The 121896-nt window shown below is 37.4% G+C and overlaps 1 protein-coding gene and 1 long non-coding RNA gene across 8 annotated transcripts; one reads left to right on the top strand and one right to left on the bottom strand.

Annotated features, from left to right (window-relative positions):
- Positions 1-697: 697 nt before the first annotated feature.
- Positions 698-11013, bottom strand: LOC101730481. The gene is made up of 4 exons (XR_209005.4): positions 10760-11013; positions 2082-2204; positions 1936-1998; positions 698-1561 (listed from the first exon to the last, which is right to left on the bottom strand). It is a non-coding gene; the product is annotated as an uncharacterized LOC101730481 (long non-coding RNA).
- Positions 11014-11055: 42 nt separating this feature from the next.
- adam23 (ADAM metallopeptidase domain 23) lies at positions 11056-117094 on the top strand. Of its 7 annotated transcripts, none has more exons than XM_031892567.1 (26): positions 11056-11592; positions 20108-20334; positions 32980-33056; positions 45400-45463; positions 49385-49467; positions 53740-53803; positions 63575-63647; positions 66381-66460; positions 67206-67271; positions 73787-73858; positions 76167-76333; positions 77394-77478; positions 78526-78616; positions 82346-82394; positions 86471-86570; positions 87715-87786; positions 88955-89041; positions 90434-90514; positions 91653-91703; positions 94635-94698; positions 95319-95424; positions 96609-96728; positions 98305-98473; positions 99697-99808; positions 108972-109062; positions 114988-115300. In XM_031892567.1, the coding sequence occupies exons 1-26, from the start codon at positions 11442-11444 to the stop codon at positions 115031-115033; spliced, it is 2448 nt and encodes an 815-aa protein (XP_031748427.1). In that variant the 5' UTR covers positions 11056-11441; the 3' UTR covers positions 115034-115300.
- Positions 117095-121896: the final 4802 nt, after the last annotated feature.

The following is a 121896-nucleotide window of genomic DNA, read 5'->3' as shown; positions in this document are numbered from 1 at the left end:
CGACCATTCTGGATAACGGGTCCCATACTTGTACTCAAAATGTTAATATACTATTATGTCACAACATCCAAACGCTCTAAAATTGAATACATTCTGTAAAAATGGCCCCTTAATTGGAACTCCCTATAGATCCTATCAGGTTCCTGTCCATGTTTCAAATGAAGGGTGGGTGTGTCCTAATGGTCCCTACCAGAAGCACAGTAGGAGGGGGAGAGCCAATCACAGCCTTGCACTCACACAAGCAAATACAGGCTTCAGTTCCCCATCAGGTCAGCCTAGCTGCTGATTGGTTCCTATCCTACAGTGCAGTGTACTGAGGGCCGCCGGCTCCCCTGCACATCCTGAGAATTCAGCCAGCAGGAAGTGGCACAGATGAGCGGGGTAAGTGGGATTTTTGTGTAATTTCACAATATATCAGTTAGAAACAGAACTTTTTTTTAAGTAAAATCATTCTATATTTAGAGGAGTATAATTCACTGGTACATTCTTAATTTTTAAATGATATGTCCCCTATAAAGGAACAGTAACACCAAAAAATGAAAGTGTATCAAAGTGGTTAATATATTATGTACTATTGCCCTGCACTGGTAAAATTGGTATGTTTGCTTCAGAAACCCTACTATAGTTTATATAAATAAGCTGCTGTGTAGCCATTGGGGCAGCTCTTCAAACTGAAAAAAAGAGAAAAGGCAAAGGGTAGATCATTGGATCAGGTATTCTGACCACTAACCACTCTGTCAAATCAGTTATTTTATTGGTTTGCCTTATTGTATTTGATTTTTGTGATTTTATTGCAGTTTATGCTTGTGTAATGGGTGAATCTGTACAGCAAAACGGTTTGAGCAGGTGATTCCCCCACCTGCAACACAAATATAAAAAACAGAAAGAAAGATTTACAAAAAACATAGGCCTAAGAAAAGATAGGTTCCACAGATCCCTAATGTGGCAGATTTATTTCCTTTTCCGAAGCTGCCTAGCAGAAGCTGCAGGAGCGGTAGCTGTGCTCTCACCACTAGCTCTACTGGTAAAACATGTTGGCTCAGTTGCCTTTTGTGCCTTTTCTTGTAAGGCAATTTGTTGCTCTAGGAGCGAATTTTGGTGAGCCAACAATGCAAGTTTTTGCCTTTTCAGTTCTAACCGCTCCTCTTGCAGGCTTAACATGGCAGCCTCGTGTTGTGCTTTCCGTGTCTCACTGGCTTGCTGGAGGCTTAGCATGGCCGACTCATGTGCAGCTTGCCGTGCCTGACTGGCATTTTAGGCATTAGTTGCCACACACAAGTCGACATGCATGGTGTCCAATTTTTTCATTAAGGCTTTATGATGCCTTATTAGGGATTTGTGGAACCTATCTTTCTCAGGTTCCTGGGGGGCCACATTATCTCCTCTGGCCTGGGTTGGGACCTGCTGCTGCTGCTGGGGAATGTTGGCCGGCTCCTCATCTGAGAACAAGGCCACATCGCTGCCACATACGTGTGACCCTCTCTCACTTGCCTCCCCACTAAACGTATCCCTTCGCACCCCTCGCACCGTGGGGAGTGGAGCACAGACGAGGAGCGTCCACCTTTTGGAAAAAACAAAAAGACTTTATTTAATTTTCTGTTATTATGTTCATGATGCCAGACAAACTTCATGGACAATAATGATTGTAATTTTTTGGAAAACATGACCAAGTTTATTTAGCAAAAACTATTTGTGGACATTGATTCATTCCAAATGAGCCAAAAAGGTAAAATCAAGTTGAAAAGATTGACTGTCCAAAAGTACAAGATGAACTGACTGCACCTAACCCAGCAATAACACACCACATCTTATTTGCAAGACTCTGCACTTCTGTAATTGAAACACCTGCAATATACACGGACACAAGTCACTATTATGCCACTGCACAAGCCTAACACAAAACACAGGTCCAACCAAATTTGGTAACAAAAATACCTGGAATGGGAGCAAATGACGATTGTCTGCGTCTGCTCTTGCCAGGTGGTGGTAAGGATGAATCTGTTGGAGAAAACATTGTTTTATATTAATATTAAGCTTCTCTGCAAGTGTAAATACACTTGTATTAATGTCATTACACCTACCTTGGCCAACATTCCTGTCCGAATCGAAGGTGCCGGACACACCACTCACGCTCTCTGTGTGTAGAAAAGGCAGCAGCAGCTCCTCATATTTGGTAAAATACAGGGCCACCTCCAGTTCCAGATCTAAATAAAAGATAGGAATGGTTTTATTGTGTTGGCTCCAATAAGCAAGCCATAACAACGCAGTCACTTCTTGTTACTCATTGTTGCCCCAGTCAATTCCCTTTACTTTCAAGTGTAACAATACTAAGGCATGCTCTGACACAAACCCTACTAAAATGCTGCAAGTTGCTGCTAAGTGGCCTCACTAACTCCCAGGGCTCTCCCTTATACTCTGTATTAAACAATGCTTAAACAATAATTCTCCTTGATAAAGGAGAGTACAGGGCATTAAAGGAGAATGCAAGTCAAAATTTACTGCCCAATAGTTCTCCTATTGTTTAGTAAAAACGCCACACTTTTGGCTCACCTAATCAAATATTTACTCAGTCACACTTACTTCACATTTTCTAGAACAGGCAGCCATCTTTAAAAAGGTATTCTCCCTTCCTTTCCCTCCTTGCTTCATACTGCACATGTGTTTCATTCCCTCCTCCCCCTCCCCTCTGCCAGATCCGCTTCTGATTGGCTGGTGGGCATGTGTAGCTCAGAACAGCAGACAGGATCAAGTTACACACATGCTCAGAGAATAGGAAAGCTGCCGCTGGCACCTACAGGAAGGGGAAAGAGATTTCAGTGATGTCACTGTAGTCTTCACACTGCTGTAGGCTGCCAGCACCATATCTCAGAGAAGCAAGCAGGGATCTGGGAATTTAGATATGCAGTAAGTACTTAAAAAGAATGCCTTTAGACTTACTTTTAATTTATATTAACCTTTCATTGTCCTTTAAGTATTTTGGGAAATATTTCTTAAATGACCCCCCCTATTTACTGGCCTAATTTGTTGTTCTACTTCACAGCTTTGAGGACATAAGTTGTGCACATAATAATAGGCATGCCATACATTAAAAAAAAATTGTGACTTTCGGAGTGCCAATACGATATTATCGTGACTATTCCGATTTTTTCGTAAGCATTTTCGTGATATTTGCGATCATCAGAAATTATCGTATCCAAACCGAATTTTACGCATTTCAGGATGCGAACTCGTGATTTCATGAATGTGCCCCTTAGACTCTTACATGCACAGTATAGTAAAATCTACAAAGGATAACCCTCCACTGACTAAGGAAATAACCCTCCACTGACTAAGGAACTTACATTAAACCTAGCCAGGTAAGCCCTCTAAAACCATATACAGATGTGGGACCTGTTATCCAGACTGCTTGGGACCTGGGGTTTTCTAGATAAGGGGTTTTTCCATAATTCAGATCTCCTACCTTAGGGCTGTGACATACAAGAAGATTGAAAGAGCTTCCAGCAACACTGAGGGCTGCAGTGTGCTCCGCTTTGGACAGCTTTGAGCTCCAGCCCTAGAGAAAGATATTGTTCTGAGTCCTGTTCAGTTGCTGTGGATGCCTGTTGCCATCCTTGTGGGGACAGGTCTTTCCCGTGAGCCTGCTACTTGGGAGCAACTGCCTAATCCAAAGGGAGAGGTACTTTCGGGCAGGTAGCACTACCTGGGGTATGATAGCTCTTGGGAAGGGACAGTTTGCATTGAACTGAACTGTGCATCATTTAAACCCCTCTGGATTAAAGTGTGGGACTGTGATATTAAAAAGGAATTTCCCTGAGGTGTTCTCCTCAGTACACACTGGGTGGAGACCCTGCACTGTAAATGACAGTTCCCAGTATCTTCCATGAAAAGAGACTTGGTTTGCCACAGAAACTGCACCAGAGGTAAAGTAAGTGTGATCCTGTTCTATGGGAGTTTCGAAGAAAGGCTTACAATATATATATATACAGTGGTGTGAAAAACTATTTGCCCCCTTCCTGATTTCTTATTCTTTTGCATGTTTGTCACACAAAATGTTTCTGATCATCAAACACATTTAACTATTAGTCAAAGATAACACAAGTAAACACAAAATGCAGTTTTTAAATGAGGGTTTTTATTATTTAGGGAGAAAAAAAATCCAAACCTACATGGCCCTGTGTGAAAAAGTAATTGCCCCCTGAACCTAATAACTGGTTGGGCAATAACTGCAATCAAGCGTTTGCGATAACTTGCAACGAGTCTTTTACAGCGCTCTGGAGGAATTTTGGCCCACTCATCTTTGCAGAATTGTTGTAATTCAGCTTTATTTGAGGGTTTTCTAGCATGAACCGCCTTTTTAAGGTCATGCCACAACATCTCAATAGGATTCAGGTCAGGACTTTGACTAGGCCACTCCAAAGTCTTCATTTTGTTTTTCTTCAGCCATTCAGAGGTGGATTTGCTGGTTTGTTTTGGGTCATTGTCCTGCTGCAGCACCCAAGATCGCTTCAGCTTGAGTTGACGAACAGATGGCCGGACATTCTCCTTCAGGATTTTTTGGTAGACAGTAGAATTCATGGTTCCATCTATCACAGCAAGCCTTCCAGGTCCTGAAGCAGCAAAACAACCCCAGACCATCACACTACCGCCACCATATTTTACTGTTGGTATGATGTTCTTTTTCTGAAATGCTGTGTTACTTTTACGCCAGATGTAACGGGACACGCACCTTCCAAAAAGTTCAACTTTTGTCTCGTCGGTCCACAAGATATTTTCCCAAAAGTCTTGGCAATCATTGAGATGTTTTTTAGCAAAATTGAGACGAGCCATAATGTTCTTTTGCTTAAAAGTGGTTTGCGCCTTGGAAATCTGCCATGCAGGCCGTTTTTGCCCAGTCTCTTTCTTATGGTGGAGTCGTGAACACTGACCTTAATTGAGGCAAGTGAGGCCTGCAGTTCTTTAGATGTTGTCCTGGGGTCTTTTGTGGCCTCTCGGATGAGTTGTCTCTGCGCTCTTGGGGTAATTTTGGTCGGCCGGCCACTCCTGGGAAGGTTCACCACTGTTCCATGTTTTTGCCATTTGTGGATAATGGCTCTCACTGTGGTTCGCTGGAGTCCCAAAGCTTTAGAAATGGCTTTATAACCTTTACCAGACTGATAGATCTCAATTACTTTTGTTCTCATTTGTTCCTGAATTTCTTTGGATCTTGGCATGATGTCTAGCTTTTGAGGTGCTTTTAGTCTACTTCTCTGTGTCAGCTAGCTCCTATTTAAGTGATTTCTTGATTGAAACAGGTGTGGCAGTAATCAGGCCTGGGGGTGACTACATAAATTGATATTGAAATTGAAAATTGAAATTGATAAACCACAGTTAAGTTATTTTTTAACAAGGGGGGCAATCACTTTTTCACACAGGACCATGTAGATTTGGAGTTTTTTTTCTCCCTTAATAACGTAAACCTTCATTTAAAAACTGCATTTTGTGTTCAATTATGTTATCTTTGACTAATAGTTAACGGTTTTTGATGAGCAGAAACATTTAAGTGTGACAAATATGCAAAAGAATAAGAAATCAGGAAGGGGGCAAATAGTTTTTCACACCACTGTATATATATATATATATATATATATATATAAAAGAAAAAGTGCCACACACACAGGGGCTTGATACAAAATAAAAAGTGTTTTTATTGAAAGAATTTCAATAAATAAAAACCAGAGTCCCTGGTTTGGTTTGTCCCTTAGGAAGAGCACTGGTCGTGCTCAAAACGTTGGAATTTTTTCAATAAAAAAACTTTTTCTTTTGTATCAAGCCCCTGTTTGTGCGGCACTCTTTCTATTATATATATTTTTTTAACCTGCACCAAGGGCATTTGGACTTGTATAGTGTATGCACCTCTCTGTGTAATATACAGTATATATATATATATATATATATATATATATATATATATAAAATTTATTTTTGTTTTAAGGAGAAGGAAAGGCATTTTGACATTTTACTGCCAATAGATAAGCCACATTAGTGCAAGCTAGAACACTATATTTATTCTGCAGAAAGTGTTACCATACCTGACTAAACAGCCCTAGAAGCTCCCTCTGCTTGTTTAAGATAGCACAGAGTTGGGGGGGAGCAAATACTAATGAGACGGGGAGAAGGAGAAGGAAGGGGGAGAGGGAGAGAAGAGCAAACTGAGGAGACTGAGCAGACTCGTGCCCATGCCCTGAAGGAATTTTCTGAGAGAAGGAAGACACAGAAGAGTATGTGTAAACAAAAAATGAAAAGAAATCCTGTGTTCCTTTTGATAGAGGACTCAGTGCAGTTTTTCTGTGAGTGCTTATGGCTGTATTTACATAGACCTTTCTGATAAAGCTAGGGTTGGACTGGGCGAAAACCTGGTGGGCCCCGGCCCAGACCCGACCCTTTCCAGTGCACCTGGCTGCCCCAAGGGCCCTGCACCCCCCAGTTGGACCCTGGATAAAGCTTACTTAGTTTTTACCTTTCTTTCTCCTTTAAAAGTGACATAAAATTACAAGGCTCCATTAAAATGAAATCCAGTACTGAAACGTTTTTTACTGAGAATTTATTAATGTAAGGTGCTTAATACTAAGGCTATTTTATTCTCTGATATCAAAATTATTATGGAAATGTTTTATCAGAAGGAAGAAATGTAATATCTTTTCGTTCACTGACCTTTCATCTCAGTAATTCTGTGAATGCCTTGGCTTTAGAGACACAAATAGAGTTTTTAATGTGCTGCCAACTAGATTACTCCTTGGAACGAGAGTTGCTTTCAAACATGCACTTACATTTCTTCTTTCCCCTTCCTACACTTTCCTGTGTTATCATCCCAGCTACCAGCATGTATATTTATATTATAAATAGATATCTCCTCCATCAGTCAGGAATTATCCAGTAGCACTTTTGCCACCATATCTTACATCAATACTTTGCCACCATATCTTACAACAATACATATTAGAGAATACAGAAGAAGACTTTTTTTACATGTTTTGTTACTGTATTATACATCATTTTACAGTGTATTTTGAATAATTTCATATATTTTTTTTCAAGCCAACTGGTCTCTTGAGGACTGTGCTAATGTCCCTTTTCATTGTGTTCACTAACTGGATGATTTGTTGAAATTACTGACTAAATTAATACAGTGTTTTCTTGGATACATCATTTTATTTAGGATATATGTGTATTTACTATATAATGTGCTTTGAAATTTTTTTCCAAGGTGTACAAAGATTCCTTCATGGGAAATTATTTCCTTTTTGGTTTTTGCAAGGAAATACCTAACAAATTTAATGAAATTGATATGTTTCTAGCAGTTTCCATATTTAACACAACTAAGTCATAGCAGACTTGAAAGATAAGGCATTGTGGTAAAAGATTCACAAGCTGAGAACAAAAATGTAATTTAATAACCGTGTGCCAGTATCTTAGTTCATGAATATGCCTTTATCTAATTGTCCTTCAGATAAAATCATCTAGTACTCAACTTTCTGCAAATTATGTTTTAACTAGATTATGCCAAGCGCAACATATCTAATTACTCTTATTCTCAGATTTGTGCATGACTTTACTCTTACCCAGTACTGAGAGGTTACTTTGGCAATGGACCAAGTGAAAGAACAATAAGGGGTGCAAATGCTTCCCCCTTAGTGCTCATTTAAAAATCATGAATATAGCTCTGCTGAGTTAAGTCAGCAGTGTATCCATGGTCTGTTTTGGAGCACAGAGACCTGTGTTACTTTGTACGGCAGGGTGCAACGTGGGGGAACATGGTGGATGTAATAATTTTGCTCTTTGCACCTTGCACTGAATGACCCCCTCTATGTTTTATACCTCCAATAATTAAAGTTTATATGTAACTAGCACAAAGTATGTATTGCCCCTTCTTACATTTACTGGTCTTTTCCACTGCCTGCAACTAGCAGCCATTTAGAAACAGATTTCTGCACCCAGTTAGAAATCATTTCTTGAGGGTCAAGCCACCCAGATGTATTCATGTGTACTCCATGGTTTTCTTTGAGTGTATTTTTCTCAGATGAGAGAAGATCTAGGCATTCTAACCATTGCTTTTAAATGGCTACCTTAGTTATTAGTGATGATTTAAGACACCATAGGGCTGATTCACTAAAGTGCGTTAAAACGAGCGCTATTTATAGCATGCGTTAAAAATTTTATCGCGTCTAATTTTTTGCGCCTTAATGCACGATTCACTAAAAGGATATTTGTGTTATTTAAGTCGCGAAGACTATTTCCGTGCATTATTTGACGCAACGTGCGCTAATTAACGCAGCGTGCTACTTGTCGTGCAAGCTAATTAATGCATGTGCGCTACTTTTCACATGCACGCCATATTAGCCATACACACCATTACGTTCGTAAAACTACTTTTTTTTAAAATGACCCTTTTCCTGCAAACTTGAGGTTGCATCACTCTGGGGCCAACACATACTTGAATAAATCACACTGCAAAGTCCATATTGTGTTGCCAAAAGCTCATGACCTGTACTTTTGTATAATTACCGCCTGCTCCAAGTAGGTGTTAATTTTCGCATAGACTAATGCGATATTCAGCGTGTCTAAGTGTTTGTGAATCATGCATTAGTATTATTTCTGCGCGCTAATTAACGCAATGCGGTTGCGCACTAATTAACACACGCGATATGCGAATCGCACGTTTTAACACAAAAAGCATGCGATATGCGTTATCGCACTTTAGTGAATCAACCCTCATGGCCTTCTAACTCTGCCCTATCTGAAAAGGAGAATCACTGTTCAGTTTATACACATTAAAAAAGCCCTCCCCTCTGTTTTGGTGTTTCAGCAACCTGGTGAACACAATCATCAGGTTTCTTTGTATAATTCACATAAGTAATTTCTCTTAAGGTTTACACTGGAATCTTTACATTGGAAGGACTTTGTAACTTTTTACTCACAAAATGGCCATAGTATGCATGTGTTTTATTTTGTTTAGGCTGTTTCAATCCTACAATAAAGTGCAACTAAATGAAAGCAACAGTGCATTTACATTTTCAAACAGCTAAGTACAGTAAACCTTTAAAATCTAACATTTCATTAAAGTGTTTAAATGGATTAAAACAGCATGCATTTAATGAACAGTAAATTTCAGCCTTGTTATTTCCTTTTGGATTTTAATATATGAACTGGTTATTAACTGCCTTCAAACATTATACTAAGAAATCATATATAGATATATATACACACCAATGATTTAAATGCAGTCCTGCTAGAATGTCTGCAAAGCTATAGGTTTATATCGTTCAGAAAATTATACACAGCCCACTGCTGTACATTAAGATAAGTAGTATATGTACTCTTACTGGTAGTTTCTCTATTATTGATCTCAGATACATTTGGACTTCAATTCTACAGTTCAGAAGGGGAATAAGTGCATTATTGCAGTTAAGAAATGCCTTACTATATGTTTAAATTAAAAAAAAATTATGATATTCTGTAGTTATGGCTTCACTGTAATTACTGGGAAATCAAGAAGTAAAGGAGATATCTCCCTAAACTCAACAAACAACGTGGAATCATTAGCAGATAGTAATCCATAACAAATCTACAAAAATAATGAACCACAAAAAGCCTTATGATTGTTGCACCAATAAAGGGGATACTTGAAAAATACAGGCTAGATAATTAATTTTAGTGTTCAAACAAAAGTTTTGGTGGGGGGCAGGGTCGCACTGGGGGTGCACAAGGGACCCCCGCTGTAACCCTGTCCTCCCGACCCCCGAGCTCACATACTTTTTTCTTACCTTAGGTGTGACGGGAGAGGTGGATCTAGGGGCTGGGGGAAGCACCAGCAGGTCCCAACCGGGCTAGGGCCCACCAGGTTTTTCCCTGGGTCCCACTGGGCCAGTCCGACCATGGTGGAAGACATCTGCAGAGGAACTTCTGGGACCTCTTGGGAGGTTGTCTCATAAGACTGGACCATCCTTTAACCACTCAGGGCCAGAACTAGAGGTAGGCAGAAGAGGCATGTGCCAAGGGTGCAATGCTTGGGAGGGCACTAGGCACGTGCCCCATCTACTCCTCTATTCAGTGCCCTTGTCTCCCCACAGTCTGCTCCTTACTGATAATAGTGCAGGTGTCGTGCCTCCTCTTGTTGCCAGCACACATGCACGCTCAGGAACAGATGCACATGCGCGCTGACCAGGAGTGGGGTAATGTGACGGGAGAGGGACAGTGCTGCCTAGGGCACCCGCTGGCCAGGCCCGGCACTGTAACCACTAGACTAGCATAGGGTTATTTCTTTGTTTAGGGAGCCTAGTGAAAGCAATATTTTGCATTGTTTTTCCATGCTATAACCAGACCATAGCAGCAGGTCCATACTAGGATTTAAACTAGGCGCTGGCATTTCAACTACCAAATAACCCCCGCCCCCCCCAATAAGCCCACTAAATTGAGACTGTTTATAGTATCTTACAGCAGCCCCTCTGACATTTGCCAGAATCCACAGATTGTGGGTCAAAATAGTGCCAGTTTTTATGACTAATTTTACACATGGCATGATAACTATATTGCCATTTACATTTATAATACCCCATGGCATAGTATATCAGGTACAAACACCTAAATGCATAAGTTACATGCTCACACATTTTTTGGCAGGCAATACATACATACATAGAATACAGCAGCACAGATTAGCACCACACACACAGAGAAACGCATGATGTACATAAAGGCACCAAGAAACATATCCAGATCTCACCTAATCCATGAATGGATGCACTATCCAGTTCCCCAACACGCTGTAGACTTTCCTTGATACGCGGAACTCGTATCGTGTCTGTATTTCCCGCCCAACCCTCCTTTTGCTCCCTCCTCCCTGCGCTGAGTCAGGGCCCTTTATGTGACAGGCAAGTGCCAGACAATGAGTGTTCTGAGTTACTTGGCTGTCAAATGCAGGACCCTGTGATAAGGGAATTTGTTTTAATGACAGCATAGGTTTGCTCTCAAAGCATCCTTTTGGGACCATCCTGTAGCAATGCAGCGCACATGCGCACCAGCTACTTCCTCTCCTGGCAACAGCAGCATCAGCACCAGCCCAGGGGAGGGGACATTAACAGCAGCATCAGCCTTGTCTTGCATAGAGTAGCAACCGGGAAGAGGCAGCTTGTGTTTCTGTCATGCTCTAAGGGGGGAGGTGCAAGGTGCATAAAAAATAGGCAAGACTGAAGCAGACGGGTGGATACTGCTGAAGGAGGAAACAGGTGCTGCAGAGGGGCTGTGGGTTAAGGAGGGATCCAGATGGCAACCAGATAACCCCTAGTGGGGTTTTCAGCCCCCTTACTGTATTGGAGAGGAATATGCAAATGAAGAGCTTGTCGGTACAAGATAAAGACTGAGCATTGCTGCCTCTGTTATATCCCAGTCCTGCAGAGCTATGAGCTATGGAGGAGGCAGGCTCCTTGCGGCATCCCCGTTCAACCTCCTCTGTGCTTCTCCTAACAGCCCCTATCTCCTGTCCTGCTCTCTTCCACCTTCTCTGTCTCCTGCTGCTGTCCTGCCCCCAGCACTGGGGAGCTCTTTCTACACAGACAGGTGAGAAATTGCTTATATCAATTTGCCTTTCTGTGTGACTATGGGACTGGTGAAAGAACAGCTTTGCTGTCAAACCAATGTTGTGCTAAAATCTCTCACAGTAAGCTCATATTTACTGTCAGCACAGTTGCTGAGGGTTATAGCAACATACTGTACATATGACACTTTACAGGCCTGCACTTGGTATAACTGATTGATCATTCTAAACAAGTGCTTTTTATTTCACAAGGAGCTAGCCATATACAGATAGTATTATACTTTTCTGTGAATTGCCCCAGTTGTTAACCAGTATATCTGTTATAACCCTGTCTAGTGTACTTAAAGGAAAACCATCACTTTTCTGTCCCTGTCTTTTTCATGCATGCGTATAAATGGTACCTGCAAAATTAGGGCAAATGTTGTTCATCAGAATCCATTCCCATATTGCCTGCCTGGCTCTTTAATCACTTTGTGCAATTCTGCTTCCATTTCATTTAAAATTCAGTAAAACTGCAGTGACCTCTGTGAGGTATAGTAGCTGCAGTAGCAGTTCTTCTTAAAATCAGCCTGCAGGACAAATGAATCCCAGCAAATGAAAGCACTGCAGTAAATAAAATGCGGGTTTGCAGACCAATTCAAAAAACTGATTCTGCACTGTTTCCTTTCACCTCTTTTACAGTTTTAAATTACGTGGCATGTTTCTTTTATTTCAAGGATCTTCTTCTCTGTCTCATGTTAACACTTAAAAATTTTTGCCAGCTGTAACAGAGCACTGCATGGGAAGCTTTAAACTACTTCTTAAGCTTTACATTTACAGTTATTCTTACCAAATATCTCTTTGCCTTTAATTTGCCTTAATGAAACTAGTTTTCATTTATTAGAATTCAGTATACCTAGGGGATTTAGTAAATAATTACAACTGTGGGCCACTGATGACTCCTTTAGAATGTAAGTCTGTAAATATACCAATATTAGAAATATGTTACCCAGACACTCCTAATTTCCTTGTGAACACATGCAGTATTTAGTGGCCCTGATATGGTTGTTAGGCAAAGTCCTCCATAAAACACATTAGGTTTGTAATCTTTAACTAAGATAAAAACAGTACTGTACTACAAAGTGTATGTGTAGTTCTATAACAGGGTGTTTGTCAGAATCACCCATCTGTAACAGAATACTGTACTTTAATGAATTGGTTTAGTGACTTCAGTATGCTATGAGCTAAGAAATACACCATAGAGGTAGCTATTTATTTTCCAAAGCACTAGAGTGTTTGAAAATACCTTGCACCCATCTGAGATTTGCTAAGAAGCTCCAAGGGCCTATGTCTATGAAAGTAGATTTTGTTTTTATTTGCTGTAAATGCACAACTAGTACCATTTGTGTTTTCTCTCACACAGGGATTGAGGTGTAATATACAGATATATTAAGGCATGATTTAGAGCCATACTTCACAAGATTGGGTGGGAGAGTTTTTCTCACAAGTCACTGTAACAAAATACATGTGGTAATCTGTGTATTATATTGAAACTCTAAATTAACTTTAATATAGGGGATCAAAGGTCAGTCGATACCATAACCCAATGTTTGTAACCTCTCTTAAATTAAAGGTATTTTTGCACATTTTTAACTTAATTCATAAAATGCCCTTCTCCACAGTTCAGTTCTGTCTGCAGTAACTTTCACCACCGTGCAGTAGTTCAGTTCTTCTTCCCATCCAGGGGATTCCTTGTATCCACGTGATTACCTACAGCCAATCACACTGTTCATTCTCCTACCAAGATAATCGCAACAGAGCAGGGAGGGGGGAGCTGGAACGGGCTTTAAGCAAGCAGAAGCAGGACTGATTCAATCTATATATTTAAAACCAAGTTTTTATTAACTACATAAAATGGGCCAACGCGTTTCGTATTATCATACTTCATCAGGGCATTACCAGATGGCACTTCCGTCACCCTTTTACCTTGACACCAATTAATTATGTAAATTCTTTGTACACATCAATTTTTAAAAACACACATATAATTCACATTAAATACATACATAATTTAAGATATAAAATGTCTGTATTCTAAAACATGATTTCATGAGTTGCATAGTACATCAATCCCTTAGGAAACATTGTAAATCTATGTATATGTTTAACCCCTTAGGTGTCAGCGTCTGTAACTTATGTATCCAGAAAGTCTCCTCCCTGGATATTATTTGTATCACATTTCCTCCTCTCCATTGGGATTTATTTTGGCAGATCCCTACAAATGTGAGAAGGGAAGGATCACAATTGTGTATTGTGTATCTTTTTAAAGTGTACAGAAACACTATGGGTTGCTAAACCCGCTTTTATGTTCCTAATATGCTCCCTGTTCTAGTTTTTAAACACCTGCTAGTAGTTAATAAATACTTGGTTTTAAATATATAGATTGAATCAGTCCTGCTTCTGCTTGCTAAAAACCCGATCCAGCTCCCACCTCCCTGCTCTGTTGCGATTATCTTGGTAGGAGAAGGAACAATGTGATTTACTGTAGGTAATCATGTAAATACCAGGAATCCCCTGGACGGGAAGAAAAAATGAACTTCTGCACGGAGATGAAAGTTACTGCAGACAGAACTGAACGGTGGAGAAGGGATGATATTCACGCTGTAAGTTCAGACGCACTGTAAGTGCTGAAGTGTGGAGAAGAAAGACAGGTTGCTGCAAACTAACTGTGACATGCACATGTAGAAGATACACTTTGTAAGTAGAATCTGAGTGTGTGCAGCCATTTATTATTAGTATTGCACCAGTGGTCTCCATATTTCACTTGCAGAGTGTCCTGGAATGAGGATTGATTTTTCTCTTTATGTGACAGCCGAGTGCCAGAGAATGAGTGTTCTGAGTTACTTGGCTGTCAAATGCAGGACCCTGTGATCAGGGAATTTGTTTTAATGACAGCATAGGTTTGCTCTCAAAGCAGCGCCGCCGCATCCTTTTGGGACCATCCTGTAGCAATGCAGCGCACATGCGCACCAGCTACTTCCTCTCCTGGCAACAGCAGCATCAGCACCAGCCCAGGGGAGGGGACATTAACAGCAGCATCAGCCTTGTCTTGCATAGAGTAGCAACCGGGAAGAGGCAGCTTGTGTTTCTGTCATGCTCTAAGGGGGGAGGTGCAAGGTGCATAAAAAATAGGCAAGACTGAAGCAGACGGGTGGATACTGCTGAAGGAGGAAACAGGTGCTGCAGAGGGGCTGTGGGTTAAGGAGGGATCCAGATGGCAACCAGATAACCCCTAGTGGGGTTTTCAGCCCCCTTACTGTATTGGAGAGGAATATGCAAATGAAGAGCTTGTCGGTACAAGATAAAGACTGAGCATTGCTGCCTCTGCTATATCCCAGTCCTGCAGAGCTATGAGCTATGGAGGAGGCAGGCTCCTTGCGGCATCCCCGTTCAACCTCCTCTGTGCTTCTCCTAACAGCCCCTATCTCCTGTCCTGCTCTCTTCCACCTTCTCTGTCTCCTGCTGCTGTCCTGCCCCCAGCACTGGGGAGCTCTTTCTACACAGACAGGTGAGAAATTGCTTATATCAATTTGCCTTTCTGTGTGACTATGGGACTGGTGAAAGAACAGCTTTGCTGTCAAACCAATATTGTGCTAAAATCTCTCACAGTAAGCTCATATTTACTGTGAGCACAGTTGCTGAGGGTTATAGCAACATACTGTACATATGACACTTTACAGGCCTGCACTTGGTATAACTGATTGATCATTCTAAACAAGTGCTTTTTATTTCACAAGGAGCTAGCCATATACAGATAGTATTATACTTTTCTGTGAATTGCCCCAGTTGTTAACTAGTATATCTGTTATAACCCTGTCTAGTGTACTTAAAGGAAAACCATCACTTTTCTGTCCCTGTCTTTTTCATGCATGCGTATAAATGGTACCTGCAAAATTAGGGCAAATGTTGTTCATCAGAATCCATTCCCATATTGCCTGCCTGGCTCTTTAATCACTTTGTGCAATTCTGCTTCCATTTCATTTAAAATTCAGTAAAACTGCAGTGACCTCTGTGAGGTATAGTAGCTGCAGTAGCAGTTCTTCTTAAAATCAGCCTGCAGGACAAATGAATCCCAGCAAATGAAAGCACTGCAGTAAATAAAATGCGGGTTTGCAGACCAATTCAAAAAACTGATTCTGCACTGTTTCCTTTCACCTCTTTTACAGTTTTAAATTACGTGGCATGTTTCTTTCATTTCAAGGATCTTCTTCTCTGTCTCATGTTAGATTTTTGCCAGCTGTTACAAAGCACTGCAGATCCAAGTTTTCTTTGATGTCTTTGAGCCATGGGAAGCTTTAAACTACTTCTTAAGCTTTACATTTACAGTTATTCTTACCAAATATCTCTTTGCCTTTAATTTGCCTTAATGAAACTGGGTATCATTTATTAGAATTCAGTATACCTGGGGGATTTAGTAACTAATTACAACTGTGGGCCATTGATGACTCCTTTAGAATGTAAGGCTGTAAATATACCAATATTAGAAATATGTTACCCAGACACTCCTAATTTCCTTGGTGAACACATGCAGTATTTAGTGGCCCTGATATGGTTGTTAGGCAAAGTCCTCCCTAAAACGCATTAGGTTTGTATTCTTTTACTAAGATTAAAACAGTACTGTACTACAAACTGTATTTGTAGTTCTATAACAGGGTCTTTGTCAGAATCACCCATCTGTTACAGAATACTGTACCTTAATGAATTGGTTTAGTGACTTCAATATGCTATGAGCTAAGAAATACACCACAGAGGTAGCAATTTATTTTCCAAAGCACTAGAGTGTTTGAAAATACCTTGCACCCATCTGAGATTTGCTAAGAAGCTCCAAGGGCCTATGTCTATGAAAGTAGATTTTGTTTTTATTTGCTGTAAATGCACAACTAGTACCATTTGTGTTTTCTCTCACACAGGGATTGAGGTGTAATATACAGATATATTAAGGCATGATTTAGAGGCACACTTCACAAGATTGGGTGGGAGAGTTTTTCTCACAAGTCACATGTAAACTGTGTTATATTGAAACTCTAAATTAACTTTAATATAGGGGATAAAAGGTCAGTCGATACTATAACCAAATGTTTGTAACCTCTCTTAAATTAAAGGAATTTTTGCCCATTTTTAACTTGATTCATCAAATGCCTGAGACTAATTGGGAGATATTGACATTTATTATATTACATTGTTTTTTTTTTCCTCTAGAAACTCTTACTCATTCCTTTGGTCCAACTTGGTTAAAATGGACCTGCATTCACTATATTAATGCATGAATCTTTTTAGACTACGCAATCAGATATACACAGATTCTAAAGATTTTATAGTTTCAGTTCTATAAATTTGGTTTTGTGCAGGCAGGGAACTATTGCTATTGTTGCATGCTTGCTCACCCATAAAGCATTGCACAGAAATAATTTAGGAGTAATATTTAGTATTCCTTTCTAATAGTTTGGTCTCAAAATCACTCTGTAGAGTGAACTTGCTATGAATGTGCGTACAGATCAAAAACAGTGAGTGATACATTTTATATAGGCCAAACTGTCTCCATATAAGATGATATTGCTTATTTTTCCTGAAGGTTTTATCCTCTATTTCTTCTTCTCCTCTGTCATTTACACCTTACAATTATGTATAAAATACCCTGGTCAAATATAATAGCATTAATCAGAAAGTAATAGATCAACTCATAAAACATGCAACAAGAATTTCATGGTAGAAAATTTGAAAACAACATGCACCAGTTTGCTCAGCTAGTCATCATCCCAAGTTAGAAGGTCAGACTTATTTGTTCCTTGAAATTGCTTCCAACCTAAAATTGTCCGGTTCTCTACTTCAGCATTATTAACCCTTTCTCTTTGAGTAGTTATTTAAACTGTTACTTTCCAACAAACTCAGATCTTTTTGTCCTAGTCTCAGGATTGTGGTTTTAATAAGACAGCTGATGTAAAAAAACCTTATTTTCTTTGGTTCTCATTTAAAGTGGGCAACAGGGGAAAGAGTCATAGGGACTGAACAATTATGTCATATATTAGGAAATATTTATCAATTTTACCATGGAAAGCTGTTTATTAGTAGCCTCCCCAAACATATATCTCTCCTACTGATTATTCAGCTTTTTTTGTAAATAGACAATGGTGAAACTTAAAATGTCATGTAATTGCTAGAGTCAGTGATTCTGCCACCAGGAAGATTGCTTAGGAGGGGATTTCTTAACATTCTGATTTTTGTGGTTTTATATATTTTTTTTTAAAACTACGACTACACTCATGACACTCATGGCATTACATGAATGGCAGTCATTTCTCAAAGAATCCAAATTGAAGAAGCACAAATGAAAAAAATCTGCGGAAACCCTTTTTCAATTTGTCACACAAAAGCCATCTTAATTGCAACGCTAGATTTTATTATAATTTTTTATTTTTATTGCTTCTGTGTCTGTTTTCATTACCGCAAAAGAATTACCAGTTTTTTTTGGGTCAGTGAGCCTAGCAGGCAGACAGTATGAGGATTGTCTGAGTGCATGCAGAAAAGTCAAAGGTAAAATTAACTTTTTCTTTAAAGAATGTAAACATTAAGTCCCTGAACTGTAGAGGGCACATGCCTTGGCTAATTGTTTTTATATTTAAAGGGAGAAACCTTACAGCTTATGCAATGACTGTCAATATCTACTTCCTCTCAAAAAAGTTGATTTAGGCAGTAAATCCCAATTTAACATTAAATAAATTGTGCTTGCTCTGAATACATATTTTGCCTATTGTCTTAATTTGGAAATATGTATTTTTTGGGAAGCACAAAAATCTAAAAAGCTTGTGGGTTTCTATAGAAGTCAATGGGAGATGTTCTAGGCAATTTAAGCTATGCTTTTAAGTTCAAACTTTTCAAGTTTTTCGAGTTTGTAAACTTTAAAAATTCAAGTTTTTTTGAGATTTTTCTTCTAGTAAGCATTTGATATGGGAGTTTATTCAATTTAGAAAAAGTCAAATTCAGACTTTCAAAAAAGGTATATAGCTTTCCTGTAGTGCCACGAAAAATTATTTTGGTTGAAGCTGTAGCATATATACTGTAGATAAGGGTTGCGTAATGGAGTTAAAATACAAAATCAAATATTAGCAAATGCATTAGGAAATATACATTTTTTTAAATAAAAAAATAGCTTTTATAAATAATCTAAAAAGAGTGATCACGTGCAAACTTTGTAAAAAAACATTGCAACCACCACTAACATGAAATACTTACTAAGATATCCCAAAAACACTTTATAGTCACTTCTTTGAACTAAATCAGAAGATTATTACACTTGGCATATTTATAAAATTCTGTAAAAAGTTCTACAGGAAAGAATGTTTTGCCTTCAAAGCTGTGAGTAAAATTTGATGTAGGAGTTTAAACAAGCCTAGTGAAGCCTTATACAGGCAATGGAGTAGCTAGTAATATTTGGTAAGGTGAATTCATTCTTTGGCATTTTACTAATTGCTGGCTTTTGTGCAAGTTTATTAGATTCAGTTGTTTCTTTCCATATACCTCAACAGATTTTGAAAAATAGTTCCAAACCATTATTCCTCCTCCATCAAACTTTACAGTTGCCATTACATGATAACACTGCACATTAGTGGTTTAACCAGATCCTTTGTATTGGCTGTTTAAAAAGCTCCTAGTAAGAGTAAAGTGAAGTTGTTGTCTTAATAGTAATAAAAGTGACAGTAAGGTTTAATGAAAATGAGTTTCAGATTATTGTGGAATTGTAAAATATCAGTAGATTACATTCACAAGTGCAGTGGTCAACTAACACTTTTGTTGCAGTGAGTGCTAAAGTTACTTGTGTTCTTTGCATTTCCCTACAGTTGAGTCCTGCACTGCTCAGTCCTTCCACAAGTGTGTTGCACTTATTGACACACAAGAATTGGGTGCAAATGCCATTTGCAAGCCAAAAACTTAAAATGATGCCAGGCAGTACAATTGCATCAAGGGAATCACCCGTTTGAATTCGCAATTATGCTGGAATTCTGGCAAAAGACCATGCATTTATGTAAAAAATGGTGATTGCACTCAAATTTGCACTAAATCATGGCAAAGTAGAATTGCAGTAAAGCAGTACATGGAATCAAGTCAACAGAATAAAAAACCAACAGAAAAAAATCTGTAAATGTCAATCATTTTTTCAACTTTCCTTTTGAATTCAGCCAAAAATATGTATTTGGTCATCAATTGTAACATTAAGTTATACTTCAAGTAGATAACATAAGGTGCTCTTCTTTGCCTTTTGTATATGTTTTCCTTCAGTGATTTAGCTATACCATGTCAGAATTATTGTTTTTGTTATTTGGTGAAGGCTTTTTGAGTACACAAGATGGAATGAGTCGTCACAAAATTTGTGGTATATTTCTTAGGGCAAAACACACCTATAGTTTATAAAGAAGTGTTTGAACTGAACATCAGCAAGATCGTTTGTAATGCAGTAGATCTCATCTGTATATACATTCATCATTTTGTTCTCTCTCTCACCAGCATCACACTGGAATGAGACTGCAGGAAGCACCGCTGGTAGATTAACAGAAGAAGACCAGTCATCCCACAATAACAATAGTAGAAGTGATAGCATCCACAGTCAGAACAATGCAATACAGAAAGAAATAACAATGCCCTCAAGATTGGTATATTATATTAACAAAGAATCTGAGAGCCCATATCATGTTCTGGATACTAAGGCAAGGGATCAGCAGAAGCATAACAAGGTATGTTTGCATTTGAAAAAATTGTTCTACTTGATGCTATTAAGAAAGGCAAATATCACACTATTTTTTGGACACTTTCACAAGTGCTGACACCTGTTTACTTGTGTTAGTGCTGAACACTGTTCTTGTGTTTTTATTTTCTATATGCTTAAAGATAGACAATTTCAGTACCCCCTTGGAACTGAAACAGTGTACCTTGCCATTAAATCTATGGTGATCCTGATGATTGGAATATGTGAGTTCAATGCTACATTTGTCATAGGCCATTTTCCCACTTTTAATATTTCTCTTGGCAAGCAATATGGCTTTTTACCTAAAACTTACAGGCACAATTTTTAGAGTTGGCATTTTGACATTTTTATATTATCTGTATATGCATATACTCTAGATTTTTTTTTCAATTTCCTGTTCCTTTCTTTCATCTTTAACTTTTTCCTTATGTGCTTCTCTAATATTTTTCTTTGAATAGAAATATTGCCTATCCTATTATCTTATTTTTTTGTTTTATTTCTCCTTTCACATTGTCATTCTACTGTGTCTGCCCTAATTTTACGTACGCTTCTATGCTTTTTCTCTTTTGCCAGCGCTTCATCTTGTGTTCCTTTTTTCCATTCCTCATCTTGCCTGCTTTTCCATTATGCCCCTTTCTCTTCTGGCCTTACCTTGCCTTTTTGCTTTTCCCTTTTCTCTCCTATATTCTTTTTTTTACATCTTCTCCATCCTTGCCTTTATACTGTCCTTCACTTCCACATTTTTTTTCTTTCTCTCTTCTGTATCTCTACTGTTATGTGCATCCATCTGCAGTATTTGTTTGCTCTACCTTGCATTTTAAGTAATGCTCATGCCAGTGGTCTTTTTCTGTTCCTGTCTCCTCTTGAGATTGCATCTGTATTATTGAAGCAAGTGCAGATAGGTCTGATTCACTTATTTATAAATGTGCTGAGCCTGTATTTATGATGTATGTCAGCACAAATATTGAATTAAAATTGAATACATTTCCTTTATTTTTATTAGGTTTAGGGTATTGCTAAATATGGCCTTAATTAAATTAAATGAATACTTTTGGGAGTTTATAATAAAATATTTGAATTTTCAGTTTGAAGTAAATGTCAAATGTGGATATAGATGGATGAGACCCACCCAAAACAACACAGTGACTCTTTTCAAAGACTATGTATGTTAAAAAGACATTTATTTTCTGTAACTTGATATTATTCACGCCTAAAAGATTTTCTTATGTTTTTTTGCATTGATCTGTGCGTGGGCCCCTCAAGGGATATTGCAGTTTTTCAGTGCTGAAATTTTGATATACTGATAACAAGGGCCCTGTGTTCAGCACATTAACCAACAAATTGTACCTGTTCAATATGGCCAACCACATGTGGCCAACTTTTGCTTGATATGATTTCTTGGATTTGGCGATAGGATTTGGTCCCTATGTGGTCAGCTTTGGGCTTGGAAGTTTAATGGTCAGATTTTGTTGGATGAAGAAATAGTAACATAGTAACATAGTAAGTTGGGTTGAAAAAAGACAAACGGCCATCAAGTTCAACCATAATGCCTATATATAACCTGCCTAACTACTAGTTGATCCAGAGGAAGGCAAAAAACCCCATCTGAAGCCTCTCTAATTTGCCTGTACCTGAGGTTCTAAAGATTTAAAATGTATGTATCCAGAAAGCCCGAATTACAGGAAGATCATCTCCCATAGACTCTATTTTATCTTCAAATAATTCATATTTCTTTAAATAATTACCTTTTTCTATGTAGTAATAAAACAGTAGCTTGTAATTAATCCTAAATAAGATGTAATTAATCCTTACTTAAGGAAAACAATCCTATTTAGTTTATTTAATGTCTAAATTATTTTTTGTAGATGTAAAGTATGGTGATCTAATTTACAGAGATACCTCTTATCCAGAATACCCCAGGTCCAGAGCATTCTTGATAATAGATCATATACCTGTAGAACTGTAGAAGAATTGGTCAATGAAATGAATAAAGCACAAAGTCATAACATTCTGACAGAATTTGTAAGGCAGGCCCAAGTATAAAAATGTGATACTGTTCTTCCTCCTTCCCAACCAGTGAAATGTGTTGTGTTGGCCTCACTCAGGCCACACGGCCTGTCCAGTGTCAAGTGTCACTGAGGAGTTGCCTGGACTGTAATACTGAAGTGATGACTCTCGAGGTACTCAGAGAGGGACGGAATGCTCAAGGCCTGACAGTCAGTACATCTAGATATCACTTTCATAACAGCTGTGCCATAAATTTTAAAAATAGCTTTTGCTACTTCTTTTCTCCTTTCTATTTTAACTACTTAGAGTCTCACCTCCAAAAATACTGTCTCTGTATAACTAGGGAACATGCACTCCATGTCCAACTAAAAGAAGGTATAAATATACAGATGACTTTTGTTACCAGAAATCTCATGGCATAACAGATATGTTTCACTGGAAAGCACCATAAATATATGTTATTTTGTTTGCACTAATCTTCCACAAATTTGGCCAAATACTAATCCGAAGCTTAATCCTAATAATATAATGTGCTAATTGTTGAAATCATAAATGAAACAAAATCAGCATGAATCATGCAGAAATAAATCAGCAAGGCCCAATGTCATGCAGTCTATAGTCACATTATGTGCTTAAATTCAGCATACCCAATTTTTTATTTGGTGAAGGAATCTTCATGGCACAGGGCAGTAAAGACACAATCTCAGTAAAAATTACTTTACAGTATCTATGAGGCACTGACCCTTTGGCCAGTTTTCTATATATAATTAGAACTCAAATTAATAATATGGTTTTCTGCGCTGAGCATTTAAGGTAATAAAAGCAAAAGTGTGAAAGGTTTCTAAACTTAATAAACTTAAACTTAATAAAGTATGGTGTAGCACTCCAAAATGGTGAAAACTGTGAATTTTATTTGTGCCAAAGATTAGGCAACGTTTTGGGTAACCACCCTTTAGGTGGTTTTATTGTGAATTGTCGATTGCCCCATGGCAGTGGGGAGGAGCTTGCACCCAACACTACACAAAACGTGATATAGTGAAAACCAACTTTCTTTGAACTTTGTAAACTTGACTGTGTACCCATCTCAAGAGCCATTGGGGCAGCTTAAATACAACAGAATTCCATTGATAAGGCTGAGTTTTTAAAAAGAGTTTTGTACTAAAATTAGTTTAAAGGAGAACTAAGCCCTAAGTATAAATATGTCTAGAAATGCCATATTCTATATTCTAAAATGACTGCACTAGCCAAATGTTTCAGCATCTCTATAGTAGCAATGATATAGGTCTTTACAGTTGTCAAAAGAGCTCCCCATTCTGTTGGAACTGTCCAGGACAATGCACATGCTCAGTATGCTCTGAGCAGCTGTTGAGAAGCCGAGCTGAGGAGTCGTCACAAATTATCAAGCAGAAAATGAGGCTGGCCCATCATATAAACTTATGTTATATGACTGATTATTAAATTCAGAGAATGAATTGATAATCAGCTTTCTATTGTGACATTTATATTCTACATATACAGTATATTGTGTGTTGGCCCCCAAACTCAGTAACTGACAGTAGCTCGGAACATGTGCAGTTATTAATCAGGAGATCAGGGCATCTTTGGAGGCACAGATCTTCACTGCTAAAGGTTTGCCTTTGATAAGAAATACATTCTGTGTGTGCAGATTCACCCACAGGCCCCCCTGACGTGGATGGATTTGCTGGCACAGAAGCCCAAAACACAAGGCTTATGTCAGACAAAGGGGTCTGGCATAAGCAAGCTGAAAATCGCTTGCTGAAAATAGCGCCATCCACCTCCTACCTGTGCCTGCACCTGAATGAATGGAATATGCTCGGGTGCAGGCACATGTAGCCGATATCCGGCAAAAAACGTTAGACTTTGTACATGTGCCTGCACCCGAGCGTATTTCATTCATTCAGGTGCAGGCACAGGTGGGAGGCGGATGGCACTATTTTCGGCAAACGATTTTCAGCTTGCCGAAAATATATGCCAGGCGCCTCGTCTGACATTAGCCTAATGTACAACAATTTCTTTTGTTAAGCTTTAGTTTTCCTTTAAGGGCACTATTGCTCAAAGTATTTGAAGTATTTTAAAATGCAAGGTAAATTTCGGTATTGGTTTTCTTGCTAGAATCCAATCATTTTATCTTGTCACGTGGGAGCTTGTTGTAGTGGGTAAACTTGTACATGTACTGCCTATCTGGATCCAGGGTTAGACTGGGGGGTTGCCACCCCAGGGACCCACTGCTGACCGCCCAACCCCCAAGCACTCGTGTAATATAGTTACTTTCAGGTGCACCGGGGGAAGGAGAATGGCAGCCGTCAGCAGCTCCGGGCCAGGGCCCACCCCTGTCTGCATCTTTATCTGATAATTTGGAGCCAAAAGTAGTAATTTCCTAAACAGTACAGTTTGTACCTAATTTTAAAACTTCCTTGATAAATGCAGTACACGTATGGAACCTATTATTCAGAATGCTCGGGACCTGGGGTTTTCCGGATAAGGGGTCTTTCCATAATTTGGATCTCCTACCTTAAATCTACTAAAAAATGTATTTAAACTGTAATTAAAACCAATAGGATTGTTTTGGCTCCAATAAGGATTAATTCTATCTTAGTTGGGATCAGGTACAAGGTACTGTTTTATTATTACAGAGAAAAAGGAAACCATTTTTAAAAATGTGAATTATTTGATTAAAATGGAGTCTATGGGAGATGGCCCTTCCGTAATTTGAAACTTTCTGGATAATGGGTTTCCGGATAAGGGGTCCGATACCTGTACTACTGAACACTTGTTACTGGCATAAAAGGAATGGGTGCTTAAGATAACAGTGCTTTTTGTAACTGAACTTCTGTGCACTACTGGGAATACTGCAAGATAATAGGATTAGAAATACATCACTTGGGAGATGACTATTTTCTGAATAATAGTCTTGTTAGGGGCAGGGGCCACTGGTAATAAATTGAATTGCAGGTGGGAAGGCATGTGTGGTGCTTTGTTTTCCGAAGTCACCCGAAGTTTACTTTAGGAGGAAACTACATGTAACTTCAGAAAACAAAGTGCCGCTTATGCCTACCCTTCACTGATCCACTTTATTGCCAGTGGAAAGGCATTTCAGGGGGATTAGTTGCCCGCGGTAGCTGAGATTTAGTGCGTGCAACTAATCTCTCTATGGCCCTTAACAACCTTCTAGTAACCTGTATTTCCAGTTATACTGATATTCAATGGTAAACTGATCATCAATAGTAGGGGCCTGTATGGTTTGTTTCAGAGTGCTGGCTCCTCTTCTTTTCATCTATGCTCTGTAGGCAGGCAGAAAGAAGCGGACCTGCTCCCTTCCACTGCTCTGTGTAGCTCCAACAAACATGAACACAGGCCATTTTGGTCCGACTTCTGCTCTGTGTAGCTGCACTCAGGCCAAACCTTTGCCTCTCAGTGCAGCTACAAGGAGCTATGGAAGATAGTGGATCACCTTCTCTCCTCCTGCCTACAAAATATAGGCTGAAAGAAGCAGTAGCAGTAGTCTATGTGCGTTCAGCCTTAAAGGAGATGTAAATGTTACAAAAACAAATCATATATTTAGCCTCAGACTACTATTCTCTACACTTTACACTACCTTAATTTTTAATATAAGACTACTTTAATCCACCATTTCCAGCACTTCCCCCTGGTGTTTTGCAGTCACATGTGCCATGTTTGAAAGTCTTCAGAAGGAGCAGAAGCCCCCACCCTCCTGGAAAAAAAAAAGCCTGCTCATACACAGGCTGGCTTCTGCTGCCTCCAGGCATGCGAAGAAGGGCTCTCCACTCCCACAACTTGTTGGTGTAGTGAGAGACCTGAACAGGAAGTGGGGGCGGAGCTTCACTCTTAACAAGGAAGGAGTGGAATAGAGCAGAATGTAACTCAGCAACCAGGTAAGAAAGAACAGAGGGACAAAGGCAGGCAATCTGGGAAGCTGTTTAGAGTAATTTTATTAAAATTATTATTATTATTATTATTAACATTTATTTATAAAGCGCCAACATATTCCGCAGCGCTGTACAATAAGTGGGTTTCATACATTGGACATACAGAGTAACATATAAAGCAATCAATAACCAATACAAGAGGTGAATAGAAAAAAAAAGGTTTACTTATTCTTTAAACCACTGGATGCTATGGTAAATTTGACCAAAGCCGCCAGATAACTGCAATTCTAAACTGGAGAGCTACTGAACAAAAACCTAAATAATTCAAATAACACAAAAAATAAAGACCAATTGCAAATTGTTTCAGAATGTCACTGTCTTCTTCATACAGAAAATTAATTCAAAAGTGAAAAAAAATGGAAAACAGAGGAAAAATGGTCATAGGCCTTTTTGAAGATAAGGCTATTCCTTTTAGGGTTTTCAGGAAGGGGTAATAATAAATGTTGGATTCTATGCATTAATATGTTGTGTACTTTGGATTAATAATGATTATTAATGTTGAAAAATAGAGACTGAACTGTTTATTTGCATATATTTTACAATTATTTCTCTGCATTTGTGGATAATGTACTGGCATTAAACTTGTGATGCTCGGGTCAACAAGTCACTGACCCTCACAAACCTCAAAGTGATCTTCAACTCTTTTGCTAGAATCCCCCTTTTTTGCAGGTCCCTCTGTTGTTAAAATCTTTATCATGATTACATTAGGCAAAGAATCATTTAAAAAATCCTTTTCATGGTTTTAAATATAAAACTTTTTCATTTCTCTCAGAGCCCTGTCTCTTCACACAACCAACTTTCACTGCTTCCATTGTCTTAATTTCTTGCTGCCTCTTAACTCTGGAATTCCATTCCAGAATTACTTCATATTAAATTTTGTCTCAACCTCTTGAAAACAAAACGTGTGTCTTCAAGGATAAGTTGGTGCAGCTTTTTAATTAGCAATTATATTTATTACATTTTTTATATGCCCCAATATGTCCAATGCTGATCTCTTTTGTATGGCCCACCATTAAAGTTCGGTGTGTGCTCTACTATATAAAAAGAACCCAAATAATCAATATATTAGATCAATATATGTTCTAACACACAAAGTTCATTTCCAGCTTGCAATCAAGATTAACACTGCTTTTTGCTTTTGTGTGTATGTTAATAAAATTGATTTGAGTTTTATATAGTTATTTTATTTGGGACATTAGGCTAATTTTGGTTATTATGGTTAAGGTTCAGACCAAATCATGAGCCTATACCCTATGATAACCCTGCTCTCACTAGTACCTATCTTCTTATATGTATAAATGTGTATTTCATTAATAAATGCAATTTAAAAATGAATGTTCTAAAATAAAATATATAAAACTCAAATCATTTTATTAACATACATACATAAGAAAAAAACTAATTTACAACATGACAGTAACATAACAGATCTTTCTTTCCCCACTAGGGACTGGCATTCACCCTGGCACAATAGGAAGCTTAGTGGAAAGTTGCTTCTCTAACAAGGTAGGGCCTTAACTGCAGTATAATTTTCCTTCCCTTTGACTCCAATGCATTTTGGCTAAATTTGGCACAGTTTCGCTCATAACTAGACACAATCAGCTAAATTAAAATAAAATACAGATTAATCTCCACCCAGACCCTTTTGCTTATAGAGAGACAGTATGCACTGGAAGGTGCAGATCAGATGGGGATTATGTGGTTTGTCTAGAAATATAGTATACATATGTACTATATTAAATATAGTTTTTTTATATTAATTTTGAGTGGTGGAATGCAATTTAATTGGCTAGAGCATACACTGACCTTCATTTGAACATCTTCAACCCAGAGCAAGATAAAGGAAACTTAAATAAGAACAAGACAAGTAAAAAAAAAAATTGTATTGACTGGTTGCTTCCAAGGTCAAGGCCTTCTGTGCATGATTTTACTTACTAGATCTGCAGAATTCAACTTTGCTTTGCAATTCTTTTAGAAAACAGAACTTAAATCTTTTAATTTATAGCACTTTGCAGTTTTTGTTATTTAAGTCTTGGAACAACCCAGGCAGAGTTTAAAAATCACATTTTTTTTAATGCCACAAAATTCTGAAATTGAAAAATAACTATGTATATATGGCTTTCATCTTGTGTTTGGTACGATTAATGTAAAACTGGAGTTACATAATACAACAATATATATATATATATATAACAACTACAGGCCAAAGAATCCTTGGTGTAACATTTATAAAACAAATGTACGTTGTACAATACTACACTGGCAAGTGGAGACAAAAAACCAACACGCAATATTCATAAAAAATAAAATCTTTGCTTTAAGTGTATACTACAAAACTAGTATTTAATAATGTCAGTTTTCTTGTATGAGTTGTGTGCTAACAAAAGTACAAAGACACTATGCCCCCATGTGTGCTGAGAGCTACTTTAAGTAGCCCTATTTTCACCCTTGCTAAAAAGCCACCCAAACCTCTCTTGAAGTTATCTAAATATGTGCCAATATAACCACTTCGGTGAGAGAATTCCACAACTTTACTTAAGATGGAACCTTTTTTCTTCTGAATGGATGCCATTTAGTCTGATTAAGAATCTACTGGAGAATAAAACATAGAGTTTGCTGTATAGTCTCCTTATCTATTTATTTATAGATATAGGTAATCCAATCCAACTTTAGCAGTAAGTGGTAAACAATCCCAAATTGGCCCAGGGCTACAATTCAGAAAGAGGGCAATAGGGGGAATGCCTACACGCCCCCCCCCCCCCCCCCCACACACACACACTTGCCTTTCTTGAATTGGAGTGCAGAGACTAGTGAAAAATTGTCCTGTTTCACTGAGAAATTCACGAAATGGCAAAAATGTGCAGAACATATTGTCAATGGATGTTTATCGTGGCAAATTTTTCCAAACAAAGCAACTTTTTGGCAATACATTGGAATCTATAAGTGTTTTTGTGGCAAAAAAATCTTCCATCACTAGCAGAGGCACAATGCCTCAATTGCGACTTTTTTTGCACTTTGCTCCCTGTGTGTGGGGCATTGTAAATTACCCCTCTTGTGTCCCTGCACAGCCAGCAAGTTATGTTTTAAATCATATAAATGTTAAGTAACTTACCCAGAGGACTTCCCAAAAAGCAAGTTGAGAAATGATTTGTAATGTAAATATATATATATATATATATATATACATTGCTACAACTCATTCCTTGGTCTATTTTTAGGTATTACCAGAGATATAGTTAGTTAACAAATGTCATATAAAGAGAGCAGAAAAAAGAAGTAGAGAAGGGAAAATTGACAGAAAGTATTACGTTAGTTTGAGCAATACAATCTAAACTATTTTTAAAACTTTCTGATATGTCTTGACCTTCTTTTAGTTGCTCAATCTTAAAATAACATGAATGAAAAAAACTTTTAATAAAAGCTTTCCAATGCTTACTTTGGCTAAATCACTGCTGTTTTGCAGCTTACCAAGCATGATTTCTGGCATGACCATAACATCAAGGTTTCTGCTTATGTTCAGAATCACAATTATTGGACTGGAAAAAACAGGACACTGCTAACAGAGATGATACAAAGGTTATGGCTATTTTACAACTATTAGCTGTGATCAGTCTACTACTATTACTAGTAGTAGTAGTAAACAAGTGAAATCACCTTCACTGGTACAACCCAGTTAGTAAATCAGCCTTATAGCAGATTATTAGTACAGTTAGTTTGTGTTGTGGTAGACTGAAGAAGCAATAGCTAAAGGAGTGTTAAGCAGATGACTAGAAATTGGCATCTATCTATATATACAGATTGTGTTGATACAACATGCTTTGGCTGATCTTAGAATGCTCTGATCACTTGCTGTACAACTGAGCAGCTCAGTACTGTTTTTCTACCAAGCTATTAAAATGAAATTCATGTCTATCTACATATATCTATATTAAACCAGACTAATGTATTACAATGTGCGTGAAATGTATGGTATAAACAACCAAAACATCTTAAATTCCTTCAATTTATTGTCAAAAGCTTTTTCTTATGCAACTTTATATTTCATAATTTTAAGATGGGGTTTAGAGACAACAGTGTTTTTGTGAAATTGCTTGGAATTGTGCAAAGAAAATGCTTATCAGCATGTCTAATGCAGGTTTCAATACTGACTTTATTGATCGCACCATCATAACATTCCAGCTTTTACTTATATATTGGCTGTTGTGTAATTCTCAAAAATCAGTTACCCAGAAAAGATAAAACTGAAAAGAATGGAGAAAGAACAATGACAAGGACATTACCGTTTCCCCATGTCTAGTTGTCTGTCCAACAGAGCCATAAAGCACAGAATAGATTTCTTCATTGTGTATCTGGTGTGTAGCAAGACCATTGTTTTCCCTTTATAGCTCTTTGTAGTTGGCTGTCAGTATGATGTAGTGATTGAGAGGATGGTAAAAATAATGTGTTGGAAAACAAAGCTGCTAAATTGTCATTTTCTCTTGCTTCATGGCTAATTATTTATTTATATAGTCAGAGGGTATTTTATGCACTGGCCTGTGTTTGGTGGGTTGTATCCTAAAGCTAAAGGCATGCAGCATTACAAATGCCCCTATCAACCCTTTTGCCACTTCCCATTGTTTGGAACACATGCTGCCTATATCGCATGGAGAACAATTTCTTTCTTTTGCACTTTTGCTTTAAATCAATGAGTCCTTTTTAACTATTTCTATCTGTGTATCAGGCAACTGGGCTTACTGTCTTCCTTCATATTTTTAGTGTGACACAACCAACCATCCTCTACTTTATTTGCTTCTACTACCTACTTCTCTCATCTGCCATAACCTGCTTTATTTTCTACCTGGTGTTCTTCTAAACCTGTCATACGTATCATACCCTCCAGCTTCTACTGCTTGCCACCTCTCTTGATTTAGTTGGCTGCCTGCTGTTTAGCCCAGGATACATTAAAGTTGTTTAGCTGTTGCTGATAACTAGAGTTAGCACTATACTCTGCTCCATTTTCCATCTTAATGCCTTGTCATTGTTATATGTACATATCATTAGAAATATTGCAAAATTTAAGTATGACTTCAATGTTGTACTTGTAGATGCAAGGTATAATAAATTTCAGTAAAAATGTTTGATTCTTGGGCAATTCTGTGCAGATATATGGTCACCAACATATTAATCTGAAGTATTCGCATCAGGAAACATCTGTTTTAAAGGTTGTTTTGCATTTAGCTGGCAAAACTGAGATGATCTTCCTGGAGATTGTCAGTGATTTTAGAAAAAGGCTGTATGTTAGTTTAATAAATTATTCTGAGAGGCCTTTTTATTTTTCAGCATAAATATTGAAAATGTAGAAGTCTTGACCATCATTTGCACCAACACAGACACCAATTAGGAGTTAATCTTTATTCAGTCCTGCCGACACCATGGCTATGACACTCTTGTACTATAAACTCCCTTCATTAAAGAGAGCCTGGCCCCATTTATCTCGGTTATGCAATACATTCAGAATGATGAAAGCACATGTACTACTGGTTGCTACACAATAGCACTGTGTTTTACTTATGACTCATGAAAAAATCTGTTCTAATATAAATTTGTTGTGTTCAAAATAAAATCTCCAACAACATGCAGCCCACAACTACCACAAAGGAAATGCTGCATACATTGGTTGGAAATGAATGAGAACACAATTCACTGGACAAAATTGCAACATGATTGCAGAGCTATGTAACTGGGCAATGTCTCTAGTGCTGAGTAATGTTTCCAGAGTGACAAAGAACTATGTTACTTATCATGAAACGGGGCACTTGTGTATGTAGCTAGCCCAGAACAATGTTTTGGACAGAGAGCAATGTAACCAAGTAACAGCATAATTGAAACAACCATACAACTTCCTAACTGGGCCCAATTCAGTGTAACTGGATGCTGTATGATTTCTGTAAATGTGTGCAGAAAAACATATCTAGTATGTAAATGGCTTGTTGTGGATTAATCTAATAGGGTTCTGGAAAATCTCACAGAGCAAGTAATGTAACTAGGTGATAAATAACTGTGGCAAGCCATGAAGCTAGGAGGGGAGTAATATTCCTGGGAATGGTCACTATGGCAGTAATGCTGGGTCTTAAAATAAAAGTGACGGCAGCAAATTACATTTATATGAAACAAATCTATATCCAACTTGTATAGAAGGCAGTAGTTTTTCCCCTACTTGATTTGTACAAAAAACAATGTTTTATCCAACAGGTCAGATGTATTTAACATTGCATAGCATTTTTGCTTTATTCTAGAGTCTTTTTCACTGGGGTGATAACACATAAAAATCAGAAAATAAAATGTTTTGGAGGTCCATACAATAGTTTGGAATTCTATGTATTACATTAAGTTCTAATGCTGAAAGAACTATTGGAAATGTTTTTATGGCTAAAACATTCCCCTTGAACACTATGTGAAACGTTATTTCATTACTTTTTAAGCTGATATCACTGCCAGTATCTTTTAGCAAGAACCTGTCTATTACTGCTTAAGCAGGTATGGGCAAGAAATGCTACCTGTGACAAAAGACTTACATTACAAAACACAAATAAATTCTGTACTCTTTCAAATTGGTGTCAGTTTTGTACATGGTATAAAGAACAAAGTTAAATTTAATCTGTATCCTTTTATGTTTGCAGGCTGTGCATCTTGCCCAGGCAAGTTTCCAGATAGAGGCCTTTGGCTCCACATTTATCCTTGATCTGACACTAAACAAGTAAGTGTGTGGCTGTTTCCTTTCTTTATGTTTCCTGACATATTTTAATGACTCCTTACCAAGCACAATTTTGCATTTAACCTGGAATAGCCTCCTTCTTCCATTCTATTAATTCTTGAAATCAGCACAGTAGCCTAAAGCTCATACCCATTACCAACCAACACATGGGTAATGCATATTAATATTATTACAGGACCCATCTAATTTTAAGTAAAAGAATAATGTACTGCAACTACGTACTATAAATAGATAACACCCCATATAAGGTAATATAGATTTGAATACCAGAGTCCACATTAATAAATAGATTAAAAAAAACTCAATTAAAAGACAGGTGCATTGACTTCAATTAAATATTCTTAGCCAAACAGTTTTCTTTAAACAAAGAAAGTATTAACACCCCCTATAAATATGTCCAACTGTACCATGTTATTTTGGAAGGTGTATTAAGCCCTTTTAGTTCTGGACAGCCAGCTTCTAAAGTTTCAGCCATATGAAATGTAACTGATGAAGGTGTTTGGGACTTTAGTACGGGTAGAAGATTTGTTAGAGATGAAAGATTTGTATAGCAAGATGGAAAATATTAACTGTTTTCTCAAATAAAAGTACTTTTGGTATAAATCAGTTGCACAAGTGCTGTAGTGATAAATAGCCAGTTTTGCTGATTCGTGTATATTTGAACACATTGGACAAAAAATGTGGAAGTAGCAGGTGCCGAGTCAGCAAGACCTTTGCTTTCTGCAGTCGAAGCAAACACAGAAAATATGATTCTCTCTTTTCATACCATTCTTGCCTGCTTATCCAAGCTGGCTGCTTCCTGTAAATACACAATGGTTGGAACAGCCCCAGCACTCTCCTTGTAGCAAACATCTTGTGGCTGTGCATATTGATAACACACATATGTTATATACCTTTTTAACACATAATTAAGCATCTTTTTGCATTGCTGTAATTGTGGTGTATTACAGATGCCGTTTATCTATATTTATGATTTCAATAAGGGTAAAACATAACTGTGTATGGGTTTTATTCTAGCATTACAAATTAGAAAAAGCAATTACCATTCACAAATTTGCCAAATCCTGAATATTTAAATGAAATACTTTGGGATTTGCCATAGACATTCCTGTAAGCTATTAATTTGAAGAAAAGCAATACTAGATCCTATAGTAAAATAAAAGTACAGTTTTTTTCTATATATTCATATAATCAAAAAAAGGGGAGCCAAAATTAGTTTGTAGTGTAACCCCTATTTGGCTATGAAAACAGGCAATACCAGCTAGATTGGCTTTAGAGCATGGGGTACATAGGACTCTACACATCAGATGGGCTTTCACTATGTGGAAATATCCTTGGGGTGTGGTGCATAATGGCTTATTGGGGCCCTGTTGATCCCAGGCTCAGTGGACCTTCCACTTGAGTCAACAGATTCAGCCAAAGATTAGAATCCACCACTTTGCTAAACACTATATTACAGTGCAAAGGGAATGGTATACCTATGAACCAATAAGGCACAAATGCAAATGTTTTGATTTTTTGTGGGTTTTTTATAGGTTCATTTTGCATTACAATCCATTTTTATATTAAGTATCTTGATACAATGAAAAATCATTAATTATACTATGTTCTTAAAGGTCATGTAACAAATATATTTTCATATTCTGTTATTGCAACATTTAATAAAAAACAAACAGGACTGGGCAAGTAGTTGACACTACACAGGTGCTGATAAGGACTAAATATGGGGGCTGAGGTAGCTGTGGCTGAGTAAGGAAGGGTGGATTGGGACAGTAAGGCTGAAGTAGGACCATTGTACTTCCAAAATAAACATGGTGTGGAAACAAAATATGCAGTATATGAGTTAGTGGCGCTCTAGACATTTGTCAGAAGATGTCAACTCACTGTGTATTCATATCTTTTGCACTTATCTACTGAGAAATACTGACCTAGGCAAAAAAAACATTGGGATATTCCATTATAAAACAAATAAAAGAAAATAAAAGAAATCTAGTGGCAGCCACGTGTTAATATTGTGTATGTAACAAATAGGTAACAGTCATTTACTACTATTTACCTCAGGGAGCAAGTGCTAGAGCGTTAAGGGCCACAAGACCCTTAATGTTCTAGCACTTGCTCCCAGCATGAGGAGCAGAGTTCAGCATCAGGAGACACAACCAAGCCCTGTCCTTACCCCCTGCCATATTTAAAGAGTAAGCAGGAGGCAGAGACATTTGGCAGTACACCAAATGCAGGACACAGTGTGCAACTGATTTTTCTGCAGTTTGCACCCTGGCATCTGCAATGTAAGTTTCAAGTAGGTTGGTAAACACCACACCATACATCAAAACTTGCTAGTTTGCTTTTTTGTAAATGTGTTAAATTGCAGTAAGTAGAACAAATGCATACCTCATACTGACAGCAGAACTAATAGCAGGTTAACGCAGTATGTTTCCAAGCATGATAGGAGATTTACTTGACAGTGCAATACTCTTGGGCTGCTCTAGGGCTATGGTGGGGAAATTGTATAAAGAAAATGATGGTGACAGAAGTCCATTTGACAGAACACCTTGAATGTCTGTCCTGTGTCTTATTTATTGGGTGGACCTATCTGCTTTGCCATCTATGCTGACAGGTAGCCCTTTAATTTCACCCCATAGCACAAGCAGTAGTTTTAGGGTTCTGTACTCAGATCATTAGAAGGGGGGTTCATAGTTTCATAGTTACATAGGGTTGAAAAAGTCCATCAAGTTCAACCTTTCCAAGTAAACCCAGCACACAAAAACCTATACTGACCTATCTATACACTCACATACATAAACCATATATACTGTACCAACATCAACACTAACTGTAGATTTTAGTATCACAATAGTTTTTAATACTATACTTGTTTAAGGATTTGTATTATTTGAAATTTAAAAAATTACTTTATATTATTATTTACACATAATTCAGCAGGTTTGCATACTTACGTAACAATGTTGACAGACAAAAATATTAAATACGATATGCAGAAAATAATAGCTGATCTAATTTCCTTTGTCTCAGCATCTGTCATGGGTTAAGACAAATTGTTTATTGATGAGTCTGAAAAATTATGTTCTTTAATTATTGGCAAGAGAGTTTAAAAATGCAAATGCTGTAAAAAATGTCTCATTATCCTGAGCAGTTTTGCACAGTTTGTTGCTTTAAGTAAAACCATCTTTTTCTCTGTTGTATGTTAATGATCACAAAAATACCTCCCACAACAAAATGCTAAAGTAAGGTAATATGATATATTCCTATAGTGCTTGATATGCAGGATCAGACATGTATAACTAAATAATATACAGGTATGGGATCTGTTATCTGAAATGCTCCAGTAAAATTGTTAATGGCCCTGCCCTTGGCAATTTAGCTTCTAAGCTGGTAAATACTGTCCAGCTGACAACCCTAATTCCATGCCTTTGTTAAAAATCTTATACGAATGTAACTCTGTGGAAATGGAAGAATTATTACGCCTGCTGCTTTTTAGGTAGAGCAACATACAAATAGTAGTGTTAAAGAGTCTCCAAGCTAAATTATAGCTTAGACATCTTGGGTGCCAGTGGCTCCTATACAGGAACAATAAGTGGTACAGAGGATGGTTTTACTTGGGTAGTCCTTCCCCCCAGCACAACAAAATCTCACAGTCTGCCTCCAAATGGCATTCAGACACAAACATACACACACATTTGGAAGGTATCACCTGGGAATCTACCACACAGTACCAGTTACTCTTTGGAGTATACATCTGCCTTAACACCTACCTAAAGCTTCAGTGAGAGTATCTACTCCATTACTAACTTAACAACATAATTCACCTAATTTGCATGATATCTGGCCTTCCTTAGGGTCTCTGTTTTTTTCAGCAGCATCCACCCTCCTCTATGGAGTGGAGTACAAAAAGAAAAAAATATGGGATCCATTATCTATTATAGGCTAGGGAATGCCCATAACATCACTGGACCAGAGACCAGAGAGCCAAATGTGTTCTGTGTTGTTTAGTGGTTTAGAGATACATAGCACTTTGTGCTATGCATCTCTAAACCAATAAACAATGCAGAACGCATTTGGCTCTCCAGTGGATTGTTTTATTTTTACATGGTACTTATTGAAGTGGACCTGGCGAAACCTACACCACTGTTTGATTGAGCCCCTTCACTGAGTTTTACACTTTGTAGCACACAGGTTGTATTTTCTTTTGTCTAAATTTACAGAATGCATTAAGGGTTTATGAAAAAATGTTTGGTAGTTTTGTCATATAATGTATTTGAGCTCTGTACTACTCACTCCTCAAGAAAAATGTTAAAATAATGCTTTTCATGTTTGAGACAAGATAAGTGAATGATTGAAAAAATGCAAGGAAAGTTAGCAATCACTAGTGGGTGCTAAAAGTTAGGCACCCCCCGGTGACTGTATTCACTTACCATATACCTTATTCTGCTCCTATCAGCAGAAAACTGCACCTGCCCAGGGTTCTTCCAACAAACACCGCGGAGAGATCCTCTTCCTGCTTGTTTTTTCTTCGTGCAGGTGTGCATGCACAGATTGAAAGGCTGAACGAGCAGGAACAAGTCAAAAGGGTTGAGGAGACCGCCTCATACGTATGCAATGTTGAATGTATGTTGAATAAATAGCCAGTATTGACATCTCTCTTGCCTTAGTTTTCTTTTTTTTGCTTAAAGTTATAATTATGGAAAACATGTACATGTTCAATTACATCAGAATCTTACGCTTTTTGCATGAGGGTCTCAGGGATGGCTTATCCTTAAGAAATTAGGTTGACCTACAGATGTGGGGAAACAGCATACATAGAACTGCAGAGAAATTTCTCTGAGAAACATGAAGGTTACTCACGCTGGGAGCAGAGGCCCTACACCATCAGGCCATGCAGATGGTACAAGCAGGTGGAGATCTCCGTGCTGCCAGTGTAACAACATTAGTGTTTTGATAGTTTGCAAAAATTCTTCTGCTATCCCTGTGCAGGTGGTCTTTACTTTAAAGGTATATTTATTTTCTTTTTATATTAACCTGTGTTAATGATTTATTTCAACACAATGATCAGATTAGGCACTCGTGTTAATACATATGTATAATGTAGAGTTAACATTTCCAGCACTTTAACATTTTATCTCTTTATTTAAAATCAATAAATTTCATCCTCAAATCTGCTGCAATATGAAAAAAAATGTACTTTTTTTTTATCAGCAGTTAATACTAGCCCTTATTGTGATGTTTACTGACAGATGAGTTGTTAATGGTGTAAATAAAAATACATATGTAGATAGGGGATGTTCTTTTTTCCCATAAAAACAATCAACGCACCAGAGGCCACCCCTTTAGATTAGAGGAACAGAGCTTCCATTTGAAGCAGCGTAGGTGGTTTTTCACGGTGAGGGCAGTGAGGCTGTGGAATGCCCTTCCTAGGGATGCTGTGATGGCAGATTCTATTAATGCCCTTAAGAGGGGCCTAGATGAGTTCTTGAACAAGCATAGTATCCAAGGCTATTATGATACTAAAATCTACAGTTAGTATTGATGTTGGTATGGTTTATGTATGTGAGTGTATAGATAGGTCAGTATAACTTTGTGTGTGCTGGGTTTACTTGGAAGGGTTGAGCTTGATGGACTCTGGTCTTTTTTCAATCCTATGTAACTACAGTATACGACTATATGAGGCATAAAACTGGGGCTAGTGCCCGTTCCTGGCAACCATTATACACTGAATCAGTACTAATTTTCAAAAGATCCCTGTGCGCTGATGATGCTCCCTGTATGTAATACACCAAGCATATGCTGTAGTCATTAGACGTAAAACCATTATCTGTCTATAAGTGATACAACAAAGAATTATTTAAAAGTTACAAGAAGGGTTACTTACAGTATTTGTTTATGCTTGATTTTGCCATATTTTGAAACTTTAAAAATAGCTGTTTATTTAAGAGTAAAACGTATTGTTACAAACTAAGTTTAAAATTCAGTGGGGTGGAAAAAAAGCTTTACACAAAATGATTTTAAGTCCAGGATGAAAGTGCTGTTTATAGTGTAATAAAGAAAATTGTTGTATTAAAAAAGTGGTGTATGGTTGGGCACACTAATACCAACACCATATTATTATTAAACAGGTTTGAAGACCATTTATGTGTCCCTTTATTTGGCAATACTCAAATAATAATAACAATATTAACAAGTTTAAAATACAAAGGGCTTCCCCTTAATTAAAATGTACCATCTATGTAACCAATCCACACTCACCAGCACACCCTGGCCTTTCCACTCTGTTCCACCTGGTGCACAGTATTTAGAGAGACGTCGGCTCTCTCCACCACGATCCAAATAGCACAAAATACCGGCACAACAGGATTTGTTTTAGCGGGATAAACCCTGCTGATTTTAATAGTAGCAAACCATGTAACGTTTCGGGGGCATGCCCCTTCGTCAGACATGCCCCGAAACGTTACATGGTTTGCTACTATTAAAATCAGCAGGGTTTATCCCGCTAAAACAAATCCTGTTGTGCCGGTATTTTGTGCTATTTCCATCTATGTAACTGGCATACTGTGTGATTACTCTATGGGGGAGATTTACTAATCCACGAATCCGAATCCTGAATGGGAAAAAAACGGATTGGAAACGAACATTTTGCGACTTTTTTGTATTTTTTGCAATTTTTTTTTGTCGCCCTTGTGACTTTTTCGTGAATTGACGCAACTTTTTCGTCCCGTTACGACTTTTTCGCAAATTGTCGTGACTTTTTCGTATTGAGCGCTCGTAAACGGCGGCCAAACCTTTGCATGATTTTGGAAGCCTCCCATAGGACTCAATGGCACTCTGCAGCTCCAACCTGGCCCAAGGAAAGTCACGATACTGAAGCTTGAATGAATCCGAAACTTTCGTACTCTGCGCGACAGTACGATTATTTCGCGACGGCATTGAAAAAGTTGCGACAATTTGCGAAAAAGTCGTGATGGTGACGAAAATATCGCAAAAATACCGATCATAACGAAAAAAACGCATTCGGACGCTTTTCAGATGTTCATGGATTAGTAAATGTCCCCCTATGTCACAAAGTTTCTTAACATGCTTTTTAACTGAGCTATTGCACAATAATACCAACAACATGTTTACAACACTCCACCGAGGTTCCAATAAGTCCTCCTCTATGGCTAGGCATAGTCAAACTACAACTCATATGGAAGATATTGCCCACGTAGCAGGAATTTAAACCTATATAAAGGCTTAGAGAAGGGCTCATTTGAACTCCCGAGGAGTGTTGTGAACATGTTATTATTATTATTGTGCAATTGCTCACAGTTTAAAAGCATGTTAAAGGATACTGTCATGATTTTTATGGTGTACTTTTCTAAATTACACTGTTTACATAGCAAATAATTCCCTCTAAAAGTTTATTCTTGAACCAACAAAAATAATTTTTTTTTAGTTGTAATATTGGTGTGTAGGTGCCATCTCAGTGTATTGTGACTGATTCAGAAGGAACCAGCGCTACACATCAAAACAGCTTTCAGGTAACCTATTGGCGGACTTAGATTTCATACTAATCAGTGCTATTCTGATATCTACTGGGAGCTGCCATCTTGCTACCTTCCCATTGTTCTGCTGCTCGGCTGCTGGGAGGAGGGTGATATCACTCCAACTTGCAGTGCAGCAGGAAAGTGTGACTGAAGTTTATCAGAGCACTGGTCACGTGCCTGTGGCACCCTGGGAAATGAAGAATATGGCTAGCCCCATGAAAATGTCAAAATTAAATATAAAAAAAAAATCTATTTGTGTTTTTGAAAAATGGATTTCAATGCAGCATTCTGCTGGAAAAGCTCTATTAACTGATTCATCATTTTAAAAAAATCTAACATATTCCAGTTACATAGATGGTACATTTTTATTAAGGAGGACACCCATCATATTTTAAACTTGTTAATATTGTTATTATGTTTACATTTTGTACATTCTTTATAATGCTATTTTAAGTATTGTCCAATAAAGGGACACAATAAATGGTCTTCAAACCTGTTTTATAATAATATGGTGCTGATATTAGTGTGCCCAACAATATACCACTGTTCTATTTTTTAATTACCGTATATTTAAATCATTGTATTGAGCCTGATCTAATAACTCCGGCGCATTACTGTTTATCTTATTAACGGTCTTTGCGATCCAGGAACAATAGCAAAAAAGCCATCAAAATTAGCACCGAATCAGTAAATCAATAAAATGAATGAATTGAAACTCTATATTTACTTCAGGACAATAATACTGCATCTGCTTGACTGCCAATATGGATTTTGTGAAATGTGCTTTCATTTTTAAGAGCATATAATTTCCTCTTTGGTTTATTCAGTAAAATCATTTTGACTATTACATATATTATGTGCATGCATTTTGAACCACATTTAGGGGTATATTTATCATGCTGTGTAAAAAGTGGAGTGAAGCATTACAGTGAAGAAATAAAAAAAACTTGCATAGATAGCTGGTTTCCACCTTATTGTTGCAATAGAATGGTAGAGCTTGTGAAAAAAACCTTTTTTAAACCAGGCCAACCTACAAAAAACATTCAAGTAAATCACCAGTGGACCTGGATGGAGCTAAAATTAAAAAAGGACAGATAAAGCAATCTTAACAGAACTGTATAATATTAGGTTTTATATGCAGAATTAATATATACATTAACATATAAACAATTTGGCCGCTAAAGTCTTTAAAAGTTTAGGAACAAAGGATATGCTGCATTTGAGTAAAACTGTGCATACTAAATGGCAACAATATGTTGCAGCTAATGGAATTATTGTAGTATTGCTGAGCTGTAGAAATGTATGTTCCTCAGGGATGACACAAAACAGATGATATGTTTTTAGCAGAAGGAAAGTTCGGGCGGTCAGCAGTGGCTACAATAGTTCAGTCATATGCAATACATTTCCTTATGAATGTTGTGAGGCAGCTGTATTAAGATTAATTCTCTGTGTAACAATTTCACAACTGTTACTGTCCTTTCAAAAAATGAATACACATCAATACTAACCATCAGATTTTGTTTCTTTTGCCCAGAACAACAGTGCTGTCTTAAACATTGTTTTATCATTATGCTATGTAAAGGGTTACATTCCACATCTTATTTTTCTCAATTAATGTCATATAAAAATGTACCTTAATTTTCCATGTTATTTATAATAGATAAATCAATGTGCACACATTTAATTAGGAGAAATAATATTATATATATATAATATATAGAAACAAAAGGAGCACTACAAACAATCAACTGCCCCAGGTGCTGGCCAGAAGTTTATGTCGGTTTACAGATTTTTTGTTCTTTTTTAAGTCCCTGTGTTCTTACACAGGGACTTAAAAAATAACAAAAAAATCCGTAAACCGAGTTAAATAAGTCAGGATCCCACGGTAACCACCAGTACCAGTAAGTAAAAACGTCATCATTTGGAGCCAAAAAGTACCGTACTGGTACTGGTGGTTACCGTGGGTCAACACCATGGCAACGGCGATAATTTTTGGCTCCAAATAATTATATTTTTACTTACTGGTACCGGTGGTTACCGTGAGCTCCTGGCTTATTTAACTCTGTTTGGTAGGACGCATCGGGTAGGTTTTTTCTTTTGGTTTTTTCTGCTGATTCTGCTGATTCTTTTGCATACAAGTTACGTTATACGTTATATTGTATTCCATGGTTACAGACGCCTTTTTTGTAGTGGGTGTTTGTGCACAGTCTTTTGGTTTGTCCCTGAAGAAGAACACATTCATGAAATCACGAGTTTGAATCCCGAATGGGAAAAATTCGGATTGGATACAATAATTTCTGAAGATCGCAAATATCACGAATATGCTTACGAAAAAATCGTATTATTCACGATAATATTGTATTGGCGATCCAAAATTTTTGCACCGAACGATTGTAAACAGCGGGAAAACCTTTCCGACTTTGATCCTTCTGTGATTGATTTTGGAAGCCTCCCATAGGAATCAATGGCACTCTGCAGCTCCAACCTGGCCCAAGGAAAGTCACGATAACGAAGCTTGAATGAATCCGAAACTTTCGTACTCGGCGCGACAATACGATTTTGTCAAATTTTGTCGCAACGTATGAAATTGTACGAAATACGCTCGGAGTGTTTTCGGAGTGTTCGAAACGTTGGATTAATAAAAAAAATTTGTTCTTTTTTATATATATATAAAAAACAAAAGAAGTGTCAGCACTCACAGGATTTAATTCGTATGTACAAAACATTACATTTTATTACAGAATATAAAAAAGGAACATTGCAAACCTCAACATTTCAGTCCCCCACAGGGACCTTCGTCAGGACAAAAAAACAGTAACAATGTATATATATATATATTGCAAAAAGAGAGTAGCCCTTTAAAATACAGTAAATCAAATGCCTAACTGCTAAGTAATTACAAAGTGCTCTCTGTGTGTCTTTGGCTCCACTGCTGTAAGAAGCATTTTCACCACTGGTACCCAATATAAAGGTGGTTCCTAGGAAGCCTTATGCTGCCAAATAGAGTTGCCTGATATGTCAAAACCATTATTACCTTTTGATTAATGCTTCTAGATCAGTGCTGTCCAACTGGCGGCCCCCCACATGTCTGGCTGCTTTGATGCCTTACCTTTGTGTAAGCTTTAAATTAAATAATCAGTACTGAGATTAACTGGCCCCCTGCATGGTTCTCACCTCAGATTCAGGCTGTAATCCCTCTGTATTGTTTAAAAATGCAATCCCCTGTGTTGTTCACACTTTTTAATCCCTGCATTGTTCAACCACTGCATTGTTCACACCTCAGGCTCAGGCTGTAATCACCCCCATTGTTCACACTTCAGACATTGTAGGTACTGCCTGGACTATGCTGCTTGTGTGTATGGCACACACAGGGAGCATAGGGTAGGCAGATTATGGCACATAGGCAGCATAGGGCAGGGAGGGTATGGCACACACAGGCAGGGTAGGGCAGGCAGAGTATGGCACACACAGCAGCACAGGGCATTTAGAGTATGGCACACACAGGCAGCATAGGGCAGGGAGGGTATGGCACACACAGGCAGCATAGGGCAGGGAGGGTATGGCACACACAGGCAGGGTAGGGCAGGCAGAGTGCTGCCTGTGTGTGCCATACTCTGCCTGCCCTATGCTGCCTGTGGGAGGTGAACATGGCAGGGGTTTGTTCTGGGAGTTTGTTAGCAGTTTGAAATAGCCAATAAATGGTCCCTAAGGTGCGTAATTATATGCTTGGGGGTTGCTGTGCTATCCACAGGGGAGGCTTCCATTAGTGGCCCTCCACCATGTACGCGAGAGAAATTCCGGCCCTCTGCACCGCAGAAGTTGGACAGCACTGTTCTAGATGATTAAAAATGACCTGATCATTTGTCATTAATTGTACTAAGAAAATTGTAAACATCTTTTATTATGTTACATTTTGGAGAAACCTTTGGAGAAACCTTTCTTCTACAAGGAAATGTCATAGTCTTATAACTGAAACCGAAACAAATTTGTAGTACAAAATGTGTCTAATGCTGTTTCATAGGATAAGCCTAATGATTGTGGTTGTTCAGTTGCACTGGCATTGTCATTGCATTGCTACTCTTTCCACTAGTTTCCATCACTGTGTCCTTTAAATAAAGGTCCATTGGCTATGATGCAAGACTAAGGTCCCTCCTCACTACAAGTCTTATACACAGAATCAACATCATTTACGCAATTGCACTAAAATGCCTCAACCCTTGATAATTGAGAGTGACTGTGATAATTGAGAGTGACCCATTCTATTCTACAGAGTTTATCTGTTATCTGCTGGATAAATATGACCTTTTTGCCCTATTCAGCTTGAATGACTGCCCTCATATCTTCACAGCAGCTTATTAATATAACATGTAGTAGTGCGATAACATGTGTGATGTTACTGTACATTTAAGATGTTATTTCAGTGCTCCTCTGCTTGGTCACTTATTGTAATCTGTTTGACCTTTTTAACACTCTGACCATAGCAGATCATGACACCAGGTAAATCCCCTCTCATTGAAAGGATGTTTTTGGGAAGTAATAAAGTTGCCAGTTAGATTATGGAAATAAGGGAACTTTCACAGAATGTATGTTCTGTAATAGGGATATCATCTTTTATTAATTAATTTCATCAGACAAGTAAAAAGAAAATTCTAAAAAAGGTTTAGTGTCCCTCTAAATACCACACTAGGAATGGATAGCTGTATGTGTTTTTTATTGGGAAAAAACTTCAAGAATGTTTTTGTTATTATGGTGGTTAGTTAATCTCATTTAATTCTGCCCCTGTCTTGCAGTGGCCTGTTATCCTTGGACTACTCAGAGATTGAATATAGTGCCGGAAAACCTAAATTAACTAAGGTAATGCCATTCAAATCATTCACAAGTATGGGAACACACTGGTTGTTTCAGTTTATATTTATTTGTTATTATATCTGCCACTCTAACACATTTCACAAAGATATAGCATGCAATTCTAATACTCCTTTAAGGGGTGGTTCACCTTCAGGTTAACTTTTAGTATGTTATATAATGGCCTATATTTAGCAACTTTTTTAATGGTCTTTAATTTTTATTTTGTATAGTTCCGTATTGACTCTTTCTAGCAGCCAACGTTTGCTGTGTGAGGCTACAATTTTATTATTATTAATTTGTATTACTTTTCTTTATTCAGACCACTGCCTAGTTGCTAGATTAAACTGGACCCTAGCATCCAGATAGCCTCTGAAATTCCAAACTGAGCTGCTCCAAATAGCACTCTCTACATCATACTAAAAGTGAATTGATAAGTAAACAACCCCTTTAACCAATAATGATTATTCTACTAGGTTTGTTATTTTTAAAAGTTCATATTAAATTAAGATAATTAGTCCTAAAATGTTGCTATGATACTCCCTCTGAAGCTATATCACACTTTGCAAATATTTTCTCATTCATCTTTCCTATAAAACAGTGATAAGAACAAGTGTATGAAATTTGGTACATTGTGTCACAGTATTTTGCTGCCAAACTGCAGAGTTGCTAAATAAAGCACAAGCATTGCAGTTGCTGAATCAGGAGTCTAAGAGGAAGATTATGTGTAAATGTCTCTCAGTCATTCTGCATTACCTACTGTAAGTAACCTGTGTTGAGGAGATTGTGCCTGCTGTAACTGCCAGAGACCTTCTCCTAGAGAAACTTGCAACAAAGATGCCCCGGCTGTTTTCCTTTGAAACAATCGGGTTGCACTAAAACGTGTACCTATTTTGCTCATGAATCATCTAGTCAGCAGTTTGTAGAGCCTTGCACTGTGTAGCCTCTGGGAGCCCCCAGACAGCCACTGTGGTGATTATAAAGTAACTGCTGCAGCTGTGATCAATAGTCTGTCCCCTTTATGTGACATTTTAAGCATATGTTATGATCTCCCAGGGGCCATGCAATGCAACCCCAAGCAAATTGCAAAATCTGCTTCTTCTAAAGAGGTTTCTTTGGTTTTAGATGGATAAGAAAATAAGTGTGTGTGTAGAGGGGGTGGATTTTTTTCTGCAGTTTTTCAAATTAGCATATGCCAATTAGAATTCATATTCAGTTTGGAGTCCGTATTCAGCCAAATCTTAAAATTGTGTATTCAGTGCATTAATGGACCAAGACTGTTTTAAAACTAAGACCTTGAAATTTATTACTTGGGTTTATTATACTTGGAGGTATTAGATTCATAGCAACAGCAAGTGTGACAGTAGACAAGATATAGAAAGCTCTGATTAATTCTCAATTAACTATTCTCTCTGTTTTTTGTCATGTTCCCATTCAATACATTTTGCTCCCTTTGAAAATCATTTCCAGTTAGAATAATATTTACAATAACGCATTTCTTATACCAGCCAAATGCCCACTAACCAAAGCCATCTAAGATATTAGCTGGGTCCATTGAGGTTGTGTAAAAGCTTTTTTCATTTCTAGAGTGAACCTCACTGTCTTCAGTAGTTCAATGAAAGTCTTAATTCACTTATAATGAGCGCAATTAGCAATCTTGGCTCTGTAGTTTCAAGTGCTCTCTTTCTCTTTTAAGAACAATAAAAGCAATTATGATAATCACAGGTGGAAGGAAATGCCATATATTTAATGTTTTCCTTTATGGCAAGTTAGAGGGTTTCCTTGTGCCTGAGCATTCTGCAAACTGTTCTTTTAACCTCATGCACAATGCAAGATTCAGCAGGCACCTGGCAGCAAGACACAAGTGCTGTTAAGTGCTTTTTGTACAGTGTTTTAACCAGTGCAGTTTTCCATTTTAGGGACTTGTATTGTGCTAAGAACTGTATCAGAGTTCACAGTTTTTTAAAAATACATTTATATTTTACATACCTGTATATGGTGCTTTTCCATTTATTGATAATATAGGTATGGGATCCCTTATCCGGAAACCCGATATCCAGAAAGCTCCGAATTACGGAAAGCCTGTCTTTTAATCAAATAATTCAGATTTTTAAAACTGATTTACTTTTTCTCTATAAAAATAAAACAGTGCTTTGTACTTGATCCCAACTAAGATATAATTAATTCTTACTGAATGCAAAATAATCCTATTAGGTTTAATTAATGTTTTATTGATTTCTTAGCAGTCTTAAGGTATGGAGATCCAAATTATGGAAAGACCCCTTATCCAGAATACCCTTGGTCCCGAGCATTCTGGATAACAGGTCCTATACCTGAACTAACCTTTTAATATATATAATTATACAAATGGAAAATAAATATTCAATATTAAATGTAATGGCTTCCAAAACATCACAAGGAATTTATGGGCCAGAGACCCTGAGCCTAAATCTAAAGACAGACTAAAATATGGCACATATGTAGTAGGGATTCTGTGGTGCTATTCATCTAGCAGAGGAAAATTATCCACCAGTGGAGCTGACTCTAGCTACAGTTCCGCATAAGCATCTTAAGTTGTGCAACAACCATATTAGTGATCATTATACTAGAGTTCTATATTGCTTTGCCATGCATAAAGAGCTACAGCTATATGGCAAGTTGGCAAAATCATTGCATACCATGTTCCTCTTAAAGAAAAATACAGTACCAGGAGTTCTACTAGGGATAAGGCATATCTCATAATATGTCCTTTTTAGGCAAGACACAGAAACCCCAAAGGAGTGGGCTTACAGGAAAGTGGGCATGGCTTTAGTGGATCAGGAGAGTGTCTGACATAATTGGGCATGAGCAGGGTGGATTAAGGGCTTGGTCTAAATTCTTTAAAAAAATTATAAATGTTGGGAGGTATAAAACAACACTTTCTAAATATGTAATTACTGTATGTTAAAACTGGTTATCCTTATTAGAAGAAAAGGGTTATGGTTGGAAGCCTCTATTTAATATGACATACCAAGGGGCACATTTACTAACCCACGAACGGGCCAAATGCGTCCGATTGCGTTTTTTTCGTAATGATTGGTATTTTGCGATTTTTTCGGAAATTATCACGATTTTTTGTTACCAATATGATTTGTGCGAAAAAATGCGAGTTTTTCGTAGCCATTCCGAAAGTTGCGCAAAATCTGGCAATTTTTTCATAGCGTTAAAACTTGCGCGAAAAGTCGCGATTTTTTCGTAGAGTTAAAACTTGCGCGAAACGTCGCGCCTTTTAAGTTTTACCGTTACGAAAAAGGCGCGACTTTTCGCGCAAGTTTTAACGCTCCGAAAAATCGCCAGATTTTGCACAACTTTCAGAATGGCTACGAAAAACTCGCGTTTTTTCGTGCAAGTCGTAATGGCTACGAAAAACTCGCGTTTTTTCGGGCAAATCGTATTGGTAACGAAAAAGTCGCGATAATTTCCGAAAAGTCGTAAAGGCGCCGAAAAAAATCGCAAAAAATACGAAAAAGTCGCAAAATGTTCGTTTTCCAATCGGAATTTTTCCAATTCGGATTCGAATTCGTGTCTTAGTAAATCAACCCCCTAGTATGTAAAGGTTTAAGTACAGTTGTCTTAGGGAAGGGCCTGGAGTTCACATCTGCTCTGGGCTCTATACATGTTGTGCAAGGCCAAACCAGGGACAGCACCCACAATACCATAAAAATCAGATTTTATTGAGCAGTGAAATATTTGCATTATTGTTTAAAGATGACCTCTCATTTATAAACAGCCGAATATTAAAATGGTATTTTTTAAATTAAAATGGCAAACCTTCCTTATGGTGCAGTTGGTTGTATTACTGTAGTATTTCTATCTTTAGGTTTAAAATATTGTAAGGCCAGATCTGTTTTATTTTTTAGAGTGTTCAAACTATTGTTGTTTGTTCTGCAGGGAGGAGAACATTGCTACTACCATGGAAGCATCAGAGGGGTCAACAACTCAAGAGTGGCTATATCCACATGCAATGGTTTACAGTAAGAGAATATGGACCTAATAATTTACCACTGTTTAGTTCCAAGGATGTTGTGTTTCCCAGTGTGTATTTAGCATTTAAATAATTGCATTCTTCCATTAAGCTTTGAACATCTGCAGCCATCAGATGGCCTTGAATGCACTATATGTTGTGGGAACAATTATTCCCTTATGACTTGAAGCATGTAGTTTGGGTAATTTGTCATCACGTTTGTTAAAGCATTGTAATACTGTTTAGAATTATGGTGTACTACACTGTTATGCAAAATTAACCCAGTGGAAAAACTAGCTAAATAGGCCAATCAAGAAAATAGTTCCAAAGGTCTTGAAAGACAGAAAGGAAATTCAAATGTTTAATTTAATTTCTGATACTGTGACTAGTCAATGAGCAATAATAAGAATGATGCAGTGATAGATGCATATTGTAATATCACCAGTTCACTCTAATACGTTATAGTCAGCATTTTCACTTAGCATGGAAACCAGACCGTTAAATTATTAACAAAAATATTTCATTTAAGGCTTTGTAGTAAGGTAGCTTTAAGAGTACCCTGCCTGAGTTGTAGAAAATCAGAAAAGGCATCTCATGAGTTAATACAACTTAAGTGTCCCCAGGCACCTTTAATAATTCAGCCTTGAAAGCTAAGGAAGCTGGAGAATACTGGCTGATTCAGTTTTCTTGCTGCGGAATAATGGACTCATGACATTGATTGCTGTTGTTTTCCATTTACTGAAATGCAAATACATAGCATGCATTTTTTAAAGCAAAACTATGGAGATTTAATTTGTTATACATTTACTATACACCTGAGCCTCTATAGAAAGCAACCGTGTTTTGTGTTTGCACAAAAAAGGCTTAACATAAAACTAGCTTTAAAACACAAAGACCAAATAATTCCAACCTCTCTCTATAAGCAAATACAAGAGTTGCAGATAAGGCAGATATTTTTACCATATTTAAAAAGAAACTAAAATAAAAAATAATGTGCTGGGATTAGTAAACTGAATCCCTAAACACATATCATTTAAGCAAATCTAGGATGCAGATCATATAGCTCTGTTACCGGTTAATTCTTTTGTCAGCTACTTTTAATAAACCATGCCATAAGGCAATCCTACTTTTCAAGTGAATTTTTCCCATAATATTGTAAGCTTATGGTACATTAGGTACTTGCAAACCATACACCAAACTTTACCCAGTATGAGACTTTTTCTCATAGGCATGAGCCCTCGCATAGGTCGGAGGCCAAGGTGTTGTGCAATTGTAACTCACAATAAGAATGGCTGCCAGAGGTTCTTGAACTTAAACAGGAACTAATTTATTGAATAGATCCACATATGATTATTAACAAATTTCAATGCAGGTCTTTTGCATATCACAGGTGAGGCTTATACTCACAGTACTTGGTCGCATTGACTCTATCCTTGTGGGGCAACAATGGGTTACTCCTAGCTTTTAGGTTACACTTCTCCCCTGTGGAACCCAGGCAATTCACTATTTAGCCATGAGTCTGTACACTAAAGACCCTACTCTGGGCAACTGTACACTGGGGATAATAATCCCTCTATGATCCTTGTCAGAGCCAGAGATGCTTACTATCTGTCACACTTAGTGCAACCAACAATATAATGTGCCTGATCTGTCTGGGCCAACCTTGGAGATCTCTAACAGGTTGAGATCTCTAACAAAATGGACCCCATCCACATGGCTGCCAAGCCTTATGGCTAAACTGCTGAACTATAGGGGTCATGCTTTGACCCACAAAAAGGGACTAACTTTCCATCTATCTTAAGGACCCCCTGTAGGGGTCTAAATAACTAGGGGCCTGCCAGTAGAAAAGGGACATAGTTTACCAGTCCCCTACAATATCAAAGTCAGTTCTGCCCCTCGCTTAAACAGTAGCCCCTAGAAACCAGTGAGACATACAGGGTCGGACTTGGGGGTGAAGGGTCCACGGGGCTCCCATCCCAAGGGCCCTGCAGGTGCCCCCAGCCAGGCGCGTCCCCTACCCCCTGCAGGGGCCCCCCTAACCCCCACCCGGCGTCCTCCCCCAAGCGCATAAATTTGACGCGTCAGGGGAGGAGTGATCGGGAGGGGGAGCGCCGGCAAAGGTCGGGTCTGGGCCGCCGGGGCCCACTAGAGCCGGGGTCCACCGGGATTTTTCCCAGTGTCCCAGTCCGACCCTGGAGATATATGCTTGTTTGCTTTATTGCTCATAATTTAGAACAATTCCAATTTGACAGACCTGCATCTTCAGTTGCTGGACACAGGACAAGTGGGAATAACATGGTGATTAGCACATGTTTTTGACACTGTGCACCCTTACTCAAAAATTGACAATGATTCCTCGCCTCTTTCTTGTAACTAGCTCTAATTGTATTACTGCATTGCTGACATGAAAAACTATTAGTAGTTCAGATTGATATTTTCATGGTCAATAGTGACATCTGTTGGATTTAGCTTTCATGCTAATTTGTGGAACTGTCTAACACTGACTTAATAAGAAAACACTCCATGGAAGGTGCATAGCTACAAATGGTCTATATTAAAATGCCTAATGCTAGTGGAATAAACTGCCATTTCTGCATATACAGTAATATTGACATAGTCATTGCTCTATAATGCAAACTAAACACTAAGATGACTGCATCCTAGGAGAACACAGCAGAATTTAAAAAAGGGTTCTCTTAAATTGAAGGGTGTTAATTGAGCAAGGATACTTACAAAATAAAAAAATATATATATTTAGGATTTCGATAATGTATTATAATGAAATTGCATAATGGGACTGTATTTTATGCCATGTGAAATAGCAGTTCACTGTAGATGAGAAGTATTTTCTTTTAATAGTTTTTGACAGATCAGCATGTTAAATGCTTTAAAAAAAAATGCTTGATAAGCAAGACCTGTGACCTCAAAGGAAGTCAATATGCTTATTTTACAGAAAATACATTGGAAGCATAAAAAAATATATAATTAAAATACATTTACCAAAGTCTTCAAAATGCTTTCTCTTTCCCATTTTCATAAAAAACACAATCATCTACCTGCGATTCCCCCGCTTAGCTCCACTTGCTACACAATGTACAAAACTTTAGATGGCTGCCAGCTGTAGTCAGAACTGCTTTGTGTTCTGGATTCCAGGGAAGCACCTTACAGAGTTGTTTCCAATGTGCAGGGCTGTTTATCACCAAGGTTATCCTGAGTGAGTAGCAATCACATAAAACAACCTGGATGGATTTCCTGCCATCCAAAACATGGAGCAGCACTGATGGTTTTGAAATTGTGCAGCCAGTTGCCCCTTAAAGACTTAAACACGAGATAACCAGAGCAAGTGGAGCAAGAGGTGGAATTTGGTATCTAGTAGAATTAAGTCTAAAACAACTGGACTTTTCTGAGCTTTTTTTTTTTTTTTTTTTTAGAAAAGTCTAGTTGTTTTAAAACTTAATGCTTCTAGATACTGTATATCATGACCTGGATGAATGAGAATCTTTATAGAGAAGGGGTGGAATTACAATGAAAACAGTACAGATTGAGGATGTTATTATTATTACGGAGAACCTGCAAACAGACTGTAAATTTGCAAACTTCCGTATGATCCGCAGCCAAACAAACAGGCGTAAACACAGCTCCATGGTCAAATTATGCCTGGGTGGAGTGGCAGAACATACATGGATATGCACATCTTTTGGTATCCCAACATTTCATGACAGCCATAGCTTTGCACCCATCATTTCTTGACAGCCACAGCGTGGCCCCCATCATTTCATGAAAAGCAAAGCATGGGCCAGAGCATTTAATAACAGACACAGAATGGGCCCCAGCCTTTTATGACAGGTGTCATGTGGCCCCAAGTATCAGGTGCATTATGCCTTTCTGTGCTTGCATAGTGCAGTAAGTAAGCTAAACAGATTTAATAAAGCATGCCTCCAATATGAAAATCAAATAATGTAAAACTACATCATAACCCATTTAAGTAGAACAATGTCAGAAAAATATGATGCTCCTTTGCACCTTTTTGGAGACTGTTTGTGTAATTACCTCTTTGTACTTACCTCAGTAACCTATATAGAAACACTGTGTAACTATATGCATATTTTTCCTTTTCTAAATCGGGGAAATAAAATGAAATCAAGCAGTACATAGGAACCAATAATTTCATTTTGGCTGAAAAATATGCAGCATTTAGCAAAAAAAAAAAAAATAGACTTTTTACAAATAACTTGCTAGCATTTAGTGTCTGTAACATAACTTTAATTTCTTGATTTTTCAGTGGAATGTTCGATGATGGAACCTATACTTACACAATACATCCAGTGGATATAACTCACAGTTCTGTAAGTTGGCAAGTTTCTGTACTTTATTACAAATCTATTGATGTAGGAACCAAATGCCAGTCAGCATACCTTCCAAATAGGGTTGCCACCTTTTCTTGAAAAAAAAATATTGGCCTTCCTATATTTTTTAGCTATTTTCCCTATTAATAACATTGGCATTAAGCATCATTTTTACTGGCCAGGCATCAATTTTACCAACCAGTTTATGTAATAATCCATTATACAATATATATTTAGTTATTTTGCCTATTAATTACATTGGTATTAAAATCATTTTTACCAGCCAGGCCAGTAAAATACATATTTGTGCAAGCTTTGAGGTGAGGTAAAATGAAGCAAAAAAAAATGATATGAGCTGTTTTGGGGTCTCTGCATGCCTTATGCTTATCCACACTACACTGTCAGAGCTGTCAACCCCCCCCACCCTATTTCTTCGGGAGTTACCTGATTTTGAAGGCTTTGCCCCATTCTCCTGTCCCCCAGCAGCATTCTTATGAAGTCTTGCAGTGAATTTCAGTGTGCATGCTCAGTAAGCATTCTGTGACGTCATTTGATGCATTTGCGCATGCGCAGGTAGAATTTTTCGGCTTCAGTTGCAATTTTATGCATGACATCCTTCTGGAAGCACGCGTAACATCTGTGGCCTCACTTCCCATTATCGGGGAAAATTGCATTTCCCCCAAGTCAAAAAGCTGTCAGGTTGACAGCTCTGTACTGTGTCTACAAATGTCTAGACTGAGACATGTGGAACCAAAGATTTTGTAACGTGCATGCTTTGAGGACAAAGTATTGTATTGATAGTTTGTAGTAGTCATATTTACCTATTTTCAGTTCTTCACAAAGTGTACTTTCTCAAATATATATGGGGTTGAGATGCTACTTTTACATTTCTTAAGGAAAAGCAAATTAGAGGTTGGGTAGAAGGCAGGAAACCAACATGCTTTCCCCTCCTGCCCCTCATGAATTTTGTTGAACACAGGTATAATTTTCATAATTTTATAAAAAAAACACAAAGCTTTGCAATTTGGCAGCTTGGTAGTAGTGGCTCTTATGGGACATGACTTGTTAAAGTGTCAGCCATAAAGATAAGTATTCACGAGGTACATTTTAAAGTCCCACAAAAGTGCCAAGTACCCTCAAAACAGCAGATGCTAGGGAAAAAGAATTCTATTCTAAAATATAATAATACCAGTATCAATATAAATCCATTTTAGTTTTTTTTTAATTTGTTGCTTGTTCTAAAAATCCAGTACAAGTATGGGATCCATTATACAAAAACCTGTTATCCAAATATCTTTGAATTATGGGAAGGCCATCAATTATAAACTCTATTTTAAAGGAACAGTAACACTATTTTTTTTTTAAGTAAAAAATCTATTCTACCCTTCTCCAAAATGTACTTTAAAACTCTGCTTCCTGTCTTTTCAAATAAGGCAATAGGGCACCGGAAGTCATTTGTTGCCCTTGAACAGAGAATTTTTTAGCCTGCCTTTTAACAGTTCTCTGTCTTTGCCTAAATTCCTTAAGCTTAGGTTGCGAGAGAGGGGCGTGTGGGCAGTGTTATTTGTTCTTTGTAATTTACGCATGCATTTCACTGCTTGAAATTACAACAGAAGAATTAGTACACTGAGTAAGACAGTCCACACACCCCCTCTCTTGCAGCCTAAGCTGAAGGAATTTAGATGAAGATGGAGAACATCAAAAGGCAGGATAAAAAATCTTCATACAGTAGCAACAACTTCCAGTTTTTGTTTTCTATTTAAGGCAAAACAATCTTATTAGGTTTATTTAATATTTAAATGGTTGTCTAGCAGACAAAGTATGGAGAACCAAATTACAGAAAAAGACCCTTTATCTGGAAGACAGGTGCAGAGAATTCTGGATGCCATACTAGTACATTAATTGAACAGCTTCTATTTGCCATGATATTTTGTCAGAACCAATGATCTGTATGTGTTCATTTTGATATTGTCTGCAGAAAATATAAACTTGCAAAAAATATAAATAAATTAACTTTGTTATTGCCACATTGCATTTAGCCTCTTTGGTGCACATTTTGAGGCTCTGGGTATTAATCATATTGACAACCGCATAGATCATGGTGCTAAGTGTTCCATGCTTGGATAATTTTAGCAAACATTTTGTAGCTCCTAACCTCTGCTCAGCCAGATGTATACAGTATAAAGCTTTTATTCTCCAAACTGTTAAGCTGTTGTGGCAATAGCCTATATTTTATATTCACATTTCTTTATTTGATTTATAAAAAGTGAAATGAATATCAAAGGTGGGGTTTTCTCTGCATACATATTTGTTTCTTTGTTGCTATACTTATTTTCTGCTGCACAAATTATTTCTAAATGTTTGTTGGTCTGTGGGAGAATATGCAGCAATTATAGGAACATACTGTATGTAGGCCACAGTAGCTTTTGGTACATTACTATTAAAATTCATGATAGTTTATTTATAGAATGTCATGATGTTTATTTATAGAAGGTGTTTATTATAGTAGTGCACCAGTGAGGTACATATAATGTATACATCAAAAGCATAATCTTACAGCTATGGCATAAACTGCTCAAAGGTAAAGAATTTTTACCCTATTGGGAAGTATTACACGGTTGCAGGGGATCCACTGAACGATTTATGCAATTTATAGCTTGCACACAGTTATGGTAAACTAAAAATTCTACATATTTAAAGGCATGGGTTTTCGAAATCACCATTTTGTGTAAGCATTGTATAATGGAAATAGAAGACTGAGAATCAGCCCCCACACTCTGAACAGCCTTTCCATGTGCCTGCACCAGGAGCCACTGCATTGGCCCACATGCAGATACACTGAGCCAATTCTGCCCCAAAAAAATGCTCCATGTGCCTGCACACAGGGCAATGCACTGGCTCCAGGTGCTGACACATCCAAAAGCTACTATTTCTTGCCCTGCATTTACTCGTAAATCAGGAATCAGCCCTATGTGGTTTAAACCTAATAAACCTAATACATTGTCCCTGGTGAGGCCTCACCTTGAGTATGCAGTGCAGCTTTGGGCTCCAGTCCTTAAGAAGGATATTAATGAGCTGGAAAGTGTTCACATATACAGAGATCTTAATATGTGCTGCCATCTACTGTCTGGGCCAGCACTACAGTTAATAAGGTTTGCTATATTGTCTGTTTGTGTCTCAATAAAGTTTGTTGTTACAAGCAAGCAAGGCCTCAGGAAACACAGGAAACATGGTGTTAGAAGCTGGCAGAAATTTTGGTGTTTATTAAGCCACTAAAGCTCAGTAAAAAGGATAGAAAAGGCATAATCTGACTATCTCAGCAACAGGCAGACACTGGGAGAGAAAATGGCTGCAAACACTTTCCCTACCCCAAGTCCCATGGACTGCACAGGAGATCTGGCAGTAAACTGGACTTTCTTCAGATCACAGTGGGAGGATTATGAGGTGGCTACAGAACTGGACAAAAAAGACCCCAAGGTAAGGATGGCTACCTTACGTTCTGTAATGGGGAGAGACTGTCTGCGTATCTATCAGCACCTCACACTCTCTGATGCTGACAAGCAGGATGAACAGAAAACTCTGGATGCATTACAGAGCCACTTCATGCCTGCTCGGAACATCATATATGAGAGATACATATTTAATAGCACACACCAAGGCCAGTCAGAGACCATAGACCAATATGTCACTAAACTGAGACAGCTAGCAGCAACCTGTGAATTTGGAGCACTGCATGATGAGCTTATTAGAGACAGAATTGTACTGGGAGCAAAAGATGTCAGTGCCAAAAAGAGAATGCTAAGAATGCCAGAACTAAGCCTGCAGAAAGCTATAGACATGTGCAGAAGCCATGAGCTCACAGAACTGCAAATACAAACAATGCAGGACAGTAAAGCAGAGATGGAAAGTGTCTACTACACATCAAAAACACCACCTAGAAGGGAACACAAGCCTAAAACAAAAGTGCAAGGCTACAAAGGTGAAACCATAAACTGCAAATATTGTGGAAGCAGCCATCCTAGGGGTAGAGAGCATTGCCCTGCATATGGGGAAACTTGCAGCAAGTGCAAAAAGCAAAATCACTTTGCCAGAGTTTGTTTGCAGAGGGCAAATGACAAAGTACATCTGACTACAGAGACAGAAAACAGCTACTCAGACGAATCAGTGCTTACTGTCATACATCAAATAGGATCTGTAAGAACCCAAGGGTCACAGTGGTTTGTACAACTACAGCTCGGAACAAGTAAGCAAATAGGAAGACAAATACTTTGTCAACTTGTTTGTGGGGCCACATGTAATCTTATGACATTCAGGGATTATTGCAAAATCACTAAAGAAAGAAACCCAATGTTGCAGAAAAGCCATGTTAAGCTAAAGTGGTACAATGACACTTATATGATACCAAGGGGACAGTGTACTCTAAACTGCACATATAAAGGCAAACCTTATCGCCTTCTTTTTCAGGTTGTTGAAGGTACTCACAAGCCACTTCTTTTCAGCAGACAAAAAATTGGGACTATTAACAGTAAATACAGAGCATGAGGTGCTAACAACAGCACAATTTAACACTCAAAATGTTAAAAGGCCACCCCTATCATACGAACAGATCACAAGTGACTATAAAGATCTCTTTCAAGGACTTGGATGTCTACCCAGAGAATATCATTTAGAGGTTGATACTACAGTGACCCCAGTGCAACACCAGCCACGGAAAGTACCAGCACCTCTTAAAGCAGAACTAAAAGAGGAGATCACTCGATTAGAAAAACTAGGAGTTTTGAAAAAGGTTACAAGCCACCATGGATAAGCAGCATGGTTGCAGTCAAGAAACCAGGCAAGTTACGAGTATGTATTGATCCGAAAGATTTAAACAAAGCATTAAAAAGATCACATTATCCAATGCCCACCATAGATGAAATACTGCCAAGCTTGGCAAAAGCAAAAGTCTTTTCAGTTTTGGATGCGAAAGATGGATTTTGGCAAGTTAAACTAGATAAAAGCAGCAGCTATCTCACCACATTCTGGACCCCTTTTGGCCGTTACCGGTGGCTACGCATGCCTTTTGGGATTGCCACTGCTCCAGAGGAATACCAGCGTAGACAACATGAAGCAGTAGAAGGCCTGCCAGGAGTGGAGGTTATTGCTGATGACATCTTGGTGTATGGGTGTGGAGACACCACAGAGGAAGCCACAGCAGATCATGACAAAAATCTGATTAGACTCTTAGAAAGAGCCAGAAAGCTTAATCTAAAGTTAAACAAACAGAAGCTAAAGCTGGCCATACACGTGGCGATCTCACGATGTTTCGTACGACCGTCGGTCGCACGAAACATCGTCAGATCCGCCACACACCATTCAGGGCTGAATCGGCAGGTAAGGAGGTAGAAACAATAGGATTTCTACCTCCTTCTGCCGATTCAGCTCTGAAGGGAGAATTTTGGTCAGGCGCCTTCTATGGCGCCCGATCAAAATTTTCTAACTTGGCCGATCGGCGAGCCGACCGATTTCAGCAGCTTCCTGCGATATCGGTCGGCTCGCTGACATGCCATACACGCACCGATTATCGTACGAAACGAGGTTTCGTACGATAATATCGGTGCGTGTATGGCCACCTTAAGACTGAGACTATCATCAGTACCATACATGGGGCATCTACTGACAGCTGAGGGTTTACGCCCAGATCCGGACAAGGTAAAAGCCATTTTGGAGATGCCAAACCCAGAGAATGTGCAAGCAGTTCAAAGAATGTTAGGATTTGTAAACTACTTATCCAAATTCCTACCACATTTGTCTGATGTATGTGAACCATTAAGAAGGCTGACAGACAAAGACAGTGTATGGGTCTGGCAATCTAGCCATGACAAATCTATGGAGCAAATAAAAAAGCTGGTAACTGCACAACCAGTCCTACGATACTATGATGTAAATGAGGAAGTGACAGTACAATGTGATGCCAGCGAAAAGGGACTAGGAGCAACTTTAATGCAACAAGGTCAGCCAGTAGCCTTTGCATCGCGCACATTGTCTCCAACAGAGCAAAGATATGCACAGATTGAAAAAGAATGTCTGGCTATTGTGTTTGGCTGTCAGAAATTTGATCAATACCTGCATGGAAAAAACCTTATCAAAATTGAATCTGACCACAAGCCACTGGAAAGTATTTTTAAGAAACCTCTACTAGGAGCCCCAAAACGATTACAGCGCATGATGCTGCAGCTACAAAAGTACAATCTAAATGTGAATTATAAGAAAGGATCACAAATGTATATTGCAGACTTTCTGTCAAGAGCACCATTATCCAAAACCCAAGTAAAACCTGAAACACCAGACTATGAAATATTCTCCATCTATGCTGACAATGCTTTTTGCAAGGAGCTTGAACAGATCAACTTTGCTGAATATTTAAGAGTATCTGACATACGTTTACAACAAATACAGCACCACACTGAACGAGATGAAGCCTTACAGTCATTAAAGACAACTGTTCTGTCTGGATGGCCTAGTGCTGGGCGGTATACCGGTAAAAACCGATCACCGGTGTTTTTTTTGAAACCGATATGAATTTTCTACATACCCCCATACCGGTGTGCGCACGTGACGTCAGCGCGCACGTGACGTCAGCGCGCACGTGACGTCAGCGCGCACGTGACGTCAGCGCGCACACTCTACAAAAGCGCCATCGCATTCAGAGTCGGATACCAATGTGAGCTGTCGGGGGGGGGGGTGCCTGGCAAGTAATTATATTTTATGTGAAGGGGATGGGGGGGTGTTTGGGGTGGGGGTGGGTGGGTTATACTTATGTGAAGGGGATGGGGTTGTGTTTGGGGGGTTGTGATGGGGTGGGGGGTTATATTTATGTGAAGGGGATGGGGGGCTGTTTGGGGTGGGGTGGGGTGGGGGGGGGTGTGCGGATGGGGGGTGTTTGGGGTGGGGTGGGGGGGTGTGTGCGGATGGGGGGGTGTTTGGGGTGGGTTGGGGGGGTGTGTGCGGATGGGGGGGTGTTTGGGGTGGGGTGGGGTGGGGGAAGGTGTGTGCGGATGGGGGGTGTTTGGGGTGGGGGGGTGCGTGCGGATGGGGGGGTGTTTGGGGTGGGGGGGGTGCGTGCGGATGGGGGGGTGTTTGGGGTGGGGGGGTGCGTGTGGATGGGGGGGTGTTTGGGGTGGGGGGGGTGCGTGCGGATGGGGGGGTGTTTGGGGTGGGGGCGTGCGTGCGGATGGGGGGGCTGCGTGCGGATGGGGGGGTGTTTGGGGTGGTGGGGGGGGTGCGGGTGGCGGGTGTTTGGGGTGGTCACCTAATCATGCATGGGGAAAAAAAAATACCGTCAAATACCGTGATACCGATATAATTTTGAAAAATACCGTGATATAAATTTTTGGTCATACCGCCCAGCACTAGGATGGCCTGATCAGAAAGAAAGAGTACCCATTTGCATCAGGGACTACTGGGGTTTTAGAGATGAAATCACTATACAGAATGGAATCCTGTATAAAGGACATAGAGTCATTATACCCAAGACTCTGTGCCCAGAAATGATAGCAAGAATACACTCAAGTCACCTGGGAATAGATGCATGCCTTCGCAAAGCCAAAGATGTGCTATTCTGGCCACATATGGGACCAGAGATAATTGAGGCAATAAAGGACTGTGATACCTGCAATGAATAACTCCGCAAGCAGACAAAGGAACCACTGATGACTCACAAACTGCCTACTCTACCATGGAGTAAATTAGGAATGGACCTCTTTTCCTTACCAGGCCAGGATTACTTAATAATAATTGATTACTATTCAGACTTTTGGGAGATAGATGCTATTTCTGATACCACCTCCAAAACCATAATTGAATGCTGCAAAGTACATTTTAGTCGGCATGGGATACCTGACACCGTTATCACGGACAATGGACCACAATTTGTCAGCTCAGAGTTCACCCATTTTTCCAGAAATTGGGAATTTGAACACCTTACCTCATCCCCCTATCACAGTCAGTCCAATGGTAAAGCTGAGGCTGCTGTAAAGATAGCAAAAACCATCATAAAGAAAGCTAAGAGAGATGGCAAAGATCTCTGGAAAGCAATACTTGACTGGAGGAATACTCCCACAGAAGGTACTAACAGCAGTCCTGTACAAAGACTTATGTCACGAAGGACAAGAACTCTCCTTCCTACAGCTCAAAAGCTGCTCTTTCCAAAGGTGATAGAAGGAGTGGTTGATCAGCTAACAGAGAGGTGCCGAAAAGCAAAAGCATTTTATGACAGAGGAGCCAAAGAGCTTCCAGAACTAGACATTTGTCAAACAGTGCGTATGCAACCTTCCCCTGCTGCATTAGATGGAAGGTGGCGCAAAGGTATTTGTTTGGAGAAGGTTGCTCCACGTTCATACATAGTGGAGGCTGATGGTCACCTGTACAGAAGAAATAGGAAATTTCTCAGAAGCACCAATGAAACAAGTGATGCCAATGCCAGTGCAGAGGCCACGCCAATTACAGAGTGCTCTGATGGTATTCCAGACCAGACATCACCAACAGACCCAGAAGTGGAAGCAAATGTAGAGAATAATTATACTACATCTTCACCACGCTGTACTCGCACTCGAGTAATCAAAACACCTGCAAGATACAAAGACTTTGTTCTTTAAAAAAAAAAAAAAAAAAGGGGAGATGTTCACATATATAGAGATCTTAATATGTGCTGCCATCTACTGTCTGGGCCAGCACTACAGTTAATAAGGTTTGCTATATTGTCTGTTTGTGTCTCAATAAAGTTTGTTGTTACAAGCAAGCAAGGCCTCAGGAAACAGAAAGAGTGCAGAGATGTGCAATTAAACTGGTTAAGGGGATGGAAGATTTAAACTATGAGGTGAGACTGTCGAGGTTGGGGTTGTTTTCTCTGGAAAAAGGGCACTTGCGAGGGGACATGATTACTCTGTACAAGTACATTAGAGGGGATTATAGGCAGATGGGGGATGTTCTTTTTTCCCATAAAAACAATCAACGCACCAGAGGTCACCCCTTTAGATTGGAGGAACGGAGCTTCCATTTGAAGCAGCGTAGGTGGTTTTTCACGGTGAGGGCAGTGAGGCTGGGGAATGCCCTTCCTAGTGATGTTGTAATGGAAGATTTTGTTAATTTTTATTTTCAGTAGAAGGTTGTATCAAATTTTATTTTCAAAATATTTTTCCTTTAAAAGGACCTTTAATAGCTTAAATAAAAAATGTTATTTGACTTAACATAATATTTATTTAATTCCATAACATTTAAAAATGATCTCTTTTTTAAATGAAAATATGTTTTCTAGAAATGCTACAAAACTGTAAACCAGGAAACCTTTAGATATTAATGTGTTGTAGGGTATTTTCTTTCGAGATGATACAGGCATTAAAAAAAAAAAAAAAAAAACACATCTAAATCAAAATTCAGATGTTGGCATCTTTGAAGGCCAGTAACATCAGGAAATGAAAATGCCAAATTGCATTAATATGTAAAGACCTTTTCCAAGATCATATGTATTATTTAAGCTCATTCAAAACCATTGTAAATTAGATTGAATGGGTTGGTGTTTATGCTGCATCTTATCTAAAGAAACATTTTTTACATGTGCTTATAACTGGATAATTTTTCAATGTTATTATCTCCTTAAAATGTAATTTACTCTAATCAATGCTTATCGGTTGTTGTTGTACACACCTACTGTATAAGTACTTACTGAACGCTGGCCCAACATTATTTTATTATTATGATTAATTTGCTTGTTTTCATTTGTTCCTGATCTAGAAAAGCACAAGCCGGCCACATATAATTGAAAGAACTGCAGGGTCCCAAATATCTGTTCATCAAGACAGTTTAGGTAAGTTTGTATGTTTTAACTCAGCGGCCTGGTCATTAATTATGCTGCCTAGTTCTATAGAGTGCAAATACTTGATATATAATTGACCAATGGATAAACCTTATTTGCCTTAAAGTTATTGTAATGCCAAATGTATTTCAAAATGTTGTATCTTCTCTGGCAGTCTCCTCAACCGTAATGATTTGTTTGTGAAACCACACGGTGACTCTACCTAAGCTGATCAGAAAACCCTGCACTACAGTGATGAGCCTCAAGAAAGGCAAAACCAGTCTGTAGTTGGGAATCTGCTCAGCTTTTATCCTGGCTTCTGCTTAAAACCCAGTGGTTAAGCTCTAGCCTATAAGATAAACCCATGTAAATGGAGTTTGGAATTCATTCCTAGAATTCCTTTTGTGTATCTTTTCTGTTAAAACTCATTGTTTAGCTGATGTAAAAATGAAAACAGTCAGTTAATGGAATGTCCAAATAACTGAAGTGAAGAATAAATAGTTGTTTCCCAGAAACATAACAGGTCAAACTTGTTATATCCCCTGTCCTCCAGGCAGCACATGTGTTGTACACCCAGTGCCACCTACCTTATCTGCCACCTAACTTACAATCACATTGTCCACTGTGTGATGTCTTCTGGCAGATTTACAACAGAACATTATACACACTGCAGTCAATCTCTCTAGAATATCTGTCATTTCTAAAATGGATATGATTTTTCTGCACAAGCAGTTACAGAAACACACATAGGGGTGTATTTATTAACACTGGAGACAAAAATCACTGGTGATGTTGCCCATAGCAAGCAATCAGCAATTAGATTTAAGCAATTACCTACACCTATAAAACAAAACAAAGATCTGATTGGCTGCTATGGGCAACATCACTGGTGATGTTTTCCTCCAGTGTTAATATATACAGTAAACCCCTGTGCTTGTGCATGTCTTAAACAGGAGAAATTGTACATTCCCTCAACATACAACTTTACAGAGCCCATGACATAAAAGTTGTATAAAAGGAACTAAGTTTGCCTAGGAGCAGTAACTCATAGCAACAATTCATCAGGGCACCCGCTGGCCCCTAATTCCCTCCCCCAACCCCCCTTGCAGGGCCCCCCACCCGACGTCCTACCCCGATTGCGAGTAATTTAACGCGTCAGGGGAGCGATCGGGCAGGGGGAGTGCCGGCAAGGGTCGGGTCTGGGCTGCTGGCGCCCACTAGAGCCGGGGCCCACCCCTTCTGCATATCTTAATTTGTTTCATCCTGTAGCAGCCTATGAAGTCTCCTGGCTTCTCTTGTCTTCTCCGCTCACAACTTGCTCTTTTGAACCTATGACCCTTCTTCTGTCTTTTGACCAAAGCCTGGTCCTACTTCCCCCCTTACTATCTTTATTAATGGATAAAGTGTACCCAGGTTTCAGTGGGCCCTCTTGCTTCTAACTATTTGGCCAGTTGCATGGTCATTCCCTATTTCTGTATGGGAAAAAGAGATGGAAGGATAGAGAAAAGAGCCTTGGATAATAAAGAGGTTAAAGGAAAACTATACCCCCAAACAATGTAGGTCTCTATAAAAATATATTGCATAAAACAGCTCATATGTAAAACCCTGCTTCATGTAAATAAACCATTTTCATAAAGATATACTTTTTTAGTAGTATGTGCTATTGGGTACAGCTAAATAGAATATTGCCATTTTAAGAATTAAGGACCGCCTCCTGGGATCATAGGATTCACAGTGCACACAAACAAGCCAAGGCACACATAAATGCTAGGCCACATCAGCCAATTAATGGACAGAGTTCTGCCTTTTGCTTCCACACTACTAACTGTTACAGTTAAAGCTGCAATATTTCTGGTCATGTGATCTCTGAGGGAGCACCCAGACCATCAATGGTGGCTCAAGGGAAAGGATGTTAAAGGCAATATTTAATGATATGTATATTCCAGTTTGGCAAGATTCTTTGATAGGTCATTTAACATGAATAAACTATCTGTTGGTTATGAATTTGTTCTGGGGGTATAGTTTCCCTTTAAGGGAGGAGAGGAGGAATAATAGTTTAGAAATTGGGCCTATGGTCCAAAGTTTTCTGGTGGGCCCCTGGCATCTCAGTCCGACACTGCTAATATCTACTTGTCTCTTTGAGTCTTAAGTTTTTGTAACAGTACCTTGTATTTATTAACATACATTGTATTTATCTATTATTGTAATAACCCCATTTGTTGCATTAATTTAATGTTCTACTGTACAGTACTGTGTACATAAGTAGTGCTATATAAATATATACATACAATTTGAATTATTTGAATAATTTCAAATGGAGTGCATGGAAGATGGCCTTAATTCAGAGCTTTTTGGATAACAGGTTCCTGGATAAGGAATACCCATACCTGTAATAATAATAATAATAATAATATTTTCTATCGTCAAAGGTAGTGTTGTTTGTCCTAGAAAATGTAATGTATCGTGGAAATATTTCATGTACTCTGATATATTCTACAAAATGCTGAAAGTTAATATGGCATTAGTTAGCTGTATACATCTGCAGATTGGAGAATGGGAGGATTCTAGCACTTGAACCTTGAAATCAGCAGACGTTGCCCCATATGGGTGAGGTTTGGGGTAGATTGAGGCATAACTAGATGTGCCTGGAGTGAATTAGAACCTGACTTAAATGGTTTTGTTTTTTTTTAATGTTGGCACCTATAAGTACAATTTAATTGATCTTTTCTACTGTTGTTTTAACAGCAGAATCAGAAGAAAAGGTCAACAGCCATAAGACACCCCCAACAGAGTGGCTACGAAAAAGGAGGAAAAGAGCTCTACCTGTGAGTTAGTTATAGAACTACAAAACATATACCAATCTATATCCATTCTTACTGGGACTGGAGTTATGAACATTTTTGGCAGGGATATCTGATTTGAAATTCTACATACAAATGTATTAAGCAGGGTTAGTTTTGATTATCTTTGATGTTGTTATTCTAATGCCACATGTTGCTAGTGAATATTCTAGATCAGTAAAGAGAAAAACAAAACAATGATGATGTTTGTACAAGGCTCCCTATATGCCAACCCAGTTGATCGTACAGTGGGTGGAACTAAAAGCATTAAACATATCTGTAGTTTTTTTTCCTTTCCCCCTTTTTTATGTCTTTACTTTCCTTTCAATAAGGGAGCTACTACAGGAAAAAAGTGTTTGTGAAAATGTTTGTTTTCCATAATAACTACCCTGATGTTACAGAGAGAGCTGTTGACATATTTGCAATGCAAACGTGGTCATACAGAATGCCCCAAGACCATAATTATGAAATATACTGTTAAAACTAGGAAATGTTGTATTTTCCCCAGTGCATGAAAACATTTTAGCCAGTTAAATTATTTACAAGTATATATTTTAGTAAAATATAATGCTTGCTCCTTAATTATTAATGTTATCATCAAAGATATTAGAAGCCACTTTAGAATTTTCTAACTTGTAGGAACCATGTTTGTCGTTAGAATATGGAACACTGAGAAATTCTTCCTGTGAATTTTGCATTCATAATCAAAAATACTGCTGTTTTCCTGTAGGCGCCTCGTGGAATTTTTGAGGAGATGAAATATGTTGAACTTATGATTGTAAATGACCATCAAATGGTAAGCTGACTGCAAAAGTATATATAATAATTTCAGGTTTTTCTGGCCTCTGACTATCACCAAGTATTTACCTGGTACAATAATAACTGATTTGGACGCTTTTAAAGGAGCACAAGCCCTTCTGCACTACAGAATTGTGCCGTTGTCATGTGCAGGTCAACAAAAAGTTGACCTGCACCAACCCTAACCCGTCCTCTCCCAACCTGCACCCATCTTGACCCAGTCACTGGTATTTATAAACCCACTCTGAACCCAGAAAATAGTCCCTGCCTCTTGCTCTCTGACTGGTGTTGTAACCTTGCCTTTTCACCCCTCTTTCTCTTGTTCCATTGGCCCCCAACATGTTATGGCACTATTTGGCCCCCAAGCACTGGGCACTGATACACCAAGCATACTATATACAGTGTGAGACAGTGTTTATTGGCCCTTCAAGCACACTATACACAGCGAAAGACAGTGCGTACCCTGAGGTAGCAGTATAAATGCAGTGCCCACTTTACTTTTAATGTCCCACAACACATGGTACCATTATCAGGTAATTGTTGGGGGTGGCCCTGATGAACGTTTAAAATTTCATTTCTGAGGAGTCTTTACTAGTGATGAGCAAATTCTGTTACGCAAGCCTAATGAAAGTGAATTTGTTCTCTCAATTACATAAACCAGCATTAACTTTCATGATTCCAGAATTCAAGGGTTATTTACTATAGTACTGATGTAAACACTGGAGCACTAGGAGGGGGGGGGGGGCAGGGGGGCAAATTTGCCCGTGGGCAGTAACCTATGGCAACCAATCAAACTGTTGCATTCATTGTTCTACCTGCAACTGACTGAAAAAGCCAACCACTTGTTTTGTGGGAAACATTTAATACATGGAGATATCACAGCAACTAATGTGGCTGCTTCCAAAAAGACACATTAAGGACTAATTCTATGTGGCCAGCTAGTACCAGCTTTTTAAGAGAACAGAGCAATTCAGTAGATAAAGACAGACTGCAGAGGACAGCACAGCCAGGAGGAACATCTATATATCCCTGCGCTTAGCTCAGACTATGGGGTATATTTATCATGCTGTGTAAAAAGTGGAGTAACAACAACAAGAGGTCCTCTGCACTCACCCATTATCAATATATATAGGACATTAGGACATTAGGACATTCTGTGCATTAAGCTACTAAGAAATGCCCTCCCCTTTAAGCAAAACAGGGATTGTTTGTCCATATATTGCAATATACTTCAAGCTGGCCAACTGCGTCAAAGTCATCCCTTCTGGCCAGTCCTACACTGACTTATGCAATTCATTAAGAAACATAGAAGCAGTAGAATTCTAGCTTGATGCACAGAATGTCTTAGGGGCACATTTACTAATCCATGAATCTGAATGGGAAAAATTCGGATTGGAAACGAACATTTTGCGTATTTTTTTGCGATTTTTTCGTCGCCGTTACGACTTTGTCGTAAATTGTCTCGACTTTTTCGTAGTCGTTACGATTTGCTTGTATATTGTCACGACTTTTTCGTATTGAGCGCTCGTAAACGGCGGGCAAAGCTTTCAGACTTAGCATGATTTTGGAAGTCTCCCATAGGACTCAGTGGCACTCTGCAGCTCCAACCTGGCCCAAGAAAAGTCACAATACTGAAGCTTGAATGAATCCGAAAGTTTCGTACTCGGCGCGGCGGCTATGAAAAAGTCGTAACATCGTAACGCTGCGAAAAAGTCGCGACAATTTACGAGAGTCGTAACGGCTACGAAAAAGTCGCGACAATTTACGAAAAAATCGCACAATACCAATCATTACGAAAAAAACGCATTCGGACGCTTTGCGGACTTTCGTGGATTAGTAAATGTGCCCCTTAATGTCCTATATATATTGATAATGGGTGAGTGCCGGATCTCTTGTTGTTGTTTCTATGTATTTTGTGGTCACAACCTCATTGCACCCCCGCCTAATGGTTTAAAATTTAGTGGTTGAGCACAACATTCCTTTTTTTTAAAAAAGTGGAGTAAAACATCACCAGTGATGTTGCTCATAGCAGCCAATCAGATGCTTTGCTTTGATTTTCTAACTGTTGAAATCTAATTGCTGATTGGTTGCCCTGGGCAACGTCACCAGTAATGCTTCACTCCACTTCTTACACAGCATGATAAATATACCCCTATGTGTTTGTTTGAGGAATCTATTAGCTCTTGCTCTCTTACAAATGTTTTTTTTCCTAAACCCCCACCCCCCATCTCTGTATAATTAACAGCCTTCCTGAATTCTCCAGTTCTCTGTGGCAATATATTTGGGGGCTGATTTACTAACCCACGAATTCGAATCCGAATTGGAAAAATTCCGATTGGAAAACGAACATTTTGCGACTTTTTCGTATTTTTTGCGATTTTTTCGGCGCCTTTACGACTTTTCGGAAATTATCGCGACTTTTTCGTTACCAATAAAAACGCAAGTTTTTCGTAGCCATTACGACTTGCGCGAAAAAACGCGAGTTTTTCGTAGCCATTCCGAAAGTTGCGCAAAATCTGGCGATTTTTTCGTAGCGTTAAAACTTGCGCGAAAAGTCGCGCCTTTTTTGTAGCGTTAAAACTTAAAAGGCGCGACATTTTGCGCAAGTTTTAACTCTACGAAAAAATCGCGACTTTTCGCGCAAGTTTTAACGCTACGAAAAAATCGCCAGATTTTGCGCAACTTTCGGAATGGCTACGAAAAACTCGCGTTTTTTCGCACAAATCGTATTGGTAACGAAAAAGTCGCAATAATTTCCGAAAAAATCGCAAAATAACGATCATTACGAAAAAAACGCAATCGGACGCATTCGGCCTGTTCGTGGGTTAGTATATGTGCCCCTAAGAGGCAGATTTACTAAAACTTGTTTTTTTGGATTTATATTTGTTTGAAACCATAAAAAACTCATTTTGACAAATGGCAGTCATTTAGCAAAGGATCTGAACTAAAAAAGCTCAAATGATAAAAGTTGCAGAAAAGTTGTGAAAACCACAACAATTTTTGACTTGTGGAGACCTGCAATTTTTTTGTGTTGTTACACAACAGCCAGCATAAAAAAAACCAAACATTTTTAAAACCATGAAGCAAAGAAAGATCTTCCAATTGGGACTGCCACTGACTTCTACATGAGCTTTACAGGTTTTAGATGCAGTATTTTTTGGATTCAGAATTGTCACAGTTTTGTCACTTATTAAATCTCAGAAAAGTCGCAACTTTTTGTCCATCATTTTTTCGGTGATAGGATAAGCTGTCTGATACAATCATTGGGGGGTGCCTAATATTTGGCACCGCCCAGTGATTTTTACAATAGGACAATAGCACACAATAGACTTTGCAGGGAGAACATTGACTGTTTAACACACACAAGAGTCTGTACAGGGATTTAGTAGACAAGAATTAACTGAAAAGTCTTAGCAGTGGAGCAGCCAGCAAAGGGGCATGGTGGGTATTAAACAAGTTCAGAAGCAAACTTAACTTACTGTAGTCTATTGAAAAGCCAGTCATAATCAGAAAGTCTGTCCGCCATGAGTTGAGCCAAGGTCAAAAGAGTGGTCATAATCCAAAAACTAGCCTGGCCATTGCCTTCAATGAGTCCACCAAAGCAAAAGTATTAGTGGGGAGAGACAGGATCTAAAGCCGAAGAAATTTGCCAAGAGTTTAAACCAGGATGGAAAACCAAAACAGGCGTGGCAAGTATCTTCCATGAACGCTAACGATAACTGCATACACCCGAAATGGAGGGACTGCTCCTCACAGTCAGGCTATTTGTCACTGTAAACTCAAAAGTTGGGACTTTTACAAGATTTGTTATGTTGTCACATAATAAATTAAACCACAACAGGATCTGTAAATGCACCCTTTATTGTTTACATTCTTTGTGCTACTGTTTGCTTTCAGAAGCAACTGAACTTTTGCTACATTGTTTAAAGAGTCAGTAGTCAGTAGTAGGAGTGAAGTTAGTGAACAGAAAAAGAACTGCTTTGAAACCATTAAAAAATTCTATTTAATGTAAATTAGAGAGTTAAGTTAAGGTTAAGATTAGCATATATGCAAATGTCTATATTATGTATAAAAATTTCTTACCAGTAGGTGGCAGAAAAGTATTACGAATCAACTACAGCAAATATTGTGAATGTAAAAGATCATATAGAATGATCAGTAAAAATATATAGCCTAACTATTCCCTCCAGAATTTATGTTTATGTTAACATCAATGTAAATCTTGATATATTTTTTTGCTATTTTTTTTAAATTAGCAAAGAGAGAGAGAGAGAGATATTACTGAAACCTACACCTTAGACTGGCAGCTGGAGATATTCCAAGAGAAATATACTGCACTTATCTCCCTGTTCACTGTGCTGTATACAGAATAGGGCAGATTTATTATTATTCATACCTGAGGTTTAAGTGCTACAATGTAAGAAAAAGTAAAAGAGCTCTTAATCTCATGTTTTCTGAGTTTTTTTGTATTTTACTGTCTGAACCCCAGGCACAACTAATAAATAAATCTGCCCCTTTGTCACCAAAACAATCTTTGTATACAAAGCTTTGGAGAAAAATGTTCCACACCATCGATACTGCTGCTTTTCAAACTCAGCGTGTTCTAAATCTACATAAAATATATAACACAAACCATTCAGGCCATACTTTACCATATTTATATATTTTAAAAAGTGTCCTACATACATTAAGTTTTACAGGCATAAAAAGGAACATCACACTTCGCTGGTTGTTTCATTGGCATATAGGTGATTAGTTCCCAACAGGGAAAATTGCCATTGCAAATGGTGTTGTGAAGTTATTAATTGGTGTTAGATATCATGTTACTCAGCATCCTTATGCAACTTTAAGGAATTGTTCCCAGTAGTACTGCTAAATTAACATCTTCTTTATGGTATATCTATCCCCCAAAACAATTTCTTAGACACAAATACGTCACAACTTAGGGGCACATTTACTAATCCACGAACGGTCCGAAGGCGCCCGAATGCGTTTTTTTCGTAATGATCGGTATTTTGCGATTTTTTCGTAAATTGACGCGACTTTTTCGTAGCCATTACGATTGTTTCGCAAATTGTCGCGACTTTTTCGTTGCGTTATGACTTGTGCGAATTGTCGCGACTTTTACGTAGCCTTCGCGCCGAGTACGAAAGTTTCGGATTCATTCAAGCTTCAGTATCATGACTTTCCGTGGGCCAGGTTGGTGCTGCAGAGTGCCACTGAGTCCTATGGGAGGCTTCCAAAATCATGCTAAGTCTGAAAGTTTTGCCCGCAGTTTACGAGCGTTCAATACGAAAAAGTCGCGTCAAGATACGAGCAAATCGTAACGGCTACGAAAAAGTCGCGACAATTCGCGCAAGTCGTAACAGCTACGAAAAAGTCGCGACAATTTACGAAAGAGTCGTAACGGCGACGAAAAAAATCGCAAAATACGAAAAAGTCGCAAAATGTTCGTTTTCCAATCGGAATTTTTCCAATGCGGATTCGGATTCGTGGGTTAGTAAATCAGCCCCTTAGTGTAACTAAGGGTACTATCATAGTGTGAATCCACCTCACAGCCAGATAAATCCCCTTTAACATGCTCCAGTAACTGTCCATAGTAATGAGCACCCCCCCGGCACAGAAGTGGATAAGGGCCCTTTAATGCAGACACAGATGTTGAAAAAGTGTTTGAGTGTGCATTGCACGTTATTCATCTAAGGGGCCCCTTCAAATGCTGTGCTTTGTTTTTTGTTTTTATCGGATAGGGTTATATTATATATATTTTAGTGTACAAATAACATTTACATTATATTATGTTTTTGTTGCACTAAGATACTTGGGACCTGGCAGAATATAATCTTGAAGTTGGTACGGTTGTTATTGTAATTGTTATTTTTAATTGCTTATCCTTCTTTTCAGGCACTTTCATTTTCCATTCTGACTACCAAACTGAAATTGCTGCTTGGTTGCTAATGTAATTAAACCCTAACAACCATATAGCAGTTAATATTCTAAGGAAAAGAACTACAGATTGATTGTGACAAAACTAGGCATATATTTTGTCTGTCCATCATTGCATGGTCTTTGTTATGACTTTCCATAGGTTTATTGTTTTTACCATTAACACTGCCTTTTGAAGTGAGAAAAGTGATCTCATAATACTATATATATTTTTATTATCTGCGATGTACCTTTATAATTTTAATGCAACACTTTATATTGATTGTTTATCATTGACGTCAGTCCCTGCCCCAGTGGAGCTTACAGTCTATGCTGTCTATCACATTGACACATCAGTCTGGGGCCAATTTCATGGAGTGGTAATAAGCCAGCCTGTAAGTTTTTACAGGGAACACAGACACAGGGAGACTGCAGTCTAAATCAAAATGATAACTTCTTATATTTTAATTAACTAAATACAAAATAAAAACGATGTTTATTTGCTAAATTATCTTGCTTTATTCATCTTAACTCTTGCAATCAAAAAACTACGACAGCTCATCCACTCTTTATTCACTTCTCTTTCTTCAGTACAAGAAACATCGTTCTTCCCATATGTACACAAATAATTTCGCCAAATCTGTTGTGAACCTTGTGGATTCTGTAAGTATTAGCTAAATGTGATGCCCTGGGATAATAAATGCATGTAGTATGGTAGCTTTAGGCGCTGGAAACTACACCTTTCAGTTGAGATTTTCAAAAATTGCAAAATTCAAACCTTTGTGATGCAGAATGCGTGCTGATTGCTCAGAACATTGGAAGGCAAAACCTTCTAAACCTTCTTAAATTCCTGGCAACCGCACTGTGTTCAGATCAGTTTACAACTTCTAGAATTTGACTAAGATAAAGCAATGGATACAATGCTTCACACATAAAAATAACAGCAGTCATTTTGTCTCGTTTTTGATCTGCTTTCATAAGTGAGGTATAATATATTTTGATACTGCACACTTAAGAATTCAAAGCAATTTTAAAAGACAGCTATTGCAAGAACTTGACATTATCAAAGACTAGTCATGAAAGCTTATATCCATCTGGACATGTTTTCTGTTAGATCTGTCATTCTTAATGTTTTAAATTACAAATGTCAAATGCATTTATAGAACAATGACATTATGTTAGTGTAACCCTATCTTGGCTAGAAAGGCCAGCTAGATTGAGATAGGGCATTGGTTACATTGTACTCTACAACACAAACATGGGTCTTCGTTAAGTGGAAGGATCAAAGGGGAGATCCCTTATGCTGTGTGCTAAAACTAAAAAAAAAGACACTAAAAGGTTCTTTTGCCAACTCAAACTGATTTATTGTCTCACAACTCCACAGGGTTAAAATACTCACATCAGATTAGGTAGTACAGGCAGATAACGATGGTAAAATCAGAGACAGCACACTGTGACACCATGTGGAGAGAGCTTAGGGTTCAAGTTTAAGGTTCGCTAGAATTTCAATGCCTCAGGTGGTCTGGCTCCCATACAGCAGTCATAGATGAATAAGAAAACTATGCCTGATTTCCTTTAAGTACTGCGGTCCCTTCACTTAGGCAGAGCCTAGGGGAGAGATACTCCCTGTTTTCAATCCTTGTTGGGGCACAGGCTGATCTTACTTGCTAAATCTATTTGTCTAAGTTTCCTAGAAGGTGCTATAACAATTTCTGCATTGTCACTGACTAACCTCATTCACGGGGACCCCTGCTCCCCGACTAGAAGGGTTGTCCCTCTAGGGGCCTTTTGATCCCAGGCTCAGCGGAACATCCACCTAGTTCAACAGATGCAGGCCAAAAAGGATGACCCACCCCTAAGCAAATACTATATTAAAGTTTGGCAGGAAGTTGTCATAAGCCTAAGGGCCAATAATAGAAATATGAAAATAAGCAAAAATAGACACATGGGTATCTGCCTAATAACTAGGAGATAAGGTTGTGTAGGGGTTTAAAGCCATAGGGGCTTTAACCCTATGGGTCCCAACATTAGAAACAGCAGTTAGAAAATTTTATCTGCGGTCACTGAACTGATATAGGACAAATCTTCAAATATTTGTTGCAAGTTATGTTCTCATATATGACTTTAATGCAGTGGCGTAACTTGGTTGCGCCATACCCCCGCCCCCCCCCGCAAAAGAAATCTTCTGAGAGGACTTGGCACGAACAGCACAAAAGTAGGAGAGGAGCGGGGAGGAGGGATTGCAATACAGCAGACCCTGCAGACCCCCCGTGACCAAGGGGTTTGCTTTATAGGTAGTTTCACCACTGCTTTAATATAGACATCTTTCTCTGAGAAAGTTCAGACTTCTCATTTTATGTGTTGAGCACAATTCAGTTCAGCTGATATAGGAAAAAGTACTGAGCTGCTATTCTGTTTGTCTTTTCAAATACTGGAACAAGCAAATAACAGTTTTATCATTTGAGTTCATAATCATTTTATTTAGTCTTTTCACAACTCAGCATTTTGAAGTGATATTCCTCTCCGTCAGGAAGGTACTAACCAGGCTGGGAGGCTTGCTATGTGTTTTTTTTTAATTCTTAGTCTTTTTCTCTTCCATTTTCAGAAATGTTTATGTATAAACTTGTAAGCTGTAGATCAGCACTGCTAAAACTGTCACCGCACTGCTCTCTCTTTGGAAGGGATCGCTGCCATCAACTTGCAGGCTGCCCAAACAGTTCCCACTGAGCTGTTTCTGTGCGGGCCTTTTCTCTCCTGCTTCATTGGCACACTTTTGATACCATTGGCTGGCAAGATTCACCCAATTAGATCAATGAAATTCAAATGAAGCAGGAGAGGGAAGGTATGTGCTGAACCAGTTCATGTGATGGACCATGTTTGTCAAAGATATGTGTAGTAAGATAGATTTCAAAATACTCTTTTAATTTAGTATTGCTCTAAAATGCATTTTTCCATTTCTATTGGCCTTCAGGTATACAAGGAGCAGCTGAATACACGAGTGGTTTTAGTGGCTGTGGAAACGTGGACAGATAAGGATCGAATACCCATCAGTCCAGACCCTATAAAAATGCTCCACGACTTCTCTAAATATCGACAGCATCATATCAAACAGCATGCTGATGCAGTACATCTACTCTCGTATGTGCCAACAGATACTTTAAAGGTTCAATAACTGGTGCAAAATGAGTTAATAAATGTATTTTCTCCAAAGGCAAAATACTAATGTGGGAAAAGTAACACGTGCACAAATTTCCCACAGGGTAATATCAAATGGCCAGGTTTTAAAGTGGAGGTTCATTTACCTTAAAAAATTGCCCTGATAAGACACAACAAACCTTTCTATTCTGGGTATTTAAGTAACTGATACACGTAATCCAGAATTTTGGTACAGGTATGGGACCTGTGCTCGGGACCTGGGATTTTCCGCATAAGGGATCTTTCCATAATTTGGATCTCCATAACTGAAGTCTGCTAAAAATCATTTAAACATTAAATAAACCCAATAGGCTTGTTTTGCCACCAATAAGGATTGATTGTAGTACAAGTTACTGTTTTATTATTACAGAGAAAAAGGAAATCATTTTAAAAAAATAGAATTATTTGCTTATAATGGAGTCTGGAGTTCCGTAATTCGGAACTTTCTGGATAATGGGTTTCTGAATAAGGGATCCCATACCTGTACTCCCACTCAGCATTCACCAGTTAATACAATGTGCTGCCCACCATTTCTGACTTTTTCTGACAGAAACAGGATAACTCTTTAAAATATTTGCTAACCCATCATTATGAGCCTAGTACATCAGTAGGGAAAACCTAGGGTTTAGCAACATTTCAGCAACCACATTTTCTCCCCAAAAACCCCACTAATGGTTGAAGACGCATAACTGCTCATGACTACTTTTTCATATTATGGCATGCACCCAACACTCATGGGCCAGATGTAATGGCATAGTTGGTGGTATGCTGGTAAGATCTTTTTGTAAATCTGTAAATAGGAGGGTACAGGAACATTTTCTTAGTAAACTGTGATGCACTTGTTTTTCCCCATTCAGGGGGAGCCCTGTCTGGGCATGCTGGCATGCTGTCAGGGCAGTTTTGCAGGTAAATGAGTATTTGTGCAAAGTACACTTAGTTAAATCTTATCTATTAAATTTTATGGGTTTGTTCACAACTTTTGATACTTTTTATTTTGTTTTAGGAATGGGACCTTTCACTATAAAAGAAGCAGTATGAGCTATTTTGGGGGAGTATGTTCTATTACTAGAGGAGTTGGGGTTAATGAGGTAACTGCATCAAATTATTTTCTCCATTGATAATGTATATGCCATGTGATATCACACAAAGTGTTTTTTGCAACAAATCCATTATTTTTGGTTCAGGCGAACCCTAAATGCTTCGTAAAAGACTCGGCTGAATACCGAACCGAATCCTAATTTGCATATGCAGATTGGGCTGCTTAAGGGTTACATACAAGCGTGTGCTTTGACCAAAAGGCACGTGAATCTAAGGATTCAGATTTGGTTTGGCCAGATACTTAGATTCGGCTGGATCCAAATCCTGACAAGAAAGGCAGAATCTTGGCTGAATCCCAAACCGAATCCTGGATTCAGTGCATCCCTATCTACAAGTATGGAAGACTTTTTAAAATAATGTCGATGATTTTTCCAGAAACATGTTTTAATGATGTGTAACACAGAGAGATTTTTCTGTTTGGGGAATTTAAAGGATGTTCAATAAATGACAGTGATTGAATGCTTTATTCCTATTCACACCTATTAGCATGGGAGATATTTATGTATTAATCCTAACGAAATCCCTTTTGTTCATAGTCAATTGGAATTGGTCACCATATCCAGATCCTGCCCCCTCCCCCTATTTCTCTATAGTTATGCCACTGGTACTAAAATTTGACTTGCTTTGGACTCTGTAAAAGTTTGGCTTGGTAGGGGCTGCTATTCGCTCAAGGCTACTCCAATGAGCCTAGCATGTTGTTGTTACTCCACTGTTTACTACCTTGTTTCTAAGCAATTTAAAATTTCTTAGGCTCTAGATTCACACAGAGGCAGTCCTACATCTAGGATATAGCATTGGTGACAGTATATTTTCTTAATTAGGGAGCTATGGCCCATTGCAGGTTTTTTGACTGGACCCCCACAATTTACTTGCAAGGGCAGTTTGTAATCCTGTTTTGCTGTGTCTCATCATTCTCAGCTGTCTCTGTTACCAATAATATTGTACTTGCTTTTGGAATGAATGTGAATTTCTGCTTGCAGACTGAAATAAACTGTGGCAACTACTAACCCCCTTAACAGATGGATTTCTTCTTACAGTATGGTCTCTTGTTGTCCATGGCACAGCAATTGGCTCAGAGTCTAGCACAAAACCTTGGTATCCAGTGGGAGCCAGCTTCTCGTAAATCAAGTAAGTATGAGACTGGATTTACTGATCTTCAGTTTAGAGACACATACATTACAATTACAATGTCCGAAATATTATTTTTGATAGTGTGCAGCAATGTCTTTTTTTCTGCACTTAGTAATAAAATAAAGCATCATGAAGAATTGTTGTTAAGCTTTGAAACTAGTCAGGCATGGTCACTGAAAAACTTGAAGAAATATGAGAATGAAGAAAAGGATAGATTATATAGTTTCTTGTACTTTGAGCCCTTTGTGGCAGATTTCTCTCAAACTGTAAGGTAGCTTCAATGCTACTGGGTTTACACCATTATCTGCCTTAGCTAACTCAGAAGATCACTGGGCTCTTGCAGCTTGCAATTGTCTTTGTTATTTTTGGGAATAACTGTGTTTTCTATGGTTCCAGAGCTCCCATATGTTTGCTCAAGCCTTCCCCAAGCGGCAGCAAGGCCTGCATCTGGGTAGTCTACATGTACAACTCTATGGGGGTCATGTAATAAAAGGCACTATGTTTGTTTAGGAGCAGTAACCCAGAGCATCCAATCAGTAGGTCAAATTTACTGGTTACCTGTTTAGAAGCAGGCATCTTATTGGTTGCTATGGGTTACTGCTAATGGGCAAACTTAATGCTTTTTATTACATATGGGTGTAAGTCTCTTTACACGATCTGCAGACTCTCGACCTAGCCATTTGATGAGTAAATCAATTTCATCCTTGGCTGTGAGGTTGAGGTCAGCAATTGCAGCTTTACAAGATCTCCAGGCTCTGTAATTCTCTGGACAATTGTCAAATCTTAAAATGCTAATGTTTATGAGCTCATGATGTATCATATACCTGGCAAAGTCAGATATGTCTGAGCTCTTACTCTTTTGTGCATGAGTAACTTGTGGAACCCTGGGGTTGTATACTATTTTTGGCATATAAGAGTGAGATGAACCAGGATAGTGTGAAGTGGCATGAGCATTAAGTGGTAGTTTGGTTTCTAAGGCTTTTACTGGTTGTAGTTTAAATAGAGATTCATCACCAGAATTCACCTGATGGTTGGAGGTAGTGTCTTGTTCTGTTCGACCATGTCTTTGTGGCTGAGTTGTTGCTGCGCCAGCATCTGCGGGTCTGCAGCTTGGGCACTGTAAGGTACAGCAGTGTGCAGGAATAAAAAAACTGACATGTACTGTGGGTTGCAGGGTTTGTCTCTGGATGTTGTAAGCTTGGTTCTTTGGCACTGGATGCACCCTGGTCTAGTACATATTTACTTTTATGAAAATTTGTACCTTGGCTGCTTCCACATTAGCACAGGGCTCTATACGCTTGTCACTTAGGGGACCATATACTAACGGTCATTTTATTTTTTCAATTTGGATATTTTATCTCTAAAAGTCAAGACTTATTCGAGATTTACTATGCAAGATCATGCAGAAGTGAATGGCAGACATTTCTTTCCGTTTCTGGAGGATCCTTCTTTGCTTTGAAACTTTAGAGGTTTACGGATTTTTGACACTGGTTTTTGTGCAACAATTTGAAAAAATAAAAGTTCCTGTGCGACAAGTCCAAAAATTTGGCGTTTCGCAACTTTTCTGCACCTTTTTCTTGCGCATACTATTCAACTGAGACTTTTTAGTAAATGTCAGACATTTGTGGAAATTAGTTTATTGAATTTTTAAAAAGAAGAAAATTAGAAAAGTTAGAGTTTTAGTAAATCTGACCCGTAGTGTTGATTTCCTAGAGGGAAAGGTGTTGGAACCTCGTGAGTCTTGATGATATGGATCTGTGAGACCTGGTCTTTTTCAGGTGTGTAATCCTTAGATCTGCCTTCTCTTTAGGCTTCCTTTTTGCTTAGGTATGCTGAGGATTCTTCTGTATTAGTTTTCCTAAGACACACAGAGCTACTAGTAGCAGCTACAAATCACCGCTACTAAAATACCCTGTCATAGACAATTATAAGAATTGCCTATGCTAAAACATACATAGAGACAATTATCAGTAAATGATCAGCATTGTCTTTTTTTGTAGCTGTGACAAGTAGCTCCATGTGTTTTCACCCTAAAGCTGGCCATACATGCACTGATATTATCGTATGAAACCTCATATTTGGTGTGTGTATGGCAGATCGGCAAAATGAAAGCTTCGGATATCTGTCTTCTCGTTGATCGCGCGGGACAAAAGCTTTTAATTGGGCGTTGTTGAAGGAGCCCAAGCAAAATCTGCGTTTAGGGCTGAATTGTCAGGTGGAGGTAGTATCTCTATTGTTTCTATCTCCATATATGATGATTCAGCCCTGAACGTCAATGGAGGGAACAAACAATCAAAATTGGTAGGTGTATGAGCACCTTAAGAAGTAAGTGTACTTTGCAGACAGCTGCTGATAACGCTTATAGGTGGCAGATAAATGATTTAAACAGTCTCTCAAATCAGCTGTGTCATTATTAGAATATGAAAGAACTGACCTGAAGTACACAGTTGGCTTTATTTTGCACTTGGGTCCGATTTACCAAAACACAAATTCGAATCCCGAATGGGAAAAATTCGGTTTGGAAACAAAAATATTGCGACTTTTTCGTCGCTGTTGCAACGTTTCATATTTTTCGTGACTTTTTTGTATTGAACGATCATAAACGGCTGGAAAACCTTTCCAACTTTGCATGATTTTGGAAGCCTCCCATAGGAATCAATGGCACTCTGTAGCTTCAACCTGGCCCAAGGAAAGTCACGATACCGAAGCTTGAATGAATCCGAAACTTTCGCACTCGGCGCAACAATATGATTTTTTCGCGATGCCGACGAAAAAGTCATGAAAAATACGTGCAAGAGACAAAAAAGTCGCGACAGAGTCGGAAAAGTCGAAAAAATACCGATCATTACAAAAAAAACGCATTCGGAGCGTTCGTGAATTAGTAAATGTGCCCCTAAGCATGGGGTTTTCTCGCTGGATGTCTGTGAACTCTGGTACAGGTGTTCTTGCTTAGGTTCAGTTGCAAATGAATGCATGGAGCCTTGTCAAGCAGTGTCAGGAGAGCAGGACAAACTGCAGTAATGTTATAGCAGGACCCAGGGTGTGGATTTGGCAAGTTATACAGGATATACAGCAGCTTAATATTCACAGGGTACAGACTGTATAACCATTTGCATGCAGCGAGCAGGTAAAGATTGAATACAAATGGCTTGCCAGTGAGTGGAGACTTGATGGAAAATACACTCTGACAGCAGATTATAGATTATAGAATTATATTTTTTTTGACTATTCTGACTCCTTTTGCTGTGATAGCTGAGACTCCCCTGAGACCTCTCTGACTCTCTTGCGCAATAAATCTACCAAAAACACAACAATATGTCTCCTTTATGATTGGAAATCTTGCATAAAAAATAAAAATTAAGCAAAATGTATGTAAAAGAATTAAAGGGACTGTTCAAACCAAACTAAAAATAATTAGCAATCTGGCAGAAAGTTGAATGAATTGGTTAACAATTATAGGTAACTGACCTAAAAGCTTATACAAAAATAATGTAGACAAATGTGAAAAATTATTTTGTTGCCAGTTTCTATTTATTAAAGTCATTTGGTTTGAAAGTAAATTGAAGCTTTAACTGCAGCACTGGAGTGATATCAGAATGGCTTGGATCACAGTGAATGCAGGATTGAAACACTTAGTTACCATATTATTTTATTGTTAATGTATTCTGTTCTCGCTCTTTTTTATTCTGTTTTTTACCTCTATGGTTTTACATTATCATTGAGAAGAATGTGACTGCACAGAGAACTTTGGTGGATGCATTATGGAGGAGACAGGGTAAGTTTCTGGCATCCCAGAAAGGAAATGTTAAAGTGTAAGTATGTATAATCAAACACTATGAGACTGATTCAATAAGCATAGGCGGAGGGTGACTTTTTTTGTTTGGGGAGGCTAAAGATGGCCCATACACAGACTGACCTACAGCTAATGTGACACTTAGTGGATTCACTGCTGGTGTAAAAAATTAACCTCCCAACTACCTCTGGCAGTTCCCACTGACTCCCAGGGATACTGTGCAAAAGTGCGGGTGGGGGGGATTTTTTTAACCCTAAAATGCTTAGGATGTAAAAACATTCATACGTTTACTTCTGTTAGGGGTTCTCTATACATTTGTGTTCAGTTAGGTTAAAGGGGTAGTTCACCTTTAAATTAACTTTTAATATGATGTAGACACTAATATTCTGAGACAATTTGCAATTGGTCCTCTTTTATTTTTAATTGGTTTTTCGGTTATTTAGCTTTTTGTTCAGCAGCTCTCCATTTGGTATTTCAACAGCTATCTGGTTGCTAGGGTCTTATATACCAGGTAGTGGTTTAAACAAGAGATGGGAATATGAATAGTTAAGGGGCCTGCATGGAAAAATAAAACTGTAGCTTCACAGAGCAATACTTTTTGGTCAGTGACCCTCATTTGAAAGCTGGAAAGAGGCAGAAGCGAAAGGCAAATTATTCAAAAACTATATAAAATTAACTAGGAAGACCAATTGCAAAGTTGCTAGGAATAGGCCATTCTATAATATACTACAAGTTAACTTAAAAGTGAACCTCCCCATTAGATGTGTTTAAGTTAGCTTTATAGAAAGTGAGGCAGCAGGTACTGACATCCCAAGCACGTTATATACAGTGAGACGCAGTCTTTATATACAAAACCAGCACATTATATGCCATGAGGAGCAGTGGGTACAGATGGCAGATATTCAGGCCCTGGCACTATAACACTGGCACTGATACACAGCATTGGCTCCACTGTAACTTACTATAAATGAAAAAAACAATGACAAAAGTAAAAAAAATTAACTTACCTTCCATCTGTTAGGGTAGGGGATATTATAAATGTCAGATGACAAAAAACAATTTAATTCCAGCTAGTGGGTCAGTCTTTAGAACATATACAGTACAGTACCTGTGGGATGAAAACTGCAGCAAAGTTCAAAGCTGGTTCATGGGTAAACTTACAGTCTGCAGATTCTTCATTTCTGCAGTTTGCAAAATTTCCCGATCCCTGTCTGCATCTGTGTCTTGATTGGTCAATTTTACTGTCTGTCAAGAAAGCTGTGCTCTGATTGGAGAATATACAAGAAGAAAGATCCAATCAGAGCACAGCTGATAAGAGCAGAACCCGGAGCTTGCAGGGACAGGAGAAGATTTGCAGGACAGCGCAGAAACAGAGCCAGGTTTTTTTATTTTATTTTTAGGGTGCCAGAGCAGGTTTGGGGAGGCTTAGCCTCCCCTAGCCTTATTGAAAATCCGCCTATGTCAATAAGTCAGACTTATCTACAGATAATGAATACTGGTGCTAATGAGTTTTGACTTAACATGCAATATATATACATTACAAGTAATATACATGGTGATTTGTGTCCAAAATTGCACTTTACACCCTGCACTTGCATTCATAATTGACCCATTAAATCTGTTCTCTTTTGAACAACTGATGGATCTATTCTTGCTTAAACAATTATTCCTTATTCTGTTTTGATTAAAGACCCCATAAAATAAAAATATAAATAAATAGAAATATGTTGCAAAAAATAAGCTGATGTATTGAACAACTCAGATTTACTAAATGCTTTTCTGCATTGGAAGGGGAAGAATCTATTCCAAATCTGTATTACCTTACATTGCATAATTTTAAATGCAATACATGTTCATTTTCAGAGATTATCAAGGGTGTTAGAATTCACTGCTTTACCCCTTAAACACCATTAAACAGAATGGTCTTTGCTTAAAGGAGAAGGAAAGTTATTTTGGCATTTTAATGCCAATAGATTTACCACATTAGTGCCACCTAGAGCAATATATTTATTCTGCAGAAACCATTAACATACCTGAGTAAACAGCTTTAGAAGCTTTCTCTGTTTGATTAAGATAGCAGCTGCCATTTTAGGTAGCGTCCGTCCTGCGTCTCTAGCCGTTATAGCTCAGATTTACAACTGTCCAACATGTATTTCCCCTAAATCTATTTAGAGAGTTGCAGTCTGAAATTACATAATGGGGCCCATGGGCGTCCACAGAAGGGGGCAAGAGGGGGCACTTGCCCCCCCCTGGAAAAGTAGCAAAAAAAACAAAAACCTTACTCCATTTCTGCACTTTCCCCTCAAGCCCGTTTTTGCTGTGCTCCGATTGGATCTTTCTTCTTGTGGATTCACCAATCAGAGCACAGCTTCCTTGACAGACAGTAAAATTGACCAATCAGAGCACAGATGCACACAGGGATCGGGAGATTTTGCAAACTGGAAACAGAAATAAAGACTGAAAAGATGAATCTGCAGCTGTAACTTTACCTGAGAACCAACTCTCAACTTTTGCTGCAGTTTTCATCCCACAGGTACTATACAGTTCTAAAGAATCACTAGCTGACATTAAATTGTTTAATTTATAATCTATCCCCTACCCTAACACATGGAGGGTAAGTTAACTCTTTCCCTCTGAAAAAGCTCATTGTGAGTTTATATATGTGTTGTTGTTTTTTGCACTTACTATTTTTTTTTTTTTTTTTGTCATTGTTTTGTTCATTTATAGTAAGTTACAGTGGGGTCAATGCTGTGTATCAGTGCCAGTGTTATAGTGCCAGGGCCTGAATATCTGCCATCAGTACCCACTGCTCCTCATGGCATATAATGTGCTGGTTTTGTAAATACAGACTGCATCTCACTGTATATAATGGGGAGTCAGTATCCACTGCCTTTCTTGCTATAAAACTAACATAAACACATCTAAAGGGGTGGTTCACTTTTAAGTTAACCTTTAGTATGTTATAAAATGGCCTATTCCTAGCAACTTTGCAATTGGTCTTCCTAATTAATTTTTTTGAATAATTTGCCTTTCTCTTCTGCCTCTATACAGATTTCAAATGGGGGCCAAAAAATATTGCTCTGCGAGGCTACAATTTTATTATTATTATAATTTTGTATTACTTATTTTTCCAAGTAGGCCCCTTAACTATTCATATTCCCATCTCTTGTTTAAATCACTACCTGGTTGCTAGGGTAAATAAGACCCTAGCAACCAGATAGCTGCTGAAATACCAAATGGAGAGCTGCTGAACAAAAAGCTAAATAACTGAAAAACCATTAAAAATAAAAGTGAATTCGAATGCGAACTACCCCTTTAAGCTAACTGATCCCAAACACAAATGTTTGCAGATCCCCTAACAGAAGTGCGCGTATGAATACTTTTACTACTAATACTAAACATTTTAGGGTAAAAAAAAAAAGCACCCCCACCCGCACTTTTGTACAGTATCCCTGGGAGTCAGTGGGAACGGCAAGAGGTAGTTGGGAGGTTAACTTTTTACGTCAGCAGTGAATCCACTAAGTGTCACATTAGCTGTAGGTCAGTCTGTGTATGGGCCATATTTAGCCTCCCCTAGTATCATCCTGCAAAAAAAATAAATATATATATATATTTATCTGTTGCAGGATGATGCTAGCTTACTTGCCCCCCCTTGGAAAATTTTCTGCGGACGCCCATGATGGGGCCCGCACATTGAATATATTTGTTAGAGATGGACTGAATCTCGGATTTTGGTCAAATCCCAGCCTTTTTAGCGGGATTCAGATCGGAACTTTAGACCACTTAACAACAGAAGATGACAATTTTTTTTGTTTTCTGCAGTTTTTTTTACCGATTTTTTTGATCATTTGCATATACAAAATAGGATTCAGATTCAGTTCAGATTTTGACAAATCTTTTATGGTGGATTTGCTATTAGTTAATACCTAATACGTATTTGCCCTGTGCCCCATATACTATAGCCCTGAATAGCCTAAACAAAGCTACCAGAATGTACAGCTTTCTCATACTTTTAGTTTCTTTTCACCCATAATCAGTATTTTCTATATTTCTTTAAGAGTGTACCATTCACGGAGGTTTTCCAAGTGTAGCATTGCAGAATACAAGGAGTTCCTTAACCGTGGAGGGGGGTCCTGCCTCTTTAATAGACCAACCAAGGTAAATCTATTATGTTTAAATGATGAGCTCACATTTTACAGTCTCAATGCAAAGGTTATTAACTAGTACAGTGCCTAAAAATCCCCCCAAAATCTCAGGTGCACTTGCAAGCTAGCTATTGCACTAGCCCAGACTACTTATATTTCAGGTTAATGGCCTAAAATGGCTGCCATATGTTTTTATTGGGGCAGGACATCATGAAAATATACAACTAACAATAGAGTCAGAAAGCACTGAGTGGCGCCAAGCACATTTATACGCAAGTGCAAGCAGCACATTGTGAGACAAGTACCTTTAAGGAATGGGGTTTTACATGTAACTAACAGCAGGGAAATTTGTGCAGATGCAGCCGCACTTGCAGTAGTAAATGAGCCCTAAAGATTTGGATGCTATATTCTCATCTAAAAATGCTGCATTAGCCCAGGTTAGTTTTCTACAGGACAGATGATGTAAAACAAACTGATTTGCTTTTTAGAATGTTTTAAGTTAGACAGCAGGGTTGCAGTGCCCCGTGAATGTTTTCTTACTAAACTAAGGTCAGTTGTTTATGTTATGGCTTGTCTAAACGATCATATGGCCTCTGTAGGAGTAGTTGTTAGTGGTACTTTACTTTGGGGCTATTAAACTAAGCTGCAACAACTGATGTTGGTTAGCAGCAGAAAGAACCAACAATGGTTTATGTGAGAAAATGCCAATTATTCCCTTTACAAAGAACTGGTAAGGCCTTATCTAGAATTAGAAGTGCAGTCTTGGTCTCTAGTGTTTAAATGGAACATTGTTAAAATAATGTAGTCCAGAGAAAAGCAACTAAGCTCATAAAGTGTCTCAATTATGAAGAAAGGCTAGCTAACTTGAGATTGTTTACTCTGGAGAAGAAGCACTAAAGGGGAATATGATAACTATGTATACATATTTTAATAATATAATTACCAGTAGATTATTCCAGTGAAAGCAAGGGCGTCCTTTGATAAGAAAAATAAGGTTCCTTCTTAAGCAGTGGCACAGGGGCATAGAGAGTTCTCTTCTGGCATCAGTTTTACTGCCATTAAACACATAAATGTCACATAACTTTACTGATGTTTTTATTATTGAGAAAAGTAACCCAACAAATTTCAACAACAAAATATCTTTTTATCTGCTGCAGTTATTTGAAGTGACAGAATGCGGAAATGGTTATGTGGAGGCAGGAGAAGAGTGTGACTGTGGATTTAGAATGGTAAGTTCAAAAAAAATCTTTAAACACCCATTTTGGTGATATATTATTTAAAACTATGTTCACTACATTTCACTGCTCTTACTTTTTACGAGCATATGTATCAAGGAGTGAAAATAGGACTCACTCCTGTACAAATTAAATTTTCCTTAGCAAACTGTGGTGAGCTCTAGTTAAAGCTGGTTAGCTCTTACGCAAAAACAAATGCCAATATAAACATGCCCTTGCACCACAGGTTGGCTCTTACATTGTATTTACTTCACCACATTAGTGATGCTTGGTGATACTGAATTTGGTGTCTGATTCATTTAAGATTATCAAAAAAATGAAAAAGTCGCGACGGCGACGAAAAAAAAAAAAAAAAATAGGAAAAAGTCGCAAAATGTTCGTTTCCAATCCGATTTTTTCCCATTCGGGATTCGGATTCGTGGATTAGTAAATCAGCCCCTAAGTGGTGGGGGTAGGAGGAGGGGCATTACCAGAGGGGTGTTAGAAACCCTCAGTATATTTTGCTTGGTTTAGAGCTGCATTATTTGATTAGGCTCCCTCCTTAAATAATTGTATAAAACATTGGTGTAGTAGTTACCCTGCTATAGAATAGGGAGTATTTAAATTTGTAAGAGCTTTCAGAAGTGTAAAAATGCACCAATATTGTGTCTTTATGGTAATACTCCATAATGATTAAACTGGAGACATTTGAGCATTTAATATACAATAAAACAACAGCAAGTGGGTCGTTATGTATTGTTTTACCTCTACCCAACAACTATTCACTTAGCTACCATCTCCAAAATGCCCCTTCTCACTACTGCCAGTGACCAAGCTGCTCTGTAGCTGTGATGCTGGTATATGACCTATAGCACTCTTGCTGGCATGCATAATTATGTCATTTTCTGGTAAGAAATAAAAGCACAAATAAATCGTGAGAAAGCATCTAGAGAGAAAGGACAGAATGTATGCAAGGTTATTTCAACAGAATAGATTAAAATGCTTTCTTTCAGATGCTATGTGGTTTTATTATGCAAGCTAAACAAATAGCTGCATTAAAACGATGTGTTTAAGTGAGTTAAATCATAAATGTGTTATACATTTAATTAAAGGGGAGACAGAAATAGCTGCTCCCTGAACTTTTCATAAGGAATGCTGTATATTATATTTCATGCTTTATTAGGACTGTTTTGGAGACTGCTGTAAGAAGTGTTCTCTATCAAATGGAGCACATTGCAGTGATGGGCCCTGCTGTAACACATCATGCCTGGTAAGTATATATATATTTGCATTGTGGGGATCAGACCATAATCTAAGATGAAGTCACTGACCTTAAAGGAGAAGGAAATGCATATTATTGCCAATAGATTAGTCACAGTAGTGCAAGCTAGAGCACTATATTTATTCTAGAGAAAGCTTTACCATACCCGAGTAAACAGCCCTAGAATCTCCCTCTGCACGGTTGGGAGGGGGTAGATGAACAAATTTAGCAGACTTGTGCCATGCCCTGAAGGATATTTCTGAGAGTTTGTGTTTATGGCTTTATTTACATAGACCTTTCTTATAAAGCTTACTCAGTTTTTACCTTTTCTTCTCCTTTAAGAGATAAGGATATATTCACTAGTTTGAAGCACAAACGTATTTTAGATATTGAGATCAAATATAAAGGTAGATGATATTCTTGCTTGTAAACCAGAGCAGCAATTGCAAAACAGCATTTATATGTGTATGTATATATACGGTTGGAGAATTGGCCCCTAAGATACAAGATTTCATTAATATAATTAGATGAAGGAAAAATAAAAGTTAAGAAAGCATTCTAAATCAAACATTCCATAATTATAAATAGTAAAAGGTGGGGAAGGGATGTTTTTGGGTGGAACGATGATCAGTTCAGTTTTTGCCTCAATTTAAGATTAAATGTATTTATCAAAAAGGTCTCTGATTCAGAATTTTAAGATTTAATCAACAATCAAGAGGTTACAGAAAATACTGTAGGGCAGGGAAGATGTATGAGGACACATGTCTCCTATCCCATTTCCTAACTTGCATGTCATTTAGATGCTCAAGTTAAGAAGTGCTGGTTAGTACAGGGAGCTACAGGGCCCTATAATTACCACATATGGCAGACATTAAGTACAGGCATTGTGTTGCTCCCAATTTACTGCTTCTTGTGATAGATTCAGTCACAATAAATTAGCACTAAGGGGAATGATGCAGCAAAAAATTTAATATATTACCCCTTAGTAATATTCAATTGTAATAACTAGATGATTAGTAGACTTAGTACCAACATGTCCCAGGAATACATTAACAACATTTGTGCTTGAAATGCTTGATGTTTTTTTTACAGATATTGTAAAGCTACCCAGAATCATGTAATACCCTCATTTGCACTGAGTAAAAAGAGGCTACTCCTTAAGCACATATCCAGTATGTAAAGTTACTAGCATAATATAGTGTGTTAGATATAAATAATGGGATGCTTCTCCTGCCAACAGGTTTTTGTTTTCCTCTTAAGTTCTTTTTGTCCTAGATCCATCCCTTAGATCCTCTAGGAAACTACTAAAAGTGCTTGATGAATAAAGCTGAGACATTTTTTAGCAAAATGTATGTTATTTATTTTTTATTTTTCTTTATTTTATTTTTTTTATTACTCCAGTTCCTCCCACGGGAATATGACTGTCGCTATGCTGTCAATGAATGTGATATTACTGAACACTGCACAGGAGACTCTGGTCAGGTATTGCCATGTCTACTGCTGTTCGGCACTGCATAAAATTCTTTTTCTACATTGTACTTTTTCTGGTAGAAAATCTGTGTGCCAGCCTAAGTTTATTTAGTAGGATAGTTTATTTTGTAGTGTTAGCCGATAATTCACTTGTGGTTTTAGTGAAAATACTGAATTTTTCCACTTGTGTTATTTCTGATATGCAGATATTAGCATTGACATTGGTTTTGGGGTATAGGAATCACAAGTACTGATGCAAAATATTAATGTTTATGAACCAAATCTTTAATTTATTTAAATGCTTGAACTCTGTATTCTCCTCCAAGTTTCAGCCAAAAGCTAAACTGAATTTGAACTACCATAAAGCTCCCAACTTAACTTGTCTGGTACTTAAAAGTCACACTAAAGCAGTTTGGTGAATACTAACAATCAGGCAAAATTCAAATATTGCAATAGTTCTTGAAAGTCTTCTGAATCCAAACTGAATCATGGATTTGGCAAACCCCAGTATGAATGAAAGTACCTTTATTGCAGCTTATAAATAAGTTTCCACAAAAAAATAAGCATGTACATTTATATTGTTTTTCATGCTGGTAACTTTATTTTCTTTTACAAAAAAAGGGCTAAAAAATATTGTGAAAATTTCTCAAGCACGAAAAAATATTTTCTCTACTTTTTGTCTAAAATTAACTTAAAAGCAGGTTTGCAGGTGTTTGGCCCATAGAATATGATGTTTTAAATCAACTAGAAGAAAAGGATCACTGCGTAGTGATCACTAAGAAGAACCCTGGGCTGGTGCTCCTGGTGCAAAAATCTGCACTGGTGTGGGTATCAGGTACAGGAACAGGGGTGCCTAGCCCTTGGCGTATCCTAGTGATTCAGGCTTTCCTTTTCCTCTGAAGTTGCCAAACAGATTTAGAAAATAACTTTAGTTAACTGGGTGCTTGTTAATTTTCTAGTTAATATTTTCATCTCCAGCATCAAAATATGTAAAACAGACAGGTGAAATAGTTTGTAGTTTTCATGAACTTGAAAAATAATGTGCATTAAAACTCAAAAATGTTTACACAGGGAAAACAATTATAGACCTTTGGTAAATCTATCCATTGTTTGTATTGTTCCGTAATGAAATGTTATTGATTTGTTTTAGTGCCCACCGAACCTTAGGAAACAGGATGGAAATGCCTGTGATTCCAACCAGGTTGAGTTATTTTACATTTATTTTACATTATTGTTCTAGCAGTACTGAGGCCCTCGCAGGCATCTAATTTTGTCTACATGATATTGGACCCCTTATCCAGAAACCCATTATCCAGAAAGTTCCAAATTATGGAAAGGCTATCTTCCATAGTTACATAGGGTTGAAAAAAGACCATTGTCCATCAAGTTCAACCCATCCGAGTAAACCCAGCACACAACCTATACTAACCAATCTATACACTCACATACATAAACTATATATATACAACCAGTAATACTAACTGTAGATATTAGTATCACAATAGCCTTGGATATTCTGCTTGTTCAAAAACTCATCCAGGCCCCTCTTAAAGGCATTAACAGAGTCTGCCATTACCACATCACTAGGAAGGGCATTCCACAGCCTCACTGCCCTCACCGTGAAAAACCACCTACGCTGCTTCAAATGGAAGCTCCGTTCCTCTAATCTATAGGGGTGACCTCTGGTGCGCTGATTGTTTTTATGGGAAAAAAGAACATCCCCCAACTGCCTATAATCCCCTCTAATGTACTTGTACAGAGTAATCATGTCCCCTCGCAAGCGCCTCTTTTCCAGAGAAAACAACCCCAACCTCGACAGTCTAACCTCATAGCTTAAATCTTCCATCCCCTTTACCAGTTTAGTTTCACGTCTCTGCACTCTCTCCAGCTCATTAATATCCTTCTTAAGGACTGGAGCCCAAAACTGCACTGCATACTCAAGGTGAGGCCTTACCAGGGACCTATAAAGTGGCAAAAATATGTTCTCATCCCTTGAGTCAATGCCCTTTTTTATACAAGACAGCACTTTATTTGCTGTAGTAGCCACAGAATGACACTGCCTGGAATTGGACAACTTGTGATCTACAAAAACCCCTAGATCCTTCTCCATTAAGGAAACCCCCAACACACTACCATTCAGTAGATAGTTTGCGTTTATATTATTCCTACCAAAGTGCATAACTTTGCACTTGTCAACATTGAACCTCATTTTCCAGTTTGCTGCCCAGTTTTCCAATTTTGTCAAATCGCTCTGCAAAGCGGCAGCATCCTGCATGGAACTTATAGTTTTGCACAATTTAGTGTCATCAGCAAAAATAGAAACAGTACTCTCTATGCCCACCTCCAGGTCATTAATAAACAAGTTAAAAAGCAAAGGACCAAGGACTGACCCCTGCGGTACTCCACTAACCACACTGGCCCAATTAGAAAATGTTCCATTTACCACCACTCTTTGTACTCTATCCTTCAGCCAGTTTTCTATCCAATTACAAATATTATGTTCTAGGCCAATATTCCTCAATTTGATCATTAACCATTTTAATCAAATAATTCACATTTTTTAAAATGGTTTCCTTTTTCTCTGTAATAATAAAACAGTACCTTGTACTCCATCCCAACAAAGGTACGATTAATCCTTATTGGAGTCAAAACCATCATATTGGGTTTAATTACTGTTTAAATAATTTCTTAGTAGACTTAAGGTAGGAGATCCAAATGACGGAAAGACCCCTTATCCGGAAAACCCCAGGTCCCAAGCATTCTGGATAATGGGTCCCACACCTGTATATACCATATACAGTATGTGAATATTATGCAAAGTCATATGTAACATTTTTGTAACAACAATCCAACAAGTCTTTATTCTTTCTTCTTTAGAAGACTGCACAAGCTTTGTATGTTCTTTCTGTTGGATAAATACACCTATATTTAAGGATAACTATTTAAAAGTATTACTTGGAATATGAGCAAGAATTCTGCCTTATTTTATATAAAGGTGGCTGATGGAGTTCACTATCTATCAAAGTCTATAGATTCCTCCAGATAGGAATAAACGCATATATATATATATATATATATATAAAAACCTATGGTTCCTTGAATAAAGCAATCGATACTGTAAGGTTTTACTAAATTTAAAATCAGTTCTTCTTATGAATAAGAAATGTTGTCACTTTTAAGTGACAAAGAAAATCAAATCAATTTGCTGATATGAAAGGAATTAAAATGTTTTTTCTGTGCTCCTTTTCAGAAAACAAATGTGCCTTTATAGCTTAATAGAGCAGTGCTGTGTGGCTGTCTTACTTGCCTTTTACAGTTAGTAGCATGGAATGGCACCTGTACAGCATAGTAAAATCCAAGTTTACATCCCAGACTCAAGTCTAGGGATCACTAGAAAAGTAGTGATGTGCAGGCTGGCCCGAAATCCGTGGATAGGGCATGTTTACGCCGACATCTACGCAAGTGATAAGTGAATTGGTTCCATTTCAAAAAATTAATGAAGCAGGTAAAAATTTGCAAAATGCAATGAAGGCACATGCACAACTTTTTTCAAAGTCAAAGGGGCATTTTTTCCCACTCCAAATGTATTAAAATCTATTTTTCTCATTCCTACTGCACATCATTTTTTTAAGCAAATGTTTTTGTAGCTAACCACAGTTTGGTGAAAAAATCACAAATCCACACAGCTTTTGCAACCATATTATGCCCCTTTTCTGCGTTAAGACATCGGTATTTATAGATCCTCACCTGCATGTCCCATCCTTTTTGTGGCATCAGTGAGAGTTGGGCGCGAGTCTATAAATACCAAGACTCGCCGGGTTAGGGTCTTGTATGGATGGGACACAGGCATGTCAGGGTTAGGTTTGGGTCGATTTTTTATCGACCTGCACATTGCTATAGAAAAAAGAATTAAGATGGATCACAGCACTGGTCTAGAAAGTTCCATGGACCAAAAAGAAACACCAGCCTGGGGAAAAAAAACCCTGAATTTACTAAGGGATGCCTAAGATATTGCCTTTCCTTGTCATTTAGCAATGCCTGTTCTTTATCAGTTTTTTATTCTCTCTATAGTCTGTTGCTTTCAGTTATTGTATCCATATGTATGACCTGCAATGATGTGTGTATCTTTTAGGGACGCTGTTACAATGGGGAATGCAAAACAAGGGACAATCAGTGCAAACACATCTGGGGAACCAGTAGGTTTACAATATATTTTTTTTGTTATATCTTCAGTATATTTTTATCTCAAAGCAATATTATGTTTCTAAAATAAACAAAATGTAACTTTTATAGTTATTTTGCAAATTAACTTTGCTACTATAAATAATTATATATCTAATTTTATCAACAAAATGTAGCACGTCACCTTATTATTTATTTTTATTTTATAATTTGTAATGTTGCAAAAGAACTAAATATAACTGTTTGGAAGTCTCTGCATTTTCTTTAGCGCTTTACAACAGGAGTCGACAGTGGAAAACTCTTTGCATTGCTTTGTTTTCTGAAGTTGCGCTAAGTTGCTGCAGGAGGAAACATGGCGCAATTTTGGATTACCAAAACGATGCAAAGGGCTTTCCACTCCTATTGTTGCCAGTGGAAAGCCATTTTGGAGTGGTTAGTTGCCAGCGATAGCGGAGATCTATAACAGGCGACTGAACCACTCTGTGTATTTTTACCCTAGTGATTGTGCTATACCCATGGATTTTTTCTGACCATGATTTAATATGAGAGATTTTTTATTTGTTCCCTAGATGTTACCTTGCATAAAGCACATTATGTTAACTGTCTCCTCTTTTTCCTTTCCCCCTTTTTTTAGAAGCAGCTGGCTCAGACAAGTTTTGTTATGAAAAGCTGAACACAGAAGGCACTGAGAAAGGTAACTGCGGGAAAGATGGTGATCGTTGGATTCAGTGCAGCAAACAGTAAGTTCATCAAAGCAGAACAGATATCCATTAGATACATATTTACTTCTATATTAAAAATACATATTGCTGAGAGTCTTGTTTCTTGAGCAGTCTGATATTAAAAAATGAAATAAAAATCTATGTACTTTCCATATTATTTGACTTTATAAGCATTTACCCTAGACTGCAAAAATTATGAACATATATGGAGAAGACCTCAAGTTAAGTGTGCAGTCTTGCATTTCAAACTCATGTTTAAATACAGAGAAGATATGATCAGTATACACAGTGATCTACCATACTTCCCCCTTAATTAAAGCCAATTTAATTTAATCTCCAGCCTTTTAAAATTAAGCATTATAACATTCATTGTATTCTAGGTACAGGTATGGGATCACTTATCCGGAAACCCATTATCCAGAAAGCTCCGAATTACGGAAAGCCCGTCTCCCATAGACTCCATTTTAATAAAATAATATAGAATTTTAAAACTGATTTCCTTTTTCTCTGTAATAATAAAAAAGTACCTTGTAACTGATCCCAACTAAGATATAAATAATCCTTATTGGATGCAAAACAATCCTATGGGGTTTAATTAATGTTTTATTGATTTTTTAGTAGACTTAAGGTATGGAGATCCAAATTACGGAAAGATCCCTTATCCGGAATACCCTTGGTCCCGAGCATTCTGGATAATGGGTCCTATACCTGTACAATAATCCTTACATATTATTAACACTACTTATGGAAGCGAATCTTGACAGCAAAGGAATTCAGAATGAATGCAGAGAATGTAGTATATCATGAAAGAGCAAACATGATTTGGATAGTTGGTCTTAGTTCTGATTATGAGCGAGAATGTGAAATGAAGCTATAACTGCACTGATAAATGCTTAGTTGGAGGATGTAGTGAGGAACATTGGTTTAATATTTAACTTCACTGTTGTTTTATAATGGGTTAACATAGTCATCCAAAATACGAAGTGCAATAAAAATAACTACAGTATAATAAAAGTATTAAGTCTTTTTAGTTCCCTTGGAAATAAAAGGCTACAGGAGTAGAATTACTAGCAGTACTAGCAGTTTGTTTTAAGCATAGAGTGTAGCCCATTGTAATTACTGACCTGAACCCCGACACGCTCTTGTTCTAAATCTACCTTTGGTCTTTCTTGCACCCTTACCTTTCTATATTTTTTCTGCAGTGATGTTTTCTGTGGATTTTTACTTTGTGCAAATGTATCCAAATCTCCTCGTATTGGTAAATTAGAGGGTGACATACCACCGACATACATTAATCATCAAGGGAGAGTTGTAGACTGCAGGTAAGAATTCTTCCTATCCTGTACCACAATTATTGCACTTTAGAATTTTCTGTCTTCTGCTTCACTGCAAATGATGAATACTTTTATGTTATACTGAGATTAAAATATACTTTTCTAACTTGCCATATTGTTGGTCACTTACTTATGTCATACATCTGTTAGCCCACCTGTATCTTCCACCTATATTATATATATTAGGGTTGATTCACTAAAGTGCGTTAATTTTTATCGCACGCTTTTTTTGTGTTAAAAAAGACGCGACAATTAGCGTGCGTTCACTACAGTATTATCGCATGCGTTAATTTGCGCGCAACCACATGCGGTAATGTTAACGCATGCGTTAATTAGCGAGCAGAAAAGAATACTAGTAGCATAGAAATAGCATATAAATATTTATATGCAGCTACTATTTATATGCTACTATTTATATGCACTATTTATATGTGGCTACTATTTATATGTGGCTACTATTTATATGCTACTATTTATATGCACTATTTATATGTGGCTACTATTTATATGCTACTATTTATATGCACTATTTATATGTGGCTACTATTTATATGCTACTATTTATATGCATTATTTATATGTGGCTACTATTTATATGCTACTATTTATATGCACTATTTATATGTGGCTACTATTTATATGCTACTGTTTATATGCACTATTTATATGTGGCTACTATTTATATGCACTATTTATATGTGGCTACTATTTATATGCTACTATTTATATGCACTATTTATATGTGGCTACTATTTATATGCATTATTTATATGTGGCTACTATTTATATGCTACTATTTATACGCGGAGACTATTAGCGCACATAATAATAGGCGTTAATTAGCGCGCATGCGGTAAATACCGCATGCAATATCGCGCGTAAATTAGCGCAAGTATGCTTATAGTGAATTGTGTGTTAAGTGGCGAAAATTTAGACGTGATAAAATTTTTATCGCACGCTATAAATAGCGCACGTTTTAACGCACTTTAGTGAATCACCCCTATTGTTCTGTCTGTATCCATGCCTCTTTCCATAAGTCCTAGGTAAAATATATGATACTTTTGTATCAGAGGGAAGTTTTGTGGCTGCAGAGTTTGAATATTATATGTATTTTCACAGCAAATATAATCTAAGAATTGAAGCCCGGCTTATCTGTGTGGGAGTCCCTCTGTAGTCTGCTACCTCGAGTATGTAAATAAACAGAAGACTTTTGGGAAAAAAAAAACATTTTCATAAACAAATTTGTATAATAGTGCAGTCCAATCTAGCTGAGCAGTGTGGCTGTCCCAAGAGGTTGGAATTCAGCAACTAGCATTGGAGGAAGAATGCTTAAGGATAACAAGAAAGGGTTTTGCTCTGGGGCCTCTAGGTCTCTAGTTACATAGTATTGGAAGTATGTATTCTTGGTCTACAGCTAGAAATCACTATGCCAATTCATGCTGTCTTTTCTCTGGTGGCATACTGAGTGGACTAGTCATTCTTTTGGTAAAAACAACTGCACATAGGTATACCAGTCTGACATATAATCTTTCTGCTTGCTGTGCTCCAATTCCACTTTCCCTAGTGGTGCTCATGTAATATTGGATGATGAGACTGATATGGGATATGTAGAAGATGGGGCTCCTTGCGGACCATCCATGATGTGCTTAGACAGGAAGTGCCTACCAATTCATTTACTGAACATCAGCAACTGTCCCTTTGGTTCCAATGGAAAAGTCTGCTCTGGACATGGGGTGAGTGCTTCTCTTTGTATACCTTATTGCTCTGCTTACTCAATGATATAGATGTTTTATAATATTTATTTGTGAAAAAGCAATGCTAGGGAAATATTGGTGACATTTTAACAAAGTACTTGGCATGGATTATATATTTTACAAATGTATGTGATACAAATATTTGGACAGGTTTGGATGGAGGAAAAAATGGCAACTTAGCTTAATCTACACATTAATCTAACTTCAGTGCAACTTATTTTTTATTTATATCACCATTTATTTATATCACTTATTACTGGAAAATTAAAATGTTTTTGTATTAATTTTTTAAAATTTACTTTAATATTCATTTAACTGATATTCCACAGTATCACTAATATGCACTATACCAGGGCCCTACAGGGTAAAATTTGAGTATAATTTGTAATAAAACATGAAAATTTGCACCAGGTCTTGTGGCCCTTAGCAACAAATGATATGTTTCAAATAGGAGTGACTGCTAGCCACTGATTGGTTGCTATAGGTCACTACATATGGTTCAAAGTATGGTGCTGTGTTCATCTCCTGGAAATGGGCAAAAAAGGTTCCTGCACTGTTTTGCTCGTGGTGCTATAGTTATAATTAAATTAGATATACAGTGAACAAAAGATTTAGTCAAATATACTGTAGAATTAAATCTGAATCCTAATTTACATATTCAGACACAAACACAAATTCTAGAACTGTGTTATATGTGAAAAATGTCACCTTCAGCTGTCCTGTGCTTTCAGGTCACATGGCATTAGGGATTTGCCTTATCTATATACTAAGGATTTGGCTCAACCCAAATCTTGCATAAAATGCTGGCATTGTCCCAAATCATAAGACAAATCCTGCATTTGACAAAACACCTTCTTTCATGCAGACAATTTGCTTAGCTCATAGTATTTGGCAGAATATACGTTACCAGCATACAAGACTTTATATCTGCTATTAATAAAAGGTCAAGTTGAAAGGATACGTTTCCTCTTGTCTTGTGCTTCGTAGAATTATGTAATCAAGCCAAACAATAATAAAATAAAGGCCATAATAGCACTTAAATGCAAAATTAAGAACTACAGCAGAATAAGCCACTGACTAAAATGGACTAAAAAATAGCAAGGCATTACAGAACAGCAGGGCTTATCTAGAATGCTTGGATTTCATATTTTGTTCTTTAAAAATCTTCTACTATTGACTTTATTAATTTTTTGATGATCTAGGTCTGTAGCAATGAAGCCACATGTATTTGTAGTTCCACTTGGGCAGGAACGGACTGCAGCATTTATGACCCAAAAAAAGAGCCACCAACCAAAAAAGATGACCTACCGAAGGGTTGGTGCCATTTTATGTTATTTTTTTAGAGCAATCACATGATGAAATACATTGCACTGTAAGACAAAAATAAAAGAAGTTAAGAGACAGAAATAATAGAAGTTAAGAAATAGTTGTAATGGTATATGACACACCAGTTAAATTCACCTCTTCAGTCTCAGTTATTGTTTATTATTGTCTAAATGATTGTTTATTATTTATTTAATGCAGAAATTATTATTTAATATTTGCTTAATAATACAAAAGAAAATTGTAGTAAGAAATAGAAGCTTGCCTACTTGCATTCTTGTTCCTGTTGGTATCAACCATTTATTAATTTCTTAAGCATATAAACCAAAAGTGATTTCTGATCTTTAAAAAAAATAAAAAAAATAATGGGGTTATTTATGACGAGTTATATACAAGTGTATCAAGGGCTTCAATACTGAGGCCCTTAGAGTCTCATGCATGAGAATGCCATCACACTCTTCTTTTTGTGTATGTGTATAAAAATGGGGTGCAAGGCAGCACTGCCAGGTGGAAGGGAGCCCTTTACTTAACACCTGCCTTAAGCAGTCAGTAAGTGAAAGGCTCGATATTGCTTGCATTACTTGCTACCAACATTTCTCTTCTCCTGTATGCAGTGCTACCAGATCAAAGGGGAATGTGGTGCTAAATATCTATCTAAAACCCACAATCATGAATATTAGGGACTAAGCAACTATATATCAGGAAATTTATAGAACCCTGGTGTTGTCCCTTTAACAAATATTAAAAGGTTAAATCATAAGTGATTTATTCATTTCAAACAGAACAGAATGTCAAGAAAACCCGTATTTTAAACAGAAAGTAAAAAATGTGAACTGTACAAGTTAAGTAATTAAAATAAAGTATAGCAAATTTTTTTTGTTCACCAATTTGCCCATTTATGGCTATATATGGGCTGATTCAAGGTTTTACTTCTGAACCCTTGAGCCTTTGTCAAATTCTGGAAGACCATGTGTACAGAATGGTTAACACAGCAAATACATGTCAGTAGGTTTGGTGTTTAGAGTTTATTAGCAGCAACTACACATAGTAGCTTTTAGATTATATACTTTGCACTCACAAATGGGCTTTAAATTCTGTTGTTACAGTATTTCACCTTAAAAGTCTACATACATAAGAAAGTCTGTGCACTTACTTCCTTGAAATGGTGGATTCCTCACCCAGGGTACTAACACTTCTCATACTTTTTCTGTGTAGCCAAAGCTGCTTATACTTTAGCATCTTCTATTTCTAAAGCACCTAAACTTATTGTCTAAACCTCTTCAAGCTAGTCCTCATTCACAGAATTCCCTTGACCCAACTTATGCTCTTCTGAGGCTTCCTCCATCAGGGTTGCCTCCTTCACTGGGCTTCCTATGTTAGGCTCCACATTACATTCTCTCTCCTTTTGTGGGAGCTTACAAGAGAAATCTAATATCTCATATTCTGTTTTTATACATTAGGGGGCACATTTACTAAGCTATTTTGAGATAAAGTCTGTTTTTTTTTTTACTTCTAGTTAATTTCTAGATTTACGAATGGATTTTCTAAAGGAACTTGAACACTTCTCAATTTATTAAAGCTTTGGTTACTATTTTATCAGGAATACAAATTTGGCAGGTTTTACCTGTCGAGTACCATTGAGTCCTATGGAAGGCTTCAAATAATAGAAATGTTCAAGTTTAAATCGTAAATGGTAAAAAAGGTAAATATTTATTGTCAGCCTGTATTTTTGCTACAAGCTGTCATGGGGAATGATTTTTTGGTTTGCTAAACACTTTCTAGGGGAAGTTTAACCCATTATTATTTTCTATTTCAAACACTTTCAAGGGCATTTTTCAAACACACATTTCAAGAAGCACATTTCCACAAAGAAAGATGATGTGTGTGAAATCCCATTGCCCGTATTGCCTCCAATGAATGGCACCTTACTGACTGACCCAGTAACTTAGACCTTTTCACCTTTTTGCCTTTCACAAATAAATGTATCTCTAAAATGATTATCTTGAACCAAGATAAAAAAAACATTAAACATTTTGAAGTTAAATATTTTTTATTAAAAAATAATAAATATGAAATCAATACTTTCCAAAAAGATATACTGATGGCAAAGGTGTAATGTTTTTAAAAAAACATTAAATATATATTTTGAACCTTTCCACAAGAAATATAAATAGATAACATAGGCCTAGGGGGGCTTCAGCCTATAACAGGCCAAAGGCTCAAGTAATGTTAAATAGGGGCCTTCAGCATAAGTAACAAGCAGAGATATTTCCAAATGATAAAAAAGTGATTTACAATTTTAGAAACTTACGTCTCCTATCTGTGTCCATGTATTCGCCAGGCAGCCCTCCACAGACCTCTTCAACAACGACTTCCAGAAGGCGGTGCTTGGCCCTCCCTTCACCTTCTGGGTCTTTGCTCTCCTGGCCACAAACTTGTTCCTGATGGTTGCTGAAGCGTTTGTACACTGTCTGTACATCACGGTGTACAGCGCTTACCGCACCATCCACAACTTCCTGCCAGAGTTGTTTTCTTCTGGCAGTGTTGGTCTGACAGGAACTGGTACCAAACAACAAGTCCCATCGTTGAAGAACCTCCTCAACCAGTGCAGTATTCTTGTCACTGGTAAAGCATGGGCCCAGTTTCTGGCTGGGTCCTGCTGCCTCCTCTTCTGCTTCCTCCTCCTGACACCACTACCAGATGGCTGCTGCCCATCCTCCTCCCTCCCCAAGCCCCTCCTCCCCTCTGCCCTGGACCGCCCTGACTACACTCCCCTCTTCCCCTGACTACACACTACACTCCCCTCCCCCCCGCTACCTCCCCCCCTGACAACACTACCTCCCCCCCTGACAACACTACCTCCCCCTCCGACTACACAAACTTCTCCCCTCCCTCCCTGAATACACTAACTTCCCCCCTCCCCCCCCGACTGCACTACCTCCCTCACTCCCCCCCTACCCTGTGTTCCCCCACCCTCCTGGTCACTTTCCCTGGTTTCTTGGGCCTCTTCCTCCCTCTCTCAAGAGTCTGGTGCCCTCTCTGCACACCCCTTGGGGTTTCCTAACTAATACCTTCCCCTGAGGCTCAGGAAGCCTCCTGCTCTCCCTCCTCTTGGCACCCCTCAAACAAGTACTGAGTCCCCCACCCCCCTCACCCACTTCTCCCCACTACTACTCCTCCTCTCCCCACCTCTACTGGCAATGCCTGCAAAGAAAATCATTTGTTTGGACAGCCCTCCTAAAAAGCCTCCTTCCTCATTGCTTTCCAAAATGCAAGTGAAGAAAATGAGCATCAATGCTCCTAAAATGGCTGTTGAAGGATAGTGATGAACGAATCTGTCTCGTTTCGCTTTGCCATAAAATTCGTGAAACAGCAAAAAAAATCGTGAAACGCATTTGTCGCACAATTTTTTTGACACCCGCGTCTTTTTTGGCCACCGGCATCTTTTTTTTTTTTGCCCACACTTTTTTTATGCGACCGCGCCCAATTTGACTCGCGTCGAAATTTTCTGCAGCAAATTTTCACGGAATGGCGAAATGCAGAAATTTGCTGCAAATTCATGCCTGCCGAAAAAATTTGCTCATCACTACTGTAGGACTATGTTTAAAAAAAAAAGGGATCCATGGAAATGAATGTCCGTTTAAAGTCATGGAAGTCACAAATTTGTCGAGTTTGTGATTCGAAGAATTAATATTTATTGAGTTTAGCAATGATTTTGGCTCGAAAAATTTGAGCACTTCGAAAAGCTAACTCAATAATTTCGTACAAGCGAGTAAAGATTATCGGGACATTTCATAAATACAGCACTGTTCGAATTTAATATCCAATCTTGAGTTTATGCGAACTTTCAAAGCCAGAAAAAACAGAGTTTTAGTAAATGTGCCCCTAGGTGTCACCTACTGACTGTGTTTAACTGCTTTGAGCAGTCAACCTCTGTTGGTTTTTTTTTTGTATGGGGAGTGCACAGTGCAAGTTTATCACTATACATTTTAGCCATAGAATCCCAAAGGATTATTCAAGATAGAGCTTGAAAAATGAGCTTGATGTTGCACCCCTTAATTCTCTAACACCTGTATTTGCAGGGATGCCTACCTTCACAAATCTAAGATAAAGGATGGCATTTAGTTATATGCCCTATTGCCTATATAAGGATAGATGTTACATTGTTACATCTTATTTTTGTCTATAATACCCTCTAATTTAGTCATAAAAAAAAATAACCATGCCCCCTGGCAAGCATCTTTTCTCCAGAGAAAATAACCCAAACCTTGATATTCAGTGCATACACAAGGTGAGGTTGTACCAGGGATCTATAAAGAGGCAAATTATGCTTTCAACCCTCTAACTAATGTCTTTTTTATGCAAAACAGCACTTTATTTGCTTTACTAGCTACAGACTGATATAGAGTTTTGTTTGCAAAAAAATCCCCAAATTCTCTTTAACCACCACTGTTTGTAATCTTTTCTTCATCTAGTATCCAAGTACTGTACAATTTTTATGTTTTAAACCAATATTCTTTGATTTACAGCCTTCTATGATACTGTATCAAACTTTAGCAAAAACCTAAGTAGATCATATCCATTCACACCAAAACGATTGGTTTCTACTCTCCTCCTCATAGAAGGCAATTTAGTTTCTCTGGCAAAATCTGTTGTACATAAAACCATACTGTAACAAACTCATAGTAGTGTGATTTGGAATGTATTCCAGTATATTATGCCTTATCCTACCAGTCATGTCCAACCAACATGGCTATAGTTTCAGGCTGAGAACAGGATCCCTTTGTGAGTAATGACACCACATTATCAGCTCACCAGTCTCTTGACACCATGCTGAAAGATAGTATATGGTTTCACAATGTATTGCTCAAGAGAGAGGGGAAGTATAAATCATTGGTGGTGCTTAACATTTGGCACCCCCTAGTGATTTCAACTTTTCTTCTTCCTTGCAAATCAATACCAGTTCCTATCTCTACTTGATAAAAAAAGCATACCACCAAACATTTTTAATAATGATGATGACTTTAACTGCATTTTCCCATTTCACTTCATGTTTGTTAACTTGCTTTCATCTTTTTGAGCCACCACAGAAGTTTCACGTATCGCTGATTGGTTACTCTTACTTACGAAACAACAAAAACAGATAATGCAGATGAATATGGAATAGATAGCTTTAACTCTTATTAGGAAATGTTGGCATGAACCCCAGATTTATCAGTCTAGGCTATAAATTGTGTATATAGATAGAATATTCTCTGCACTTTGTATGTTTCTTTCTATTCTATGTTAATGTTGTATTTAAGTATTTAAATAAAGGCATGGCTAAGTATTTTCTACCATGGATCATATTGCACTGTTCACTACTGTTGCCAAAGAAAGGCAACACCTTTATGTTAGAATAATTTCCCTTTTGGAGTTTTATTTTAAACGTCATAATATACCAAAGGTTTTGAATTACCTTAAAATATTCTCCCTTTTCCCTCCAAACAGTGAGCATGGCCACTAACAGACTTATAGGTGCAGTAGCAGGGACCATTCTGGCTCTTGGGGTGATATTTGGAGGCACAGGGTGGGGAATAGAGTAAGCATTTTTCAAGTTTTATATCTGGTGCCTAGTGTGTGAGGTAAAATTATATTGTGTGTCTGAGCCTTCTGTGTAATTGTCCCTTTGGCTTTGTGTCATGTGGTGATGACCGTAATAGTCATGTGATTTGACTGTGTTCTTGTCATGTGATTTGCTCATGCAGTGTTAACTCTCTCCTGTCTGGGACAATGTGGGGCATAAAATGACTTTATAGTTCTTTTTCTTATTGACCCAAGTGGATCAATGTATTTTGTCAGTTTTTCTATTTAAATCCTACTATTAAAAGCACAAATTAGTTATGCAGCCTTAAAATTAAAATTCTGACACTACAATAATTATTTTTGCTTGAAATAAAACAGCACATCTTATTGACATTTCTTATTTACATTCTTTATTTAAATGAAATTAAATATTGACTGTTGTATTTTATTGTCTTCAAAAATACTTTATTTGGGATGTAAGATCATGACATGAACAATGAAAGTGGTGTATCTGGGGGATTTAAATATATTTAACTATATTTATTCTGCTAAGTAAGAGGGCTAGATGCAATTCAATGAAAAAAATCACAAAATATCTCAAATTGCTCACTGTTCTCCTAATTCAATTCCAGATTTTCCCATAGGGCCAGATATAACTCAATGATAAAAATAAAAACTCTATTGAAGTCTATGTGAAAAAACTGGATCGGAATTTGGTGAAAAGTTTTCTGTCCTCAAATTGAATCTCGCCCATAAGTTGTCATAAAATAACATTTTCTCATTGATTTGAATCTGGCCCAAAGTGTGAAAATGCCACTATTCTAGTTAAAGATATGTTTGGCTGAAAAGTAGAACTTGTAGGCAAAAAAGCTGAAAGAATAAATTAGTGAAAACTACCATATGTGGCAGATATGTGAATTTCAGTGTCAGGATTGAGGAATATAAGCTTTAGGACATACAACTAAAACCACATAAATCACACTCATGATGTAGGGTTAGAAAAATGTTGCTAAGCAATGAGCTAGTTAACTAAATGTAATTGTGTTTAACACTGTTCATTTACCACAATTATATGTACTGTTTTTACTAACTTGTCTGGGCATAAGATTTCATTTGTAATCAGAACTCTGAAGTTATTGTAACTGTTCACATTCATAACTATGAAGACATAGTTAACTGTTTCATGTAGTTTTGCAGGTGCTGTTATATACGTCAAAATAATTTTTGGTTTTTGTAGTCCTTTGTAGTTCTAGTGGTATATGGTTGTCATTGTGCTTCTTTAGGCTTAATTCAGCTGTATAAAGGAATTTTTTTAAAAAGGGGAAAACATATATGAGGAAGCCTCAGTTCTCTAGTGACTTATGTGCTGAAGCTTTTTTTTAGAAAAGCCTGCCTCACAGAAGCATAACTGCTACTCCCACAGGCTCTTGGTCTGCAAGTTGTCTCCCACTGCAGAAATGAGAGCTTGTAGATACTGATCAAGAGTATCAGCGAGCAGGCTGTCAGGTGAGACTGGAGAAACCAAACTTTATATCTAAGATCCTGTATTAAAAAATAAGTACTAGAAAGAAGCTTTTCTTTTAATCCATGAACATTGTTGGAAAATGTTACTTCCCTTTGCTTGCCTTAGCCAGCAAGCAATTTTAGTTGAAGCCATTCCCTTTAGCCACTGTCTGTTGTACTCACTGGTTCAGAGGGCAATGGTAAATATAGCCCTTTTGTCACACAATTATTGCCCTTTTCCATGGACAACCAAGAGCTTGAAATGACCCTTTAATGCAGAAGAATGGTGATTGCCTCATGTAAATTCTCTATATGCAGGATTCCAACTTAATGTAAAGTGTTTAACATAGACTGAGCCTCATTCGTGTGCATTAAAATATATTTTTAGATGCTTTGTTGCCTGCAGGAGAGGCAGTCTCCCATAAGCTTCTTAGTGATACCCATGCCATTGCTTTAGAATGATAACCGATACCCATGCCATTGCTTTAGAATGATAACCGATACCAAACTTTGCAATCATCATAAGACCTAAAAACCTAATTTTCCCACATTAGGAAAAATGCAACTCTTATAGTCTGGTTTAAGCACACAACCTTTGCAATAGTATTTTTTCCTGTTTTAATGATATTTGGGGGACATTCATTTTTCAAAGTAATGCAATTTAGCATAGATTCTTAAAAAAATTGTCAAGACACATATGGGTTATCTACTTATTAAAGTACACACACATTTATTTAATTAGAAACTAGTGCTGAGCAGGTAGAGCATACATGAGGGCATGTTCCAGGACTAGTGCTCTAAAGGCCTTCGTTTGTTGCTTATGGTAAAAATGTCTTTTTATAACACAAAATCAAGTTTCTTTCTATTTTTAATTTATTATGAAAAATCAAAGTTTCTTGCTTTGTTCTAGTTAAATCAACATCAGGTAAGTTCTGAAAGCCTTTTATTGTTTTAGGACACCATTTGCTCGCTTTAATTCAAGCACTTTCCACACACTGCCTATGCATGAGAGTAAATACATTCTTTTATAGGTTGCATATCTGGTGAAGTGAAATTTATACACAATACACAAGATTTCAGTATTGCTGCCTGTGGTTTGACAATAAAATGAATATAAAAATGAAATTTGGTAAAAAAAAAAAAAAAGTATTCAGTAAATGCATAATTCTACTATAAAACATTTATGCTTTTAATAGTATTTAAACAAAAAAATCAAATATTATTTTGCCTGGCCATAAAAAAATATAACCTATGAATAGTTGTGAGTAGTTCTGACGCTTAAATTATGGGTATCTTTGTACACAAAAATCTTTTTTAGTGTGGTTAGAATATGGCACGATGCTGTGACAGAGTAAATGAAGATAAGGACCATTCACTTATATTCAAGTACTCTCTGTGCTTTTCAGAGAAAATTGCACACACTAATTTCTCCCCATTGCCACCTTTTTTCTTTTTTAAATCCTGCCATCTGCCTTTTATTTTTGATATGATTGCTTTTTGAAGCAAATTAGATTGCTTTGATGTTTGAAATGTTCTGAGGAGTAAGTTTAGATGTTCTGATTGTCTCTTTGAATTCCTACAGAACCTTTTTTCAAGTGATAAAATTATAAATAAAACTTAAGATAAGGGACATTGCAGTAATGTCAAATTGTTATAATGCAGGTTTTTATAAAGGTTAAGTGGATTGGCCAATTAGCTGAAAGCAAATGAAAGACTTTTTAATAATATAGTAATTATTTTGTCAGCATAGCGATATGTTCCGTGTCTCTTAGGTAAAGAATACAAAGAGCTTATTTTTCCTAAACATCCAATTAGCAATAACGTTTGCCTCCACAGGGGCCATTGACAGTCTGTTGTATGTCTCTATTGTAAGGTAAAAATTTGAAGATTAGTAGATACATTCCCACGGCAGCATTTTGTAAGGGTCCTCCACCTAAAAATTTGGTAGATATTAACAAACTATATAAAACAAGAAATCTAAACACACAGCAGCAATAGACTTTTACTATATATTGGTATATATATATTTTTTACTGTATCTCCCATTCTGGTTGGTTCTTATGTTTTGTTCTCCCCATACTCCTAGGTCCTAGTGCAACCAATCTTATAATAGGCTCTATCGCTGGTGCCATCCTGGTAGCAGCAATTGTCCTTGGGGGGACTGGATGGGGCTTTAAGTAAGCAATACCGCATGTCTTTTTTCAATGGCTATGCCATTACTTTCTGCTGACTGTATATCACAAGGTTTTGAGTTTCTGCTACAAAGTATTTATCAGACATTGTGTAGGGCCCACATATTTTTAATATGAAAGGGAAAATGGCAAAGCACATTCCAATATTCATTTAAAAAAAGTTAAACTTGGGTGAAAAGATAGAGAAGTAGTGGAACAGGTCCATAGAACTCTGAGTAGATGCTACATCTATAATGGCTGTGGTCTTGTAGGTGATGTATATTTTATCAATACCTGTCCAGTACTTGACCTAAAATACATGCTAACTCATTATTCAAAAATCTTTGGTAAAGCCAGTTAAAAAAAAATAAATTCCCTAATGACATATTGTGTTATCTGCTTTTCAACAAGTATACTTCACTAGTCTTACTAAGAGCTGACTTGGTACTGCATCAATAGAATGTTATTCAGGACTGGTGCCATATAAAGATGGAGAAGGTGCACACAATTCAGTTTAATGAGAAAAAAAATGGTGGCTCGGTCTGTCACACAGCCTATAAATAATAAGATTGTGTAGGCAATGGTTACTACAAAGTAAATCCCTGTAGCCTGTTACTTTATACAGAGAGAATCAAGGTTTAAAACTGAAATCTGGGGTCAGGCAATGCCACACAAGTTTTGTACAAATGTACATATTTTACATTTTTAGTCCCATGTGCAGTGCTTCTTTTCTGTGCTGTCCTTGCCCACATTCAGGCACAGTAGATGTAATAACCACATAGAATATATCAGGTAGTACACACAGCATTATATACCCACTAGATGCCCTTTGCAAGGCACACAGTATTTTTTATTTTTTCTTTCTTTTGATGTGTGCCATTACCCTTGTGTTTTCAGCTAGAGCGCCATTTGGAAATCAATATATTAGCCTTGTCGATGCAAAGTTTAGAACATGTACATTATTAGTAAACATCCATATGTGAAATACAATTTATGACAATATGTCAGCTGCTACAATCTGATCAGCAGAGCTTCCCCTTCATTATTCTTTCCTGATTTCCTGATAGTCATTCACTTCTCCAGTATTTCTCTTTTCCATGTGTGGCATGATCTCTTTCTCTTACACTTTCCTCACTTATGTCACCCCTATTTTTCTTTGCTCCCGTGCACCATAATATCCTACATATTATCTAACATTGCCCACCATCTAAAAAGTTTCTCTCCTTTACTTATGTATATTGCTTTATTATATATATATATATTCATTCTAGTTAACTGCCATACTATCCTACTTTCCTTCTTTTTCCATGAACAGTTATATTTTATCTTTTCTCCCGTTATGCTCCTACTAAATTCCCTTTAATCCTATGCAGTCACCACCCCCAGTGTAACACTGTTGGGAGTGTGAATTCTAATGTGTACTGCTGGAAAGGAGTTTTTACTTTGAATATCTGTGTTAAGTACAGATCTTATAACAGGGGCATACATTTTAGCTCGGTAAAGAAATGATTTTATTTTATTGCTGTACATGTCAGTTAAGTAATCATCTTCTGTCGGTGCATTATCTTCTATTTGCATAATGGCAAGGAAAGAAAATAATCTGATATAGCAAAAATATTTATATATATTTTTTAAGACAGGTACATTTTATTCTTTATTCTTTTCTTCAACTACAAATTTAGGTCATGGCATATTTGCTGAGGTGAGCATTAACATAACTGGAACATTCAAAAGTACAAAATGCTAAATACTGCACTAGAAACAACTATGAACATTATGGTACAGTACAGTATCCCACAACCAAATTTGTGATATGAGCAAAAGCACTAAATTCCACAAGGTGGCAGTTGTGGCTTATTATGTGCATAAATGTGTGTTTTTCAGCATAAAAATTCATATACACATTTCCCTTTACAGATGGGGAACACTTTACAATAAGAGTTCTTAATAATACCTTTCGCCTTCTAAGAAAATTTAGTCTGTTCTTATATTTTATGGTTAAAATTAATCAAAATAGTTTTGTAATAAGGGATAATAAAAGTTCCCATGGTCAGCATATGACAAACATAGTAAACATATTAAAGTAACTACTTAAATGAGAATTAAAGCTTAACTAAAGAAGTAGGGCAGAAATGTTGCACATTATGTATTGGGGTTCTGTAACAGTCCAAGGCAACCACAGCCATTTAGCAGTAAAGGATCTGTGCCTCCGAAGATGCCCACAGTAGCTCCCTATATTTTTTTCTGTGCTGCTGTCATTTACTGAGCTTAGGGGCCAATGCACAATATACTGTTTGTATAGAATACAAATATCACAATAGGTTGATTAGTACATATTACAGATTATTAGTACATGTAACATTAGCTTTTATGACAGGCAAACCTCATTTTCTGCTTCATAATTTGCAATGACCCCTAAACTTAGCTTCTCGGAGCACACTGAGCATGTGAGTGTCACTGACACTTCTAACAAAATCCAAGATTAGGAGCTCTTGTGACAACTGTAAAGACCTAGATCATGTATAAAGCATGGCATATCTAGCCATATTTATTTTTAGTGTTTAGTTCTCCTTTTACATTAAACATTGTAACCCCTCTATGTAATTGAATTTACAATGTTTGCCTAGGTACAGTAACCAGTAAATGCTTCTATTGGTGATCAGTAAATGCTTCTGTTGGTTATTAGACTTATAGCAAACATTGCTGCTTATATTATTTAACCTTAAAATACTCACATGTTAGTGGCTTAGAGTAAAAAAGTAAAATTGTGTAATAGTAGATCGACAGGTACCTGAATAAAAGGGACTGGATTGCAAATGGACTGCTACATAGTCATATTAAAATAGTAAGGGCAATAAGAAATGTTATTTGTTTTAGCAAGAGTAGAATATACAATGTGCATATTTTAGCTTTAAATAATAATGTTCTCTTCTAAGAATGACAAATATTTAAAATCTTTATCATATAGAAAAATTCTCCTCTTTCCACCCAAAGTGCCATTTATCTTTTTCACATAAAAATGGATAAAAAGAGACCATGGTAAACCTTTGCGACCATACCTTCAGTAGAGTCATGTTTTATATAAAAGAATATTTTGCTGTAGCAGAACCTCAAACACATTAGCCTGGCCTAGATCACAGCTTGAAATGCATGTTATTTATGACGGATGGGAAATATTTGAACTATAATAGCAACTTTAGTATCTTTGATAGTCTTTGCATATGCATATAGTAATAGTCAGTATTCAGTGATGTGGTCTTCTGTAGCAAAACTTTTTAAAGCAGTCCCGTCAAGTGTTATTTATTTAGTAGGCCATTCACACTTTTTGATCTGCTCTTATGTTGGAATAAATGTCCCAACCATTATAGGGTGACCTGCCTGTAATGGTTTAATCTTATTTGACTTCCTATTGCTTTCCTTTATGATCTCTAGCACATATTCTGATTAATGGACACTGATCAAAGTATTTCTCTAGTTAGAAACTTAATACTGGATATTTAAAAATGATGTAAATTAGTTAGTAAGTTTTTTTAAGAAGTGGCTGAAGTAACGTGTTTAACATATGTGAAATGCTCAAGCATTAAGTGGTATCTTTCTTGTATTGGCACATAATCTGACATGGGAATGGTTCCTCTTATCAGATATTTTATACATTTTCTGCCCCTGAATCTTTGCTACCAGAGTATGTCAACTTTTGCTTTCAGAAGCAGAAGCATTATCTTGTCAACAGCAGAAGTAGATAAGTCACCAGCATTTTGGGAATCAAACTTGCCTAATTTTGAGGGTAGATATGAAACCCAGTGTTTAGTAATATTGGACAAAAATAATTTGGCAATTTGAGAAGTCTTGACAGTTAATGGTTTTCATATAACTGTATTGGTTATATATTAGTCTGGATTTTTTCTCATTGCCTATATTACTGGCATGGCCCTGTAAAACATATTTCAAAACTATAAGGGTTTAATGTGACAAATCCATTTAAAGCACCAAACATGAATGTGTGTATTTGAAGTGTATTTTTAATTAGCAGGGCCCTTTCCTACTCTTCTATTCAACAATCCTTGTTCTTTGATTAATTTTAAGACTCCTGTTTGTTATAAATTAATTTTTAAGAGCTGTTTAACTTGTTAGAGTTGTATAAATGAATGGCAATGATTTGTTATAAGGAAGCACAACATTATATTATGTTTTTGTGCACACATCTAAATCAGTAAACTGTTCAAAACACACCTGCCTACTATATAACCACTCTTTTTTTCAAAAGTTTGTGATTTGGTGTAGGGAATATGTAAAAAAACTGTGCCCTCATGATCTGTTTTACATTATTTATATTGTACACATATCTGTTTTATGGCTCTTTTGCACCATTCAGTGCAGAAGACTTGACAAACAAGGTACCTTCTGGCCTTTGTGGTAGGATTGATACAAACACATGGATCTTGAGGAACCCCTTAACTAAGTTTTGTGTTAAATCTGAATACCCTTTATTCTCGCAGAATATAGTAGTTGTAAGTTTCTTTATCCATAGGTGACAGTTGCCTGGTGCTCTAGCAGATTATGACATTTGACTTTTATTATCATTCACCATATTGATAGACTTTCTTCTGCTATATAATACAAGTAGACACATCTTTCTTTTATTAATTTGTATAATTTTTTACAGTATTGTTTTGTTATTTATAAGTATTTGACAGCCTCTACTGAGCAATAACATATAATAACATATTATTTGCTATTGTTGGCTAATAAGCCAAAAGGCAAAGGAATATTGGATCATACAAACATTTTAGAATAAAATAAAAGGTGTTTCTTTGCTGTGAGGAAAAAATGGTTCAGCGTGGAGGATCAGTACCCTCATTACTGTTATTTAAAATTAGTCCTAATCTTGACTATATGGGTAAAATCTTTAAGTGTACGATTTGACAGATTTCTGTGCCTGAGAGTTTTATTTAACCAGAGTGGGCAGTTTATGAACTGTAATATTTATTATTCTTAACCCAAGCAATGTTCTAGTTATAGACAACATTTAAGTGTGCACTGTTGGTTATAGGAATATTAGTAGTATTTATCTTGCATATTTACAACATGCTTTCTTGTGGACTGAAGTATATACAAAAGACCACTGTTTATTTTTCTTTGTTTCTTTTTACATTAATTCACTAGTGTTTCACAGAACACAAGGCTGCATATGCATATTTTGAAACAACTGTTCTCTGTTTCTGCATGCCAACTTGCAGGCGGTAGTGGTGCATATGCCAAGTGTTACCAGACTGAATGCATGAGCCCGTTGCTTGATGCCCCACATAAAGCCAGATTATGGGGAGGTTGCACCCTGTGTTTGTTGTTGCCTTGTAATGTTGTGATAAATTTAAGTATAAGGTTATACTCTGTATACTTTTAAAGGAGAATAGGCATCAGCACGCTTTATTTGTTAACAAAAATGCTTATGCACATTAACTCTACTAACCACTAACTGAGTCCTTTCTCCTTAATGTGCATTCTATCCGTGTGAGATAATTTTAGCTTAAAATGTGCTTTTACTTGTGGCACAGAAGGGCTCACCAGGTGGCACCCCTAATGTTTATTAAATAATCTCTGCTAAATTATGTCTGCCAAATAAAGTATTTTTTATAACATAATATAAACTGGGATTTAAGAACTGTACTCTTAACAGAAGTCAATATTTTTCTGGATTGATTTTCAAATATAAATTAAATTATTTTAAAATGAATTAAATGATAATATAAATATGTTATAATCATAATATGATAACATTTTAGTTGCTTGATATCAAATGAATATTAACGATAACAAGACTTACCTGGTGACCTATCTGTGTTGTCATGAGTAAAGCCATAACTAGACATCTGTTGTATATATTACTAACTGATTTTTATGCTCTCCTTTTACACCTTCAATGTGATTGACAAGAAATGTCAAAAAGCGAAGATATGATCCATCACAATCAGGAATATGAACACAGCTGGACACTTTTTTCCTGCACTTCTGGCATATTGGTAGGATGAACACAGAGAGCACTTCCATGAAAATGCCCATTATATCCATTACAATCTACAAAATGCTCGCAAACATCAATTGCTTTTTGGGTTTATATCATGGAGATTTGAAGTAATATTCTCATAAGTCTTTTTCCAGAATAGTAGAAAAAACTCACAAGCAAAAGTGTTTCCTTGAAATCAAATCCAGCCTACAGAAAATATTGTTTTTATTAAATTAATAAAAAGAAAGTAAAAGGAAATTCAAGTGCAATAGCTTTTTCAACAAATCCTAAGCAAGTATAAAAGTTACATTTTGCAGGATTGCTTTTTTGGCACCAAATGAGCTTTTCCAAACTTCGGCATGACTTTTACCCTTTCTTACTGATTACTGATAAAATCAGGTAGCATGAAATTTTGCAAAGGGTAAAACTGCATGGCACATTGCTACAAACAAGAAAAAAGGAAAAATTGAGCAAACCTTCAAAAGAACCCTAGAGTGGAAGATGGATCCTTCTGAAGATATTGAAAAATTAACTTAACTAAAAGTGCATTGTAGTCATCTCTTAAGATTCAGGGAACAACTGAGGTACCAAGCAGTTAACACCCTGAAACACACACTTTTCTGTAATCCAAGCCATGAGAGATGAAATCATAAGATGGGCAACTTGTTAATGACTTGTAAATATGAAAATAGAAGACTTGTCACTGGATGTTGGAAAGGATTTTCTCACAGCAAAATCTTTTTGTGTATGTAAAAAAAATAAGAAAATGTAAAAAGATTTTTCATATATATATATATATATATATATATATATATATATATATATATATATATGAGTTTTTTGCCCCCTCACTTCTTCTAGCATGTAGGGTAGGCACGCTGCTGGGCTTGCAAACATTACTAAGGCAGACAGAGCATGTAAATGCAGGAAATTTTGGCACAAATAAAGTGTGATATAAGGTTTGTATGCTTGAAACCAAAAAAGACACCTTTATTAAAGTATATAATGTAAATGGATATGTATTTAAAAATTTTAAAACTTTTTTCGTTGCTGCCGTGAGAGTTCCTGTACATAATGTATGAAAATAGAAAATTTGCTACATACTCAAATTATTCACTGAAGTGCCAAGCTTATATACACATTTCTTTTTTAATGTTTATTTCCCACATGCATGTAAATACTGTATGTATCTTAAATGAATACATTGTTTTTCTTTTATGTAAGTTGGTGTATCTGTGTATACACAATACATTCTCTTATTCATTTGTGTGTCTATATATATATATATATATATATATATATATACAGTCTAGAAAAATCAATAATGTATGTATTAGTAAAAACATAATATTTAAAACTACTGCTGCATCTTAAAAACAAACATATTGTCTGGGAGGTCCTATACATAATTAAGAAGTGTATGCCATTTTTAAACCTTCTTCCTAAGTCTACTCTTTACTTAGAGTGTATGTGTAGAAGATGTTTTTATTTCGTCTTTAGGGATCACATCAGTAAACAGTCCTATTCTGAAATGCATTTTATGCCACCTTAATTGTTATGTTCAGATGTGCTCAAATGTTCAAATTGACTTGTGGGGTATATGCTATATATCAGTAGGACTTGAGTTTAACATACTTCTACTGGTATTTAAAGAATAATTTTACTGTACTATACATTCCTACATATACAGTTGGCAGAAATAGGTCTGTCTGACAGTTTGCCCTTACTCTAGTATACTATGAAGAATTCAGTAATATTCAGTAGTGTCCGGCTCAGGGCTTAAATAATTAAAATGGTCACACACAATTGCAACTCTGCAGAATGTTACTACACATTATAATTACAATACAGAAAACATTATTATGATTATTAGATGTATTTCTAAACATTAAAATATAATGTTTATGTAATAAAACACATTTTTAATGATTTAAGCCCATAGTCTGTTATTAAGCAGATCCATCACTTGATAATATATTTAATGCAGACTATCTTTCTTTAGTGAAAACTCTTTAGGCCTTATTCACATTACATAAACCAATGACAACAGCATATTTGAAATTCAGACAGAAGAAAGCTTATCTGAGTAATACTATGAAATTAGAATTTTGTCAATCTGTGCAGTCAGATATATTTACATTTCAAGGGTAGATCAAAGTAGCCAGACCTGTAGTCACAGTCATCCTTATGGCCTTGCATGGAAATGTGACGCACGTGCTATTATCCTGTTTTGGCTAACTACATATAATTTTAATAAAAGTTATACAAGCAATATCTAACTTTGCATAGAACACCACCCCAGTAGGAACCTGCAGAGGCAGAAGGAGATGGCAAGGCAGACATTGGTTCTGTATAGTTCTAACAGTGTACAACAAAGTCTGGAATGTACAGTGTTAATTGCCATTTTTCTCCATTCCTTTACATTAAATTGAAATAGGGCGACATTAAGGCAGGATTTAATCACGGGCTAAACTGTTGTTCTCCAAATGAAGGTGAGGCCTCTATGCTTCTTTATCGGTGTACACTGATAACAAACAGGAAATGTGAAAAGGACTATTTATTAAAGTGGTAGCAATAAAAACGATTACTGTATGTAATGCATTTACTATTACAGGTATAGGACCCATTATCCAGAATGCTCGGGACCAAGGGTATTCCGGATAAGGGGTCTTTCCGTAATTTGGATCTCAATACCTTAAGTCTACTAAAAAATCAATAAAACATTAATTATACCCAATAGGATTGTTTTGAATCCAATAAGGATTAATTATATCTTAATTGGAATCAATTACAAGGTTCTGTTTTATTTCTACATAGAAAAAGGAAATCAGTTTTAAAATTCTGAATTATTTGATTAAAATGGAGTCTATGGGAGACAGGCATTCCGTAATTCGGAGCTTTCTGGATAACGGGTTTCCGGATAAGGGGTCCGATACCTGTACTACATCTCTGCAAATATGAGGCTGCAGAGAGTAACCATTTTGTATTTAAAAAGAATCTAGACGTTTAAGTAGTGGGCAACTCTTGGCTCATGCTACATGAGCAGTCCCTGAGAAGCACCTAAAACTCCCTGACTAGTCTTTTATTGGTTTTAATGGAAACTTAGAGGCAGATTTCAGCTAGCAAATATGCATAAAACAGGAAGTTTCTGTTTTAAGAAAACTTCTCATTGCAGCTAATTCTGATTGTGCAAGGAAGGTGAAGGAAAAGTGCAACAGGGACTTTGCAGGGTTAAGAAAATTGGTCAAGGACATTTCCCCTAGGGACCAAGGTCCTGAAACAGGGCATGTCCCATGAAGATGGGAAAGAATGGGAACCCTATTATACTGACAAGCAAAATCGTTTTTAACAAATTAGTTTTTTCAAGTCCCTATATGAGTGCATTGTGTTAAATTTAATGCAGTGGTGTTTTTTCTCAGGTACTTTCTAAATCAGCAGGATATTAGAGTTTGGCTCTGTAAGATGACCTATAGTAACCATCAGATGAAATATAATTCAAAAGCAGTTGATAAAATTCTGATGAATTGACACCTTGGTTTGATATAACAGGAGCATTTTGTTCATAATTATGAAAAAATACAAATCTACCTAGAAGTATGTATAGCTACTATAAAAGTGATTATCAAGCTGCTCAACTAAGTTTAGCGTGGTATTATTTTATGCAAACAATATTCCAAAATCAAAATTTGAAACACTGGTTTGTAGTTTCAATAAGCATGGGAATTTTAAAAAGTATCATTACCTAAAAAATATATTTGAAATCCCAGGAGGGAGGTTTTAGATACAGGAAAACCCAAGTAGAAAGATATAGAAGCTGGGATTCTGAACATATAACTGAATGGTGAAACTGATGGGTTTAAATCTTACTTTTCTCTGATCAAAAGTCCTTCATAAGGCACAGGCACATGTTATTTTATAGTCATTTGTAGGTAAGTAGTTGAGAATGGGTTTATTCCTCATATCAGTAAAAGGTGGCTTCTATATTTAAAAAATACATTGAGGGTGTCACTGAATGCAACACAATCACATATCTATCTATTTATGGGAGGACTACTGAAGGCTGACCTTTATCATGCAAGGCCATAGTGGAATCATTTTTATCAGTGCACTAAAAACTTAAAAATGGTATTGAACCCTTTTTTCAAAACAGAAAATCAAGCTCAAGGTCTTTCTACCACTTCATGAATTTCTAACATTCCATTCCTTCAGATTGTGGTGTGTTAAATGTGTAGCACATTAATATTCAGAATATTCAACTTGCTCTGATTGATAAAAACAAATATTTTTCTTGTGGCCCATGAGAATGCTTTAACTGTTCATGCTGCTTAGAAAAAAACAACTTTCTCATTATTAAAGGTACAGTTTTTTGGTCTGCACAGGATGCTTAGCATGTGACATGTTAATTTATCATTTATGATATGAAGAAGACCTCTTTGGAGAACATAGCATTCTCAAGAAGTACTATTGAAAAACAAACAAAAATTTTTGATAGCAAAGAATGGAATGCATATGTGTATCCTCACTATATACTTATTTTTACCTATAGCTACTATTTTTATCAAGTTTGATTTCAGTATGATCAATTAAAACAATGTAAGCTCTTTGTTTATAGGATTTAAGGTTTATGTATGGTACATTTGATTGCACCATTAATCTTCTTAACCTTGATTTTTCTGGTAGACCAAACTTTGCTTATATACTTGTACAAATAAGAATGATTTTATAAAAATCCATTACTGGCTTCTACTTTTCAACAAATACCTTGATTTAGAATAAATGTATATATTCTATCCAAATGGATAGACACAATACATGTTAAATGTATGGGAGAGTTAGTTAATTCTTAGTAATCCATTGCGTACACATAAGCACTTCTTTGATTTTAAACACACTTTAGTTTTCTGGGTTCCAAACAGAAGTTCCTATTAACCAAGATCTGATCTACTACATCATAGGACAAACCATACTCTATGGCAGTCAGTTATATTGATCATAATGGTAAAGGTTATAAAATAGCACTGTTCCCTGTAGGCACTTTCCTTTCTTTGGTTTACTACAACCAAACATATATATGCACAACTTATAGTCATTTACTGTTATTCTAAAGTACCCTTGCCAGTGTTGTAGTTCTTCTGCACGACTCAATGGAAATAAGTTAATTCTATATGATAATGGTCAGCTTTTATCAGAATTTCAATAGGTGCATGTCAAGGCAATCTAAGGCGATCAGAAATGGCAGTTTATTTTATGATTTTTCTTTACTATGCAATAATGGGAATTGCACAAATATCTGTAAATGTTCAAAAATACTTGAATTTCTTTTTATTCATGGGTTGCTTTCTTCCATGTTTGATTACTGTTAATGCTGTTAGTCTTTTATTTCTAAAACAATTTGTAACAATCTGTTATTTTCTTTACATTTGCTTCATATTAAGGCTCATTTGCAAATGTGATCATCAATTATCAAGCTTCAATGAAAAACTGACTGATTTAAAAAAACTGCTACTGCTTTATTTCTTGTATGGTTGCATTTTATGAATGATATGTTTGGGATATGATATGATATATTGTAGCTCTAACTATAAAGCCTGCACTTATTTTAAGGGTTGATGTACAAAGATATTCAGCCAATACAATACTAGGTGGCGACAACTGTTACTCAGTATGCATCAATGGAGTTACCGCCACAGAAAGGAAGTGCTGAGTTTGTCCCACAACCTACACTGAGCAATCACTGCAGGTGGATAAAATCATTTTTTTGGGAAGCCCCTTGAATTTTTAGAGATACTTTCACTCAAGCATAGTGGCAAAAAGCAAGATTGACAAGAATCATGACCAGCCCAGAGCACAACAAAACAGAAAAGGGCCTGCTAGTGTAGAGAGAAGGCATAGCAACATGTAATAAACTAACACAGTTTGCTGCATAGGACAGGACAATAATGCAAGTATGGCTGTTTTAAAGATATTTGGAAATGCTTAAAAAATATTGCTCACAGAGTCTAAGCACTTTTGCAATTAATTACATTAGCAAAAATAGTGCTGATATAATTGGCTTTGCAGAAATATTTACAAAATGGAGAAAAAAAAATCACGAAATGCATTGATGTCAATAGGTGACAATTTTTTTTTACGCGCAACACATATTCTTATACGCACAACATTTTTCTCATTCCAAATGCTATTGGTGTTTTTTTCTCACTTCTACCATATAACAGTTATTTCTTATACAGTTTTTTTTACATGTGGAACTTTTTTCACACTCCAAATACATTAAAGTCAATGGGCATTTTCATGACAAATTTCACTGCGAATCCATGTCTGGCGAAAGAATTCGTTCATCACTTCTTTTGTCCAGGATCCAATCAGCAGAAAAAGAAGACCAAAGCAGGAAAACTTCTGTGATGTTATTCTGTTTTGGAAAGACATAAGAAACCTCATATGTTTGCTATACACAGCAACATCATAGTTCTCTGTTTTCTGACAAGTCCTGCCAACTGAATAGCAGTAGGAAAACTGACCAGCAGGTTGTGCTGTTGATAAAAAGTGAAATGTATCAGCAGTACATATTTTTATTAATATCTTGGAATTTTTAAAGAAAGTAATTAATGTAAATTGTAAAAGTGCTTAGAAGAGCTGCCAAACTTTTTCTTATTAAGAAATCCCACTCTTTCACAGGTGAAAAATATCTCAACTAACATGGTTTTTTCCCCCAAAACCCTGAGTGCGTTAATATTTATGATTTGAGGTTTGTGGTGCAGACATGCAACACGGCAACATTTTGTAGGACACTCCAAAATCTGATTCCCACAGCGGTAATGCAAAACTGATCACATAAAGTT

This window comes from Xenopus tropicalis, chromosome 9, assembly GCF_000004195.4.
Source record: "Xenopus tropicalis strain Nigerian chromosome 9, UCB_Xtro_10.0, whole genome shotgun sequence".
In the NCBI taxonomy this organism is placed as follows: domain Eukaryota; kingdom Metazoa; phylum Chordata; class Amphibia; order Anura; family Pipidae; genus Xenopus; species Xenopus tropicalis.
This window is presented reverse-complemented; position numbering and strand designations above follow the sequence as displayed.

Coding starts and splice junctions, on each gene's coding strand:
- adam23 (XM_031892567.1), top strand. CDS start 11,442: ATGGAGGAGGCAGGCTCCTTGCGGCATCCCCGTTCAACCTCCTCTGTG. Junction 76,334..77,393: donor GATGCAGTACATCTACTCTC/GTATGTGCCAAC, acceptor ATTTTGTTTTAG/GAATGGGACCTTTCACTATA. Junction 87,787..88,954: donor GTGACTGTGGATTTAGAATG/GTAAGTTCAAAA, acceptor ATGCTTTATTAG/GACTGTTTTGGAGACTGCTG.